Source organism: Talpa europaea, assembly GCF_964194135.1.
Source record: "Talpa europaea genome assembly, chromosome: X".
NCBI classification, from domain to species: Eukaryota; Metazoa; Chordata; class Mammalia; order Eulipotyphla; family Talpidae; genus Talpa; species Talpa europaea.
The window spans coordinates 59,356,346-59,500,524 of NC_140081.1; the positions used below are offsets into that span (position 1 = coordinate 59,356,346).

Sequence of the window (144,179 nt, forward strand, 5' to 3'; positions counted from 1 at the left end):
CGGTGATGGTATATTGAGTCTTTATGCTTCAGATTATCCTGACTTTTCCTTCTTTTGTATCTCTTATATCCAGAGAAAATATTCTGCTTTTAAGGGTTTGTGTGATTGTAATGGGCCCAGGATAATTCAGGATAATCTCTCTAATTTAAGTTTTATAACCTTAACTACATCTGTAAAATGTATTTTGCTATGTACTATAACATAATCATAGATTATGGGATTTGGGCACGGACATTTCATTGGAGGGAGGCTATACATTCCAGAGGTGATGGAAAATAAAGCTGGAAAGAGAACTTCAGGTAAAATTTGTAGCATAAATACTTTGCAAAGATGTCTGTAAGGCATTCTCTAACTTAAACATACTGGGTCATTGAAGAATTTTTATCTCTAAGAAAAATTACTTGGGGCATAATGTAGAGCTTGGGCTGGGGAATGATTAGGGTCAAGAACCCAGTCAAAAAATTATTGCATCATTCATGTAAGAAATGTTTAAGATGTGAACCATTTCATGTGAGAGGTGAGGACCTTGTTTTCTTTCTACCTGGTACATTTCTCACCTGGAGTTTTTACTTAAGTTTCAGATCTCATAGTAAATGTCATTTCCTAAAAGAACACTTCCAGTATACCCCCTAAACTAAATCTTTACAAAACATTCTCCACTTTTTATTGTGATTACTTATTTAAGTGAAATGGACTTAATGTCTATCTTTCTTACTAGGTTTCCTTTGTCTATCTTCCCTGCTTTTCTTTCAGGTGTTTGAAAAGAGATATTGGTTCTAGCACATTCACATCTGTATAATTAGCACTGAATCATCTATGTTGAGTGAAAGTTATTAAGTAACTTGTGCATTTGGAAATAGAACTTAAGTTATGAGCTAATATAGGAAATATACTCGTGTTATGCTTCATCTCTCTCTTAGTGGATAACATTGTGTTTTCCTTAATTCTATTGCTTAAACACTTCTTAATTCTGCACAAACTTTAAAACCAGCCAGAAAATACATGTGACAAGGGATATTGACCTCTACCACCCACAGGTTTTTCATTTACCATGTTTCCTTTAACCGAGCTGCTGTATGAGATGATGATGATGATGATGATGTTGATGAGTGCGTTGTGTATACATTTGTAAAGCTTTTGTATTTGTCCATGTGAATATTGGTCCACATTAATGAAGAATTTGGCAATAGAATTTAACAGTTTTATTTATTTCTAATGATAACATATGACTCAGCGGAACTATCTCATTATGGGAGTGTTTTTATAGCCTCATCAATGCTTAATTTAGTAATAGTTGTTCATGTAGCATTTTTGAGCTGATACTATCAGGGAAGAATCTCATTTTGTCATTATCAGATATAGGCTTGACCGACTGGCAAAGCGAATAGCAATCAAAGAACATATTGATTTCCTTTGGCAATTTTAACACATTATCGTCATTAGTTCTAATGCTCCAAATCATTTCAGAAGGTTTGGCCTCCTTGAACAAGTTCCCTTGTTAACTCCCTTCAGTTTGTCACTTTATTAACAAAGTTTTGCTTTTATTTTTTATTTTTTGAAGTGTAAGAGCAACTCTATAATCTAATAAAAATGTTTTATGAACTAGTATTGTCATTTACTGATGTTTTACAGAAATGCACACTGGGTGGTATAATTATTTAAAGTTTAAAATGTGCTAACAGAACTCTATTTTAATAAGCATTTCAGAAGTTGAATAGACTGAAGTTCAAAGGACAAATGCTTTTTAAATAAAACTATTCATTTCATTTCCCATGTTTGAAATGATTATTTTAAAGCTTTTATTCAAGTCAAAAAGGATTTCCTTTGTCTTAATTGTTAATACAATTAACTGCTATGTAATGTCTACTGGCTTGAACAATAATACCACACATTAATGAGGTTTATGCTAATTTTTATCTTCAGACATCAATTTTCCAGATAAAAGAACATAAAAAATTTTGCTTTTTCTTTGCTTTCAATTGACAGTAATATTTGTTGATTTGCTTGTTATTTGTATTAACTAATATATGAGTACATTATAATCAAGCTTTAAATTTTCTTTCATTAGACCTTAGACTATTTTATGAGCACCGTGGAAACACTGAATGAGGCTCTAATTTTTGAGCAAGACCGAAAAGACTTTTGGTACATGGCAGATACTTAGAATAGGCGGTAGGATGAACAATGTATCTCTTTGTAAATGTATGCATCTCAGGTTGAGGTTCAGATAATCTCAGTAAAGAATGAAGGTGAAAGAATCCAGTAAAATATTCCTAGAATTTGAGTGTCTATACAGGGAATGAATGAATCATATTAATGCTGGGGACTCTTTGCATTTATTTTCATATAGACAAATGGAAATTATGCTCACAAACCCTTTTCAAAATCAGCTTGAAATTTTAAAACAAAATAAGTTAAATGTAATCAGATAGGTACAACTGAGACTTGATGGGAAGGTACTTGATGAAAAATTATAACTAAAGGTAATAATCTGTTAAAAATAGATTTAACAGGAGAAAGAATATCAGATAATGCAAAGATACAGAGTAAACAAAATCTGTGAGTCCAGAGGCAAAAGTGTGGTGAGGAGAAATACCAGTAAAACAGTATGAAATCCATATGATCTACTTGGTCAAATGATAGCTATAGGGCCTCCCCTGGTGGTGCAAAGGTTGAGCGCTGGGTCCCACATGGCACGACAGACCTCTCCTGCTGTACCCGCTGCTCCACTCAGCAGTGTATTTCATCAGTCTGCCTGTTCTGTTCCCCGCTCTGGCTCTGGTGAATTCTCTCACCCTCCCGTGCTTCTGACTGTACCCAGTGCTTGTATAAATACATAAATAAATAAATCTTAAAAAAATTTAAAAAAAGATAGCTATGAATGATATGTTCTAATAGTTATGCAATTGGCACAATGTGAAAAAAAATATTAATAGAGACTTCAATTCCAAGAAATACACCTGAGGTCTCAGTGTTCTGAAAGTAGAATTATAAGATGAAATCTTGACTTGTTTGAACATTTCACATTGTAGCACTTAAAGAAGCAATGAATGAAATGGTTTCTCTGAAATTAATATAATCAAGAATATGTATTGCAGACAGGGCATTCTAATTTCAGCAAAACATAAAGCAAAAATGATCTGAGATTATTTTGTGGGTTAAATATTAAAACATAGATATGGATCATATTGTAAAAGTGGGTTCATATTCATAATTTATTGAACTTAAACTTTAAACCTAAGTCTTGATTGGTGAGCCATTGGTAAATTGAAGAAACTTCCCACAGAACTGTATTTGTCTCTATGCCTTTCAATATATTGAGTGAATGAAAGCATAATATTCTTGCTTGTAGAATTTGCTGATGACTCAATTCTAGGATGGCTAACAGATAAAGTGGATCAAAGACTGAAGATTCAAATTTATAGTTTGGAAGAATGACTCAGAGTAAATGAGAAGAAATTTAGCAGGGATAATTATGACATTCTCTATATTGATTTTAAAATAGAAACAAGTATAGAATTTCTACTGCACAATTCATAAAAGGAAATGCTTCCATATCATAGGATTTTTATTAAAAAAGACTGGAGGTCTTTTATTTCATTGCCAACTTGACAAGGACCAACGATATCATAGAGTTATTAGAAAAGTCAATGACAATCTTGGGGGCATTAATAGAAGTACAGATTACAGGAAAGGGGGTCAGACCATTCCTTTGGTACTTTTAATTTTTGTGTCCTCTTTATTTTTGTTGATGAACTGCTCTTGTCCAGAGGAGAAGGCCTGAGTAGTATGAAAAATGACAGAATATGCAAAATCGTGGACTAAAACTGGTTAATTCCAGAGGAGAAGACACTTAAAAAGGATACAAAATCTGCCTTTATTTTAACAACTATCTTGTAGAAGAAGGATTACACTTTCTATAACAGCCTAGTATATAATAGATACTTAAACAACATTTGTTGAAATGATTCATTTATTGAAAAATTATTTGTTGAGCATCTCATACACGTCAGGTATTATTCCATGTTCTGTGAAAACAGCATTGAGTAATATAGACCTAGTCCATTCTGATAAGGAACTTATGTTCTAGTGGGAAGAGTGGGACAACTGTGGATCTGCTAGACTTAGGCAGACTGTTCGGCCACCATTCTTTGTTACCTGCAGCTCTGCATTCCTATGCAAGGTCAAAACTGCCCTGTCAATCAGTCATAGGAACCAAACCTTACAGGGTGCCTTTCAAATCGACCAAGAGCAGACAGCTTGATCACTCTGGAAATGCTGTGCCTCATGAGGTATGACCAGGAATGCTTGGGTTGTGGTGAGAGGGGTGTGATGACTGATGTATAAAACCTACTCCTGACTTATACATCACAAGGAACACCCGGGGAGGGGGGGGCAAGGACCAGTGTATGACAAGGGACCCCAGAAGCTGATCAGTGGAATGCCTTGTTGATAAGATTGGAACCATGGCCATGGGTCTGGGATGTGATTTTGATTACAACACTTTGTTGTCAAGCAGATAAGAATTATTTGGTCAGCAGACTCATGTCCCCCTGAAGCCCCAGATGACTAAAACACGTTTTTTAGTTTCACTCATCTGTTTCTCTTTGTCCACCTACCCCACGAAACTGATGCTGTATGATTATTCTATCCATAAAAAGGCCAGGATCTTGCTTGTTCAGCAGCATCCTGCATTGTGCAGCCTGTTGCACGACTCCCGTTTATCAGTGTGGTGTTGCTGACACAACAGATAATAAGTAAACAGATTATCATATAATATCATGCTAGAGAGGGAGTAGAAAACAGTGGTTAAAAATATACTGGAGGCCTCCCTGATGTCACAGTGGTTAAAGTCTCACACTATCAAGCTATTGCCAGCCACTGAGGCCTGAGCTTGATCCTGGCCAGGGAGCTACTCACATGGCACAGCAGACTTCTCCTGTCTCTCCAACTGCTCCCCTCAGCAATGTATTTCAGTAGATCTGTCTATTCTGCTCCCCACTCTGTCTCTGGTGAATTCTCTCACTCCCCGAACCTCTGGCCTATACCGCAGTTCTTGTATGTATAAATAAATGAAATAATTATCTTTTTTAAAAATAACCTGGAACTAGACTTTCCAGCTTCAAATCCTTGCTTACCCACTTACTGGTTCTGTGATCTTGTAAAAGTTTGCTACTCTTTCTGTGCCTCATTTTTCTCATATGTAAAATGGGCATATTAATAATTTTTAACTCAAAGAGTTTTGATAGGGATAAATGAATCATTGTATGTAAAGCTCTGTTGACAGTACCTGGTAAGTATTCAATAAACAATAACTACTATTGTGGTAATCACAAACTCTGAAGAAACAAAAGATCGTAAAGCAATAGATTAAATATTATAAAAATAGACATCATTACAAAGTTTGATACGAGGAAGGTAAATGCAGGTGGGATATAATTATGAAGAATTCTACCTCTATATTTCTCCGCATGCTTATTTGCCCCCATTTTCTCTCCTTGGTTTGCCTGGATGATCTCTGTTATTACTTGAAAACAAGCTTAGATAACCCTTCACCTAGAAGAATGAAAGGTCCCACCTTGTTATTAGAGTTACATATACCCTTCACTGCAATCCTTCTATTTTTTAATTTAATGTCAATATATTCAAATGTATGAGGAAGTCTTAAGGCCTAATGGCTAAGATTAAGATCTCAGGCTATGAAATCAGATAGAAATGAGATTGAACTACCAATCTGTCACTTACTGGCTACTTTATTTTGAGTAATAACAAAATCTCTCCAATCTTTAGGTTCTCATTTGTAAATTGAGTATAACAGTACATACTCTTTGAAAAAAAAAAGAGATTTATTTATTTATGCATACAAGAGCTGAGGTACAGGCCAGAGGTGCAGGGGTGAGAGGATTCACCAGACACTGAGTGGGGAGCAGAACAGGCAGATGTACCGAAATACACTACTGAGGGGAGCAGCGGGCGAGAAAGGAGAGGTCTGCAGCGCCATGTGGGTAGTCCCTGGTCAGCCAGGGATCGAACTGGTGATGTAGAGGCTGTGGATAGCTTCACGGTGCTGTGCTTAAGCCCTTGCGCCACCAGGGAGGCCCAACAGTACATACTCTTAAAGGGAATTTTGAAAAAGTAAATGAGAAAATGTATGCTAGAAGCAGAAGAATGTTGCAATCCCAGTCTGCCACTTAGTTATGTGAACTTTAACAAGGTATTCAGTCTCTCAGAGCTTTATTTCCCTACTCTACAAATGAGAGCTTTTGGACGGAGTTATTATGAAAACTAGAAATAATATATATAAAGTACCTGGAACATAGTAGGCTTTTAATATATGCTTGTCAAATTGAATTTGGTTAGAAATTAAAGAAGTATCTTGCCTTTTGAAACCATACACTCCTTGTTACTACAGGATTTGTAGTAGATCCATGAACTAACTGTAATAAGTCTGGGATGAGGACCAACAATCTAGGTAATCACTATATTGCCACCAGCTCAAAGATTAATGATTCTAAAAATCAGAGTTCCATTTATAAGTTATCAATTTGGTTAATTCCATCAAATGAGCCTCCCCTCTGCATTCTCCCTACCTGGTCTTCCACTCTCCACACACACACACAGATACTATTCACATATATTATTAAATAGTTTCTAATATTCTAACTAATAGTTTCTATAACTATGATAAACCCAAGAAAAAATGATACATGTAAAAATTATAATTTCTTAGTGTCAGAAAAATTTTTTGTATTAGTTTTTCCAAGTATAAAATAAGCTTTTTACTCAATTTTATAGTGTCATTATAAATTTTTTTCTGAGGCATTTTCTCAGATCTTAAGTTACAGAGTCAGATTGTTCCACGTAAACTGTGACACAGAAAATTTAGAAGAGAACATATATTGAATGACCTTGGGCTAGAACCATTTTCCTCATACATGTGCAAAATAGGAATAGGAAAATGTAATTAATGTATTACTTTTAAAGCATATTAAACATGAAGTACTATCATTAATTTTGGGTTTTTCCATTAATTTTGATATTCTAGGAATTCTAGATATTCCAAATGATTTGTCATCTGGATTCATTGGCTATTTTTAAAGGATTGATTTTTTTTTTCTTTTAATGTTTTGAAAGCTTAGATAGGGCCTCCCGGGTGGTGCAGTGGGTTGACTGACACGCTGTGAAGCTGTCCACAGCCTCTGCAGCATGGGTTCGATTCCTGGCCGGCAAGGAAGAAACCCACATGGCACAGCAGATCTCTCCTTTCTCGCCCTCTGCTCTCCTCAGCAGTGTCTTCAGTCAGTCTGCCTGTTCTGCTCCCTGCTCTGTCTCTGGTGAATTCTCTCACCCTCCCTCGCCTCTTACTGTACCCCAGTTCTTGTATAAATAAATAAATCTTTTTTTAAAAAAAAGAAAGCAAGGGCCTCCCCGGTGGCGCAGCGGTTGAGCGCTGGGTTGCGAAGCTGCCCGCAGCTTCTGCAGCTCTAGTTCGATCCCCAGCTGCTCCCCGGCCACCGGAGGAGGGTCCCACATGGAGCACAGACCTCTCCTGCCGCCCGCTGCTCCCCTCAGCAGTGCACTTCGGTCCTTCTGCCTGCTCTGCTCCCCGCTCTGGCTCTGGTGAATTCTATCACCCTCCCATGCTTCTGACTGTACCCAGTGCTTGTATAAATAAATAAATAAATAAATAAATCTCTAATAAATAAATAAATAAATAAATAAATCTCTAATAAATAAATAAATCTTAAAAAAAAAAGAAAGCAAGCTTAGATATATTATCCTATAGTAAAAATTTATTTGTGCTTGATATTTAATGTTTAAAAGGCATATGAAGGAAATATAGTTAGAGAATCTGGAAAAAGGAGAAGTCCAACAAGATGGAATTACTCTGGGGAAAGAGTTTCTGTCTAATAATATGAACTCATTGAAAATAGCAGGAGAAAAAAGCTGAAATTATAAACTCTTCTCCTGGAAATATGATTTAGAAATGATTACTTCTAGTTCTTAGGTATTTTAGGTATCATGTTCCTTATAATTTCATTTCCCTTTAATACAAACGTGAGTGTCAATTATGATAGTATATTCCTTAGGTCTTTGTCTATGTTGAAGGATTTCAAAGCACAATTTGAAAGTATCTCATTAAACTCCCTTTTAAGTTCTTTGCAGACATGTAGTTTATGGTCAAGAAATATTTAGGTTTTAAAAAAGATACTATAAACATACTGAGTTATAATAACTCAAATATTCCATTAAAATTTTATAATTCTCCCAACTCATATCTTTCCACTTTAATTTTTAGTATTTCTTTGTCCTATAGCAAAGACACTTTTGGTTAGACTTTAACAAGTCTACCTGTCTTCACATTTTTCATACATTATTTAGCTGCAGAGGGTGGATACAATTCAGCAACGTTAAGAGAGATAATCTCTTGCTAAAAGTAACTAATTCTGCATCATTTCCCATGAAGCTAAGAATTGCATTGAACAGTAAATCAGAATTTTTCCACACTGTGGAAGAAGCACTTAATTTTAACTGACTGTCAAATCGTTAAAGGTAACAAAGATGGAGTATATGCAGAAGCACTTGCAAAAGAGTTATGATTCTATTCTAATTATACCAATTTATTTTTTAATGAAAGTATTCTCCGGTAATTATTTTGATAAATTCTCTTAAAACTCTCCTCCTTCTTTTCTCTGCAATTAGTATCCCACTGGTAGCTAGTGTAGGCAATTGCCAGAATTATCTTTATATTCAGTCAATAAGAAGTTCATAATTTCACAAGTGACCAAATAAAAGATGAGAACATCTCCAAGTCCCTGAGGAATTAATCTAGTTGCCTGGCTTTAAAGTTGTCTGACCAATAAGAAGTCATGAAGGGAAGATCCATCTGTAAAATTCTATGCATGCCTGACATCTTTCTAACTCATTCTTCTTTGCTGGATTTTTGATTGCCCTTTGAATTAGTAGTTTGAAATCTATTTTTTAGAGAGACATACTTAATTGAAGTAGTCTCTTGATTTTTTTCTGGGATCAAAATTTTTTTATGATTTTTAAGTGTTTCTGAAACTTACATGACTTATAACTATTTAAGAAATTCAAAAGTAACTACTTGTTCTGCCTCCAGAAATAAAGGTTATCTTGAATCAATATAACACTCTTGTTTAGTGTCCTGGCCGTAGTGCTCTAAGAACTATGTAGATAATATGATCCCTATCTACCATTCTATATTTTAGCATCTTGCCCATAAAGTAATCATCGTGCATTCTATTATATATTTTGTTGAACTCAAAGTACTTTACTTATGAACAATGCATGTTCTTGACAATCTTAATTCCAGAGAAATCCTTGCCTTAATTGATTCTTCAAGTATCTTTACCAACAAGGTAAAATTGTTCAGCAAGTCAAGAATTCAACAATGCTTTGTTTTCAGAACACTGAGACTTTAGGCATATTTCTTGAAAGTGAAGACTTTTTTTGTTTTGTTTTGCCAATATACCAGTTGTGTGATAACTATTGAAAGTGTCATCCATAGCCGCCACTTGAGCAAACAAGTCCCACTGTTAGGTTACTTTGCTATTTCTTCTCACCATGCTTCTGCCTCTAGATTCATGATTTTTCCCCTACTCTGCATCTATGCAACATCTGATGTTTTTCTTCCTGTTAAATCTATTTTTGAACAGATTATTACCTTTAATTGCAATTTTTCACTGACTACCATCTCACCAAACCTCAATGAGACTTATTGAACTCTATTTAACCTCTTTGTGCAAGAATTCCAAGCTGCTTTTATTTCGCATACTCACACCATTGCTATAAGACATCTGAGCTAAAACTATGGCTGCCAAATATCCCATTATTTTCTCATGAGACTTACTGAGATCTTTTTCTAAGTGCTTTCTTACTTTGTCCTATGTACTACCATACATCAAGTTCAGTCACACACTGTTTTAAAGGCATTTCCTCTCTCTTTGTATAGTTTCAGTTTAAAGCTTTCTTAATAAAATTGGAAAACCTCCTTTCAAGCATTTTTCCCCAGGTTTTTCTAAGATGAACCTTATCCCTCACATGGTCAAAAAATAACATTCTGTTCACTGACACTTCTATTTATTCCTCCATGCTCGCTATGAGCTTTCATCCTTCTTAATTACCTGTGGCATGGGAAGATATTTCTTAAGTTCTCTCTCCCTTTATTTCAGGGAGCTTGCATTGCATTTATAACAGTAGTAATTGGAGAGCTCCACAGTTAGGAATGTAAACCTAAAACACACTCTACAGGTCAATGAAACACCATTTCCCTTAGCATTCCTACTGTCTGGGTTTCAAGTTGAACTATAGTCCTTTATGGTTTTGTTTGTAGAAAAGAGCGCATAAACTGCTCAAGTAAACTGCTGCAACAATTGTGCAATTTATCACGCCTATTTGACAGCTAAGTCCTTGGCAAGGAATGTTATTTTGGGGGTGAATATTGTATAATCTTTCAACATTTTATACCTTTAAAAGTACATGGATGAAGGGCCTCCCCGGTGGCGCAGCGGTTGAGCGTTGGGTTGCGAAGCTGCCCGCGGCCTCTGCGGCGCCGGTTCGATCCCCGGCTGCTCCCCTACCACCGGAGGAGGGTCCCACATGGCGTGCAGACCTCTCCTGCCGCCCGCTGCTCCCCTCAGCAGTGTACTTCGGTCCTTCTGCCTGCTCTGCTCCCCGCTCTGGCTCTGGTGAGTTCTCTCACCCTCCTGCGCTTCTGACTGTACCCAGTGCATGTATAAACAAAACAAACAAATAAAAAAAAAAAAAAAAAAAAAAGTACATGGATGAAAAAAAAAAGTACATGGATGGCAAATTGTAAGTCTCAATATTGGATCATGAAATCATGGAGTCAGACGATTATTCAGATGATTATTTTATATCTCATTCAATGATCTATTTTGCTCAAAAAAAAAAAAAAAAGAAAAAAGATGGCAACAATTACCAAATGATGAGGGGAAATGTTTGTATAAGAGTTGATTTATTCCTTCAATATTCAACAAATATTTAGCGAGAACCTATTATGTTAGAGGCATTGCATTGGGTGCAGGAATATCATACTGAGCAAGGCTAACACGATCTTTGCTCTCATGGAGAATGCTGTTGATTAGAGTGGCAAACACTCATCAAAAATTCACTCTTTATTTTAGATTCAGATTAGTGTTAATAGGCAAAGTAGGTAGAAGTAGCAGTATCAGGGAAACCATCTATCAAAATTTTTCTGATACTTTCATTTTCTTTTTTTTTTAAGTTTTTTTTTTTTTAAGATTTACTTATTTATAGGCCTCCCCTGTGGCGCAGCAGTTGATTGCTGGCCTGTGAATCTGCCCGCAGCCTTTGTAGCGCTGGTTCAATTCCTGGCCACAGGCGAGGGTCCCAGATGGCGCGACAGACCTCTCCTGCCGCCCGCTGCTCCTCTCAGCAGTGCACTTCATCAGTCTGCCTGTTCTGCTCCCTGCTCTGGCTCTGGTGAATTCTCTCACACTCCCGTGCTTCTGACTATACCCAGTGCTTTTATAAATAAATAAATAAATAAATAATCAAACAAATAAATAAATAATCTTTTTTAAAAAAGATTTATTTATTTATGGGGGCCTCCCTGGTGGGGCAAGGGGTTAAGCACCACACTATGAAGCAATCCGCAGCCTCTGCACCACAAGTTTGATCCCCGGCAGGCCAGGGAGCAACCCAATGGCACAGCAGATCTTTCCTGTCTCTCCCGCTGCTCCCCTCAGCAGAGTATTTCAGTCAGTCTGCCTGTTCTGTTCCTGGCTCTGTCTCTGGTGTATCCTCTCACCCCCCTCCCCCACCTCTGGCCTGTACCCCAGCTCTTGTGTGCTATGTTAATAAATCTTTAAAAAAATATATTTATTTATGCATACAAGAATGGGAGTGCAGGCCAGAGGTGCGGGGGGTGTGAGAGGATTCAACAGAGACAGAGTGGGGAACAGAACAGGCAGATGTACTGAAATGCACTGCTGAGGGGAGCAGCGGGAGAGACAGGAAAGGTCTGCTGTGCCATGTGGGTACTCCCTGGCCGGGGATTGAACTCATGCTGCAGTGACTGCAGCTAGCTTCATAGGTTTTATCTTAACCCCTTGCCCCACCAGGGAGGCCCCTGATATTTTCATTTTCAATGTCCCAAGTACTTAATTGACCAGAGGTCTGGGTTTTGGAAAACTGGAGGGCAACAAATTAGCATCGAGTTATTGTGGGTTTATAAGAGAGCTTCACATGATATTGACCTTATAGTAGGGAAAACAAGAAGTGGCCCTATTCTTAAGAAATATACCTATGCATTTTTACAAAATAAAAAATATGCAAGTAAATATTTGCAGATGCCTCATCTCTTCTGGAGGTCTTAAATTTCTTCTGAACAGTACTATGAGTATTCTCACTAATATTTTACAAAACAGTTCCTTGTACCATAGTAGGCACACAATATATAAATGGTGAATAAAATAAAATGAAAATAAAATAATAATTTAAAAAGGATGATAGAAGAGGGGAAGAATAATCTTGAGTCTACTTCAAGCACAAGCAAACTGAGAATCACTGGGGAGTAGTGTAGATCCTTTAGGCTAAATCCAAGTAGATTACTCTTGGCTTAGTGACAAGATAAGTAAACAACACACTTAAAGAAAAAAGTAATAATGCGCTACTTTTATTAGAAGAGGTGTGTGTGTGTGTGTGTACACGTACACATAATAGACTAAGAATCTCTGGTTTTCTGTAAAGGAGTCAGCTTTAAATTTTGTCAATCTTGGCAACAATTTTCACACAGCTGTATCTACTTCCTATTTGCAAGGTGTAAAGGAAAAAAATACAGAACAACAAAAAATATTGTTCTGAAACACTAATGGAAGTGGTGCTTATTACTCAGGTGTCTTACTTATTTTTATATTTATTTGGTGAATATAAAGTTAAACATGCTCATTGCATCAAAAGATAAACCATTTTAGTCACACCATGGCCATGTTAAAAAGATGCGTCAACATCTGTATCAGGAGCAACAGCAATTACTCTTTTTATTTTTAAACTTCATTAATTTATTTTCTTATATCATTATTCATTTTTGTTATTTCTCCCCTCAGGTGTAGTCCCCATCATTCCCCCACCACTACATCACCCATGAACCATCACCATCGTCCCTTGCGTTTTTCCTGCCCCTGTTTTGACCCCTCTCCGCCTCTTCCCTGTTATATGCCTAAGATCAACAGCCTGCTAACAGCAACAACACTTGTACTACTTTTCCTTACCCTGTCCTCAAGCTGTAATGCCAAAACAGTTTGGGGGAAGAAAAGGAAACCAGCAACTAAACAGGAGCTATAGGCTCTAAAGTTTGATGCAACTCTTCAGAAATTTGAGAGTATCTCTGGCTAGTATATCACTAGGTTTTAAGTTTAATGATACAGACCCACACACATACATGCATACACACAAACATACACTAGGAGAGAACCCACGTGGAGGTAGTCCTCGCATCAATAGATGAGTCTCTTCCCTGCAGTCGCTGCGTACCATTCACTGGATCAACCAAGAGAAGCAGGTTGAGGTTGATGATCCCTCCTGACATGGATCCTGTTTTATCTTCCATTGACATAAAGATCTGTAGGGCATGGACTTGGAATTCTAAAATCTACTTTTCTGTGACTCAGGAAAAAACAATACTCCAAAATATGTGAATGGTTACCAACTTGCCAATGCATTCACTGAGATAGTGGCTTCCACCTCTGCAACTTTATTTCCTTTGTGTTCCAGAGGGTTCCCAGCACCCTAGCTCTCCTGGATATGGCACAGCAGGCTAGCACAGGATATGGGCAGCATATGGCTCCTTTCACCTTCCTCACAGTTGAAGGGTTTTTTAGGCAGTTGGAAGGCAAAGCACTTCTTATGCCAAATGGCATTCCCTGTATTTGCCTTGGTAGCAATAAGAAAGTCTAGGCAGAGGTATAGGGGAAAAAAACATCCAAGCCTGCACCTGCACATGAATGTGATTTTCCTGCTTTCCAATGGATTGTACTCACTATTGAGTTGATTCTGTTTGTGACCCTGCTGGATTTTGAACTCTTATGCAAAATCAACAATAACAGCAAATCCTAAATTTCCTCTTCAATCATTATAAGACCAGGCATAGGAATATACTCTACTAGTGAGTAAGGCAGTTACATGTGTATGTTAAGGTGTTTCATACAGCTTTGAAGCCCTTAACAATAAATCACATTCACAAGTTCCATCTCTGTAGCATGCATATAGAGTTGTTATACTGCCATTGGACTTGGAATAAAAAAATGTTCTTCAGTAAGTTATCAAAGTAGACACGTTATTCTGCCATTGACAGGAAAGCAAGCATGCTAAAAGCACACAAGCTCTCAAATTGGTGAACTTCTGTGACCTGGAACATCAGAAATGCACAGTAAGAGCATTTCATATTGTGTTTCTTTTTTATTACAAGCAACATTGTATGGCCTTGGAAGAGTAGGACTACAGGAAATGATTTTGGAAAGGAGATCAGATAATACCAAAGTGTCTCCTTCTGCCTTGAAATTCTCTAGGCCAAGAAAAACTCCAAGGTGGATGCTGCAGCCAGATGGAAAACAATAGGGAGAGGCGCTACTTGAGGAAAACTGGAGAGGGTATGTCCCACTAGAAAGCATTCCAAGTAAAACCTAATAAAACAAAACTCGGCTGCCTCCTTTTAAAAACAAATAAATATCAGGGTCCTCCCTGGTGGCACAAGGGTTAAATTCAGCCAGCACCAGCTGCAACATGAGAGTTGGATCCCAAGTTGATCCCTGGCCAGGGAGGTGACCCACATGGTGCAGCAGACCTCTCTTGTCTCTCCCACTGCTCCCCTCAGCAGTGTATTTCAGTAGATGCACCTGTTCTGCTCCCCACTCGGTCTCTGGTGAATCCTCTCACCACCACCACTCCAGCACCTCTGGCTTACACCCAAATTCTTGTATGTATAAATAAATAAAAATAAATCTTTAAAAGTAAATAAATAAATAAAAACAAATATCCCCAGGCAAAATTCAAACCTTGATGTGCCTTCAAAGTTAACAGCTCACTGACTTGTCAATGAGAACGATCTGATTTTCTCAAGTGTTTTTTTCTTAGAAAGATAAGCCCAATGTACACATACTTGCAAGTCTTCTTTTTTTAAAGATTTATTTATTTATTTATCTGTATAAGAAATGGGGTACAGGTCAGAGGTGTGGGGGGTGAAAGGATTCACCAGAGACAGAGTGGGGAACAGAACAGGCAGACTGACTGAAATACACTGCTGAAGGGAGCAGCGGGCGAGGCAGGAGAGGTCTGCTGCGCCATGTGGGTTGCTCCCAGGCCTGCTGGGGATCAAACTCGTGCTGCAGTAGCTGCAGACAGCTTCATTGGTTGTGTCTTAACCCCTTGTGCCACCAGGGAGACCCCTGCAAGGCTTCTTCAAAGCTACATTTGGAAGGTTTTCATGCTTATTTGCAGCTTTGCCAAGACAGTTATTTTCATGGCTTCATTTTTTGGTTTTTCCTTTATACATCATTATTACAGATCAGACTGATATTGTGATTATTAAGAAAAACCTCAGAACAATTCAGGAGTGAAACCTGAGGGGGGAGGCAACTAGAATGCCAGAGACCACTAGACAGCAGCAGAGAGGGTAGTAGTGGCAGCCACTGAGAGATTCCACTGTCTGGGAGGGAAGAAGATACAGATTTCAAGGAATTCAATGTTTTTCACATGCCCTTTGGTCCTATATTTTCTAACCTCCACTAGCTATTTACTTCTTATATGCAATAAGAAAGAAGAGGAAGTTTCTGCAGGGAGTTCTCCCGAATCTCACCAAGGATTTTCCATTTCTTGCAAAGCTTTTACATTAAGGCAAGAATTTATTCTGCATGACGCCTGAACTCTTCCCTTTACTCACTCAAAGAGATGGTCTATTAAGAACAGTTTGGGCACAGTGGGAAAAAGTTGGACTGTAGCTCCCTAGGCTCACCATTAATGGATAAGTTGAGTATTTCTGTTTGGAAGAAGTAAGACAGGGAATATCTGGCATCTTTTGTTCAAAATAAATTCAAATAAGAAAGCTTCAAATGACTGTATTTCAGTTTTTTTGTGTGCACACGCAGTACCAAGTATTCCATAAAGTACCAAGTGGTTCCAGAGTAACAATCAACCGTTTGTATCTCCTGCACATGTCGGCTGTGTCTTGCTGATATGTTCCCCAAAAGGGGATCTGAGGGGGGACTGGAGAAGCTGATGACCAGCAAGGAGGACATACATCATTCAGTCAAATGAGAATGAATCAGCACAAATGAACTCTAGCATTGAACTTGTGAAGTGACTGAGGAAGATAGCCCCCTAGTTTCTTGTAAGACCTTAACACAAACATTGTGAATTTAGAGAATATTTTATGCATATTTTATCTTGCCGTCAGACATCATTTTTTCAACATAAAAATTCAATTCTAAGTAGCTCCAACCTCACAGCTCAAATCCAGGTTTTATTATTTTTTTTAAGAAACAGTTTGATGTATCATCAGTGTTAATGAAAACATTATGTTCAATTCTTAAGTTGAATTGTGGATTTGAAATATGAAGTTCAGAACCATATGCTCCTTTCAAAACTGATGTCTTTGTAGCTGTGACTATTCAGGATACAGAAATATATAGAAGCAAATGTGCATTTGAATGTGCAGGTTATACTTTATCATTAAGGCTGATTATTTATAGAAGCAGAGAAAGCTGAGAGCTGTCAATAGTTTTAAATAAAACAAACAAGCAACTGCAAAAAGGTATGCTTTGCAGCAGGAATACTTGCCATAATCAGGATCCTTTATCTTTCGTAGAAATAGCTGGCCATGGCTGCCCCTGCAAACAAAGCACTTTGGAGCAGCTGGACAAAATGCTGGAGGAGGGCTGCAGCTGGGCTCTTCCTCTCTGGAGAGTAAAATGGATCCCTTGGAGGTAGACTCAGCTGGCTATGAAACCTCCAATGGCTAGCAGGCTCAATTCTCCCAGTATTTTTTCTTTTTCAGAAATCATACTTTCAATGGCTTTGAATATTATTAATTTTCTAAACTAACCAGAAAAGAAAAAAAAAATGTTCCCAGAAAGGAGAAATAAATGCCTCATATCAAGACTAAACATACAGATGAAACATTTTTAAAGTAATGATTTGTGCAACTGACAGTAGGATAGATTTCTGGCTATGAAGAATCTAGGCTGTGCTATTTGATACCCTGTGAATTTGCCCAACACTCTTAATTTCATTGAGCCTCAGTTTCTCCATCTTTAAAATGGAGATAATTGTATCTTAGTTTATTTTTAGTGAAACACTCCTTTATATATTTCCACTCAATTTAGAGAAAATCTCAACATATTGTTGCTAGTAATAATATCCTGCTCTTTATTATAGAACTTGAAGGTCCTTTCAATCACTGTTCAGCCTGCTGGGTGCACCACATTTTGTGGGTCCAGGTTTAACTGCTATACATTTTTAGATACTGCAAACAACTGTATGTCAATCTTCTCTTTCTCTTAGTTTGTCACTTGCCAATCTGCAATCTTCCAGAGTCTGTTCTCTGTATTGACAGATTGTTTTTTTTTTTTTTGCTAGATTATGGTATTTCTTTTTTTTTTTAATAATAAATTTTATTTTTATATTCCCCCATACAATTGCAAACGCCCCATTCTGACCCCAATCCTTCCCCTCCCGCCCCCCACCCCCCAAAAAGTGTCTCTGGTTCATAGTTTTTTGTTGATTTTGATTTTCACTTTCTTATATTCATTTTCCTGGTCCCTTATTTAAGTTTTCTAGATTCCTGCTATGAGTGAGACCATCCGGTATTTTTCTTTTTCTTTTTGGCTTATTTCGCTGAGCATGATCCCTTCCAGCGCCATCCATGTTGCTGCAAATTGCATGTGATTATCTTTTTTGAATGCTGAGTAATATTCCATGTTATATATATACCACATCTTCTTGATCCAGTCATCTATTTTTGGGCATTTGGGCTGTTTCCAAAGCTTAGCTATTGTAAACAGTGCTGCTATAAACATAGGGGTGCAGGTGCTCTTTGGAATTGATGTTTCTGTGTCCTTTGGGTAAATACCTAGGAGTGGAATTGCTGGATCATATGGAAGCTCTATGTTTAGTAGGTCCAGAAATCTCCACACAGCTCTCCATAGTGGTTGGACCAGTTTGCACTCCCACCAACAGTGCAGCAGAGTTCCTTTTTCTCCACACCCTCGCCAACATTTGTTGTTGCTAGTTTTTTTAATATGTGCCATTCTCACTGGTGTAAGATGGTATCTCATGGTAGTTTTGATTTGCATTTCCCTGATTACAAGTGATGTTGAACTTTTTTTCATATGTCTGTTGGCCATTTGCATTTCCTCTTCAGAGAAGTTTCTTTTTAGCTCTTCTGCCCATTTTTTGACTGGATTATTTTCTTTGTTGTTGCTGAGTCTCATCAGCTCTTTGCAGATTTTTGTGATCAGTCCTTTATCATTAGTGTTGGGTGCAAAAATGTTTTCCCAGTTGGTGGGGTTTCTCTTTGTTTTTGTTATTGTCTCTGGTGATTCCATATGAATTTCATCAATAATTGTTCTATTTCTTTGAAGAATGCCATTGAGATTTTGATTGGAATAGCATTGAATCTGTATATTGCTTTTGGTAGGATGGCCATTTTAATAATGTTTATTCTTCCAATCCATGAGCAGGGGATGTCTTTCCATTTCTTTGTGTCTTCTTCTATTTCTTTTAACAGTGTTTTATAGTTTTCTTTGTATAGGTCCTTTACCTCTTTTGTTAGATTTATTCCCAAATATTTGATTTTTTTTGTTTCGATAATAAAAGGGATGGTTTTTTTGATTTCTTCTTCTTCAGATTTATTATTTGTGTATAGGAAGGCTACTGACTTTTGTGTGTTGATTTTGTATCCTGCCACTTTACTGAATTGATTGATGAGTTGAATTAGTTTTTCTGTGGAGATTTTGGGGTTCTCTATGTATATTATCATATCATCTGCAAATAGTGATAGTTTGACTTCTTCTTTTCCTATTTGGATTCCTTGGATGTCTTTCTCTTGTCTTATTGCTCTGGCTAGGACTTCCAGTATTATATTGAAAAGCAGTGGTGAGAGTGGACATCCTTGTCTTGTTCCAGATCTTAATGGAATTGCTTCCAGCTTTTCACCATTGAGAATGATACTGGCTGTTGGCTTGTCATAGATGGCCTTTATGATGTTGAGGTATGTTCCTTGTATCCCAAGAATTTCAAGGGCTTTTATCATGAATGGGTGTTGCACTTTGTCGAAAGCTTTCTCAGCATCTATTGATATTATCATATGGTTTTTATATTTCTTTTTGTTGATGTGTTGGATAACGTTGATTGATTTTCGGATGTTAAACCATCCTTGTGCCCCTGGAATGAATCCAACTTGGTCGTGGGGAATTATCTTATGGATACATTGTTGGATTCTGATAGCTAAAATTTTATTGAGGATTTTTGCATCAGTGTTCATTAGGGAGATTGGCCTGTAGTTTTCCTTTTTTGTGTTGTCCTTGTTCGGTTTTGGTATTAGTGTAATGTTGGCTTCATAGAACGTGTTTGGTATTGTCCCTTCCTTCTCAATTTTTTGGAAGAGTTTGTGAAGGATAGGCACTAATTCGTCTCTGAATGTTTGGTAGAATTCATTTGTAAATCCATCAGGTCCTGGGCTTTTGTTTTTGGGGAGGTTTTTGATTACCATTTCAATTTCGCTGCTTGTAATTGGTCTGTTTAGGTGTTCTATTTCTTCTTTATCTAGCTTTGGGTGATTGTAGAGTTGTAGGAATTTGTCCATCTCCTCTAGATTGTTGAACTTGTTTCCATATAACTGTTCATAGTAGTTACTGATTATTCTTTTGATTTCTGCTGTGTCCGTTGTGATTTCTCCTCTTTCATTTATGATCCTGTGTATTTGTGCTTTCTCCCTTTTTTCCTTTGTGAGCCTGGCTAGGGGTTTGTCTATTTTATTGATTTTTTCAAAGAACCAGCTCTTGGTTTCATTGATCTTTTGGATTGTTTTTTTAGTTTAAATTTCATTTATTTCTGCTTTGTTTTTTATTATTTCTTTTCTTCTACTGGTTTTGGGGTTTTTTTGTTGTTCTTTTTCTAGATCTTTGAGCTTCGAGATTAGGTTGTTTCTTTGAGTTCTTTCTTGTTTTTTGATGTGAGCTTCTATTGCTATATATTTTCCTCTTATCACTGCTTTTGCTGCATCCCATACATTTAGGATATTGGTGTCCTCCTTGTCATTCAATTCAAAGAATTTTTTAATTTCTTCTTTGATCTCCTCGTTAGTCAAGTGGTCTTCCAGTAGTGTGGCTTTTAATCTCCATGAGGTAGGATAGTTCCTTGCCTTCTTTTTATGATTTATTTCTAGTTTGATGCCTTCGTGGTCAGAAAAGATGGTTGGTATGATTTCAATCTTGGTGTATCTGTTGATGTTTGTCTTGTGCCCCAGTACGTGATCGATCCTGGAGAATGATCCGTGCGCGCTTGAGAAAAATGTGTACTCCGTTTTTTTTGGGTTTAGTGTTCTATAGATGTCTGTTAAGCCCAAATGCTCTAGGTCCTTATTTAGAGCTTTAGTTTCTTTACTTATTTTTTGTCTTGTTGATCTATCCATTGTTGATAGTGGTGTGTTGAAGTCTCCCACTACGTATGTGTTTTCTCTGATGTCTGTTTTCAGAGAGGACAACAGTTGTCTGATATATTTTGGTGCTCTTTCGTTTGGTGAGTATATGTTAATGAGTGTTATTTCTTCTTGAAGTATTGTCCCCTTAATCATAATGTAGTGACCATTGGGGTCTCTTTTTATTTTTTTGGGTTTGAAGTCTGTTTTTTTTTTTTTTTTTTTTTTTTTTTTTTTTAAAAAACAAGAGTTGTTATGTTTTATTTATTTATTTTTTTAATAGAGGCATGCTTTATTTATTTGTTTTGCTGGTTTGTTTTGTTTTGTTTTTGTTTATACATGCACTGGGTACAGTCAGAAGCGCGGGAGGGTGAGAGAATTCACCAGAGCCAGAGTGGGGAGCAGAACAGGCAGAAGGACCGAAGGACACTGCTGAGGGGAGCAGCGGGCGGCAGGAGAGGTCTGCGCGCCATGTGGGACCCTCCTCCGGTGGCCGAGGAGCAGCCGGGGATCGAACCGGCGCCGCAGAGGCCGCGGGCAGCTTCGCAACCCAGCGCTCAACCGCTGCACCACTGGGGAGGCCCTTGAAGTCTGTTTTATCTGATATAAGTATAGCTGTTCCTGCTTTCTTTTTTGGCCCATTTGCTTGTAGGATTGTTTTCCATCCTTTGACTTTGAGCCTATTTTTATCTTTTGTAGCTAAATGTGTTTCCTGGAGACAACAAAAGGTTGGGTTTTGTTTCTTAATCCAGGCTGCAACTCTGTGTCTTTTTATTGAAGAGTTTAGTCCATTTACATTTAGAGTTAATATTGATATGTTAGCATCTGTATTTGCCATTGTGTTTGTCTTTCCTTTGATTTTATTTATTTATTCTTTTAATAACTTTTTTTTTTTTTGGTCTTCTTTCGTTGTTATTCGTCCCTCTGAGGTTCTGGCTTTAGGATTCCTTGTATTATTTTTTGGAGTGGGGGTTTAGTCGTAATGAAATTCCGGAGTTTCTCTTTGTCTGGGAAGGTCCATATTCTTTCTTCATGGAGGAAAGAGAGCTTTGCGGGATAGAGTATTCTTGGTTGGCATCTGTTTTCTTGGAGTCTGTTGACTATGTCCCTCCACTCTCTCCTTGCCCGTAGTGTTTCTTCAGAGAAGTCTGATGTCAGCCTGATTGGTTTTCCTTTGAATGTTATCTGTTTCTTCCCTCTTGTCAGCTTCATTATTTTTTCCTTGTCCTGGATTCTTGGGAGCTTTACTATTATGTGTCTTGCTGTGTTTTTCCTTTCGTCGTGGAAGTTTGGTGTTCTTCTTGCTTCTTGTATATCAATTTTCAGCTCCTTCTTCGCATTTGGGAAGTTCTCTTCAATTATATCCATGAATATTTTCTCTGTTCCTACATCTCTCTCCTCTCCTTCTGGAATTCCTATAACTCTTATATTTCCTTTCCTCATGGAGTCAGATAGTTCCCGAAGTCTTTCTTCATTCTTTTTCCTTCGTACTTCTCTTTCCTTTTCTGTTTTGGTTCTTTTTATTTCTGTGTCTTCAAGAGTACTTATTCGCTCTTCCATTTCACCTATTCTGCTTTCATTGCTTTTCCCAGAGTTCTTTAGTTCCTCCATTAATTCTTTGATCTCCTGCATTTCTTTTACTTCCCTCTTTAGGGACTCAATTTCCTTCTTCTGATCTATCACTTTTTTAATCATGGCAATTTTAAATTCTCTTTCTGGAAGGCTCAGAAGTTCTTCCAAGTTGCTGTCGTTGCAATCTGGGGAGTGGTTTTCTTTTTGTGGTGTGCTTCTTTCCTGAGGAGTTGTTAGGTTGCGTGTGGTTCTTCTACTCCCTACTGTCTGTTTTCTAATTTGTCGTATGCGTTGGGACACTGTGTTTCTCGGACTGACTGGCATCTTGGGTGAACTTCTCCGCTCCCCTCTGGCTCTTCCAGGAGCCATCTCTGTCTTCTGGGGGAGCTTTCTGCTGGTTTTAGGCAGTTTTTACTGAAGAAATGTCCCTGTTCTCAAATGGCGAAGCGGGATGCAGTCCGTGCGCTTCCGGTTTCAGGCACACTCTTCTGCGCACCCGGTCTGCCCCGGATGTGGGTGCCTGCTCCCTCTGTGGGCTCAGACTGCTGGTCGGAAGGGGCCTGGCGTGGGCTAACTTCCCGGCTGGCCACTGGGTCCTCCAGAAGCCTTCTGCCCTTTTCAAGCAGTCTTAAAAAATTTCCTGTTCTATGGGGTGTTAGTGACTTTTTTTTCCTGGTCGCTAGGTGGCGCCGGAGATCTCTCCTATTGTCCTTGGGGGGCTGTTTTTCGCCTCCCCCACCCCATGGGACAGGGAACAGAGCGGGAATGGTAGGGTACACCTCAACAGCTTTGGGGTGCTGTGTCTGCCTTGTGCCCCACCGTCGTGGAGAACCCACACCCCGACATTTCGTGCCCCGGGTCTCAGTTCAAAGCCCTCAGTTCCAGGACGCGGGCTGTAGCCCAGTTCAGTGGCGCGGGAATGGCGCCTTTTGCACCGCTCCCGTGCCTGGGCGCCTGGTTCCTGCTTACTCAGGGAGGGACCTTCACCTCAGTGAGGACCTCCGCGCGTCTCCCCGCAAGCCTAGGTCGCAGGCGCAGGTACCTGGGCAGCCGCGATCCAGGTCTGCATTTGCTTTTCAAGCGCACCAAGTGCGCCGCTTTTCCGCGCAAGCTTACCGGCAGCCCGGGCTGTGTGCGCGTCTCCCGGGGTCTTTGTTCTCCTCTAATGGCGCCCGGAGCCGTTCGCTCACCGCTGCTGCGAATCCTGCAGGGTTCGCCTCAGCTCCCGTTCACGGGGTGTGGTGGCTGCAATAGTTCCTTTCCACTCACAGTCCCGCTTGCTTAGTCCTTTGTTCTTGTTGGCCGTTTTGGTTTGTTGTTTTCCTCCTCTCTGCCGGTCGGAGAGTGCCGCCTCTGTGGGCGGGGGAGGGGAGCAGGGTTCTGCGCTTCCCTCCCTTCTATTCCTCTTTTATGGCCACTTTCTTCTTCTGGTAGTTTGCTGGAGTCACCCGTTTATCTTCCGTGTCCCAGTTCTCACTGGGACCTGCCGCTTTTCCTCCCTATTAACTTTTTTTAATGGGAGATCTTACTGGCAGCGTCTCCTCGCCGCCATGTTGCTCCGCCCCCTCGATTATGGTATTTCTTAACTGACTAGGTATTCTTTGGGCTTATTTACAACCATAATGTTGGCAATAATTATTTTTGTATGTGAAAAAGACTGTTAGCTGCTTGCATAATATCCATTTTCTCTTCTTAGCTTATAAAAGGACCCAGTTTTATACTGAATGGCCGATACAATGTGAGAGATAGAATGGGACTTCCAGGAACTCTCCTTGAGAAAGAGAAAGCATTTGATATAGACAGTCTTTCTCTTTCCCATTTCCTGCTTCCTGCCAGTAATGGAGATGTGATAACTAGAACCCTAATACTGAATGATCAGATAATCTTGATTGTGGAAGTTAATGTAAAAGATGATAGATCTTAAAAACAAAAATTCATACTTGTGACCTTGGTTTGACATTATCAGCTCTAAATTGCTTAGCCTGGAACATCTTTTGTATTTGAAAAAATAACGTTTTAGTTCTTGCATAAGCCCTTCTACTTTAGGTTCCTGATGCTGTTTCTATATCATGCAACACACTTTGCTGAACCTGTCCTTAGAGGGCAGTCGCTTAGTAATACTATAGTGGTGGTTCCATTGGTCACAGGCAGAAAAGATAGTCTAAAGACCATAAAGCCATTAAGGAAGATAAACTCTATCTTTTAAATGTGAAAGCCCCACACCTACTAGAAACATTTAACTCAAATGAATAAATGCTATGAATTTAGGCTTCATACTCTATTGAGACAAATTCTCTGGACAAGTGTCAATGGATCAGGGTATGAAATGGAGGTTTGTGCTACTTTTCTGCGTTTTTATGATCCTCCAATAACATTGCCTCCAACTCTAAACAGTAGCAGGTAAGAACCATAATCTTGAACTGAAGTTTTGGTTAAATGAAATGTGGCACAAATCTCAAAATTGGGATTAAGAAAACATCTCTTGCCTTCTTAAATGGTTATGTATGTTTTCTCCGCTATCGGCATTCATAAAACTTTTAAATGTATGGCTTTTTTAAAAATTCAGTTTGAAATAAATATGGATTAATAGGAAGTTGCATAGATAGTAAAGATAAATTCTCTGTACCCTTTACCCTGTTATCCCAATGGTTACATCTTAAGCAATTATAATACAATATCAAAATCAGAACATCAATTTTGTTTACTATATGTGGGTACTAGTCAGTATTTTCCAGAAAAGCAGAACCATAATATTGCTTATTTATTATTATTATTATTTTGTGGGGGGGGGACCCTCACCGGCGGCCGGGGAACGAACCAGCGCTACAGTGGCTGCGGGCAGCCTCGCAGCCCAGCGCTCAACCACTGCGCCACCAGGGGAGGCCCTGCTTATTTATTATGAAGAACTGGCTTATATAATTATGAAGCCTAAGAAGTCCCAGAAAAACCGGTGGCGTTATTCAGGTTGAGTCTGAAGGCCTACCAGCCAGGGAGCTGGTGGTATATCAATCCTGGTCTAAGGGCCAGAGAAGATGAGATGACCTAGCTCAATTGATGAGGTAAGAATAAAGGGATGGATTCCACCTTACATTGGACAGGACAATCTACAAATCCTATTCTCATTCAGAAACACCCTCACAGAAACACCCAGAAATAATGTTTAATCTGGGAACCCTGTGTCTAGTCAAGTCAATACATTAACCATCACAATCCACAAGTTCTATGTCAATGTGTGATGTGTAGATTTGTGTAATCAACACTGTAGGAAAAATACAAAATTGTTCCACAAAGATCTCCCTCATGCTAATCCCTTATAGTGACACCCATTCCTTCTTATATCATATTTAACTCCTAGAAAGCCATAATCTGTTTTCCATCTTCCTCATTTTGAGAGTGTTATATAGATGAAATGATAAAGTATCTGACCTTTGGAGATTGGCTATTCTTTCTTTTTTTTTTTTCCAGTGGCATAATGCCCTTTAAATTTGTCCTGATGTAGGCCTCCCTGGTGGCACAGTGGTTAAAGTCTCAGCTCTATGAAGCTATCTTCAGCCACTGCAGCATGAGTTTGATCCCTGGCCAGGGAGCTGACCCACATGGCTCAGCAGACGTCTCCTGTCTTACCCCCTGCTCCCCTCAGCAGTGTATTTCAGTCAGTCTCCCTGTTCTGTTCCCCACTCTCTGTCTCTGGTGAATCCTCTCATCCCCCAAACCTCTGGCCTATACCCCAGTTCTTGTATGTATAAATAAATAAATCTTTAAAAACATATTTTTCTATGAATATGTTGTGGTAATATTATACATATAACTTATATTCTGCCTTTTTTCACAATATTATAATATTATACACATTTTTCCAGTTATAAATAACTTTATAAAGAGCTTACTTATAAAATATTTTGTTATGTATGGACTAAACTACATTCATTCAATGATTGGATGTCAATGCATAATAATAAATAATTATACTATTCAGTACATTTTATGGGCCTGAGGAGTTAAATTAATACCCTAACGTTCCTGGGTGTGTTCTAGAGTACAGATAGCCCCAAACTTTACTTCTTGAGTTGTCATACTTCTGCTCTTTCTTTATAAAGATACCTAGATATTCAGGATTGCTTTGTGGACAGTGTTGAGCAGATGAACTACTGAGAAAGAAATACGGAAAACAAACACATGCTGAAGAAGACGACATCCGAACATTTGTGTGCTAACAACCTCTTCTGATACCACCACAGAAAAGCCAGGAATTAAATCACTTCAGAAGGATCCAGATTTCACTTTCTTTTTTTTCTGTGGCTTCCATAAAGCAGGTCATTTCTTAGATAGGGGAGCCAGTTGCTGTATTCAGGGTGCTCACATGGAAAGCTGCTTTGGAGAGGGCTATTTTAACCAGCTTGAGAATGGCAGTGTCGAAAGCAAAGATGGTGTATAAATATGCTGCCAATTAATGGCTGTGCCCGTTTTACTTTTTAACAAAGGACCAGTCCACTTTCTTCTCTCCATCTTTGTTATGTTTGTTTTACTTATAAGGTCAAGGTTTACTGCCTGTGCTCAGTGGGAATAATATATTCCCAGAAGCAGAAGTCATTCTTGTTTTCTTTTGGTGAACACAAAAACCTCATACTCTTTTAGCGTTATATGAAATTTCAAAATAGTTTAGCTCCTGATTAAGAGCCGACAACACATAACACAATAACATGATAAAAAAACATTTGTATTGTATTTTCAAACACATTGATTGTCTTCTTTCATTCTAATTTTATATTTATATATATTCCCCCAAATTGAGATTCATTGCCCCTAAACATTTTCAGAGTTCTGACAGTTTCAATTTCTAATCTCACAGCTTTTCTTCCTAGCCATATCTCCAATTCATAGTTGGGCGATTTTATTTGATACTTGTGACCTATTATGAACTAAAGCACCAAAATCAGAGTCAGATTTTTAGCCCGGTTTTTTAGAACAAAGATGTTCAATTTCAGATAAGTTTGGATAAACATCAGATAAGAATCCATTCTTTTAATCAATGTTTAGTTGAAACAGCCTTCAACAAGCTTTTGAGGCCTGCCCATCACAAGAGATTTGCTTTTATCAGTTATTTGACTTGATTCAAACTCACCTTCTAACCTTTTTGCTTTATGGAAAAAAAAGAAAAGTATACATTTGGAAACATCAGGGTTAGAATGGCTGCATGGGTCTGTCAAATAGAGTTTGGAGAATTTTAACACATGACACTATTTGCCAAATGTAATTATAAAGGGCTATTAGATGAGGTTCAATTTTAGCATAGATCTGCAAGAGGGAAACAAGATTGCCTTTTTCCTCATCTTTTGGAAGAGGTACAAATTTGCATCTTCCCTAAAATTTGTTTTATTTCTGTGGAAGGTTTGATGTCATTATGTTAATATTCAATGCAATGGAAACATGAAACCTTTTATAAGTATTGTTTTCATCATGCCAGATGTAATTATACACACATACATATCGCATACATATGTGATTATACATATGTGTAATTCATGCATATATTTTTGGTTGTTTTGTGATTAGCTGGTTTTAAAGTGCAACAAAAATTAATGCTACATTAGACACAATTGAATAAAAGCTATTTTTTAGAAAAGTGCTTAGTTTGTTAGATTTTGTTTAATCATTAATCTTCATTTTATAGACCAAATAGTTACTTAAAGTTTGTTGTACTTTATATATTTTTATTGTAAATCTTTTGTAAACTCCTCAACATTGTATATGTACATATGTAATGGTATCCAAGCTGTCATATACAAGTTGAAAGGGTGCTTTGTCTTTGTGCTGCCAGTTTTGATCATTGAAATTTGGGCTTCCTTAGACTGTAGGTTTTGTTTTTGTCCTGAAAATCTAGATTTTTATTCTGACACTTACTGGTTTTTCCCCATAACTAAAAGCAATCAGACCTGAAGAGCGTCTTTCTATTTTTTTTTCTACAACACCTTTGCTTCATTGGTAGACTGCGATTTATTTAGTTTTATGAAATGCAGCGTTTATCCACCCTATCTTTTTTTAATGGAAAAAGATAGATTTTAATGACTTGAAGTTGAGACCTTTGATACAGCTTCATTATATATATATATATATATATAAACTCCTTTTAGTTTGAATGCAAACAATGTTGTATGACAAAGGAAAATACACAGGCACCATCACCATCATCAGTACTACATGAAGAATGTGTTTGATGACAAAGAATGACAAAATATGATCCCAATCTCTCCTTTCTGGAAAAATCAGTCATTCCACTTAATATCAGCTAAAACATTAAAAAGCAAATCGTGGCATTCTGTGGGGAGACATAACTTCAAAATTTCCCCCTCATTGTCCTCCTTTCACCTCTCCTTTCCCCTTCCTCTCTTCTTCATTCACTTAAGTAAATTTACCATTTTTTCTCTTTTCCAATACCACTACTTTAATGATTTTCTCTGAAGTCATTGCTACTTAACTAACCAACAGTGATTATGCTGCTAACAAATCAGTTGCTTTCCCTGGATCTCATGATAATATCATGATTTTTATCTGTACTTTTGTTAGTATAATGTATTATATTGATTGATTTAAATATATTAAACCATCCTTGAACCCCTGGGATCAATCTAACTTGATGGTGATGTATAATCTTTGTCTATTGTTGAATTCAATTTGTTACTATTTTGTTGAAGTTTTTTGCATCAATATCCATCAAGGATGTTGATCTATAATTTTCTAGTGCTGTCTTTATGTGATTTTAGTAGTACAGTAATGTTGGTATTATAAAATATATTAAGGAATGTTCCCTCTTCATGTATTTTTAAAAGCAATTTGAGCAAGACGAACATTAATTATTTGAAGGTTTGATAAAATTCATTTGTAAAGTCTTGAGCCTTATATTTTTGTATCGGGGAATTTTTTTTATTGCTATTTCAAGTTTAATCTTGTGATTGATTCATTCCCTTCTTCTGTTTCTTCCTGGTTAGTCTTGGTAAAATATATTGATCTAGAACGTATCAATTTCTTGAAGGTTATCAAATTCATTGGCGTATAGTTGTTCATAGTAATCTCTTAGATCTTTGTATTTCTGTGCTCTCTGTGGCAATTTGTCCTTTCATATTTGACTGTGTCTATTGATGTTTTCTCTCTTGCTTTCTTTGTTAGTCTAGCTTAAGGTTTATCTATTTTGATTAGATTCTCAAAAAAACCAACTCTTACTTTCATTAATCTTTTTATAGGCTTGTTCACCTTTATTTTACTTCTTTTTCCACTAATTTTTATTATTTTCTTCCTTCTACTAAATCTGAATCTTCTTTGTTCTTATTTTTCAGATTCCTGTAAGTGTAACTTTTGGTTATTTATTCATGATTTTCCTTGCTTCTGAATGTATTGCATTAAGAACCTGTATTGCAAGTATTTCCTTCTTAAAACTGCTTTTGCTATAAGCCTTATATGCTGGTAGTCTTCACTGTTCACTGGTATACCTTCACTTTTATTCTTTACAAGTTATATTTTCATTTATGTTTTAATTTCCTCTTTTATCCAATATCTACTAAGCAACATATTATTTAGTCTCCATGTATTCACAGTTTGTCCTTTTTTTATGGTATTATGTCACAGTGAGTACTTGGTGTGAGTTTGATATTTGTAGTTTTATTGATAATAATTGATTTGTGTCACAAAATATGATCTATTCTTGAAAAAGCTCCATGTACCCTTGAGAAAAATATTTACACAACAAATTTTATGGGTTGAGTGTTCTGTAGATGTCTGTTAAAACTATTTGCCCTAGTTCTTCATTTAAAAATATTAATTTCTCATTAATTCCAAAGAGCACCTGCACCCCTATGTTTATAGCAGCACAATTTATAACAGCTAAGCTTTGGAAACATCCCAAATGCCCAAAAATAGATGACTAGATCAAGAAGATGTGGTACATATACACCATGGAACATTACTCAGCATTCAAAAAAGATAAACACATGCAATTTGCAGCAACATGGATGGCGCTGGAAAGGATCATGCTCAGCGAAATAAGCCAGAAAGAAAAAGAAAAATACCGGATGGTCTCACTCATAGTGGGAATCTAGAAAACCTAAATATGGACCAGGAAAAAGAATATAAGAAAGAAAAAATCAAAACCAACAAACAACTATGAACCAGAGACACACTATGGAGGGGCGGGGAAACGAGGGGTTGGGGTCAAAATAAGGGGGTTGCAATTGTATGGGGAATATAAAAATAAAATTTAAAAAAATTCATGAAATAGTTAACAAGTGACATTTTTAAAAATAAAATAAAAATATTAATTTCTTATTTATTCTCTCTTTTCTTGATCTAGTCATAGTTGTAAGTGGAATAATAAAATCTGTTATTACTATTGTGTTGTTGTAAATATCTCTCTTTGGTTCTATTAGTAATTGTCTTAGGTCTCCCCTGGTGGCGCAGCGGTTGAGCGCTGGGCTGCGAAGCTGCCCGCAGCCTCTACAGCGCCGGTTCGATCCCCGGCCGCGGGCAAGGGTCTCACATGGCGCGCAGACCTCTCCTGCCACGCCCACTGCTCCCCTCAGCAGTGTGCTTCGTCAGTCGGCCTGTTCTCCTCCCCGCTCTGGCTCTGGTGAATTCTCTCACCCTTCCGCACTTCTGACTGTACCCAGTGCTTGCATAAATAAATAAATGAATCTTAAAAAAAAAAAAAAGGTAATTGTCTTATTATCTCAGAGCTCCATCATTCTGTGCATATATATTTATGAGTGCTGTTTCTTCATGTTGTATTAGGTCTTGAATCATAATGTAATGTCTGTTTCATCTCTTATTGTCTTTTTTAATTGGAAGTTTATTTTTCTTTTTTTTAAAAGATTTATTTATTTATGCATTCAAGAACTGGGGTACAGGCAGAGTTGCAGGGGGTGAGAGGATTCACCAGAGACAGAGTGGGGAGCAGAACTGGCAGATGAACTGAAATACACAGCTGAGGGGAGCAGTCGGCGAGACTGGAGAGGTCTGCTGTGCCATGTGGGTATCTCTCTGGGCAGTGGCTGGGGAAACAAACTCATGCTGCAGAGGCTTCGGATAGCTTCACAGTGCTGTGCTTACCCCTTGCACCTCCAGGGAGGCCTTGGAATTTTATTTTTCTAAGTATATCTGTTCCTTACATTTTTTGTTTGTCATTTACTTGCAGGATTGTCTTCCAACGTTTAACTCTTGAGTCTAAGCTTCTTTTTTGTTGCTAAGATCATTTTGTTACAATCAGCCTGTTTCTAGCAAACAACCTAGGTTTTCAATGTATTCTATTTTCAGGATCTGTACACAGTCCTCATTTCCAGGTCTTTCAAACAACTACACATTTCCTGTGATTATCTTATGTATCATCCTGTTTGCCACAAATTGATTTGGTTCTTCAGTTATTTTGCTGTCCATGGACCATGGGTTTCTTTTGCTAGTTTTAATCTCTGTCCCTTATTTAGCAATTCAGTACTCATCAGTCTAGCTGCTTCTAACTTCAGTATATCCTTCTCAAGTTCTATGTACATATATTCTATATCTATTCAGCAACACCATCACCTACATTTTCTCTATCATCCTCAAATGTAGCAACGTGGTCAGCGAAATACAGACTAAATTCTACGCTTTGCTATATCAGCAGTATATCTGGGAATGTATTCTTCTTTTATACTTGTCCCTTTGACCTTGAATAATTACATTATAGGTTTCTAAGCAGCCTTCCCTTAGGTCATTCAGATAATCCACCATGTTATAATTTGACTTGTTCGCCTGAGATTCACAGGCTTTCTGAACATATTTAATACCACCTTTAGATATTTCCTAACCTCTCTGCCAATAAGGGCAATATTACCAAACACTTATAGACCTATGGGCAATTTCATTCCCTATGTTCTCCATCAACAAGAAGTAAGATACTAACTTTCAAGCTAGGTCTTCCGATTATCTTATAGTCTCCAATGAAACCTCAGACTACAATTTTCCAACTAGTGCCCATCCTCAGGAGACCCTTAAGGCCTCTATATACTTTAGGAATTCACCAAATAGTATTCTCTCAAATTTGTTAACTCCCATCAGTTCATTCTTTTGCATCCTTGGGGTCCACCTATAGTTTGGAAAGTCCTTAAAACAGACTCATTATGTCTTCTTGATGCTGTGCTTTTCAGAGAACATTTTGAGGAACTTTGTAGAATAAAGACTAATGGTCATTGAATTGGATCTTATCAGGAGTGCTATTATATGTGAATTTATCTGCATCTATATGCTTTTTACAGTCAACTAGAGCAGCCAATATTTGAACTGAAGGTAATAGTATTTGGTATTATTTTTTTCACAATTTCCGTGAAAATTTCACCTGCAGCGATTCTCACATTGTTCTTGTGACCATCATGTCTGGCTGTTGTCTCCATGAGCTTCTAAAATGTGAGAATAAGCTGTATGTGTCTGGGGTTTTTTGTTTGTTTGTTTGTTTGTTTGTTTCCCTAATAATCACTTTTGAAGTTTCATAAGAAGCTTCATCTAGACTATAAAAAGTCAAAAATACGTTTGAAGCCATTCTGGGTTTATTATTCAGGTCATTTACCAGATATTGTAACATGGATGCCAAGGAGATACCGCTGTTGGCAACTTCATGGAGCATGCAAAAGCAATCCTCAGCATATATACTCGCATATCAAACACCTTACATACAAGTATTTGATTAATTACATTTGATGGACATTGTCTGTATAACTAGGAATTTGAGCTTATTGGGTTATGGTGGTACCCGGGTATCACTGATGAAGGTTCTTGATATGTTCTTCAAGAAAATGAAGGTCATGTGAGACAATGTTATTTTCACGTCAGGTGGTCAAAAGCATCATTGTTTTCGTCATCCTTTGCAACTGTCTGTCTGAGAATTGGAACCTCTAAATTGTAGTGCTCCCTTCGCATAGATCTTGCTGTGTTCTGGGAGCCTTCTTTGTTCTGCTGCATTTTAAGCTTCAATGGTTAAATCTATTTTGTCATCATAGACATTGAACCAGAATATTATTCCTTATAGGGCCACTTAATCAAAGTCACTGTTTCACTTCAATTGTGATCACAAAAAGAGCAGGACTCATATGTGTCCCCATTTACTAATAATACAAGGACATTTTCTTCACCACAATCTGTAATTCAGTCACTAAAACCTTATTATATTGATAATAGGTTGCTTCATAGACTACCTGGAAAAGAAATTGCCTTTCAGGTTCTTTGTCAAAGTATGCTTTGATGAACTCCAATAGTTCAGGAGTGCCTTAGAAGTAATGAACTTCACGTTACTATTAGGATGTTCTTTCCTCTTCCTCAGGATTATGGCAGTCAGAATTGTATTGGATTTATCCTGCAGCTGCTCTGTATGAATATCTTGGCAGATGTAACAAATTGCATCCAATGTCAACTCTTTCCTGTGCTCTGTGCTGTCGAGGTTTGTGACATTGGCAACTAACTGAAGAGTGCATTCTGACCATTTGTTCACTCAGATCTCTGCACAAACAATATCTGCCATCACTGTGAAGAAGAACTAAGCCTGTAGTTTTCTGTGCCCAAAGTCTGCAAAATAGTTCTTGGCTTCTCCATCAAACATTAACATTTATGTAAGCCATTCTGCTGATGTTCTGTCTTGATGTTTGGATCTTTAGATGGCAGAGTTCTTGATTTGTAGACTAGTGAAACCCTGCCAAAGTGACTGTTCCCTGATTTTTTGGCACTCTGGACAGTTCCAAAAGGACCTTTGGCAAGTTTCAATACTCTATACTCCAGGAACTTCTACACAGTTTCTAGTTCAAGCAGGGGTAGGAACATGGCTTTCTCAAGCATTGGATCAGTTTCAAAGTAAAGGTGAGACAGTTGCTTCTACTCAAGTAACACTTGATTTCTCAGATAATAACTCAACCTGGGGACAGGGGTTTGAGTCATATGGCAATGGATGGAGTGAATAAGTCACAAGTTCACTCATTTGTGTCTTCTTGATAGAGAATCCTTTCCCCCCAGTCCTTCCCTCTCACTTTCCTTTTATATTATTAACAGTGGCAGCTTCTCTGGTGGTGGGGAGAGGGGACTGTGGCAGCTCAGAGCAAGGCTGCAAGTTGGTTGATGTGGAAAGGAGAAAGGGAAGCAATGAGTGAACAGAGGCCAACAGTGAGGGAGAATTTTATTGCACTCTAGATTATAGAAACTAAAAGTTAAATCATGAACACCAGAAGCCATTAAAATGACATACTATTTATGGGAGAGTGTGCATGAATATGAGTAATCAGTTCATTGTCTTGGCCAAGTGCCCAAAGAGGTGATAATATCTTATATTCCCAGTGGTTTTCTTAAAGAAGTTTCATTACAGAAGTTCTTACAGTCTATCATTTACCCAAAATTTCTTCATACCAGTGAATGTGAGAGAATCAAACTTTCATTATTGATTAAATGCTTTGGGATTCAGATGGGTGACAGGAAATTTTCTTTTTAAATTGATGATATTATGGGACTAAAGAACCATACATTAGACTTTTTCTGCCAAACTTGTACAAATGTGCAACACTATGATCAGGGGTGTCATTTGCAATATATGGAAGTAAAAGAAATTATCTGTTCTTTGTCACTTCTTAGACCCATCTGGTATAGACCTGAAATATTAGAGTTGTAACTCTATGCATTAAATGCAAGAGGTTAAGATGCAATCCATGAAGCTCTCCGCAGCCACTGCAGCATGAGTTCGGTCCCTGGCCAGGGAGCTACCCACATGGCGCAGCAGACCTCTCCTGACTCACCCACGGCTCCCCTCAACAGTGTATTTCAGTTGATCTGCCTGTTCTGCTCCCCACTCTGTCTCTGGTGAATCCTCTCACTCCCCCCCACACACACACCTCTGGTTTGTACCCCAGTTCTTGTATGCATAAATAAATAAATCTTTAAAAATAAAATGTTATGTAGGCAAGCATGTCAAATATAGTACAAGGCTACAAGGGCAGAAGAACAAGGAGCAACATGAAAATAATTTTCATTTGCTATTTGGGACCAGAAATGATCTGGTAAATAAGGGTAGTTACAGTATAGCCTATGAATTTCATCCTGGAAGGGACAAATAACTGGTATAGCCAAGAGGTGAAAGTCAGAAAACATGTTCCAAATACACCTTCTGAGGGAAAACTTTGACGGATTGCAAAAGACTAGATAGAACATTAATTTGGGACAACAGAGCTAGGAATATGTTCTGTATCAGGTACAGGGAAGCAAATACTCTCCTGGCTTTACATATAGTTGACTTTAGAAAGAATTTTCTCAGAAGGCCTGTGCTTAGAAGACTTTCTGCAAAAGTTTTCCAATTTGTAGTTGCAGCTAATGGTTGCAAAGAAAGTAGATTTACTTATCATAGACATGAAAATTGTGCTTTCTTGTTTTGGCAAGAAATTTGTGGAACTGGTGAGTGCTTTCCATAAGGTTGTCTTTTACCTAATATTAGTAAAATTATTTGGTTTTTACCTGCTACTCCATATTTTCAGAGTGCCCAGATGTCTCTAGAAAGTCACAAGGTAGGGACTCCCTGGTGGCACAGGCGGTTGAGCACAGTGCTGTGAGCTGTCTTCAGCCTCCCAGCGTGGTTTCCATCCCAGCCCACTGCAGAGATACCCACATGGTGGAGATACCCACATGGCGCAGCAGACCTCTCCTGTCTCGCCTGCTGCTCCCCTCAGCAGTGTATTTCAGTCAATCAGCCTGTTCTGTTCCCTATTCTGTCTCTGGTAAATCCTCTCACCCTCCCACACATCTGGCCTGTACCCCAGTTTTTGTATGCATGAATCAATAAATTTTTTTTTTTAAAAGAAAGTCACGGGCCTCCCCTGGTGGCACAGGCAGTTGAGCGCCACGCTGTGGAGCTGTCTGCAGCCTCTGCAACGCCAGTTCAATCCTGCCCCGCCAGCGAGGGTCCCACATGGCATGGCAGAAGTCTCCTGTATCACCCACTGCTCCCCTCAGCAGTGTATTTTGTCAGTCCGCCTGTTCTGTTTCCCGCTCTGTCTCTGGTGAATCCTATCACCCTCCCGCGCATCTGGTCTGTACCCCGGTTCTTGTATAAATAAATAAATAAATCTTAAAAAAAAGTCACAGGTAAAAAATGAAGTGTGTAGTTTGGAAGTATTAATCACTACATTACTGTGATTCTTATTCCAATACCTTTTTTATGATAAATATTTCTTAAAAGCTTCTTCAAAATTAATAAATGAAGTTTATTCATACTCTGACCTACTGATGCACTATTAAACAAATAATATAATGTCCTGAGAGTAATATTAAGGGTAAATGGGAGGAATATAATTTTAATAAAATAGTATGTATTTAAATATGAAAATATACAGATAAAAACACTCCAGGAGACAAAATGGTCAGTTGTTTACAACTATAGGTAAAATCATTATAACATGTCAGCTACCAAGGTAGACTTTGTATCTGCTCAGCACTCTAATATGGCAGTGCCATGTGCCAGTTCTGTATTTGATATGATTTTGCCAAATGATGATAAATGCTTATGTTTCAAATAAAAGGAAGAATATATTTCCTCACATTACAGTGCATAAAAAATTTTCAACTCCAAGAATGTGTATTGGGATGTTTGAAAGTCATATAACAGATATTTATCAAGCACTCCTTAAGTACTGGACATTGTCCTAGGTATTTGAAATACAATAGCAAGAAAAACTAGTAAGCATCTCTGCATACATGTAATTTAAAGACTAGATAGGAATGAACTAGACAATAAACATAATAAATAAATTCAATAGCAAGTTTTAAGGTAGTGTGTTCCTTGGGAAATCATAAAGCAGGATGATTTTGGGGCATACCAGGATCTGGTAAATAGTTGGAATTTTCTATAGGTGTGGCTATTGTAGACCTCATTCAGAAGATGCTATGTGCACAAACTCTGGAAGGAGCTTAGGGAGTTAATTGTCAGTTATCTGGTGAAAAGCTTTCTGGCAGAGGAAACTACAAGTGCAAAGGCTCTCATGAAGGTATATGCCTGATATTTTCAAGGTACAGCAAAGAGGCCAGTATAGCTAAAGCCAAATGTATGAAGAGGGAGTAGAAGGACTTCCCTTCTGACTTGAGGTCAGACAGGAATGGGAGAAGGGCATATCATGACCTTTGCAGGCCACTTTAAGAACTTCAAATTTTATCCCAATTAATGTGGGAAGCTATGGTAGGATTTTCAATAGAAGAATGACATATCCGACTTATGATTTTTTTAAAGATTTATTTATTTATGCATACAAGAACTGGGGTACAGGCCAGAGGTGTGGGAGGTGGTGAGAGGATTCAGCAGAGACAGAGTGGGGAACCCAACAGGCAGACTGACTGAAATACACTGCTGAGGGGAGCAGCAGGCGAGATAGGAGAGGTCTGCTGTGCCATGTGTGTTGCTCCCTGGATGGCCGGGGATCGAACTCATGCTGCAGAGACTGCGGATAGCTTTATAGTGCTGTGCTTAGCTTCACAGTGCTGTGCTTAACTCTTTGTGCCACCAGGGAGGCCCTGACTTACGATTTAAATGGATGTTGTGTTAGGAATAGTCTGCCTGCAGGTAAGGTGGTGGGGAGAGAGGAAATAAGAATCAGAGTCTTGTTGCAAGGATATTGTAGTAATCCAGGCAAGAAATGATTATGACTAAGTCAGTGTTTTATTTGTAGACATGATAATAAGAAGCAGTTGGATTTTGGATAAGTTCTAAAGGACCAGCAGGATTTCTTGTTGAATGAACTATGAAGTATGATATAAATAATGGGATGAAGCATGATTTCCAAGTTTTTAGTCTGAGTTTCTGGTTGGTGAAATTTATTATTTACTGAAAAAGGAAAGATGGCTACTTTTATATAGTGGAGGAGGAGGGACATTGAGTTCAGTTTTTAAGATGTTGAGTCTGAAATGTCTACTAGACATCTAAGTGATATTGATAGGCAATTGAAAATATAAGTATTATATTCAGAAGGGAGAGCTGGGCTAAAGTTAAAAACTTGAGAGTCTTAGCTATATAAATGATGCTTCAAGTCATGTACTGGGTGAGTTCACCATTGATGGAGATAAAAAGAGGAACTTCACATTTAGCACAATATCTGGCTTCTCCAGAAGGTGTCTTCAACTCCATTAACAGGGTTCAAGGAGAATCTACAAAATTTTTCAAAAATAATTATTCTTGGGCCTCCCCTGGTGGCACAGCGGTTGAGCGCTGGGTTGCGAAGCTGCCCGCAGCCTCTGCAGCGCTGGTTCGATCCCCGGCCACCGGCGAGGGTCCCACAAAAAAACAAAGCAAAACAAAACAAAAACAACAAAAAATAATTATTATTCTCCAAAAGAAATTAATGGTGGGTTTTGTACACTATAAATAAGATTGCAATTTTTCAGGATTTCTATTCCATCATCAGAGTTCATAGAGAACACTGGGAATAACATTGGGAATAATATTCAGATTCTGTAAGTGTTCTCAACAACAGCAGTGGGTCAAGAGTGGTACATATACACCATGGAATATTACTCAGCATTCAAAAAAGAGAAACACATGCAATTTGCAGCAACATGGATGGCGCTGGAAGGGATCATGCTCAGCGCAATAAGCCAGAAAGAAAAAGAAAAATACCGGATGGTCTCACTCATCGCAGGAATCTAGAAAACTCAAATAAGGGACCAGGAAAAAGAATAACTACAAGAAAGAAAATATCAAAATCAACAAACAACTATGAACCAGAGACACTCTATGGGTGGTGGGGGGCAGGGAAAGGAGGGCTTGGGGTCAAAATAAGGGGGTTGTAATTGTATGGGAAATATAAAAATGAAATTTAAATAAATAAAAAATAAAAATAAAAAAAAGAGTGAAAATTTAGACTGGGGCTATGATCCTGCTTTGTCTAGACATTATAACTTCCATAATCAGTAATCAAGGTGGATTCTGAGCATAGGAAGTAACATTTGGCTTTCTATTCCATAGAAATAGTCATTTACTAATCCTGGTACTGACTAATAACTTCTACTCTTCTCTAACCTGATTCATTATAGTCACTCATTTGCACACTCCCACAATTCCCACATCCTGGAGCAATTTTAAGTGCAGGATTATCTTATATATTGTCAGAAGTCTAAAATTCCTGGTTCTTAAAGATAGCCTTTTCAATAAAGGGTTTTAGGACAACTGTAAGCAGCAGAATGCAACTAAGCCACCATCTCACACTGTACACCAAAATCAACTCAAAATAGATCAAAGACTGGATGTAAAACTTGATACCATAAAATACACAGAAGAAAACATAGACAAAACATTTCATAATGCCTTTAGGAGTTTAATCCCAACAGCAAGGAAAACAAGAGAACATAAACAACTGGCACTACATCAGACTAGCATGCTTCTGTACAGTGAAAGAAACCATAATTCAAATAAAAAGATACCTTATTGAATGGAGGAAAATATTTGCATACCATACATCTGACAAAGGACCCACATCAAATATATACAAAGAACTCATAAAACTCTCCAAAAACAAAACAACCCAATGGAAAAAAACAGACAAAAGAACTAAATAGACACCTCTCCATAGAATACATTAAAATGACCAGCAGGCACATCAAAAAACTGTTCACAATCACTTCTTATTAGAGAAATACAAATCAAGACCACAATGAGATACCACCTGAAACTTGTGAGAATGGCCCGTATTAGAAGACCAGAAACAAGTGCTGGTGAGGATGTGGAGAAGAGGGAATCCCCCTACACTGTTGGTGGGAATGCAAACTGGTCCAGATCCTGTGGAAAATAATGTGGCGGTGTCTCAAAACATTAAACATGGATCTGCCATTCTACCCAGTATTTCCACTCCTAGGTATCAATCCCCAAAATTCCAAAACACTAATTTGAAAGGAAACTTGCACTCCCATGTTTATTGCAGCACTATTTACTACAGCTAAACTATGGAAATAATCTAAATGCCCCAGAAGAGAGGAGTGGATCAAGAAGATGTCTATATATATATATCACAGTGGAATACTATTCAGCAATAAAAAAGTATAAACCCATGCCATTTGTGGCAACATGGATGGAGTTTGAAAGGATAAAAGTGAAATAAGTAAGAAAGAGAAAGGTAAATACTACATGATGTCACTAATATGTGGAATATAAAGTAACTAAATTTATTAAACTAACCCTTGATAGCTGACTACAGGTCTGAAATAACAAGTTGGGGAGGAGGGAGGGAAAATAACAAAGAAGGAAGAAAGCACAATAGTCTATGGTGCTGGAATGTGGGTCAGTTGGTGGTATGTGCATGATGGTGGTAGTACCTGATGGGGGTACCCCAATATTACTTCAGTTAAAAAATAAATTAATAAAAAATAAAATTTCTAGTCCCTGTTCATTAAAAATTGGCAAGCTCCGATATTTATAACAACCAAAATGTTCTTATATATTTCTAAATGACCCATGGGAAAGCCGTATTTTCATTGCTATAAATTGCCCTTCTATTTTTATGCGAAATGACATAGTTGCTAAAATGCTGAGAGAAAAAACATTCCTTTATCCAGAGTACAATTAAAATTTTCAGATTTTCCCTTCTGGCTAGCAATATCTGCAGAGATACCCCCATTTTTACATTTCAATTGTGATAATCCTCTCAACTAAGCTATAAAATCACCATAAGTTATTTTTAGACTTAACTATTTTGTCTTTAAAATGGGAATGCCATTTCTTGGAGCACCTGTTAGGTAGTGATGCTGGTATGATGAAGGTGCTAGGTAATATTCTTGAGCTTTTCAGAATATGCTCATCATGCATATTGATTAATAGACTACAGAGGCCCCTAGGGCATTTGCCACAAGTTTCTGATTGAGTTTTCTCAATATTTAAGCAAGTATTTTACAAAATGCACAGCTCTTCAACTCATCTCAGTGCTCAAACAGAATTTGCATCCTCTTGAACCCAAAGTGCCGTCATCACCATCTCAAGTTTCTAATATTAGGTGTTTAGTATTATGGGTACCTGCTATTATGCTAGGTTATAAAGTAAGTATTTTAAGTCTTTAGGGGTTGAAATTTCATAACTGAGACACTCATAAATTTTAAAAAAATCATCTCTCTGTGCTATAATGAATGGTAGTAGAATTTTGGCTCTATATTTAGAAATGTTAAATAGGTGTAATAAAAGTACCTCTGGGCACAGATCTTCTGCTTGCCAACTAAGAAATCTCCCCACAGGATATCCACTTGAATGACCCTCTGGCCCTTAGAGTCAGAGAAAGATCTTTGTGATCATTAAATTGGATTGACAGATTCTGCCTTGAGACAATGGCAAGGGGTTTTTATTGTGCACATGCAGATCACAATGTAGTTAGAAGTGAATACCTTATACAAGTATATCATCTTCAAAACCTGAAACTGTATTTGCATAACAGGCATGTAGTTAATTTCAAAAAATAAAAGAGGAAGATGAAATCCAATCATTAAATAATTCCCCCATCCAACTCTAGAATATAATCTACGCTAGCCCATGTGACTGGGTACTGCAGGAAAGGTTATTTCTGAACAGTTTCAAATTCAGATGGGTATAAAAGCTGAACCCCAACATTATGGCTTTGATTGCAGTGCATTTTGAAAGGCCAAATGCAGTCTGACTGCTGGCAAATCTTAATACTTCTGCCAGTAAATGCTGTTGAATTGCTCAAACACCAATGTGTAATTTTGATCTCTTTTCATTGCCCCTCAGTTTTCCCTGGCCTCTGGCACTAAAAGATAATCACTTCTTGGCATAATTGACTTATGTAGAAATTTTCTTCAAATTTGCTATTTGTATTATGCCAAAATGTAGATCTCAAAATAATAATGATAAATGAAAACACCCTTGTTTTGCATATCAGACGAGCTACTGTACAGACTGAATAGACATGGAGAATACTATCGTTTATGACTTCAGGGAAGCACTCTTTTTCTCAGTGGTCATTTGGTAATCACCATGAGTCTTTCTGAATTCTGGGTAGTATTGCCGCCTGAACTATATCTGCTGAATATAGTTACTTCCTTTCTAAAACATGCCATGCCCTCCTGAACAGTCTCAGTCCATTCCTCTTAATGTAAAGATTCATTGCAATGGCTTTTTGCCTTCTTTGCCATGACCTGGAAAACATGCAAACCTGGTGCAATTTTCTTCAATAACAGTCAAAGATGAGCCTTTGTGTTCCCCATACTGCCCAAATTCATATAGTGAAACTTAATTCCCAAAGTGGTGGTAGAAGGAGGTGGGACCTTTGGGAGGTAATTGGGTCTTGATGATGAAGACTTCATGAATGGGATTAGTGTGTTTTCAAGGGGCTAGAGAGAGAGTTCTTACTTTTTGCCATGTGAGGAAACAGGCTCTCACTACCAGATACTAAATCTGCCATTATCTTGAGTTTGGGTTTCCTAGTCTTACAAAAGAGGCTTCAGAGAGTTCCTGTGCCCCTTCCTCCATTTAAGGTTGTATTGAGAAGATACCCATCTATGAACCAGAAAGCAGATGCCTCTGAGACACTGAATGTGCTAGGGCTTTTATCCTGGACTTCCCCATCTCCACAACTGTGAAGAATAAATTTCTGTTTTTTATAAGCCACCTAGTCAGTTATAACAGTATGACTGGATCAAGACACAGGTAGTTTCCAAGTTCTGTCTTCTGTGATGTAAACAATTAGTTTTCTGTGTTACTGTGTGTTTTTATGTGAAAGCCTTAACTTCTTTCTGAAGAATTATTTCGTTTACCTTATTCAAGAGCTCTATATTTGCCATAGTTAATTTATTCATCATGCAGAGAGCTACGTGGATGATGGCACTTGGGTGAATGTTGGGTGAGTGGTTGATAGATGATCCACACTCTAGTAGAGTTGTCTGAAGTACAATTTAATAGTAAGAGAAGTATCTTCCTGAGTTGTCTTAGTACTTAGTAGGTACACATGGAAATCCATGATCATTCTGTATATGAAAGTAGAAGAAAAAGTTTGATTCTACTCAAAGTAGAAGAAAAAGTTTGATTCTACTCAATCCTCACTGAGGGGAATTTGCTTCCACAAATAGGACACTGTTAGAATGTGGAATAAAAGTGTGGTAAGGATGAAAGAGCTAGTAAGAATGAAAATGCATGGCAAAAAAAAGAAAATAGTATGGCATACATTAATGAAATATTTAGTAAAGCTAGATATTCCAGTTAAGCTAACAGAATGTCAGATAAAACAAACAAAATAAACCCTGGCAACATCACAAATATCTTTTCAATATTTCAGTGTGGAATGAGACTTTTTTAAGTACAAGTAATAATATTCCTTCACAGTTATATAAGAGGCAATTTTGTTTATGTTATCTTTTTTTTGTACTTTTTTTTAATCACAGTAAGAATACTTAACATGAGATCTACCCTTTGAACAAATTTTAAGTGCACAATAAGGTATTGCAAACTAAGGGTGTGATGTTTTTGTACAGCAAATTTCTAAAATAGACTCATCTTGCATAATTGAAATATACTTTGTACGTGTTAATGTTATACTTTGTACATGTTTATCTATAGCTACCCTTTTTCCCCTCCCTCCAGCTTTTGGCAACTAGGATTCTATCTGGTTCTATGAATTGGACTCTTTTAGATACCTCATATAAGTGTAATCATGCAATATTTGTCCTTCTGTGACTACTTAATTCACTTGGCATAATGTTCTCTGGGTTCGTGTATGTTGTCATGTATAGTAGCAATTCTTTCCTTTTTAAGACTGAAAAGGGGGCCTCCCTAGTGGTGCAAGGGGTTAAGCACCGCACTATGAAGCAATCCAAAGCCACTGCAGCACAAGTTCAATCCCCTGCCAGCCAGGAGGCTACCCACATGGAGCAACAGACATCTCCTGCCTTGCCCACTGCTCACCTCAGCAGTGTATTTCAATCAGTCTGCCTGTTTTTTCCCCACTCTGTCTCTGGTGAATCCTCTCACCCTCCGCATCCCTGGCCTGTACCCCAGCTCTTGTATGCATAAATAAATAAATCTTTAAAAAAAAAAAAGACTGAAAAGTTTTCCACTGTGTGTTCCTTTTATATACATATATATATATATATATATATATATAAAATACACTATCTTTATCTATCTATTGATGACTATTTAGGTTGTTTCTATATCTTGGTTAGTGAGAATAATGTTTTCTTTAAAGATTTATTTATTTATGCATACAAGAACTGGGTTACGGGCCAGAGGTGTGGGGGATGAGAGGATTCACCAGAGACAGAGTGGGGAACAGAACAGGCAGACTGATTGAAATAAACTATTGAGGGGAGCAGTGGGCAAACTGGACAGGTCTGCTGGGCCATGTGGGCAACTCCCTGGCTGGCCGGGGATTGAACTCATGCTGTAGAGGCTGCGGACAGCTTCTCAGAGCTGTACTTAACCCCATGTGAACCAGGGAGGCCCAATATAGACATCTTAACACTAGTGACTTCGCACATTAACTGTTACATAGACTTTTCCACTCATATGGTTTCTAAAATATTCAACATGTAGAAAATGATACATCTAGTTAAATGAAAAGTATTATGTCTGATCTAGCCAGCCAACTAGCCAGCCATTTTTATATGTGTTAAGTAACATCAAAAGTACAAAAGTGAATATATCATTGACCTCCGCACTCAAAAAAAGTAGACAAAGACAATAATATATGAAAATTAATAGAAAGTAATGACAGCAGTAGTTAAATAATACTCATTTGTAAGCCACATCTACGTAGAAAGCAATTGATAAGGCTTATAAAATGACAAGCATAATAGGACAGAAAACTAAATAAACAAACCAAAGAAAAACAGAAATGTATGTCTGTAGTTATAAAAATAAATAGAACTTCAGTAATTGGACTGTAATTGAGGCTCTCAGCTTCCTGGAAGTCTGAATAAAATGTTACAAAGTTGGGGCCTCCCTAGTGGCCCAAGGGGTTAAGACGCAACCTATGAAGCTATCTGCAACCTCTGCAGAATAAGTTCAATCCTGGCCAGGGAGCTATCCAAATGGCACAGCAGGCCTCTCCTGACTTGCCTGCTGCTCCCCTCAGCAGTTTATTTCAGTCAGTCTGCCTGTTCTGTTCCCCACTCTGTCTCTGGTGAATCCTCTCACCCCCCACACCTCTAGCCTGTACCCCAGTTCTTGTATGCATAAATAAATAAATCCTTAAAAAAAAGTAAATATGCAAATCTTTTAAAAAGTTACAAAGTTATGAAAAGTGGGATCATATCAAATCCATATCAGATCCTCAAGAGAGATGAAATTTCCAAATTATTCCATGAACTATAAAGAAATATAATATAAAAAGACAGTAAAGTAAAATTGTGAAACAAGAGGAAAAAAGAAACAGGTAACAAAATAATTAAAATATGTTAGAATTGAAAATGAAAAGGGACTACTTTATTGATAAGAAATTAACAGAAGAGAAAAATGAAATAATTTAAACAAAATATAATGAAAAAAAAAACCATGAGACTATACTTAAAATAGAAGAGATTGATAGGAAGAGAAATCTGAGTTTAAAGAAAAATCTAAATCATATATTCCTGACTTTGTTAACTTATATTTTTCCCCCTCTATTCAAATTATGTCATGAACTGCTTACCCAATTTCCTGTCTGAAAATATCCTCTAGGTTTAGTGTATTATCTCATCTGTGCTTCTTAATGTAACCTTCTGGAACTTCTGCTGTGTGGTCCATGTTTTGACACTAAGACGCTGCCTCTTTAACCAGTAACCTTCATAAAATTGTTGCTCTCTTACATCGTTGTGTGTTGAGTGCCTAGCACATATTCTCCCCAGCAGCCTCTGAGGAGGGATACCACTCTCTCTTTAAATAAGATTTACCTCCTTGTAAGTTTATTTAAGGGAAACAATGACAAAAATGCATGTAAAGCACTTAGAAGGGTACTGGCACATAGTAAGTGCTCAATAAATGGTAGTAGCAATAGTTTTTGTTCCGGGTCTTTGCCAACATGGGCCTTATGGTACATAGTATTATTGTTCACAATTACTGGGTCTCCCTGGGCCATATGACTTGTAGTGTTTCCATGCGGAGGAGTTTATTATGTGCCTCATTGATTTGCAGCTTGGCCATGTCACTTTCTGTAATCAATGATATATGAGTGAAATGATACGTGTCACTTTTGAGCTAAAGCTTTAAGACTGAAACAAGGTCTGTTTCTTTACTTAGGTCCCATAATGAAAAGTACAAATTATTGAGCCAGAGCTGATCCACGGTCACTGACAGGGAAAATAAGGGAGAAAAAAACTATCAGTTGTAGTTAAACCAATGATTTTTTTTTAATCTTATCAATAGTATAACCTCAAAAAAGCTGATCAATGCAGTGTCATATCTTCAGTACTGTGAATAAACTGGTTTCTGATTGTTCATCCTTTATTTTCACTCGTGTTTTATTCATCTTGCATTTAGTTCCTCTTAGAGTAGCTTTCCTCAACATGGAATACTTATAATTGGTGGGACGCAGACACTTGATAATGAGAAAGTGAATCTCTTTTCAGTGGTCTTTCCATTCTGATTACATTGAGAATTTTTTAATTTGGTGCAATTTGGTAATTCATAACTCTCAAACAGCTGTTAATATACCTTTAAATGTAAGACAAAAGCAATCTTGGTCTAAGAGGCTACAACTAGTATAAGGCAGCAAAAATCTGCCACTCCAAAGTATGTCTTACTTAGCAAAGGATTAATGTCATGGGAGGGATTCTGACACTGGGTGCAGGTGGCCTTTGACTGTACTGGGAAGGCCTGATCTCCTTATATCCTTTCAAGGGAGAAGTCTGAATTCAAATTACCTTTATTTACTGTGTTTCCTTGATAAACTTCCTAACTGACTTTATCCTTTCTTGACCCACACCACACAACCAAAACTCAGTTGTCTTAAACTAAGCTATTTAAGATGGTGTCTGAAGCCATGTGACAAGTTGGTCCATCATGCAGTATCTTTCCCATATACAGAGGAGGTGCACATGATATTATTATTAAACTTTTGTTTTTTTCTGTTATAAATCTGTCTGATGCTTGTTTAATTATTTTCTGGCCTGGAATAATTCAGAGGGGTTGAGGATGATTTCCTTTGTACCCTGACACAAGCAATAGTATCTAGTTGGAATTTAATAATAGCGTTTAATCCATATTTTATTAATTGTATAGTCATGTCTATTCTAGTAACAAGTAATAATGGTCTGCCAGTTACAAAATAGTTTCCTTTGTAAGTAAATACATTTATTTAAATAATGATGTAAATTGATACAAGTAAAATTTTTAAGTAATGAACCTTAGAATATTTTGTTTTATCTAAAGGCCTTACTTTTGACTTTAGTGCTGAGGAGGTGCGTATCTAGATCTCTGCTTCTTTTAGGTTACTTGCTTCCATGTCTATTTCAGACATGGCTTTTATAATTACAGCCATTACCAGTTGGACTACTACATGTTTCCATGCCTGATATATGGCTGCTACTTCTAATTTTTAAATTTCACAGAAAAAAATCCATAGGCCTTAATAGTTTGAAATAATATATACCACTTACACTTTGCAGCTGATTCCAGGTATGTATGTGACATGTTTGGAGTGCTAGTGGTTACTGTAGGTTTTATCAACCAGATTCACCTCATATCAATGATTTAATCTCTTTGTGCTTGTGATTTTCTAATTTAATTTGTATGATAATGTTAAAGCATTTTAACTACTCATTCATAGTAGTAGAAGAATGCTTTGACTTATTGAGCACCTACTATGTTCCAGACATTTTTTCGTATTCATTCAGTTAACAATTATTGAAATCTTGCTATACTCTGTGCACTTTCCTGGGCACTGGGTGCAAGTCAGTGAGTAGGATAAATAATGTACTTAATCTCTTGGAAATAAAAGTGTATGAAGGGGGAGAGAAAATAGACAGACATTATAATCAATAAATGGTACATTCTATGGATAATAAAAAGTAGTATAGGGCAAATGCAAAGAGAATGAAGAGTTGCAATTTACAGTGGATCATTAGGGAAGTTCTCTCTAATAAGATGATATTTGAGCTATGACCCTAAATGAGGAGTACTCCACTTCCTACCACATTTCTCTCCTCACAGCTCAGGCATGCTTTCACACACTGGCCTTCTTACTATTCCTTGAGAACAGTCTTGCCATCTCTGCCTGGAATGTTCTTCTCCTGTTTATTTACATATCTCCTTCCCTCACCTCATTTAAAGAGGTAAAATCAATAGTAATAGACAACTGCAATTAACTGTGGAATTTAAAAAGTGCCAGAAATGAAGGGTGAGGCCCACATTATCAGCTTGGGTATTGGCTGATATAAGGAATAAAGGATAGGAAAGATCAGCTTTGATGAGAATAGAATGAACTTTATTTTGAACAGTCAGATACACATGTCCAATAATCATTGAAGAGATTTGTACACATAATTTGTGTATGGTTTTTGAATAAATGAATGAGCTCTAGATTTTGTAGTCTACTGTTCATATATGGTAATGTAATCCACAGGACTGAGTGAGATTGCACAGGGAGAACACACACAATAACAAGAGAAGAGGCTTAGTACAGAGTAATAGAAAACAGTTGGGTAAGGGATGATGCACTCTTGGAGGATACTAGGAAAGAAAAGCCATAGAAAGACAAATGGAATCTACAACACAGAGACATGGAAGCCATGGGATAAAGATATTCAGATTAGGAAGTGCCTCCAGATGTGCCATATTTAAGACAGGGAGCTCTGTCTCCCGGCCTCACCAAAGCTGTGTGAAACGGAGAAAGTGCCGACCCCGCAGTTACAGGTGACCTGAAATCCCGCACAAGCCAGGCCCCCCACCACTGGAACCCAGAGGGGGATCCAGCAATTGGGAACCCAGTGGGGGAGATCCAGCCACCACCGTGGCAGTCCAAGGGAACAGGGAAGTGCCTTCCAGTAGCGCAATATCTAAGACAGGGAGCTTTGCGTCTGGACCTCACCAAAACTGTGTGGAACTGAAAAAAGACTGTCCCGACAGTCAGCGGTGAGCTGAAAACCCACACAAGCCAGGCCCACGACTAGCTGCTGGTTGAAGCTCAGAGGAGGCCACTACCTGGGCAGTCTGAGGGAGCAGGAAAGGGCCTCCCAGAGTAGCCATCCTTAAGACTGTGAGCTTTGAGTTCAGACCTCACCAAAACTGTGTGGAACTGAGAAAGGACTGTCTCCATAGTCAGAGGTAAACTGAAAGCCCACACAAGCCAGGCCCCACGACTGGCTGCCTGTTGGAGCTCAGAGGGGGATCCAGCCACCACCAGTCTGAGGGAGAAGGGAAGTGCCTCCCAGTAGAGCCATCCTTAAGACCGGGAGTTTTGAGTCAGGACCTCACCAAAACTGTGTGGAACTGAGAAAGGGCTATCCTCACAGTCAGAGGAGAGCTGAAAAGCATGTGCAAGCCAGGCCCCATGTCTGGCATTGAGTTGGAATCCAGAAGAGAATCCAGTGATTAGGTGCCCAGGGATGATCCAGCCACCAGCAGGGCAGTATGAGGGACCTCAAGACCCACCTCTGGTATTTGTGGGTCTGCTACTCCTAGGCAGCCTATTCAGCCACCATTTTGACACCTAAACAAGGTTAAAGAGGTCCTGCCAGTTAGGAACAGGAGCCCAAACCCTTAAGTCCTTAAGATCAAACAAGAGCAAAAAGCTGGATCACACTGGGAAGGTTATGCATCACAAGGTATGTCCAGAATGCCCAGGGGCTGAGGACCGATGCATAACATGTGCATCAGGAGGTATGTCCAGAAAGCCCAGGGAGCTGAGGACCGATGCATAACATATACTCCCAATTTATACATCACGAGGTATGACCGGGAATGCCCGGGCGGCCGAGGACCAATGTATGACAAGGGACCCCAGAACATGATCAGTGGAGAGCTTAATTGATAAGATTAGAACCATGGCTGGGGATTAGGGTATAGCATCAAGTAGATTAGAAGTGCCTGGAGGGCAGACTCACAATCCCTAATCTTCTACACCCTTCCCCTTTACTTAATCTCCTAAAAACCAAATATGTGTGTCAATAAAAGGGCCAGGATCTTGCTCTTCAGCAGCATCCTGCATTATGTAGCCTGCTCCACGACTCCCGTTTGTCAGTGTGGTGTTGTCTTGATGCAACAGGTATTAAATAAATACAGAAGGAGTGGATCTCCAGGTACAGCACCCATCAACAAATCCTTAGTACCACTGCCCTACTGGAATTCTGGTGTAACAGTATTGGACTTGATTGGGCTACCAGTTTCTGACATCCCAGAAGTAGCACACCAAAAAGATGCCAGCCATTACCATTGACACAGTGTCCCAATGAATAGGACAAATTAGAAAACAAGCAGCAGGGAGAAGAAAAACTACAAGCAACCAAGCAAGTCCTCAGGAAAAGACACACCACAAAAAGAAAATCAACCACCAGATTGGAACAACAGTGACTTGGAAGAACTTCTGAGCCTTCCAGATAGAGAATTTGAAATTGCTATCATATAAAAACTGAAAGAAGTCATAAAGGAAAACAATGATAAGGGAAAAATAATCAACGATCAGAAGAATGAAATTGAGTCCCTAAAGAGGTAAGTGAAAGAAATGCAGGAGATCAAAGGATTAATGGAGGAGCTAAAGAACTCTGGGAAAAGCAGTGAGAGCAGAATAGATGAAATGGAAGAACGAATAAGTACTCTTGAAGACACAGAAATAAAAAGAACCAAAACAGAAAAGGAAAGAAAAATATGAAGGGAAAAGAATGAAGAAAGACTTCAGGAACTATCTGACTCCATGACTCTACGAGGAAAGGAAATATAAGAGTTATAGGAATCCCAGAAGAAGAAGAGAGAGACATAGGAACAGACAAAATATTCAAGGAGATAATCGAAGAGAACTTCCCAAGCATGAAGAAGGAGCTGAAAAAAGACATAGAAGAAGCAAGAAGAACACAAAACTTCCATGATGAAAGGAAAAATACAGCAAGACACCTAATAGTAAAGCTCCCAAGAATCCAAGTCAAGGAAAAAATAATGAAGCTGACAAGAGGAAAGAAACAGGTAACATACAAAGGAAAACCAATCAGGCTGACATCCGATTTTTCTGAAGAAACACTATGGGCAAGGAGAGCGTGAAGGGACATAGTCAACAAACTCCAAGAAAACAAATGCCAACCAAGAATACTTTATCTCACAAAGCTTTCCTTCCTCTATGAAGAAAGAATAGGACCTTCCCAGACAAACAGAAACTCCAGAATTTCATTAAATTCATTAAAGCTAAACCCCCACTCCGAAAAATACTACAAGGAGTCTGAAAGCCAGAACCAACAAAGGGATGAATAAGAATGAAACAAGACAAAAAATAAAACCACAGAAAAGACAAACAAAATAGGAAATACAGACATAAACATACCGATACTAACTCTAAATGTAAATGGACTAAACTCTTCAATAAAAAGACACAGAGTTGCAGGCTGGATTAAGAAACAAAACCCAGGGCGCAGTGGTTGAGCAATGGGTTGCAAAGCTGCCCACAGCCTCTGCAGCACCAGTTCGATCCCCGGCCGCAGGGGAGGGTCCCACGTGGCGCGCAAACCTCTCCTGCTGCCTCTGCTCCCCTCAGCAGTGTACTTCAGTCCTTCTGCCTGTTCTGCTCCCCGCTCTGGCTCTGAATTCTCTCACTCTCCCATGCTTCTGACTATACCCAGTGCTTGTATAAATAAATAAATAAATAAAACTTTAAAAAAAAAAGAAACAAAACCCAACCTTTTACTGCCTCCAGGAAACACATTTAACTAGAAAAGATAAAAATAGACTGAAAGTAAAAGGATGGAAAACATTCCTACAAGCAAATGGACCAAAAAAGTAGGCAGGAACTGCTATACTTATATCAGATAAAACATATTTTAAACTCAAAAGGTAAAAAGAGACCCAGAGGGTCACTATATTATCATCAAGGGGCCAATACATCAAGAAGACATAACACTCATTAACATATACTCACCAAACGAAGGAGCACCAAATATTAAGGCAACTATTATCATCTCTGAAAACAGACATCAGAGAAAATACATATGTAGTAAGGACTTCAACACACCACTATCAACAACGGATAAATCAGTGAGACAAAACATAAGTAAAGACACTGAAGCTCTAACAGACATCTATAGAATGCTACACCTCCAAAAAATTTGAGTGCACATTTTTCTCAAGCACCCACGGATCATTCTCCAGGATCAGTCACATACTGGGACACAAGACAAACATCAACAGATACAATAAGATTGAAATCATACCAACCATCTTTTCTGACCATGAAGGCATCAAACTAGAAATAAACCATAAAAAGAAGGCAAGGAACCCTCCTACCTCCTGGAGATTGAAACCCACACTACTGGAAGACCACTGGACTGATGAGGAGATCAAAGAAGAAATTAAAAAATACTTTGATTTGAATGACAAGGAGGACACCAATTTCCTAAATGTGTGGGATGCAGCAAAAGAAGTAATAAGAGGAAAATATATAGCAATACAGGCTCATATCAAGAAACAAGAAAGAACAACCTAATCTCACATCTCAAAGAACTAGAAAGAGAACAACAACAACAAAAAAAACCGTAAAACCAGTAGAAGAAAGAAATAATAAAATCAAAGCAGAAATTAATGAAAAAGAAACTAAAAAAAAATCCGAAACAGCAATGAAACCAAAAGCTGGTTCTTCAAAAAAATAAATAAAATAGACAAACTCTTAGCTAGGCTCACAAGGGAAAAACGGGGGAAAGCACAAATAATAGGATCACAAATGAAAGAGGAGAAATCACAACAGACACAGCAGAAATCAAAAGAATAATCAGAAACTACTATGAATGGTTATATGAAAACAAGTTCAACACAATCACCCAAAGTGAGATAAAGAAGAAATAGAACACCTAACCATACCAATTACAAGCAGTGAAATTGGAACAGTAATCAAAACCCTCCCCCAAAGCAAAAGCCCAGGACCAGATAGATTTAAAAATGAATTTTACCAAACATTCAGAAATGAACTAGTGCCTATCCTTCACAAACTCTTTCAAAAAATTGAGAAGGAACAGATAAGGAACAGATAATACCAAACATGTTCTATGAAGCCAACATTACACTGATACCAAAACTGAACAAGGACAACACCAAAAAAGAAAACTACAGGCCAGTCTCTGTAATGAACACTGATGCAAAAATCCTCAATAAAATTTTAGCTAACAAAATCCAACAATGTATCCATAAGCTAATTCACCATGACCAAGTAGGATTTATTCTTGGGACACAAGTATTGCTCAACATCTGAAAATCAATCTATGTAATCCAACACATCAACAAAAAGAAATATAAAAAAAAATATATGATAATATCAATAGATGCTAAGAAAGCATTCGACAAAGTACAACACCCATTTATGATAAAGGCTCTTGAAATTCTTCTTGGAATACAAGGAACATACCTCAACATCATAAAGTCCATATATGACAAGCCCATAGCCAATATCATTCTCAATGGTGAAAAGTTGAAAGCATTCCCATTAAGATCTGGAACAAGACAAGGATATCCACTCTCGCCACTGCTTTTCAATATAATACTGGAAGTCCCAGCCAGAGCAATAAGAAAAGAGAAAGACATATAAGGAATCCAAATAGGGAATGAAGAAGTAAAACTATCACTATTTGCAGATGATATGATAATATACATAGAGAACCCCAAAAAGGCCACAGAAAAACTAATCAAACTAATCAATCAGTTTAGTAAAGCAGCAGGATACAAAATCAACATGCAAAAATCAGTAGCCTTTCTATACACAAACAATAAATTTGTAGAAGAAAAAATCAAGAAAACCATCCCTTTTACTACTGAAACAAAAAAAAAAATCAAATACTTGGGAATAAACCTAACAAAAGAGGTAAAGGACCTATACAAAGAAAACTATAAAACACTGTTAAAAGAAATAGAAGAAGACACAAAGACAAAGAAATGGAAAGATATCCCCTGCTCATGGATTGGAAGAATTAACATTATCAAAATGGCCATCCTACCAAAAGCAATATACAGATTCAATTGCTATTCCAGTATAAATTTCAATGTCATTCTTTAAAGAAATAGAACAATTATTGATGAAATTCATATGGAGCCACCAAAAACCCTGAACAGCCAAAGCTTTCCTGAAAAAAAAAAAGAAGGGAATGGAGAGGTATCACATGCCCAGACTTCAAGCTATACTACAAAGCCATAATAATCAAAACTGCATGGTATTGGAACAAGAACAGACACACAGACCAATGGAATGGAATAGAAAATACAGAAATAAACCCACAGATTTACAGGCAACTAATCTTTGACAAAGGAGAAAAGAAAATGCAATGGAGCAAAGAATGTTTGTTCAATAAATGGTGCTGGAAAAATTGGGTCACTACATGCAAAAGAATGAAGCTTGACTGCTACCTCACACCATGCACAAAAGCCAACTCAAAATGGATTAAAGAACTGGACATAAGACCTGAAACCATAAAATATATAGAAGGAAATATAGGCGAAAAACTACATGACATCCACCTTAATAACATCTTTAAAGACACATCACCCAAAGCAGTGCTAGTGAAGGCAATGATAAACAGCTGGGACTACATCAAATAAAAGAGCTTCTGCACAGCAAAAGAGACAGTAACCAAAACAAAGAGATACCCCATGGATTGGGAGAAAATTTTTGCCCACAACACTAATGATAAAGCACTGATCATAAAAATCTACAAAGAGCTGACGAGACTCAACAAAAACAAATTAACAACCTAGTCAAAAAATGGGCAGAAGAGCTAAAAAGAAATTTCTCCAAAGAGGAAATGCAAATGGCCAACAGACATATGAAAAACTGTTCAACATAACTGGTAATCAGGGAAATGCAAATCAAAACTATAATGAGGTTTTGATCTTACACCAGTGAGAATGGCACATATTAAAAAATCTTTCAACAACAAATGTTGGCAAGGATGTGGAGAAAAAGAAACCCTCCTGTACTGCTGGTGGGAGTGCAAACTGGTCCAACCACTATGGAAAGCTGTGTGGAGATTCCTCAACCTACTAAAGATGGAGCTTCCATATGATCCAGCAATTCCACTCCTAGGTATTTACCCAAAGGACACAGAAACATTCATTCAAAAGGGCACCTGCACCCCTATGTTAATAGCAGCACTATTTACAATAGCTAAGCTATGGAAACAACCCAAATGTCCAAAAATAGATGACTGGATCAAGAAGATGTGGCACATATACACAACAGAATATTACTCAGCAATCAAAAAAGATAACTTATGCCATTTGCAGCAACATGGATGAAGCTGGAAGGGATCATGTTCAGTGATATAAGCCAGAAAGAAAAAGAAAAATACTGGATGGTCTCACTCATAGTAGGAATTTAGAAAACCTAAATAAGGGACCAGGAAAAATACTAATTATAATAAAGTAAAAATCAAAATCAGCAGGCAACTATAAACCAGAGACACACCATGGGGGGGGGGTTTGCAAAACGAGTAGGATCAAAACAAGGGTGATGGGAATTGTATGGGGACAATAACCAAGACAAAAATGCATACATTGTGCAAAAATTAAAAATGATGTAAATATATATATAAAATAAAAAATTATTAAAAAGGTATTCAGATTAGGAGGCGGACAAGAATGAACAATACTACTGAGAAATCAATAAGGTGAGAACTGAAAAAAGCAGGTTAATTTAGTGGTAGGTAGACATGTGAGACAGGTTGTTGTGGCTCCATAGATGAGGGAGAAGATAGGAACTAGAAAAAAATGTGAAATTTAAACAACTCCTACAAGATGTAAATAGGTAACAAGATATAAAGTGGGTGGTGGATTAGAACTTGATCCCATTTGATTTTCTTTTTTTAAAAAAAGATTTGTTTATTTATGCATACAAGAACTGGGGTACAGGCCAGAGGTTCGGGGGGTGAGAAGATTCATCAGAGACAGAGTGGGGAACAGAAAGGGCAGATTGATTGAAATACACTGCTGAGGGGAGCAGCGGAGGAGACAGGAGAGGTCTTCTGCACCATGTGGGTGGCTCTCTGGCGGGGGATCAAACTCGTGCTGCAGTGGCTGCAGATAGCTTCAAAGGTTGCGTCTTAGCCCCTTGCGCCACCAGGGAGGCCCTTCTTTTATTTTCACAACAATCCAATGATATCCAATCCATCAATATCTTTCTCCATTGAAGCTGATCTTTAGAGTTGTTAAAATTATTTCCAGGGATGAATATTTAGTAAATGGTAGCACAAAAATTTTAAGTCAGGTATTTTCCCTTCGAAGTTCTTTCTGCTTTAATTCCCATCCCTAGTTGTAAACTACAACCTTTTCTAGGAGAAAAGCACAGAAATGATTATAATAACATTTATAACTTAAATACTGTGGTTCTTCATTTAGCTTAATGAATGGACTATAGTAATATAACAGAAAATGCTACCTGTTTTCTGAAGTTGCTGTAAATATTCTTCAGATGTCAGAATAAAAGTACATCAAAATTTTTGTCACAATTAATTTTGATACTGGTATGTACACACAAATAAACGTATTGACTGGGGTTCTTGGTCAGCACCAAGATACATTGTTCCTTGAGGTAAATATTGGTCTTAACTTGGATCAATATTTACCTCAGAGTTCAATACATTGTTGTGACTGCCTTCAAATGCAAGTCAGTATCTGCTTAATGTCTGCAACCTGCTTCTTACCAATGTTTTTGAAACTTCCCTATAGCCCCAAGGAAGTTTGGAGATTTGTAGTGTTCTGAATTCCCGTGGGTTATTTACTAACAATCTTTAAACAATAGCAATATATGATATGGCCCTTTCTAACATAGTTGTAATTGCTACACAATTGCTGAAGTTCTTAGAAGCCCTATTAAGAAAAGATAGATGGGCACAGTGGTTTGGAGTGATTCTTCTTGAGAAATTTAGTTTAAGAGAGCTTAAAATTAAAACCTATGTCCACAGTTATTTTATAAAATCGTAGCATTTTTTGTAACCAAGTTTTCTGAGCTGTCTGTGGATGATTACCCATTATTCATAAATAAAACCCTGGATTTGTGTAAACAGATTCCTATATCCAGCATGTTTCTGCTTTTTTGTTTTTCAAGCTTAGACTGAGCTTTTGGCACAGCTTCATACGAATGCCTTTAGTCGACCTCCCAGGATATGGAACGCCCAGACCTGGCCTTTGTTTAGTTCCCTTCATATAGTTGACAATATGAATTAATAATGACAAGTTCCTATACATAAAACCTTCAACTTTGACTGAGGATATAATATTATTCATATTATATTAACTTTACTTTTCATCTTTTGAAATATACCTGTCTAGAATTAAGCAGAACAAGAAAGACACTATTCTTACCCAAAAGTTGAATAATGGGACCTAGCAAGGAATTAACACCCGATATAGAATATGTTTTTATTGTAACCAATGTTAGTCAAAACATTTTTTTTTTGAGCAGGATGAAGACTGAATTTTCATATGTAAACATGATATAGAGATATGGAGGGTACAGAAAAGTAAAACGAAAAATTTCGAAGGAATGGATAAGAGTCTTTACCAAAAAAAGGTTAAAGGGATTGGAGTTACTTAGCAAAAAGATGATGGCATGAAAATTATGATCTTAATTAAAGTATATAAGGGGATTATGTGATGATACCATTGAGCAGTTTTTTGTTTTTCAGTAGAAAATGAAATATGAGCAAATCATGATAAACTGAAATAGGGAGTGGTGTTTGGAGAGTGGCTAGGCCAGATATAGATGAAGAGTATTTGGCCTCAGCACAAAAATCTCATGATATTAGGTAAAATTAACCAACATAGAGAAGAATAAGAATAAACTGTGAGAAAACACATACAAATAAGAATCCAGCATACTTTTTCCTACCATTCCCTCGAATTACTAGATTATCTTTCTTTTCCCTTCAATGCCATCTATACTTTTTTTTAAAGATTGATTTATTAATGCATACAAGAACTGGGGTACAGGCCAGAAGTGCGGGGTGGTGGTGGTGGGAGGATTCACCAGAGACAGAGCGGGGAACAGAATAGGCAGACTGACTGAAATACACTGCTCAGGGAAGCAGCGGGTGAGACAAGAGTGGTCTGCCGCACCATGTGCGATTCCCGCTGGCTGGCCGGTATTGAACCTGCACTGCAGAGGCTGTGGACAGCTTCACAGTGCTGCGCTCAACTGCCTGCGCCACCAGGGGAGGCCCCAATACAGTTTTATTGTTGATCTGTCAGTATCAGTTGTGTATCAATGAACATGCTTCATTTCTGTTACAATTTTTGTTATACTATATGCATAGAAAACAGTATATTAGAGCAAGAACAAAACCATGAAATTTGGTGTCAACTCTGAAACATTACCTCTATGACTTGGACACGACACTTCTCTATTTTCCAGCTTTCTTCTTGAAATCCTATGGGGATGTGTTGAAGATTAAATAAAATAATGTTTATTTCAGATCCCATTAATGACCTCAGTACTTTATATCATTCTGTATCTGTGCTCTTTTCCTAGTGACTTTGCAGTTGCTCCCACTAAGTTGGTAGAGTATGTTTCCCCAACCTTTAACTTGGAGTTTGGCCATGTGTCTTGTTTTGGTCAATGGAATGCTATAGGGCACCATGCAGATTGTTCTTTTGGTCCTTTAACATCAACATAAATAAAATATTCCTGGGTTAACCTGATGCTTCCTGGAAGAGGCTAAGAGATATTGGAGAAGAACAAACCACTTACCTGGTCATAGCCTAGATCAGATAACTCCTAGCTAACTCACAGATCCATGAGCAAAACTGGCTTGAGGGCCTCCCTGATGGCTCAAGGGGTTAAACACAGCACTATGAAGCTATCCACAGCCTCTGTAGCATGAGTTCAATTCCTGGCCAGCCAGGGAGTTACCCACATGGTGCAGCAGACCTCTCCTGTCTCGCCTGCTGCTCCCCTCAGCAGTGTATTTCAGTCAGTCTGCCTGTTCTGTTCCCCACTCTGTCTCTGGTGAATCCTCTCACCCCCCACAGCTCTGGCCTGCACCCCAATTCTTGTATGCATAAATAAATAAATCTTTACAAAAAAGAAAAAAGAAAAAAACAACTAGCTTGGGATCAGAAACCCTGCCCAGATGAACCCAGTCTCTATCACCCAATGCTGAATCAATGTACAGACAAATTGGAGTAAATTCCTGGTTTTTCTAGTACTAGTTTATAATAAAATATAATTTTATTAAATCCAATTTTTTAATTTTTAAAACTTTATTGAGGTAACAATGAGTTACAACATTGTATTTGTTTTAGCTGTATTTTAGATTCACACTCCTTTAAGTGCTAACACACCACACCTACCATTAAAGCACCCATTATCATCCTATAATCGAATTCCCATTTGCTTTTCCTTTTTATATTCTATTTAGGAGTGAAACGATGCCAGTTTTAATCCATTGAGTTTTGGCATGATTTCACAGCTACTTTGGGGCAATCACTATATTATCAGGGACTTCGTACAGTACTCGGTACATGATTGATTTTAGAAAATGTGAGTTGCCTTTTCTTTTCATGGATAAAATACAACAAATATTTTATACATTTCACCTAAAATGTAAAACATACAGTTATTAAGAAACATTTCTATGATTGAATATTTCTGTTTGGTATCATGCAGACACCACTTTTGTAATAGACAGAGAAATAGCAAATCCTTCACAAAGAGTTCGCTTAAAATTTTGCATTTTGATTGCTATATTCTTCCTATGCAAGTATAACTTCCTCACACTAATGCTAATAAGAATTATGTGTGTGCATTGAAAGGAAAATATATTCCATGAATATTAGACTAATGAATTAATTTAGGAACTCAATTTCATCTTTTTATTAACTTCCAACTCATCATCTTATATATTTTTTTGTGTTGTAGTAAATACAAATACTTAAAAATATTCACGTGCATGTCCATACAGATCAAATATGAAATACATTGCTACCCTAATATTATATATGTATTGAGGAAGGATCTTAAAAATTATCAATACTTGTTTTCTGTTACAATTATTTAAATGTGTCAATTTCAATTTATTGCCTCCAGTGTTTCCATTGATTACTGTAAAATCATAAACCTCAATTTACCAAATGTCTCTTTAACATCCTTATTGATACTGTTACTTATCATATTCTACTGAAAGGTATTTATTTTTTGTTGATATCCATTGTATTAAATATTAGAAATTAGCATTGCTTTCATAAGAAGTTCCCCTGTCTCTTTAGTTGATAGCTTATAATACAAATCTTTGGACCATACATTGCTTTATTATTGATTCTATTTTGAATTTTGTATTTGAAGGAGGCAAAGGTAGATGGTAGGTTATATAGCAAAAGACAGAATGACTTCCTGCTCCTTATCCATTCTTACCTCCACAAAACCATCATATAATTGTTAAATCTGTAATTTGAATTTTACATACATAAATAAAGGCATGTCATGCTAACATAAATCCTTTCTAAAGGCTTGCAAGGTGTGTATGGCACTGTATGCTGTATGTGAAAGGAAGTAGTATTGAGTTAAGTAGGACATTTTCTTCACCCATTGGAGGAAACTGAGAAGTAATTCAAAGACAATAGAATGTAAGACTAGGTGAGGGAAAAGATAAATTAACTTTTACTAACATTCAATTTCTGTACCCTAACATCCCAAAATAAAAGTATTTAGTTTCTATCTTAATTACAAGGAAGTTTAGTTTTAATCAGGTGGTATTTATGCTAGTTTTTTGTTTAAGGTTATTTTAACTCAGATTCAATGTTTCATATCCACTCTCTTCCCATCTATTCCAGTATTTTGTCCCATTATTTTTTCTTTTATGTGTTCTCAAACTCTTTGGATCTTTCCACTATAAATATGAACATTATCAAGTGTTAGCTTTCAAAATTACATTCCTTTGACCCTGAAGCACCCTTTCTCTAGCACCTTCTTATTTTTCTTCTTTTTAAATTTATTTTTTATTTTTTAAAAAGATTTATTTATTTACCCATACAAGAACTGGGGTACAGGCCAGAGGTTCGGAGTGTGTGTGTGTGTGTGTGTGTGTGTGTGTGCGCGCGCGCGCGAGAGAGAGAGAGAGAGAGAGAGAGAGAGAGAGAGAGAGAGAGAGAGAGAGAGAGAGAGAGGATTCACCAGAGACAGAGTGGGGAACAGAATAGGCAGATTGACTGAAATACACTGCTGAGGGGAGCAACGGGTGAGACAGGAAAGGTCTGCTGCACCATGTGGGTTAGCTCCCTGGCCAGGGATTGAACTCGTGCTGCACCGTGTGGGTATCTCCCTGGCTGGGGACCAAACTCATGCTGCATGCTGCAGTGGCTGCAGATAGTTTCATAGGTAGGGTCTTTTTTTTTTTTTTTTTTTTGTGGGACCCTCACCAGCGGCTGGGGAACCAGAACTGCAGAGGCTGCGGGCAGCCTTGCAGCCCAGCGCTCAACAGCTGCGCCACCAGGGGAGGCCCCATAGGTAGGGTCTTAACCCCTTGTGCCACTAGGGAGGCCCCCACTTGATCCTTTTAATAGAATTAGACATTGCTGAAAACACCCTCCACCTTGAAAATCTTTCTTTCATTGGCTTCTGTGATAACCCTTTCTTGGTTCTTCTTTTTTGATCTTTGTTGCCTTCTATTACTTCACTGTTTCTTTAGTATTGGTATTTTCCAGTACTAAAAATACTGAGATATCTTTTTACCCTATACATTGTTCTTATGTTTTCATGTATGAAAGGTATTTCCATGGCTTCTACTATCACTTATATTCTTAACAACTTATAATAGTAGATGTCCAGATTTCTAATCTCAATTCCTTAATGGAAAGTATTTTTTAGATATTTTATAGAAAACAAATGAATTTACTAAAGACTATTTTTTTTTTTCCAGAGCATTTTCATCTTGTATTTTCTGCTCTGGTAAATGGCAAAATTAACCATTCATCCACCCTAAGACAGAAACCTGGCAGACTGCAAATCTTTAATTTGCATTTTTATAAAAATTTTAAGTGCTGGGCCTCCCCTGATGGCACAGCGGTTGAGCGCTGGGTTGGGAGGCTGCCCGCAGCCTCTGTAGTGCCAGTTCGATCCCCAGCCACCAGCAAGGGTCCCACAAAAATAAAATAAAATAAAATAAAATAAAATAAAATAAAATAAAATAAAATAAAATAAAATAAAATAAAATAAAATAAAATAAAATTAATTGCTATAAATTCTATCTTTAAAGATTTATTTATTTATGCATACAAGAGCTGGGGTACAGGCCAGAGGTTTTGGGGTGAGAGGATTCACTAGAGACAGAACAGGGAACAGAACTTGCAGATTGTCCGAAGCACACTGCCGAGGGGAGCATTGGGCGAGTCAGGAGAGGTCTGCTGGGCCATGTGGTTGCTCCCTGGCTGGCTGGGGATCAAACTCATGCTGCAGTAGCTGTGGATAGCTTCATAGGTTGCGTCTTAAGCCCTTGCGCCACCGCGGAGGCCCCTAAATTCTATCTTTAATATATTTCTTATATATTTTCTCATACTGTCATTTCAGTTCGTGGTTTTATTATCTTTATACTAGGTTAGTAGTCTCTTCAGTTGTTTTGAGACTTTTGGATTTCAGGGACAAACAAAATTTCAAAAGCAGTTAAATTTAATTAGTGGATTGGAAAAGACAAATTTGTGAAAATTATTTCTTTTTCTGTAAACTGACAAAAAAAATTTGACAAATAAACTGTAAAATGACATTTAAAATAGCTAGAAAGGAATCATCTTTAGAATTCAATCTAATGAAAGATGTGATAAGCCATTATACTTGAAACAACAAAAATATTTCTAAGTGACATAGAAAAAGATATAAGTAAACTGAAAAGCATACTATGTTTATGGATCGATTGGAAGGCTAAACAGTATTATGATGTCAATTCCTCAAAATGAATCTGCACAGTAAATGCAATTCCAATTAAATTCCTGCAGCTATGTATAGAGTTTAAGCGACAACTTGACTATAAAGCTTGTATCAAAATGCAAAAGCGTTTGAATAGTCAATCCATTTTTTTTTAAAGATTTATTTATTTATTTATATAAGCACTAGGGTACAGTCAGAAGCACGGGAAGGTAAGAGAATTCACCAGAGCCAGAGCGAAGAGCAGACCAGGCAGACAGACAAAGTACACCGCTGAGGGGAGTAGCAGGCGGCAGGAGAGGTCTGCGCATCATGTGAGACCCTCTTCGGTGGCCGGGGATCAAACTGGCACCGCAGAGGCTGTGGGCAGCTTCGCAATCCAGCACTCAACCACTGCCCCACCAGGTAGGCCCTCAATCCAATTTTGAAGAAGAAAAAACTTGGTTCAATTTACTAGATTTCAAATGCTTATAAGTCTATAATGATTAATCTGTGTGGTATTAATGGAAAGATTGAAATATTGTCCAATGGAGCAAAATATGGAGTGCAAAAATAGGCCCACACATATAGTCACTTGATTTACATCCAAGATTCCACTGAGTTAAGTGAGGGGGAAGATGTCCCTTTTTAGTAAGTGGCATCCAAGTAATTGTGTATTCATATGAAGAAAATGGACCTTGATCTCCGATCCCCATGTTACACCACACATGAAGTTCAAATTGAGGTGGATCATAGACTTAAATGTGAAAGATAAAGCAGTAAAACGCTTAGGACTAAAGCTAGTAGACCAAATACAGCATACTACTTCTTTTGTAAAGTTTTATTTGAACACAGTTGACCATTTATTTATGTATTGCTTGTAACAACTTTCATGATATAATGGTGGAGTAGTTACATCATAGATGGTATGGCCCACAAAGCCACATATTTTCACTATCTGACCCTGTAGAAGGTGTGATACTCTGATACAGCAGAAAGGAAAGGAAAATATCTTTGTGACTAAAGAATAGTCATTTTTTCTTTACTTTCATAACAGAAGAAAGTAAAACCATAAAAGTATAAACAAAACAAGATTCACTTCACTACATTTAAGAACATTTTACCGAGCTTTTTTTCCAAAATACAACAAAGAATTTTAGAGTCATTAAGAAAGTCAAATAGGGCCTCTTTGGTGGCTCAAGGGGTTAAGTTGCAGCACTATGAAGCTATCCAGAGGCCACTGCAGCATGAGTTTGATCCCCGGCCAGGGAGCTAACTCACATGGCACAGCAGACCTCTCCTGCCTCACCCTCTGCTCCCCTTGGCAGTGTACTTCAGTGGCTCTGCCTGTTCTGCTCCCCACTCTGTCTCTGGTGAATCCTCTCACCACCATCCTCATACTGAGAACACTAGACCTGTTACAGGGCAGGGAGAGGGGCAGCCCAGACCCAGCAAACCTGCCTATTTTAAATGGGTTCTGCCATCCGCCGCATCAACTCAAAACATATGAGACTTTAATGGGAAGGAACTTTAATATAACTAGGAAACAATACAGGAAAGGTAAAGAATCTTGTTTCTAAATCAAGCACCCAAAGTTACCCATCCCCTTGTGGGTAAAACTCGATCCAAATGGGATTGGCCCAGAGCAAGGCCCCAAAGCCTGCCACAAGTCTAAAGCATCTTCCAGTGGGGACCCACAGAAAAGGGTCAGAAACAACCAGCCAAGCCTGGAAGGAAAAGAGAAAAATTAAAATCAAGATAAAAGCTGCCATTGTCACCTCCCCACGGGTCTCACCCACATCTGTGTCACCCAGTCTACGACCAAAAGGCAAGCGCAGTTTCTTCACGTGTCTCTAGGCTCCATGTGCCTCCTCCAGGTCTCCTTCTTGCTCTCCATCCTGCTTCCTTCCTTTCTCAGTCTCCTCTGCAGCTTCTATCTCTCCTTGCTCAGCTCCACCCTCCATTTGGGTGGGGCAGGGAACCTGGAACCTCCCCCTTTCCTGGGGACCACCCTGTTACAGACCCAACTCAAAAAATTGTATGTGGGATCTAAGAAATCTGCATAAATAATTAATTCTTTTAAAAAAAAAAGAAAGTCAAATAATCTAATTTAAAAGTGAGAAAAAGATTAGAGTAGACATTTCTCCAGAGAAGATATATGTACCCATATAATGCCCAGTGCCCACCCAGACCTCAGAATGAAGGAAACCTCTACACACCACTCAAGTGCTTGCATTTCTTCCTTTCAAGTATAATATTCCTTTACTTTCTACTGGAAAACTTTTTTTAGAATGCTAACTGCATTTCTCCCAAGGTAGCATCACTCACTAATAAAAAGCTTCCTTTGTGGAAACAATCATGTGGTTAGAGTCTGGCTTTCACCCAGTTAGGTTGGTAACAAGATCTCACTTGCAAACATAAAAACAAACAAAAAGGAAATTGTAAACCTTTCCAAATGTGAAAAACGAAGCATATTTTGCCAATTACAGACATCAACGATTGATAGCAATTAATAGCATACTTATTCATTGATATTTTATGAAGTAAACATGTTAACACAAAAAAAGAATGACACAATATCAGTGAAAGGTTTGGCTCGGTAAAGACAAGGAGAGCCAGGCTAAATTTCTCAAAGGAAGGGAAAATTTATTGTGCCCCGGGCAGACCTCATGGACCCAAGGTGGGAGTCAGTGAAGCTGCACATGTCAGGGGGAAGCAGGCTTTTATAAGGTGAAGAGAGGTCAGGTGGGAGACTGGGCTCGTAAGACGGGGGGGGGGGGGGGGGGGGGGGGGGGGGGGGGGGGGGGGGGGGTGTTTGTGGGGTGGGGGAAGTTTCTTTGTCTGAGAAAAGTTTTGTAGGGAGGGGGAAGTTTCATTGTCTGAATCCTCTAGGCAGGCTTCCACATTCCTGTTCCCAGGTGGGCTTCCTGGTGGGTTTTTGCATTCCGGCCTCCTGCATGGACCTTTCAATCAGAATAAAAAATCATCCATTATGTGAATAAATCAAGCATCACAGGAAACTTATTTACTTTGACTTTAATTAGCAGACAGACTGAAGGGCACCCCAAGACCGCCGAACTTGCATGCTATAAAGGAATTTTTGCCCTCACCACATAAAGACAAAGCATATTTAACGTGTAAGATCATTAATAGAATTGTTACAGGGCAACCCAATGTGAAATGGGTTGGGTTAAGTGTGGCTCCTCACCGGTGCTCTTAAAAGGGACTTACAATGAGACTCAGCTGCAGGCACACACCAAAAGGTTAAGAAAGCATTTATTTACAAAAAGGAGAAATAAAGAGAGGAATAACTCAGGGAGAAAGAGAGAGAGATAAATTGGTGAATCAGTCGTACCAGTTCCTCCAAGCTATGATCCCAACAGCACGTTGAAAGCCGTTAAAAAAACCAACAACCCCAAGGCCCACATGTCTGGTTATCTACCAAGCCTGGCTGCTTAACTCCACCTTCAGTTCCCAGCATCCTCCCTTCGGTGGTGATGACATGAAGGGATTTGTAGTCCTTGGTGCCTTGGATCTCTTTGGTTTGGGGTGGTGGGGAGCCCATAAAACCTGTGTTTGTGGAGTTTGTTCAGGACATCCTTTCCCCCCAGCAGAATGACTGGACATAAAGAGGGAGGAAGAGAAAGGATATAGTTTCCCAAGGAAACACCCAAAATTATACCTACCTCTTCATGGGTAAATGCCCAGACAAATAGGGTTTGCCTGAATTGGAGCTGGTGAATCCCAAAAGCTTGACATAAGTCTAAGACACCTTCTGGTGGGGAACCAAAGAGAGGGGCAAGTGGGGCCAAGCAAGGGGATAAAAGCAGCACAATTAAAGTCAAGATAAAGCCTGCCATTTCAGCCTCCCCACACATTTCTCACCCACGTATCACTTTCAATCATTTCTACACTCCACAATTCCAAGTGTCTCCTCCAAGATCCCCCATGTCCCTGGTGCAAGTTCAGAGCTGAGAGCCAACAAACAAGCCAGCCCTTTTTGTTCACATATCTCTCCTCCTGTGTCTCAAGCTTCCCATCACCCCTCAGTTCCACCCCCCATTAGGTAGGACAAGGAAATGCATAGACTAAACTTTCCCTTTTTATGGAGATGACTGTGTTAAGACTTTATTTTTGTGCTATTTTATAACATTTGCTTTATACAAGTGAAAACGTTTTAGATTAGCAACAGCTGAGGAGTGATATCTTGGTATCGATGGAGGATAAGAATAGAAAAACTGGAAAGGAGGGGCCACAAGATGGAAACCTGGCTCATACAATGCCATGAGCTGGGGGTGGGGGTAGAAGGGATTAGCCATTAACCCAGCTATAGGAAATAAGATCCTTAGGTGCCAATGCCTAGATACCAAAGCAGGTATCAGATGCTGTAGGGAGTGTCAAGAGCGCAGACCTAAGGTGAAGATATGGAGATTGAGGGCCATTGTAGAAATCTGGCCCCTTCAAATTCTACACTAATCAAAGTCAGCAACAAACAAACCATTCCAGGAAGGAGTGAGTCCCTCCCAAAGAGAAGAAGGCTATATCAACACAATCTCTATGCCAACTGATCAATACAATCTTCTGCCGACCTGTGACTATGCAGGTGCTTCTTTTCACAAACTATCTGTCCTCTGCAGTGCAGCAGCTTCCTGCCTGCCTTTGACCTGTACCATGCCAGGGCTTCTCTGCACTGACCTCCCTTAGGGGAGGCTGCCCGCCTGCGACCATGCAGGCCTCTCTCAGCAAACCTGTCCCTTTCTGGGCAGCCCATTCTGCCCATTTGTGTCTATGCAAGTGTCCTTTATTCTTCTCTCCCTTTTATAATAAACCTCCCCTTTTGGATATAACCAACATCTCTGTGTCGTGGAGAAACTCTCCTGAGAACTCGACGGTGCTGGTGAAAGGGAAGCTTTCCCAGAGTGAACCCAAGGACCCCACTCTCCAAACCCAACAACTCCAAAAAAACGACATCAGTATTATTTATTGCTCTTTCTGTCTCACCCTTTGATCTTTTAAGTTTTCAATGTAAACAAAATAATTTCGTTTTCCCAAATTATCACTTATGGTCCTGCTAAAAGCCTTCAATGCCTGTCCTGGCCACCCCCATTATGTAAAGTGGTGGCTCTCCTCTGACTGCAGATTAGAATAACCAGGGAACTTTCACAAATTATCTTATCTCATATAAGCCAATAAATTAGAATCTTGGGAGCAGAGTGTCCAGGCACTGGCATGTTCTGTCCCCTTTTAGCTTACTTGAATGTGCACAAGGGAAATCACTGATGTACAGTATAATATTTGAACTTTTTAGAAGGACTATGCTCAAGTACTTGTTATCTGAACTGGCCATGTTCCTTCATGCTGTGTTATTGTCTCATGCCTTATATTTTTGTGAGATATGGAGGAAAGGAAAAAACAATTTAACCTCTGAGTTCTAAGCTGGGCTCCCTATAATAAAAGACAATAACAAGAGTAAAATGAAGAGAACTACACTAATGTACTTCATGTATACATGTGAGATGTATACGTGAAAAAAATATTTTGACTCCTGAGATGACCTAAAAAATACCATCTTTATCTAAACACAAAAGAGGCTGTGAGGGAAGTGGGGGAGGGGAGGCCAGTTACAGGAGGTTAGCAGGAAACTAGGGTAAGGTGAATTTTGTAGATTTAAATGGGAGTCTTCTCCATTAACAAAATACTTTTGTGATTTAGTCATCCTGTTCTTATTAACAAAAGGCACATCCTTAGAAATGGAGATTTTCTTTAAACTGTAGATTTCCCTTTCAAAACGGTAACTTCTGTGTTTTCTGGGCTTTGTGTCTGCTATTGCTTAAAATAATCAGCTCAAAATAACCCTTACATAAACGGACATATTTTAGCGTGGCATATTCTGCTACCCTTCAGCGATCCCTCTATTGAGAAGATTCAGTTTGTGACCTCTTCGTGAAGCCCCAGGCTATTTCCCCTTCCCAAGCAGTGTTAGCTTCCTTAAAGCCACCTGTTATATAGCACCTATCACTTACTACTGTAATTATTCCAGAACAAAAGCTTCATAAAACAGGTCATCTGCCTTATTTATATTTTTATCTCTAGTGTCTAGTAGAGTATAAAGCACAAAATCCAACAACTCTTGAATGAATGAAAAAATTAATCTTTCATTTTGAGACTTTGCAGAAACAAATCCGCCGATTGCTCTCACCTAATTCAGCAGAATATACCATCATCTCAAAATAAATTATTCATATATTAAGAAAAGTGTCAGAAAATGGAGGTGTAGAATCAACATGGGTGAATAAATTCATGCAAGCAAGGTAAAATGCCAATGAAAATGCAGAGACTAAGCTTTCAAAAATATTAGACAAGCAACAAACATGGTATTCTTGGTCAAATGTGAGGAAAGCAACAACAGCTACTGCATACATCGAAAGTGTTAAGTTGATACCCAAAAGAACTTTTTACACAAAGCAGATTCCTGTGTGAGGGCAACTGCAGGAAGATAATTTTGACAATTTGACATCCCTTGAGCACAAATTCTGAGCATCACTTTTCAACAAAAAAATTACAGTAAAAATTGAAGGACAAAATTCACACATTGTTTTTTGTAAAGTTTCACCATTTTTCCACTGCAGGGTCGATTTCAGGAAAAGAAGATGAGGAAAGCGTGCAGCCTGCCTAGGATGAAAATAGGTTTGCTTCTTGCTCTTGATGGAGGCTTAGAGTAGACACTTTGGAATGGAGGTTTCGCAAGACCAGAAACTGGAGGTGGGGGTAGAAGTGACTTACATTGTCATTAAAATGTAACATTGTGTTATCCACCGAAAGGGAAAGCTCCAGGTTTCCTCCTCCACCCTAGGAAAGGTGGAGCAGAGGGGAGGGGGGGCATGGGAAGCTGTTCGTAGAAAAGACTGAGAGAAGGGTGGAAGGCTGGAGGACTGGGAGGAGACTGGAGGCTGTACACAGAGTGGAGAGACAAGTGAAGAAGCTGTGCTTGCTCCTCAGCTTTGGACCTAAGCCAAGGACTTGGGGGACATGGAAGGCGATACTTGGAAGAGACAGAGACATGGGTGAGAGACCCGTGGGTTATCTTCATTTTAATTTTGACTTTGCTCTTTTCCTTCCATATTTGTCTGTACCCGTCTGCCCCTTTTCTTATGAGTCCCTACCAGAAGGTGTCTTCCACTTGTGGCAAACTTTTAGGCCTCAGTGTCCCTGCCATGGCCCACTCTGTTTGGCTGGGCATTTATCCACAAGGAGATGGATAACTCTGGATGTTTCATAGGGAAACTGTTGTTGTTTTTGGAGTCTGTGTTTGGAGTGCGAGGTCCCTGGGTTCACTCTGGGAAATGTTTCACCAGAGCTCCCGCTTCCGCGGCATGTGGCGCTTTCCCCAGGAGAGTTTCTCCACGAGACAGAGATATTAGTTATATTTTAAGGGCAGGTTTATTAGGGACAGGGGACAGAAGAATAGAGGACACTTGCATAGATGCAAGCAGGCAAGAAGAGCTGCCCCGAAAGGGACAGGTTTGTTAAGAGGCCTGCATGGTTGCAGGCGGGCGGCCTTGAGGAGAGCTGTCTCCGCTGAGGGAGGTCAGTGAAGAGAAGCCCCGGCATGGCACAGGTCACAGGCAGGCAGGAAGCTGCTGCCCTGCAGAGGAGAGAGTTGGTGAAAAGAAGCAACTGCATAGTCACAGGTGGGCAGTGGGAGTGCTGCCCCCAGCCTGTGCAGAGATTGCACTGGTACAGTCCTCTGTTTGGGAGGGGTCACTCCTAGTGAGCATTCGGGTTCTTTGCTGATTTTGGATAACTATGTAGAATCTGAAATGTACTGGAGATTCCACAATGGGCTCAATCTCCATATCTTTACCTTTGGGGTCTGTTGGGCTCAATCTCCCTATCTTAACCCTTGGGCCTCTGCTCTAGACACTCCCTACAGCAGTCTGATACCTGCTTGGGTTTTATGCTTTGTAATCTAGGCGTTGGCGCCTGAGGATCTTGGTTTCCATAGCTGTGTCAATGGCTATGCTAATCTCTTCTACCCCCACCTCCTTGTGTGAGCCAGGTTTCTGGTCTTGTGGCGCCTCCTTTCCAGTTTTTTTTCTATTCCTGTCCTCCATCAAAACTATTTTAACTATGTTCTTTACCTTCTGTTCTCTCTATTGCACACTACTTGTATTAAAGTTCTTTTCTTCCGAAGGTCTTACACATTAACAGTATGTTTCATCTTTACGCAGCGGATGGCAGAACCCATTTAGAGAAGACAGGTCTGAGGGTCCTGGGGTGTCCTTCATTGGGCTCACTAACAAAGCTAGCTATAGAAATGAAAAATCCTTAATCATAGCCCAGAGGTGGGGATATGGAAATTGTCAGTCATTACAAAGGACTGCTATGGGAAATATCCAGAGGGGGGATATGGACATTGAGGGTCATTACAAAGAATCACAGATTCCTACAGATTAACCCAATCAAACCCTAGAAGTGATTGATATAGCAGTCGATATCAATTCCACAAGGAATGAACCCCTTCTTAAAAAGGGAACATTATGTCAGAACAACTCCTGCCCTGGCAAAATGCAGCTTTACTTCTAAGACTTCTAATCCGTGTATATGCAGGTGTCTCTTTGAAAAGCAGCTCTTTTTGCCCACTTTTTTCCTTGGAAATGTCTTCATTTCCTTGGCAAACCTGCCATGTGCTGCTTAAAGGGGAGCTCTGCTGAATCTTTTCTCAGAGGTAACCCAAGGACCCCACTCACCTGAACCCCAACTTCTCATCAGAACCCAAACTATTAAGGTTACTATTGAAAGGTCCATGCAGGAGGCAGGAATGCAGGAGCCAACCAGGAAGCCCACCTGGGGGGCAGGAATGCGGATACCTGCCTGGAGGACTCAGACAATGAGCCTCCCCCATCCCACAACGAGTCTCATCTCAGACAAAGAACCTCTACCTGCCCTACAAACTTTTCCCGCCATACGAGCCCAACTACCCACCTGACCTCTCCTCGCCCTATAAAACCCTGCTTCCCCCTAACAACATGCGCGGCTTCACTGACCCCCACCTTGGGTGCATGAGGTCCGCCCGGGGCGCAATAAACTTTCCCTCCCTTTGAGAAATTTAGCCTGGCTCTCCTTTTCTTTACCGCGCCGAACCTTTCAACTATGAGTCCAATCACTCATGAGTTTTTGCTGGTAGAATGATTATGAGCAGCAACATAATCAAATCCAGCACAAAGTAATTTTAATTGAGTCGTGGAACAGAAGAGGTTAAATAATATAACCTTAAGTCATATTTAAAAAAAAATCTCAAGAAATACAAAATATCATAGCATTTTATCATTTGGCAGGAGAAAGAACAGAATCATTTATTTGAATATGGCGCTATATGGCACTGACTTTTCAAGGAAAAGAGACAAGCTCAACTTCAACACCCCCCCCGTTTTTTTTTTAAGCAGAATATGCATTCATTAAATGAATATTCCAAAACCACCGAAATGCTCCAGCCCCATGGATTCTTTTAAAAACACCGATAGATGTGGGGTTGCTAAATTTCCTTATACGAACTGAGTAAGGGAATGCTCTCTACTTTGTTGTCACTGTCAGAGCTTTAAGAAAACTTGTGAAAGGATTTAGTATCCTGCTTTGAAGCTTTATCACAAACTTGGGGGACTGTGGGGATTACTGCTGTTGCTCATGGCAAGACTAGAAATGTACCATATTTTTCTACTTGTCCTCACACTGACTCTCTAGTAAAGTCTCTGGCTTTTTTTTTTTTTTCCATAATCCTGCCCCTTCTTGTTTCTTTTTCCTCCTCATTGTTCTTGGGTAGGTGTCCTTCCTAGGCTCTCTGAGACCTACTCTATTTTACTTTGGGAAATGTAAAGAACAAAGTGAATTGTTTACTAATCTTCAGTGATTTCACACTCACAACTCCAGCTTCTCGGGGTTTTTTGGGCACCTTACAGCCACTGTGCTATTTTGATCGGAGACATTTTGAGTGTGCTGACTTGACCCAGGATATTATTGCCACAGCTCGCTGACAGGGATTCATATTACACAATCCCTCCTTGTCATTTCGAAAGCAACTTTGGCCACATAGAGGTGAGGACTGCAAGATTTGGATGGTTTTTTCCTGGAAACTTGACCACATGCTTTTTCAATCTATGGCCTCTCTGAGACTGTGTGGATCGGCACCTTGACACAACTCATTCTTTCCTTTAGCTTTTACTTGAAGTTCTTCCAGCGGCAATTCAAAGTCATTCTTCATTTGATATTTAGTGTTCCACAGTTATATAAATTCAGTTATTGAAGAAAGGCACTACTCAAACACTATTCTATGTATTGAAAGTTTCACTCTTATTTTAAAAATATTTGAACACCCTCTTCTTAAATGCCAAAGAAAGAGTGATTATAGAGAATTGTGTAGCATTGTGATTGCCATACCAACTGATGAAATCAGTTCCTTGGTTTGTTATTTTGAGGAAATACTTTGTTAAGTGTTATGTCTTTGAGCCAGAGCATTTTTTTTTTTTTTTTTTTATTCTTAAGTCTTGGTAATGTGATGTTGTGAACTATCCCTGGGGTTTTGGGAAGTGCTGAGTATAAGGTTGTAAAGTTACAGAATATGAAAAAATAAGTGTGTATGTGTTATCTTTTCAGTTTGCAAAGTGGCACCTAGTAATTGTATTGTTTCCCCATAAATGGGTTATTTTCTTATTATATTAGTTTTATAGCTCTTGAATCTTAGCATCATGGAAGGTATCAATATATTCATCCTGGAGGAAAAAATAATCCATATACAATGATTTCTTCCAAACTTGCTGACAAACTGTTCTTTACCTTTTCTTTAGTTTTGAATTCTGATCATACTAATCCATCCTTATACAGCTCCGGGAGAATATTACTTTCTTAAATGGGGTCAAATATAAGCAAAAGTTGTCTAGAATCTCAGATTGTGTGAGTGTGAAGGTTTGAAGGCAATTAAATATCACTTTGCACAATTTTGAATATTGTCATGCAAAAAACAAAGTTTACTTAAAAGAAATCATTTCACTAGCTCTCATTCTCCATTTAAATTGTGTTGAGGTGTTGGTCACATGAAGTATGATTTGAATTACCATGATCTTTATCACTAAGAGAACTCTTCAGTAATATAACCTATGGCCATATAAAAATATAACCTCAACTTCAGAAATGCTGCTAAAACATTGGAAGGTATATATTGTCAAATACCGCTGTGGGAGCAAATGCTCATGCTATCCATCAGCAAAATGGAAAAAGACTCAGAATTTCATGCCAGAAATAGGAACCTTGTGATTATGTGCATTTGGTCTGTTAAGTGTAAATGACAAGGTTCAGACTTATTTATTTTAAATTTGTGAGATAAGACTAATGGCCTTTGAGGGATTTTATGATCTTTTAACTTGTGAATGACTGTATCAAACATTTTTCTTATTTATGAAGTACAGCTGTGCGGTGAAAGAGCCTCCATCTAACATTTCCCAGAACTAAAGAAACTCCATCTTAACCAGTAATAATCTGCTTGTAGAAAATGTAATGTCTTATTCTCTTGATGTATGGCATGCAGTGTTAAAGTGAGCTAAGAGGAAATACCTTGGTGGAACAAGTCCATATTTTCCTAAACAAAATTAACTTTCTAATAGCATTTTAAATACAACAACATTGCATTTTTTGAGTATATCTTATTTTATGTGCACAAGAATGAAAACACTAAATGTGTGTGAGTATATGTGTATATAATATATTAGAGAGCGGGAAAAAGATTATTTTAGCCAAGCTAAATTCAAGTGCCTTAACTCTAATAAGAGTAAACTTAAGCCAGTTTTGTACTCATTTTGTTCAGCTGTAACTTTATACCTACAGCGTTTTCAGTTAAATTATTTCAAAATAGACATGCTGAAACTTTCTTGTTAAGTATGAAACTGCCAAACTAGGCTCTGAGTTCACACTTTGTAGAGGATGTTAATTGAAAGTGAAAAGTCAAAACAATGTGGTTCAATTAAGCTCTTGCAGAAAACATGGAAATCACAAATCAGAGGGCCCTGTGAAGAAAGCAGGGATTTTACCACTTCAGGATTTCTTTTCTTTCTTCAAATATTTGAAGTTGGTTCTATAAAAAGTGTTTCTTACTAAGACATTTCATCATTTTTAGAGTGTTGAATGAAAGTTCCATGTTTTTAATTGAGCATCACAAATTATCAAATAGATTTCTAGATGCTGGTGATTGACAGCTATTCTATAACCTATAAAATGCTGTTTAAAAGACAGTGATTGTTATGAGACTGTAACAGGGTGGTCCCCAGGAAAGGGGGAGGTTCCCTTCCCCACCCAAGGGAGGGTGGAGCTGAGCAGGGAGAGAAGCTGCAGAAGAGACTGAGGAAGGAAGCAGGATGGAGCCAGAAGGAGACCTGGAGGAGGCACATGGAGCCTAGAGACACGTGAAGAAGCTGAGCTTGTCTTTTGGTCGTGGACTGGGTGACACAGATGTGGGTGAGACCCGTGGGGAGGAGACAATGGCAGCTTTTATCTTTATTTTGATTTTGCTCTTTTCCTTCCGGGCTTGTCTGGTTGTTTCTGACCCTTTTCTGTGGGTCCCCACTGGAAAGTGCTTTAGACTTGTGGCAGGCTTTGGGGCCTTGCTCTGGGCCAATCCCATATGGATGGACTTTTCCCCACGAGAGGATGGGTAACTTTGGGTGCTTCATTTAGAAACTAGACTCTTTGCCTTACCTGTATTGTTTCCTAGTTTTATTAAAGTTCCTTCCCATTAAAGTCTCATATGTTTTGTGTTGATGGCAGAACCCATTTAGAATAGGCAGGTTTGCTGGGTGTGGGCTGCCCCTCTCCCTGTCCTATAACAAAACTACCCTACAATAAATTCTGTCTCTGGTATGATGTACATCACCTTCCAGTTTCAACCTAAATGAAATGGTGTTTAGGAAAACAAAACTATTAAGAATGGTCCCATTCAACCTATCAGAATTATAAACCAGAACTGATAGAAATTATATAAGATATTAACATGGTTCAAAGTACTTTGAAATTTTCAACATATTCTTGGAAATGTTTTGTGGGTTCCAACTTCAGGTTTCATTCATTCTTCATGGAGGAGTGTGCATTCTTGTTTCAATTTGCCATTTTTCAATTGTCACTAACAGAAGGTGTATCTTGTATCTGTAAGACCATCATATTTTATTTTCAGTGGGGGAATTATTAAAACAAGAACAGTTTGTCAGCCATCCTGAGCTACGTGAAACAATTTATGCAATACTGAAAACATTCTTGAACCCTCACTGGAAACTAAGTATAAGTAGCTCTCTGATTATTAAAATATATGTCTTTCTTACTGGATATTTTATCAGTTGTTCCATGCTTAATTTATGGGTAGGAGTTGCTTTTCCAAATACATTACCTGAAATGAAGATTTTAGCACAAAATTTGGTTTATAGATCTGAATTTTATTTTTATTCTCACCCTAAAAAAGAAAGCACCTCTAATAGCATTCTGAAAATTTGTGATCGTGATCTAACTTTACAGAGAAAAAGAGAAGTTTCAAATACTAATATATTATTATTTTTAAAATTCTTTACCCCTACCACTTTTTTTCTTTTTTCTCCGTTTTGTGTTCTAGATTCTATTTCTTTTTTCTTTTTCTTTTTCTTTTTCTTTTTTTATAAGTTTTTTTTATATTCCGCATACAATTGCTCTAGATCCTTTTTCTATTGCACTGTGGAATGAAAGACACAGATTAAAATGTTCAGCTCGATTTTGACAAGTGCCTTTTATTACCCCAAACCCATATCTATGTATAGAATAGTAACCCCTGCTTTTCGAAAGTTCATGTTATGCCAATTCACTTTTATGAATGACCTACATTAGTTCCTGTTTTTGCAGAGAAAAATCTGAAAAGGATTTCAGCCTTTATGACACAAGACAAAAATTTAAATAACATTTAGTATTTGTTTTGTAGCAGCTATTCTAGAAGCAGCTCACACCCTGAGCAGAGAAAGTGGCACTGCTAAGCTCTTTCCCTGCAAACTACTTTATTCAAGCTGTATGTATGTATCATTCTTGCTTTTCCTGTAATGTAAGTGCTCTTTTTTTTTTTTTTTAAAGATTTGTTTATTTATTTATGCAAGCACTGGGTACAGTCAGAAGCACGGGAGGGTGAGAGAATTCACCAGAGTCAGAGCAGGGAGCAGAGCAGGCAGAAGGACCAAGGCACACTGCTGAGGGGAGCAGCGGGTGGCAGGAGAGGTCTGTGCGCCATGTGGGACCCTCCTCCGGTAGCTGGGGAGCAGCCGGAGATCGAACCGGTGCTGCAGAGGCTGCGGGCAGCCTCGCAACCCAGCGCTCAACCGCTGCGCCACCGGGGAGGCCTGTAAGTGCTCTTTTAATTTAATTTAATTTTTAAATGTTTTTAAAGATTTATTTATTTACACATACAAGAACTAGGGTACAGGCCAGAGGTATGGGGGTGAGAGGACTCACGAGAGAGAGAAAGGGTTGCAGAACAGGCAGACTGACTGAAATACACTGCTGAGTGTAGCAGCTGGCATGTCAGGAGAGGTCTGCTGTGCCATGTGGGTAGCGTCCTGACTGGGAATCAAACTCATGCTGCATTGGCTGCGTAGAGCCGTCAGGGAGGCCCTCACAGAAATCTTAAGTCAACTCTTTGGTAGGCAGGTATTATGGAGTTTGGTTGTCATATATTTTTTTTTTAATTTATATACAATTGAGATATAACATAATTTTAAGTGTACAACATAATGACGATATTTGCATTTATTGTGAAATCAACATACTAGGTCTGGTTAACATCCATCACCACATGTAGTTATAATTAATTTATTTTTAATTGCTACTGCTATATAAATATAATTGTTTTCTGTCTATTGCCTTGTATCTTTTACCTTGCTATATCTACTTATTAGTGTCAGTAGTCTTTTTGCAGATTTCTTGGAATAGTCTGCAAGCTAGATTATGTCATGTGTGTTTAAAGGCAGCTTAGTTTCCTTTTTTTTCAATAGTTTTGTTTTTCCTTTGCCTAATTTCAATCATTAGGGCCTTCAGTAAAAATGTTGACTAGAAATGGTGAAAGCAGGCTTCCAGACCACTTGATTCCAATTTTAGGGGAGAAGTGTTCAATCTTTTTCCATTAAGTTAGATGTTAATTGCATGTTTTTGTACATGCTTTTTGTCATATTGAGAAATTCCATTCCTAGTTCCTAAGTGCTTTTACTATGAATCTGTTTTGAACTTGTCAAATGCTTCTGCATATGTTGACATGATTTTATGTATTTTTCTCTTTTATTTTGTTAAACTGCTGAATTGAATTGATTCATTTTCCTTTGTTATTCCAACCTTGAATTCCTGAGATAAATCCTATTTTGTCACAATGTCTTATACATTTATTTATTATTATTTCAGTTTCGGCTATTTTGTTATGAATAGTTTGCATTTATATGTATGAAGAAAATTAGTGTGTGGTTTCCTTCTAACAACTTTCTTTGGTAGGATAATACTGTCTTCATTAAACGAGTTGGTAACTGTCACTTCCCTATTTTCTGATAAAATTTGTATGATATTTGTTAGTGTTGGGTGCAAAAATGTTCTCCCAGTTGGTGGGGTTTCTCTTTGTTTTGGTTATTGTCTCTTTTGCTGTGCAGAAGCTCTTTAATTTGATGTAGTCCCAGCTGTTTATCTTTGCCTTCACTATCACTGCTTTGGGTGATGCGTCTGTAAAGATGTCTTTGAGGTGCATGTCATGTAGTGTTTCGCCTATATTTCCTTCTATATATTTTATGATTTCAGGTCTTATGTCTAGTTCTTTAATCCATTTTGAGTTGGTTTTTGTGCATGGTGTGAGGTAGTAGTCAAGCTTCATTCTTTTGCATGTAGTGACCCAGTTTTCCCAGCACCATTTATTGAACAAACTTTCTTTTCTCCAGTGCATATTCTTTGCTCCTTTGTCAAAGATTAGTTGACCATAGATCTGTGGGTTTATTTCTGGGTTTTCTATTCGGTTCCATTGGTCCATGTGTCTGTTCTGGTTCCAATGCCATGCAGTTTTGATTATTATGGCTTTGTAGTATAGTTTGAAATCTGGGAGAGTGATGCCTCCATTCCCTTCTTTTTTTTTCAGGAGGGTTTTAGCTATTCGAGGTTTTTGGTGGCTCCATATGAATTTTATCACTATATTTTCTATTTCTTTAAAGAATGACATTGAAATTTTAATTGGAATAGCATTGAATCTGTAAATTTCTTTTGGTAGGATGGCCATTTTATAATGCTAATTTTCCCAATCCATGAGCAGGGGATGTCTTTCCATTTCTTTGTGTCCACTTCTATTTCTTTTAACAGTGTTTTATAGTTTTCTTTGTATAGGTCCTTTATTAGGTTTATTCCCAAGTAGTTGATTTTTTTTTTGTTTCAGTAATAAAAGGAATGATTTTCTTGATTTCTTCTTCAGATTTATTGTTTGTGTATAGGAAGGCTACTGATTTTTGTGCATTGATTTTGTATCCTGCCACTTTACTAAACTGATTGATTAGTTGAATTAGTTTTTCTGTGGAGTTTTTGGAGTTCTCTATGTATATTATCATATCGTCTGCAAATAGTGATAGTTTTACTTCTTCCTTGCCTATTTGGATTCATTGTATGTCTTTCTCTTGTCTTATTGCTCTGGCTAGGACTTCCAGTATTATGTTGAAAAGCAGTGGTGAGAGTGGACATCCTTGTCTTGTTCCAGATCTTAATGAAATGCTTTCAGCTTTTCACCATCGAGAATGATACTGGCTGTGGGCTTGTCATGTATGGCCTTTATGATAATGAGGTATGTTCCTTGTATTCCAAGAATTTCAAGGGCTTTTATCATAAATGGGTGTTGTACTTTGTCGAATGCTTTCTCAGCATCTATGGATATTATCATATGGTCTTTATATTTCTTTTTGTTGACGTGTTGGATTACATTGACTGATTTTCGGATGTTGAACCATCCTTGTGTGTCTGGAATAAATCCTACTTGGTCGTGGTGAATTATCTTATGGATGCATTGTTGGATTCTGTTGGCAAGGATTTTGTTGAGGATTTTTGGGAGATTAGCCTGTCATTTTCTTTTTTTGTGTGTCTTTGTTGGGTTTTGGTATTAGTGTAATGTTGGCTTTGTAGAACGTATTTGGTAGTATTCCTTCTTTTTCAATTTTTTGAAAGAGTTTGTGTAGGATAGGTACTAATTTACTGCTGAACGTTTGGTAGAATTCATTTGTGAAGCTGTCTGGGCCTGGGCTTTTGATTTTGGGAAATGCTTTTATTACTGTTTCAATGTCTCTGCTTGGAATTGGCCTGTTTAGTTGTTCTATTTCTTCTTTGTCCAGCTTTGGATGGTTATATTGTTCTAGGAATTTGTCCATCTCTTCTAGGTTGTTAAATTTGTTTGCGTATAAGTGTTCATAGTAATCTCTTATTATTCTTTTGATTTCTACTGAGTCTGTTGTGATTTCTCCTCTTTCATTTATAATCCTATTTATATGTGTTTTCTCCCATTTTTTCTTTGTGAGGCTTGCTAGAGATTTGTCTATTTTGTTTGTTTTTTCAACTTTTGGTTTCATTGATCTTTTGGATTGTTTTTTTAATTTCTAATTCATTTATTTCTGCTTTGATTTTTATTATTTCCTTTCTTCTACTGGCTTTAGGGTTTTTTTGTTGTTCTTTTTCTAGTTCTTTGAGATGTGAGATTAGGTTGTTTCTTTAAGTTCTTTCTTGTTTGTTGAAGTGAGCCTGTATTGCTATATATTTTCCTCTTACTGCTTTTGCTGCATCCCATACATTCTGGAAAGTGGTGTCCTCGTCATTCAACTCAAAGTATTTTTTAATTTCTTCTTTGATCTCCTCATTAGTCCAGTGGTCTTCCAGTAGTGTGGATTTCAATCTCCATGAAGTGGGAAGGTTCCTTGTTTTCTTTTCATAATTTATTTCTAGCTTGATGCCTTTATGATCGGAGAAGATAGCACCCAACACTAACAATAAAGGACTGATCACAAAAATCTACAAAGAGCTGATGAGACTCAACAAAAACAAAGAAAATAATCCAGTCAAAAAATGGGCAGAAGAGCTAAAGAGAAACTTCTCCAAAGAGGAAATACAAATGGCCACCAGGCATATGAAAAAATGTTCAACATCACTTGCAATCAGGGAAATGCAAATCAAAACTACAATGAGATAGCATCTCACACCAGTGAGAATGGCACATATTAAAAAAAACTAGGAACAACAAATGTTGGCGAGGATGTGGAGAGAAAGGAACTCTCCTGCACTGCTGGTGGGAGTGCAAACTGGTCCAACCACTATGGAAAGCTGTGTGGAGATTCCTCAACCTACTAAAGATGGAGCTTCCATATGATCCAGCAATTCCACTCCTAGGTATTTACCCAAAGGACACAGAAACATCAATTCCAAAGAGCACCTGCACCCCTATGTTTATAGCAGCACTGTTTACAATAGCTAAGCTTTGGAAACAGCCCAAATGCCCCAAAATAGATGACTGGATCAAGAAGATGTGGTACATATACACCATGGAATATTATCCAGCATTCACAAAAGATAAACACATGCAATTTGCAGCAACATGGATGGAGCTGGAAGGGATCATGCTCAGCTAGATAAGCCAGAAAGAAAAAGAAAAATACTGGATGGTCTCACTCATAGCAGGAATCTAGAAAACCTAAATGTGGACCAGGAAAAAGAATAACTATAAGAAAGAAAAAAAATCAAAATCAACAAACAACAATGAACCAGAGACACACTTTGCAGGGGGGTGGGGAAAGGAGGGATTGGGGTCAAAATCAGGGGGTTGCAATTGTATGGGGAATATAAAGATAAAAAAATAAATTAAAAAAAAGTTTCAGTTATACAAAAAAAAATTTGTATGATATTCATATTAGTTCTCATTTAAATATTTAATAGAATTTACCTGCAAAAAACCTATGTGGTGTTGCATCAGCAATACCTCACTGAAAAGAAAAGAAACAGGACTTGTGGAGCAGGCTGTAGGTTGCAGAATGCTGTTCAAGAGCAAGATCCTCACCTTTTTATTGACAGAGAAAAGGTGGACCAAACTGAATGTTGGATTTAGGGCTTTAGAGGGGGATGAGTCCACTGATATACTCCCAACTCCCACCCATGGCTCCAATCTTATTATCTGGGGCACAAAGCACATAGGTCAAAGCATCCCCTCCTCCCCCAATGTGTTCCCTGTCATACCTCCTGATTTGTACCTATTTCCCCAGGGCAACCAAGCTTCCTGTTTTTGAAAGGAGTCTTGTATGCTATACCCACAATGTGTAATCTTTGAAAGTGAGGCATTCAGTTTATTAGATATAGAGCTATTTATAAAATAGCTTATTTGTTATTTAAAATATCTTGCCTCAACTTTAATAATTTGTCATTTAATTTGCTCATGTCCTGAAATTCTTAAATTTATTGTCATCAAGTCTGTAGGATTTGAAAATGTCCTTTTTTAAGTTATTGATCATTTGTGTTGTTTTTTTTTTTCCCTTTTTCTCTTTCCAGCCTAGCAAGAGTTTATCAATTTTGGCTTGTTGTATAAAAATTTTTGCCTTCATTCACTTTTTCTATACTTTTTGTTTCATTGATTTCTACTTTGCCATTGAAAATTCTTTTTCCACTTGTTAGTGTTTTTACTTTTCTTTTTCAACACTTTCAGAAATACACTCAGATAACTAATTTTTTGAATTTTATCATTCTCTAAAATTAAAAACTAACAGTTTTGCTCTTGATCCTGCTTTAATAGTACCTGACAAATTTTGATATTCTATGTTTTATTATAATGCACTTCAAAATGTTCATTTCCCCCCATAATTTCTCTTTAACCAGTGGGCTATGTGGAGGTATATTGTTCAATTTCTAAATATTTGAGAATTTGCATATATCCTTTTTGTTGATTTTTTTTTATTGCTTTCTATTTGAATCCCACCATGAGAAAAGAATGTAATCTGCATGACTTTAATATTAATACTTTTATATTTATAGACAATTGTCTTAAAGATCAGAATATGATTTAGGGTGATGAGTGTTACTTGAATGGTTGGAAAAAAGTGCATATTCTCTACTGTTTGGTATAGTGTTCTATAAATATGAGTTTACTTATTTTGGTTGATATTATTCAAACCCTTTATATCCTTACTGACTTTTTGTCTAGTTGTTATAGCAGCTATTGAAAAAAGTGTTAAAACTCTCCAATTATAATTTTAGATTTGTCTATTTCTTCTTATAGTTTTGTGAGTTTTTCTTTATGTATTTCACAATTCTGTTATTAGGAACCATATCTTGTTATGTTATTAGGCACTTAAGAATATTATGTGTTCTTGGCATATTGATATATTCATTAATATGTAATCTCTATTTTTCTCTGGTGATATTTATGTCCTGAGGACTACTTTTCTTGATATTTTTATAACTATTATAGCTTTGTTATGATTAGAATTTGCATGGTATGTCTTTTTACATTCATTTATAACCCTATCTGTCTTCATGTGCAAGCAGCATCATTTTTAGACAGTATGTAATTGTATCTTGATGTTTTTATTAACTCTCTTTTTTTAAATTAGACTATCTTCTCTATTTCCATTTATTGTGATTATTTGATATGATTGGATCCAGATTTTATTATTTGTTTGCTATCTAGTCCATATATTCTGTGGGGAGCAAAGAAAATAATTTTTTAACCCTCTGGGTACTTCTAGGCTGGAAAATAACCAAAACAAGCATCTGATAGATTAAGAAAAGAAGAAAGCAAAAAAGTTTAATGATAACCTGTATACCACTTATATACATGGGAGAGGCCCAACATGACTGAGTAACTTGCCCATAAAGCTTCAGATGCTATCATAGTTTATCTAAGACAAAAGGAATTTGGGGAAGGTAGGTGAAAGAGAAAGGCAAGATCAATTAGAGAGGTTACTGGGAAAGACACATTAGACAAAAGCATGCAGATTTAAGTTCTGCCTTCTCCATTGAAAAACTATAAGAAGGTTAAGGCTTCCCAGTACAAATCCTATAGTGAAGTGTACATGTAAATATTTCTTTATAAAGCAATCTCCATGCAACCTCACAACTTCCACAAAATCAATGTTTTGCCAAAAAGACATAATATTTGGTGGCAATTTTTAGCTCCCCTACAATTTTTTTCCTTCTTCCTTTTTTAAATTAACCAATGATTTCTTTTTATTCAATTATATAGTCCCTACTTCCTTTTAATTAGTATCTCTGACTTAAGTTTTAGTAATTGTTCTAGTGGTTGTTCTAGATTGCTATAATTAATGATCATCCACCATGAATTATTATATTATGTCACATAGATTGGAAGAAACTTCCTATATCACATATCATATGTTTCCATTTATTTTCTCCCATTCTCTGGATTATTGTTACAAATTTTACTTCTACTTTTATAGAGTACAATGCATTGCTATTGCTACTTTTACTATTATTATGAAAACTTGAAATGCTTCATTATCCAAAGCAACTTAGTTTTTGTAACTCTGAATTTCATCTGGTATCATCCCTTATATTTTTTTATAATACAGATTTTTATTTATTTATAAAGGTTTAGAATATGCTTTCGTGTTAGGAGGATATTTTCACTAAATATTAAATTCTCGCTCAATAGTGTTTATTTTCAAAAGCTTAAAGATGTCTTCCAAGTTTCTTTTTTAAAAATTTTTGTTTTATGCATACAAGAACTGGGGTACAGGCAGAGGTGCAGGGGGTGAGAGGTTCACCAGAGACAGAGTGGGGAGCAGAACAGACGGATCTACTGAAATACACTGCTGAGGAGAGCAGCAGGTGAGGCAGGAGAGGTCTGCTGCACCATGTGGGTATCTCTCTGGCTGCCTGGGGATCAGACTCTTGCTGCAGAGGCCTTTGATAGCTTCACAGTGCTGTGGTTAGCCCCTTGTGCCACCAGGGAGGCCCACCAAGTTGTTTGTTTCTGATGAGAAATCAATATTCTTATTTATCTCCTGTATGTAATGTGTGTTTATATATGTATATACTTTATATCATTGCTCTTTTTTTTTTTTAAAGATGTATTTATTTATTTATACAAGCACTGGGTACAGTCAGAAGCCCGGGAGGGTGAGAGAATTCACTAGAGCCAGACTGGAGAGCAGAGCAGGCAGACTGACGAAGTACACTGGTGAGGGGAACAGTGGGCGGCAGAAGAGGTCTGCGCGCCATGTGGGACCCTCGCCCGGCACCCGGGGATTGAACCCGAGCTGCAGAGGCTGCAGGCAGCTTCGCAACCCAGCGCTCAACCGCTGCACCAACGGGGAGGCCCCATCATTTCTCATTTTTGTATTATGTTTGATTTCTCCCCTCAGGTGTAATCCCCATGAAATTATCACCATCAAGTCACCCATCACCATAGTCTTCTGTGCTCTTCCCTCCCCTGTTTTGCTCCCTCGCCCTCCTACTTTTCTGCTGAATGTCTCCAATTTTTAGTTTGCCTGCTAGTTTTGTCTTTTTTTTTTTTCCTGATCCCTTGTTTGGTTGCCCTATATTCCTCATATAAATGAAACCATCCAATATTTTTCTTTTTCCTTTTCACTTGTTTCACTGAGCATAATTCCTTCCAGCTCTATCCATGTTGCTGCAAATGGCATTAGTGTATCTTTTTTTAATTGCTGGATAGTATTCCATTGTGTATATATATATACCACATCTTCTTGATCTAGTCATCTGTTTTGGGGCATTTATGTTGTTTCCATATCTTCTTAGCTATTGTATATGGTGCTGCAATAAACATAGGAGTGCAAGTTTCCTTTCAAATGAATGTTTTTGTATTCTTTGGGTAGATTTCTAGGAGACGAATTTCTGGGTCATACAGTAGCTCCATTTTTAATAGTTTGAAGGTCTTTCACACAGTGATTGGACCATTTTGCACTCCCACCAATAGTGTAAGAGGGTTCTTTTTCTCCATATCCTTGGCAGCATTTGTTGTTGCCAGTTTTTTAATATGGGCCATTCTCACTGGTGTAAGCTGGTATCTCATTGTGGTCAGATTGTAACCTGTAGCTAAAGCCAGACTCCTATAGGTGGGGCCCGCCCGGAGGGGGTTGCTGGTGAAGATAGATAGCCCCAGGGAAAATGCTGAAGTACTGTATTTTAGGGTGGGGCAATGGATAAGAAATATAAGGGACTTCAGAGGTGGCACAGATTCATTCAGTCTTCGGAATTCAGCTTTTTCAGATCTTCAGCGTTTGGGTTCAGTGGATTTTGGCATCCACTGTGCCAATCTTCCAGAAGGCTGTTGTGGGCCTCTCAAGGTGGAGGACTCCAGCAGTCAACATGAGAGAGGAAAAAGTTGAGAGGCTTTGCAGTTAGCTGAGCGACTGAAACTGTTCCTAGTTTTGCTGCTATTTTAGCCTGGCAGGGAAGGTGAAGGCCTGGAGCAGGCACCTCGTTGAGCTGCATGAGTGTGGCCTTTTGTCGGGTCGGGGTCGTTCAGCTGCTGCAACTATGTTCTTGAGTGTCGCTTGTCTGATGCTGCACTGGGGCATTGCTGGCAGCTCTGGGAGCGTCACCTACTGTGTCTTCTGTTGTCTCCGTGAGCCGGAACCTGGCCTTGTGTCTGGCTGCCTCGTGCTCCAGGTCAGCAGAGACAGAAAGATTCCATCTTGGACACATGGCCTATTGTTCAGAGAGGAGCTCCGTGTCCTCAGTAGCAGAAAGACACCATATTAGCTGCTTTTGTCTAGGACTTAAAAACACTGCAAACTGCTTTGGGTGAGGTATAGGCCATTTTTGTCCCCAGTAACTTTTTGTTTTTCCCTGGTTTGTAAAACCCCATTGTTGTTGTTCCCTGAGCCTCTGGAGACAGTTGGAATTGTGGTTGTTTTAAACTCATTTTATACTAATTCTAACATCTGAATCAGTTTTAGTTAATATTTTTATTAAATTTTTTTTCCCTCCTGATTTTAGGTTACATTTCCATGTTTTGTCACATGTCCAGTATTGTTATTACTTGCTGAACACGGTGAATATTATACTTTTGAATGTATAACTTGTTACCTTTCTTCATATTGAATTTTGTTTTGGCATAGAATGAGTTTCCTTGTATGCAGTTGGGTTTTTTGAGCCATGCTTTATGCTTGTTAGGGTATATGTAGAAGAGTACTCTAGAGCCAAAGTAGCCTTATGTCTTTTTTTTTTAAATATTTTTAAAGATTTATTTATTTATTTATTTATACAAGCACTGGGTACAGTCAGAAGCGTGGGAGGGTGAGAGGATTCACCAAAGACAGAGCGGAGAGCAGAACAGGCAGACTGATGAGTACACTGCTGAGGCGAGCAGCGGGCGGCAGGAGAGGTCTGTCGCACCATGTGGGACCCTCGCCGCAGCCGGGGATCGAACCAGCGCTTAAGAGGCTGCGGGCAGCTTCGCAGCCCAGCGCTCAACCACTGCGCCACCCGGGAGGCCCAGTAGCCTTATGTCTTGAGTGTGCATCTAATCTAACTCTTATCCTATTGTCTCATCTGAATGAGACAAATCTCAAATGAATGTCCATAGTACTCAGTAATGTCTCTTCCACCTGGTTGATTAGAATTTTAATAACTGCTAGCATTTTACAATCCTTGGAGTCTCCTTGCAGTTCATAAATCCTCAATAGTTGCTTTTTGCCTTGCACATATGTAGCTTAGTGTTTACCTAAGGATTAATTGTGAACTTTCTGTGGATTTCTGGTGCTTTTTCTTTTAAGATTTATTTTTATTTATTTATGCATACAAGAACTGAGAGGATTCACCAGAGACAGAGTGGGGAGCAGAACAGGCGGACTGACTGAAATACACTGCTGAGGAGAGCAGCGGGTGAGACAGAAGAGGTCTGCTGTGCCATGTTGGTAGCTCCCTGGCCTGGAATAGAACTCAGGCTGTGGCATTGATAGTGCAGAAACTTAAGCCCCAGGCCACCAGGGAGGCCCCAGAATGTAATCTTTTGTGCAAGTATCTCACTAATCAGCACATTAAGATTTGTTCAAATTGTTGTATAAAGCAACAATTAGTTTCCATATTGCTGAGTGGTATTCTTTTATGTGTACACTTTTGTGTACATTTCAGTTTGTTCATAATAAACATTCTGTAAACATTTTGGACAACAGACACTAGAAAACACTTGAGGACTCACAGTTCTCACTATGGACATACACCATTTTGTTATTCTTCACATTATTGTGCTTTGCAGATAATGTATTTTTTATAAGACTCTCCACCCATGAAAATATTATGACTGTCTGAAAACTTAGATGACTGTTAGCATTTTTTAGCAATAAAGTATTTTTAAATTAAGTGATGTATATTGTGTTCTTAATCAAAATATTATTACACACTTAATAGATTGTATTATAGTATAAAACATAACTTTATATGTACTGGGAAACCAAAAAATTAATGTGACTTGTTCTATCATGATATTTGCTTTATTGTGGTGGACTGGAATCTAATCTGCAATATGTCTGAGGTATGCCAGTACCTGGCGTTCATGTGCTTGTCTGATCTCCATCTCTTGAGTTTAGGGAATACTTGGGACTTAATTTCAATCAACAAAATGTAGAAAAAGAGACGTCAAATCATTCCCATGGTTTTGTTATTTTATGTAAGTTCCTGTCTTGCTAGAAATCTTTCTAGCTACTGTCTACTTAGCTTGGAAGAAATAAGTAATCATGTTGAGAAGACCACATGGCAAGGTGATAAAGGCGGTCTCAACAAACAATAAACCAGAAGCTGGTGTCTTCAGTCCTACAACCACAGGAAATTAATTCTTCTTACCTGAGTGAGATTTGAAATATATTCTTCCCTAATTGAGCATCAAGATGAAAGTACATCCCAGATGATTCCTTATTGCAATCTTGCAAAGCACTAAATAGTGGACCAAACAACGTTGTGCTTGGTTTTCTGACCCACAAAAATTGTTCGATGGTTTTAAACCCAGAGTTTGTGGCAACTGATTAGGAAGTAGTGGTTACCTATGGATTCCTATGAGCTGGCCACTCATGGGCAACTGTGACCTATTTGCTATCTGCAAATCACGGCAGAGAATTCCTTGACTACCTACCGACAATAGCCTTCATTACGAGGCAGTCCCAGGGTGCTTGGGCCACAGTTGACTTGATTGTGTGACTAACTCCATGGTGGTCTCAGGATAACTCTGCCTGTGATAACATCAACACACATATAACACACTTGCTGGTGCAAATGTCTCTTGACTATGGTCACAATGCCCCTTCTCTGTTCCTCGTAAACCTTTGTCCCCCATGTCCTCCAGACTGTGTTCTTCACCGTTATTGCATGAGCAGCTTCTACTAGCATGTATGTTTTCAATAAATGGCACAAGAACTGCTGAGGCTCAAAAAATGGTGTGCTTTATTCATCGCATTTCCTGCTGCAACAATTACCTAATGCAACCATTCTGCTACTGGTCAACTTGTGAGCATAAATTTACATTTCTCTTTGGTAAATGGCTAGCATTGGAAGTGATAGTTCATCAGGAAAACAGTGTATATTAAGTTTTAGAGGAATTTCCAGTTCTGTTTCTACAGCTGTTTTTTGACATTTCTACATTCTCACCAATAATGGATGAGACTACCAATGAGTGAAAGTGGCCTAGTTATTGTTATGAATCATTCACCCTCTAAAATTCAATGAGGGAACCTAGATTCTGTCACTTGCAAGATATATAATCTTTGTTTTCAAACCTACACATGTTAGGTAGAAACCAGATATGCATGTGTGTGTTTAATAATTTATGCTTGTATTAGTTAGTAAAAATAGGATGATTTTTTTTTTTTTTACAGATGACTAAATAGATATAGTGACAGTATAACATAGTAGCATTGAAGTCATAATCAGCACTTCATTTGTCGGAGAAAGAGATTCAGAGGTGGAGATAATTTATTTATATCCTTTTGTCTCCAACGACCACTTTTTCCATAAGAATATTATGTAGAGCTCAAAGATGAAAGAATAAGAAAAAAAAACACACTACTTTTTGTAAGTGGAGATGGAGGTGTTAGATCTCCTGCAGGCCTCTGGGGTCTTTTTTGTTATGCTGGGGCTGAGAGGAAAAGTTGAGAAAACATAGATTGTTTCAAGTCACCCGATTTTAAGGAAGGAAAATAATCTGGGTCCTTAGGTCTGACCTTACTATTTATAGTAATTTTTGTCTTTGAGTAAGTCACTTTAACCTTCCCTTGTTATTAGAAGATTTATTAATTTCTGATCTGTTAATTGGGAACACGATGCCTGTTGTCCTTACCATGGAGTTTTAGTAGGGATATACATACTGAAAGCACTTGAAAATGTGAAGGATTTTCCAAATGTAAAGTCATTTTCTTCTTCTAAAAGTTGTTTTGGGTCTCCCTGGTGGCACAAGGGGTTAGGTCTCAGCACTATAAAGCTATCACCAGCCACTGCAGCATGAGTTGCATCCCCCACTAGGGAGGTGAGCCACATGGCGCAGCAGACCTCACCTGTTTTGCCCGCTGCTCCCCTCAGCAGTGTATTTCAGTAGATCCACCTGTTCTGTTCCCCACTCTGTCTCTGGTGAATCCTCTCACCGCCCACACTTCCGGCCTACACTACACTCCAGTTCTTGTCTGCATAAATAAATAAAATAAATATTAAAATAAGTTTTTTCTCCATTGCAGGAAGACTTTAAAGATTAAAAAAAACTCATAAAGTAGAATCAACCATTTCTATTTTAAATAAACTACATCTTATTAATAGTCTTATTGTTTTATCATATGTCTTATCTGTAAACGACAACTGTGTTGAACTAAAGCAGACTAACCACAAAATAAAGGATCAGAATTGTTATAAATATACACTGTAGCCAAAGTAATATGGTGTAGCAATGGCGGAGAACAGCAGAAGATAAGGTGAATCATTTTGAAATGTGGCCAATTGGAAAACTGACAGTTTCTAGCAGTCATAAACTGTATAAACCATCAGCCATGGCTTGTGACTGAATAATAGTATTTTTTTTCTTCTTTTTTTAAAGTCACTTTTAAGAAGCTTACACATTCATTTTATAGCCATAGGTTCTGATTATTGTATCCCTGGATATAGATGACGATAGTGTCAAAATCACAAACCAACCAAGGTACAAAAGTCAAGTATTGATAGTCCTTCAGATGACCTTTTCTTTCTTTTTTTTTTTTAAGGATGTGTTTATTTATGCAATCCCAGAATGGAGGTATAGGTCAGAGGTGTGAGTGTGGTGGGGATGGGGTTGGTGGTGAGAGGATTCACCAGAGACAGTGGGGAACAGAACAGGAGGATCTACTGAAGTACACTGCTGTGGGGAGCAGCGGTGAGAGGTCTGTTCCACCACGTGTCAGCTCACTGGCCGGAAATCAAACTCACATTGCAGTGGCTGGCCTTAGCTTGATAGCACTGTATCTTCAACTTCTGTGCCACTGGGGAGGCCAGAAGACCTTTTTAAAAAAGAACTGAATCCCTGTAATGGCCTGACCTACAGTTGGATTTTTAATTCAGAATCATCTGAAACTTGAGGTTATTTGGAATCAATAGATAAGTGAGTTTATTAAAATGCCTTAACAGATATTAATCAGCAGGCACAAAGTCATATACTTAGCTTTCCAAGTGTTCTGCTCCTAAGCCAAGTGAGCACTTGCAGAGAAATGGAAAAGAAAAATGTTAGCTTCTCTGGGAAGCAGGCAATTATTTCATTTTCTAAGTTTATATTCAGAACACATCCATAGCAAATATAATTTAAGTCCACATCATAAATATTCCACTGAAATGTTCACCAGTTCCCAGAACTTGAAGTCACCTCTCTGGACAAGAGACCATTCTGAGATACGCCATTGCCTTCATCTAGGAGATAACTATCACAACATATTTTATTGTAGTGTTCCTTATGTTGGTAGAAAATACCTGTAAAGCAAATTGCAGTAACCCTCTGAATTACAGAGAAATAAAGTGATTGTTTTTATGTTCTGCCAGCAAAACATTTCCTAGTCTAACACCTGGAGCTCAGGGGATGTGAAGAGCTTGCTTATTTGATGCAGTGCTTCTGCATTGACTTTGGAAAGAAAATACAGCACTAAGTCCAATAGCCTGAATAAAACTTCTAGAAAAATCAGAAGTGTCACTTTGCTGCTGTTATTCTGTATTACTATATAGTCTCTTTTTTTCTCCTCTGTCCTTACAAATATTAGTGAAGCATACTTTAAAAACCATGGAATAAAAGGATGAAAACATTTAAATAAAAGTATTATATATAATGTAAAGTATATCAAAATACGTGGAAGTGATGTTAACGAAATAAAAATTTAAACCATGGAATGCCATTTTACATCTATATGGATCCTCCTTTACATAAAAGTGTAGATTTTTTGTGAAATCTATACTTTTCAGAAAGTTAAGACTTAGCAGTGCAGCAATATGGATAATTATAGCTAATTAAAACCAGAACACTAGACCCAACTCAATTAAATAATTGTATGTGGGATCTAAGAAATCTGTTCTAATTACTCACAGGTCATGATCATCATTGTATGCTTTTGTTAAAACAGAAGCACTGTACTTAAAGATATTACATATATATGATAAGGAAAGATCCAATCCCTCATCTAATATCTCAAATATTATATATAAAGGACTCACAAGAATTTTTTGAATCATTGAAACTCCTCCTTCATTCTATCTTTACTCCCTTATGGGTCACTCGTGAAATAATGAAGACAAACTTTTAGAAACAATATGGAAGAATATTTCTATGAACTCAGTGTAGGCATTTAAAAACACAAGTTATAAAAATTACTAATAAAAGAGAAGATTGATAGATTATATATATTATTATATATAGATTATATAGATTATATTATATTGATAGATTATATTATATTAAAAATCAGAACTTCCCTTACTAAGAGTGAAATGACAAGCCTGAAATTGATACAATTTATTTATAATTCATATAATTGGAAAGTGATTCATACATAAATACAATTTTTCCAATACCTAAAAGAGATAAAAGTCACTGCAGGAATTTTACAAAAGATAAAACAAGTATGGAGAATAAAAACATGAACAGATGTTTGTCTCATTACTAATAGAGACATACAAATTAAGAACACCATGAAATAGCATTATACACATCTGGAAAAAAATTAGAATTATCAATAGTAAATACTGTCAAGAATAAGAGTCAGTGGAAACAGGATCTGCTGAAGGATGAATAAATATGACATACACCTGAGAAAACAACTTGGCATTATTTTTTAAAGTCAAGCAGTGTACCCTATGGCCCAACGATTCCACTTAGAGAAGTAGGTTTTAGAGAAACTCTGCTGCACATTCACAAAAGAATTACAGAGGAAATGTTCAAAGCAGTATTCATAATAGTAGAGTGGATAAGCAAATTTTGATACATTGAAAAAATGAAATACAATAAAGCATTGAAAAACAACAAATTACAGCTTTCACACAAAAATTGGATGAATTTGAGAAGAGTAGTAAACGCATAAGTAAGTATAGACTGTATATGGTGAGTCCATTTTTTACGAAGCTAAAAAGGAAGCAAAATAAGTATTGTATTGTTTAAGAATATATAAGTAAGTGGTAAAACCATTTTCTAAAGCAAATGAACAGCAAACAAAATTGCTAAGGGAGTTGCTACCTTTGGAGGAATGCAGGGGGCTGAGAGGGAAGAAATGCACTGGTAGAGCCAATGGCTTTGGTAACTTACAGCAATGACATTGAGTCATGGGCGCTCACGTTTTTATTAGTGTGTAGCATGGCTACTAATATCTATTAAATGTTCTTTAATATGTATTAAATATTATATAGTTTCCAGTTAAAATTTCAAGTAACATCAGCCTTTGTTAAATTAGTACTTATCGCTTTAATGAAACTTTATTGTCCTCCCCATTTATTTTAATACCAATCAGAACAAGAAGTTCCTTGAGGTGCCCAGGGATGATGATCTCTGTAGCTTCTTAGTTTCAGCTCTCCTTACCAGTATTAAATCAGTCCCATGGACCTTTGTTTCCTTTTCCTAAATTTCAACCTTTTACCTTGTCTACTGCCGCAGTTACTTACAGAGGGATTTCTCAGATAATTAACTCCCTCCCTACCTAGAATTCTCAGTACTGTTTTATTATAAAGGCTCTGGTTTAGTCCCCTGCTTAGCTTTTGAGATCCTGCTTTCTCAAATTGCTTCTCAAAAATTTCTTCAGTTGGGATTGAAGCTTCTGTGTTTCTTGGCCACTTCACTTTTCAGCTGGCTGCATTTACAAATTCATGTTTGTTGCTGGGAAAATTCCTCCAACTCTTGCTCCCACCAATGATTGGTTTCTACAGTCATCCTTTGTCTTGCCTGTCTATGTTACTAAGTGGAACCATGAGGCTTCTTCCCCAAGACCCAAGTTAATATGTAAAGAATGAAGTTGATAGATTTCTTGAGGTAGTTAAAGATAGCAAAGATTATAACTACTATTCATTTATTTCTGGAGTTCTAAGATATATTTACACAAACATAGTTAAATTATTATTTATAGTGTAATTCTAGAAAAGTATTACATTGTCACATAGTAACTTTCCCTTTCAGGCAATATTTTAAGAGAACAGACTCTACTTATTTCTGAACAAAATTTGGCACACATTTGAGTAAACATCATTATGCGCTAAAATATGAACACTCAGGAACCTTGAATTTTTGATCAAATCACAGTAAAATTAACTATACTTTCATAATTTTTCTTTCTCCTCAAATGGCATATTAAAATGCCAATACCCTGCCTTGTGAGCTACCTTTAGCCAAATTCTTGGAAGGTAAACACTGAGTCCATTTAAAGTCCTTTAATATGTATTGTTGTTCCCCAAAGATCAGTCTTAGTAGGCAGTTATTTTCATCAATCCCCCCAAAGTATTTTTAGAGCACTTGATTATTTATTAATATGCTAAGACCCCATCTTTTCCCATTGGGTGCCGAGTCATTATATTCTTCTATTCAGTTCATTTATTTTCACCTTCAAAAATATCTTAATGGCAATGAACTCTGCACTCTCTAGAAGTATGTATACCCTAATACTCCCAAGCAGTATTTTCTTTCTAGAGAAACTGCTTGAAACCAAAGGAAAGTCCTTAAAGATGTGTATCATTCAGTATTCTTAAACTATTCCGTCTATATGATAGAATTTAAAAAAAAAATTATAAGGATAGATAGACTTGATTTCTAAGAAAAAAGATTAATCTCTATGCTTCATATTTCTCCAATCTTAGCAAGTAAAACCTGATTGTTATTAGAATCTTGGGTATATCTAGTGTTGGGGATGGAAGGGACCTGAAAGGTCATCTATTCCAACAATGAATCTAACTTTTCATTATTCAGAGGATTATCAATTCAGTTACAAAGGCATTGAAAAGAAGCATAACTCTATCTCTTCTCTGTAAGTAATGAATTTAGTAAAATGGAACTTGGGTCCCTAGAAACCACGTCTATAGATAGTGGCCTGCAGAATAATACTACAATTTCCCCTGAAAATAAGAGGGAAACTGCATATGCTTATTTGCAATTACATAAGGCTTTATTTTTCTTTTCTGACTGGTATAATGTACAGCCATTTGAAAAAGTACCACGAAGAGTAGGTATGTCTAAATTTCCATTCAGAACTTGGTGTTTTCATAGTCCACAATCAAATATCTGCTATAAACTCTCATTATATACCTTTTTCTATCAGATAAATTGTTATGCTCATCCTTCTATAGTCCACACTATTTTCAACATCTTAGCATTTTTTTTTTAAAGATTTATTTATTTGTACAAGCACTGGGGTACAGTCAGAAGCATGGGGAGGGTGAGAGAATTCACCAGAGCCAGAGCGGGGAGCAGAACAGGCAGACTGATGAAGTACACTGCTGAGGGGAGCAGCGGGCGGCAGGAGAGGTCTGCGTGCCATGTGGGACCCTCACCCGGCAGCCGGGGATCGAACCGGGGATCGAACCAGCGCTGCAGAGGCTGCTGGCAGCTTCTCAACCCAGCGCTTAACTGCTGCACCACCGGGGAGGCCCCATCTTAGCATTTTTAATTATCATCATGCTTTCTTAAAACATTTCCTTTAAAGATTAGAATTATTCTAGGACTGTTTAATTTTTACCCCTGCCATCAAGCTACCCACCAGATATGACAAATATAATTAATCTGTCAAAACACAAAAGTTGGTAATGTACTGTGGATTATAATTCATTTGGGGAAAAAAAGAAAAGAATTAACATCTTATATGTGTCATAAAGCACATTAATAGCATTTTCTAAAGTCTAATAGAGAAAAGTTGGACACATATTATCCATGTGTGAGCATTAAGTTGGTTTTTAAGCAGATAAATGTTAAAACAGAGAACACCTTGATGTATATTCTCTTTTCATTAAAATGTGACTTAAAGAAGCGCATGTGGAAAGTACGTGCTGAGTGAATATTTTAAATGTGCCTGGGCCAGTTTAGTCTATGGCAGTATCTATATAACATGAGCTACAGAGTCAGAGCCACTGAATATTTGTCAAATAGATTAGTCATTGGCTGGGCAGGTGAGATAGAAGAGACATCTTAATTAGGTAGGTTGTTTAAATTTAGCATATGGACAGTATGGTGCTAGATTACCCAATCCAGCACATTGTATTGCCATTTGATTCTGTTTTGCTAAGACAAGCATTGATTTAACATTCTTTGGATTTGTGCCTCTTTTAATGGGTTGGAGATACTTGACAAGTAGATCTCTACACCACCACCATATCTAAATGCCCCAGCAACTGTGTAGGCTCAATTTTTGAACTCTAAAATGAAGGTTTCTTTTTGTTCTTTGCAATTTGTATTAGGAAGTAATTGTAGCCCCTGAGAGCCAAGGAGAAGGAAAGTCTCAAATCTACCAAGAGTGGAAATCTAATCTGGTGGTACTGCAACCATTATCTAGCTACTCGGTTTATGCTAAAAGTAATTCTCATTAAATTCTTATTTGTGTATATAGAACCCCCTTAGGATGGATTGGTAATTTATTTACTTGTTCATCAGTCATTATCAATCATCTCAGCATCTCATATGTGACAGACTATAATCGACACAAAGAGATACTAAGATGAATAATAATTATACCTCTTTTCAAGAGGAGTTGTGCCTCAGTTGTGTTCTGTCTCAGTTGTGATTTTAATAAATATTCAGTAGTCCAGATGTAGGGTAGGACCATCAGAGCTTGCTGCTACTAATCTAAGGACTTCCATGGCTTTGATGTCATATTTCAGTTCATTTTTCAACCTATTTTGTGGCTATAAGGAAACAGTGTGCAGCTGGAATAGAAAAGCCTCAAAGGACGGTTGTGCTCCTGATTAGAACATGCTTGTGGTTTTAAACGAAAGGACAGGCTTTAAATGAGTAGTTTAAATATAAAACATGTCTCAGGGCTAAAGGATTTATATCTTTTGTTTACCCCCGCAGTATTCCATTATGTTTTTTTGTACTTGTTGTTAATAGCAGACATATGCTTGTGATACTGGTTTCAAAAATACAACCGACAGAGATGATGTATACTCACTCTAACTTGCCTTCATTTTCTGAACATATCAGCATTATTTTAAATCATATTGAACATTATCTCAGGTTGAAATTCCTGGTAGGCACAGAAGGGAAAAACCTCTCCACAAATGTACTCTGTTTCTTTTTTTTTTTTTAAAGATTTATTTATCATGCATACAAGAGCTGCGTTGCAGGCCAAAGGTGTGGGTGGTGAGAGGATTCACCAGAGACAGAGTGGGGATCAGAACAGGCAGACTGACTGAAATACACTGCTGAATCAATAGCTTCATAGTGCTGGGACTTAAACCCTTGCGTCACTAGGGAGGCCCTTTACTCTGTTTCTTAAGGAAAGAGATGGGAAAAGTGCAAATGATACGGGGACTGTAAGGTAAGAAATAACCAAAATGACAAATGCAAATTTCTCTCTAAATCTGACAAGGAAAATGATGGTTAAAAGGGTAATTTGGTAGCAGTTGAATTGCTGAGTCAAAAGTGCAAAACCTTTTATGGACAGAAATCATCTAGACGAATATATTTTGTCAGCAGGGAGGAAAAACAGCAATTCAAATATATTTTACAGAAAGACTATAAATGTTTATCCTTACCATAAAGGAGAACACATACATCTGTTTAAAACTTGACTTTTGTATATTTTCTGTGTTTGATGTGATATTTGTCTTTTGGTTTTTTGCCGAAACATTTCAAGTTTCCTTTAATTATTTGCCTGAGGAAATATGTTGACATCATGTTGTATAAAATAGGCAGGGTTTACACTAGAAAATTAGAGGAGAAACTATGAATACATTTGCTTGGGTATAGACTAAAAAATATCTGTATCTAAAATAATATAAAGAAAGCTCATATATTGGTATTCATTAATGAGAACATATTGTTGAACTTCCAAGGATAATTATATTCTGTGCATACAGATATATTCAACGGGATGTCAAACTGACTACTCAGTAATTAGTGCTACCTGCAGCTTGAATAAAACTCAATTGATATGCTAACTGTTTTTAGTGATTACAGTACATAGGAAATAAGTACACCATATCACAAGAAATACATGTGCGTGTGCACTTAAACTAAGGGATTTACACTTCATGCTCAGTGATTTATCACTTAAAATATGGGTATTTAAATTTGTTCATGGTAATTTGGTGCATGTTTTGGACAATGACATATGCTCTTTAATAATTTAGAGTTATTTTTAAATTGGGCCATGTCTTGCCCTGCAAAATGATAATGTTCTTGTTTATCATTCTGCACAAGTCAGCCTATGGTACAGTGAATCAGTTCTTTAGTTATGAATACTGCAATACATTTAACCCTGGTTTTTCTTTTCTATATTTAAAAAAACAGTCTGTTGGATAGATGGATAAGGCTATGATTCTCATAATTTAGAATGTATCATTTACATGACCAAAGTTTTCCAATTGAATGTTTGCCTATATAGCAAACACTTGAAGGAAATTCAGGGTGGAAATCGACCATGCAATTTGTGATTTCACATTTGTTTGTGCTTACAGTCAAAAGCACAATATTGCTCAGCCCTAGGCCACTATAAGCTTGACTGACATATTTTCAAGAATTTTTATTTTTATGATTAGCAATGAAAGATTATTAGTCCCTCAAAAACTTAAAACTCAGTATATGTCTAATTAGAGAAGCATTGTAATGAAGAGAAAAATATTCCAAATGTATTTAAATAAACACTGCTTGATTTCATCATACATAAAATAAAAATACTGACATCTGTTTCACCATAACACATTTAATTTAAATCATGTAAAACAAAGCCCCACACAAGACCATTTTTTTATATTTACATATAAGTAAACTAAGATTCAACTAAGGTTGAGATTTAAGTTCAACTATATCTCACAGTAACTTGGTGCTATGCTTCTCCATGCATATGAAAGGTACATATATACAATTACTTGTGCAACTGGTGAACAATAGTAATAATAACTAATATCTATTTTGTATCTACTATGTATCTAGCCCTATGCTAGATGTCTTACATGCATTATTTGATGATCATAACAACTATTTGAGGTATTATTAATTCTAGCCAAGGATGCACAAGTAAAATTCAAGTCCAATGGAGAACTCCATTTCTGCAAAGTAGTCAAAACAAACATTTTTGGGCACTGCTAATTGAGCAGTGGCTACCAAAAAATTTCTAAGTGTTTATTCTTGAAAAAGTACAAAAGATTTTAGTAGAACTGTTAGGGAGAAAGGATGTCCTGAGCAAACTCCATACAGGTTTTGTGGACTCCACCCCCACTACAGACCAAAGCCATCAAGACACTGGGAATGACAAATCCCATCATCACCAAAGGGAGGGTTGCTGGGACCTGAGGGTGGAGTTAAGCAGCCAGGTTTGGTATAAAACCAGACATGTGGGCCTTGGGGGTCGCTTTCTCAGCCTCATGACTCTTAGCTTTTTGGCTCTCAGCTTTTCCCAGCGCTCAGAGTGCCACTGGGATTCCAGGTCAGCGGAACTGATAGGAGGCATTCACGAATTTACCTCCCTCTTTTTCTCCCTGAGATATTTATTTCCCTTTCTTTTGCAAATAAACCCTTTATTCACCTTTTGTAAGTGCCTGCAGTTGAGTATCAATAAGTCCCTTTTAAGCATGTGGGTGAGGGCCCATAGTCAGGCAACCCATTTCATATTGGGGTTGCCCTGTAACAAAGCCAGGGAGGTTATTGTTGTCTCCTTACCTAAAGAAAATTTTCTCCTCTCTTTCCTACCGATTTCCTTGGTCAGTAAGAAGTATAGTATTTTAACGTTTAGTGCCACTTAAAAATAAAAAATCAGAGACATCAATGGCTATAGAGGGGAAAATAAGTCCGTACCATTATTAAAACAAAAGAAACAGCCCTGAGAAAAATAAAAAAAAAAGAATATAAAGTTGCTATGATGTATTATTTAAATATAAGTTTGTTGCAAACATATTACTGGATATTCAAATAAATAGCAAAATATAATCAATGCTAGGGAAATAACAATTAGGAAAAACTGACTTAGTGGGCTTAGAGGTTGAATTTAGTAAACAAGGATTTTAAAGCAGCTGTTTTGAATATGCTCAACATTTTTCAAAAGTTGAAGAATATTCAACAAATGAATCTCACTGGAAGGACAGAAACTATGAAGGAGAATCAAATGGATATTTTATAATTCACTATGAAATTATATAAATGAAAAAAATATCAAAAGTACACAGTGAAAAATATTAGAAAAGCATGAAAGAAAAGCAATCTAGACGGGTTTCCCCGGTGGCGCAGCGGTTGAGCACTGGGTTGCGAAGCTGCCAGCAGCTTCTGCAGTGCCAGTTCAATGCCCGGCTGCTCCCCAGCCACCAGAGGAGGGTCCCACATGGCATGCAGACCTCTCCTGCCTCCCGCTGCTCCCCTCAGCAGTGTACTTTGCTCCTTCTGCCTGCTCTGCTCCCCGCACTGGCTCTGGTGAATTCTCTCACCCTTCCGCGCTTCTGACTGTACCCAGTGATTGTATAAACAAAACAAACAAACAAACAAATAAATAAATAAAACATGCCTCTATTTAAAAAAAAAAAGTTACACTACTAGAGATAAAGATATTTTGCAATGATAAGGGATCACTAATTCAGGAATATATAACACAAATAGAATGGGAACAAATTTGAAGCATATAAGTAGTTCATTCAAGAGATTTGTAGAAATGTTGTGTTAAAAAGGAATGTGCAGTTGAGAGGTTTATTTCTTAAGGGAAAAAATGCAGTCACTTTGTTATAACAATTGGAGTAATCCAGAGAAGCAAGAACTGATAATGCAGAAAAATGTGAAGTCCTTGAGTTAATTGATGAAAACTGAGGAGTGGCTTACTAGCCTCAGATAGGAGCATGTATAGTTCATCTCTGCCTGTAGAATATTGGTAAGGTTATACATTAGCATGTAGCTTGTGAGATGTAGATACAGTTCCTAAAATGTATTAAATATAGGAATTAAGTTTAGTAAGTAGAAAGGAATGGAAAAACACACCATAAGGTGCTATCATGTTCCATTTGTATTAGCAGCTATGTTACCTGTAAATTGTCCATTCATTCGCAGCCATTAGTATACAATTCCTCTCTCACCGGAGATGTATTCTGCTCATGAAACAAAGATAAAGCCATAGTTGTGTTTTAAGGTAATTGGTGAGTTACAACTGTTGGCCAAGCACAATTCTGTATCATTACTACAAAGCAAGTCACAAAGATGCCTTCTGTTTCTACCTCCTCCTTCCCCCTCTCTCAAGCTTTATCTCTGGATTTCATAACCTCATAATTTTCCCCATCAGTGGGGGAAACTGGATGCAACAGAGAGGCAGGTCATATGACTGTTATATAACTGAGGATTCAGACAGTGTCATTCATCCAAAGTGTGTAGATGTGGCCTATCACTTTTCCTGTTGTTTCTTGTCCAGTGTCTTTAATTGATTTAACAGGTTGTGTTATAAATGAAATTCTTTTTTTCTGTGATCTTTTCTGTTCTGTAATCTCAGAGAACATTCATGGTAGGGTACTTGGTAGACACCACTGTACCAAGGTAATTTCTCACATAACAATATCAGAAGTCTGTGAGATTTATCTTCTGATTGATTTCTTCATTAATGAGGCAGTAGGTGATAAGCTGAGAGTGAAAGAAAGGAGTAAGATAGAAATTTGAGAAAATTGAAAGTGTGAAATTGATACTGGCATGCTAGCCAATCTCAATTCTTTGGTCAACAAAAGGAAACAATTTGAGGAGAAGGAAGTAGTTTAGTTTGCCAATAAATTGAGGAGGACAGCAGAGTATTGCCTGAAAGACCACTGTCCTGCTCTTTGGCAGAGAGCAGGGGTATTTATCCAGAGTTACAAGGAATAGAAGGGAGCAGGGGAAGGGTCAGCATGTCCATCCTTGTATTCTGGTTGACACCAGCTTGCATCCGCCATTGTCTGGTGGTCAGCAATTCTGATGGTATCTTTGTAGTGAAGCTCTTTGCCCTTGGAATGTAAAAGAAAACAGGGTTTATTAAGCCCAGAGGGAAAAGAAGGGAAATAGGAGTGCTTATCTGGTGAGACAGAGAAAGACATATACTTTGTTGCTGCATCAAAATACTCATCTGGGAGATATGTAAACTAAACTGACTAGGAAAATACAGTAGAAATTGTGGGGAGCAGTAGAGGCCCATTCAAGGTTAATGATCATGAATTTAAAGTGAAAACTGTCACGAGGGTCTTATGCTTTTCTCCAACCTCATTTAATTATATGGGTATAAGCAGGAAGTTGATGGAGTTACATATATCCAGCATTGGGGATTTCCCCTGACATGTGAAAGAGAAAAAGTGGGCAAATAGATTTGCGCATATCAGCTCAAGGAAGAACAGTGTTCCCTAAAGTGTGAAACTGACAGTGCTTAATAAATTATTTCTTCAATGGATGCAAACTGGTTAGATTTTCTCCTTATCCTCAAAATTTAGTAATTGTACAGGTGTGTCTTTTCTTACCAATTCTGATCACAATTTGATAAATCCTTTTAGTCTTAGCTAAGATATTTTCTCCAGCTCAGGGAATTTTTCCTCTATTATTTGCTTGATTGTTGCAGCTCCTCCATCTGTTCCTGATATCCTTCTGGAACTGTTAGTATTTGCATATTAAATCACCTGGATCTATCTTCCAAGGCTCTTATATTTTTACCTATGATTTATTTTTCTTCACATTTTTGCTTTGAGCTTTAGATATTTATTCTTCTGATTTTCTAATTTCCCAGTTAGGGTCTCAACAGACCCTGTTATTTCCTTAAAAGCACCTAATCAATTGTGTAGTTGGCAGATTACCCAGTGGTTTTCTTTTGTTGGGCTTGTGTTCTAATGGCTCTGAGTGATATTCCTCTATCTGGCTGCTGCATCCTTTGGATTTCTTGTTTTACTTTGACATCTGTTGTCATCTCATTAGGGTCAAGGTATAAGTGGCTGAAGCCAAAGACTGTTACAGGTGGTGCCCCCTGGGGAGGGGGTGTTCCTGGTGAGGATAGTTAGCCCCAGGAGAAATACTAACAAAGTATTGGTGGGGATGGAGACTCTGATAAGAAATATAAGGTACTTCAGAAACAGCCCCCAGGATTTTCAGCTTTCAGGATTTCAGCACTTTCAAATCTTCAGTGATTCGGGGGTCAGCGATATCTGCCCCCACCATGCCAATCTTCCAGAAGGCTGTTGCAGACTTCTGAAGGACATGGAAAGCTTTCCAACAGCCAGCCTCAGAGAAGAAAAGTTTGGAGTCTTTGCAAGTAGCTGTGAGACTAAAATTGTTCCCAGTTTTGCTGCTGTTACAGCCTGGGAGGAAAGGCACAGACCTGGAGCCGGAGACAGGCATCTCACTGAGCTGTGAGTGTGGCCGTTTGTCCTTTGGCTGCTGCGGCTGCTGTTTTGAATGTTTATTGTCTGGTGCTGTACTGGGGAATCTCGGCAGCTCCAGTGAGCATCTCCTGTTGTATCTTCTGCTGTCTTCATGAGTTGGATCCCGGCCTATGGTCTGGCAGCCACGTGCTCCAGGTCCTCAGTGGTGGGAAGATGCCATCTTGGGAGTGTTTGTGTTCAGGACTTTAGAACACTAGATACTGCTCCAGGTGAGGTAAATGGCCATTTGTGGCCTCGAGAACTCTGTGTTTTCCTTGGTATCTTAAATAAATCCCATTATTGTTGTTCTCTGAACCTGAGTAGTCTCGCAATTGTGCACGCAGATGAAGAACTCAGTGACCAGTAAACTATTTGGACATTGTCCTTGGCCAGTTTTAGTGCCCCTTGTTGTCCTGTATCAAAGATACTTTGTTGGAGTTTTTTAAATGATGAAACTCCCATAAGTATTGAAATATGAAGTGTTTATCTCTTAGCACTAGTAGTTTTAAATGAGGTAAGTTATAAGTCCTGCACATTACTATTTTCCTTATATATTCCAGGCCTCGAGTTAGGGAAGACTCACCACCTATTTCGGCTCCTTCCTGTATTCTTAAAGACCAAGTAGATTAACTACACTCACACTAGAGGGGTCATTTTTTTCCTCTTTCTCCCCAACACAATTGCAAGGTTGGCAAATCTCTGTAGATCAAGTTCTGTATAGGACCCACATTGTCTGATCCTCTTATTTCTAATATTGTTGTCCAACATTGTCTTTTAAAAGCCATTCTACCCTCACGACCTTGTTTATGACCCAAAACAAAAAATCCTACATTTTCAAAATCTTTGTGAAGTAATTCCATTCTGATTTGACAAATTCCGTTATGTTCATTCAGCACTGAGGGACCATGTTCAGTGTGTACTTTTACTCCTCGAAGCAAGACCATTTTGTGAAAATATGGATTAATGAACAAAACAAACCAGGGAATAACTCTGATTTATCAAACTTTTCAAAATAATATTGTTTCAATTAAAGCTGTTTTTTTAAAAAAGTAATTTAATTTGAGAAAATTTAATTTATGTGTTCATTTTCAGGAACACATCATCTGCTGAAAGTCAGGTATTTCAGTATAATTTCATAACCATTAATGCATTTATTAATTATCCTCAAGCTACAGAATAAAAATATGTTGTATATCTAGACCATAAACTATTAACAGTAGAAATTGTCTCGTCAATCATTTTTATCCTCTACATAGTGTCTGATATTGTATTCTGTATACTGAAGATGTTCAATAAGTGTTTAATTAACTAGACTGTGGGTTAAGTCTACATAGTGGTAATTATTTGGGAAAGAGTTATGTTACAACTATAAGACATATTATAAAGTGATGATTCTTTATATATTATAAAGAATCATAATATTACAGTATGGTGATCAGAAAACTGCTTCCTTCTCTCAGAATCCCTCACCTTATTGTTTGGCATTGATAGACATAATAGACAATTGGTGATGTCTGAAATGATAGCTAAAGCATACCTATTCTACTTTTTTTGTCTCTTTTTTCTTTAATGCATTTCTTAATCTACCCTGTATTTTTTTCCTGCTATTTTTGTGATTCCCACCCCACCCCAAATCCAGACAGTCACATGCATTTTCATCATCAAATGAAAAACAAACCAATTATATTAAACTGTCTAATCTCTGATTGAATTATTGCATTCATAAAATCCATACAAGTATGCACTCTTGTCTATTTATTTATTTATTTATTTATTTATTTTATTTATACCAGCACTGGATACAGTCAGAAGCGCGGGAGGGTGAGAGAATTCACCTGAGCCAGAGCGGGGAGGAGAATAGGCAGACTGACGAAATACACTGCTGAGGGGAGCAGTGGGTGGCAGGAGAGGGCTGCAGGTCATGTGGGACCCTCTCCAGCTGCCGGGGATCGAACCGGTGCTGTAGAGGCTGCGGGCAGCTTTGCAACCCAGCGCTCAACCGCTCCGCCACCAGGGGAGGCCCGTACTCTTTTCTATTTTGAAGAGTCCACGAAAGTATCAATTTATCTTAACCTCTTTAGTGAAAGGTGATGCTATTTTAACTTTGAATAAGAAATGATAAAATTTAATAATGTGAAGAAAAACATGCTTAGTTCTTGCGGGTATTGAATGCAAAGTTATCAGTCTAGGGATAAATTTATTGCAGAATCTAAATACTTCAGACAGACTGAGTTTCAGGATAGTAAAAAAAAATTCCAGGTGGCGCAGCGGTTGAGCGCTGGGTTGCGAAGCCGCCCGCAGCCTCTGCAGCGCCGGTTCGATCCCCGGCTGCTCCCCGGCCACCGGAGGAGGGTCCCACATGGCGCCCAGACCTCTCCTGCCGCCTGCTGCTCCCCTCAGCAGTGTACTTCGGTCCTTCTGCCTGCTCTGCCTCCCGCTCTGACTCCGGTGAATTCTCTCACCCTCCTGCGCTTCTGACTGTACCCAGTACTTGTATAAATAAATAAATAAATTAAAAAAAAAAAGGCGGAAACCCTTTCATATTCTATAACATGAATGAACCCTGAGGACATTATGCTAGTTGATGTAATCCAGGCACACAAAGACAAGTACTGTATAATTCCACTTATATGAGGTAGCTAAAGTAGTCAGTCATAGAAACAGAAAGTAGGATACTGGTTTCCAGGGCCTGGAGCAGAAAGAGTTCAACCAGTATAGATAGGAGTTTCAGGCATGCGGGATGATGAAAAAGTTCTAGGGAGCTGTGGTATGACATTGTGATATAATAAGCATGTAACTTAAACATTTATTAAGAAGGTAAATTGCATGTTATGTGTTTCTTTAACCACATTTTATGAAATCATATTGATTTCACCTCTTTTTTTTAATGGCTTCTGGTATAAAAATCTTCATATTTAAAATTTGATGACTACTAGCTCTACTATTTGTATTAAAGTCTTTTGATAGTCTGCAAATTATATTTCTTTTGTTTAGTTATAGCAAGGGAAATAAAATTTGAAAGTGGTTGTTGAGCTTCTCCATAATATTTTGAGATCAAAAGTTCATTGATACCAATGTTTGTAATTCCAGGGTCTTTTACTGTCTCCAAGAGGAGGATGCAAACCCCAAGCTTCCAATTGGTTTTTATGGTATTTGCCTCATTATAGCAGGGTTTGGGGAAGGTTTATTTTCCAAATTTTTCTCAAGTACATTTTATAGAAGTTGGAATGGCTTAAAAAATGGGCAACAGCTGTTAGGTATCTCATTGTCCTTCATGTTAAAAGATGATACTGCTGACATGCTTTCTTCCTGCAATATGTGTTGCTGGTAAGAACATTTCAAAGTCTGTGTTCCCTCCCCTGCTGATTTCTCCACTTGCCATTAATGGTGACCTTAAAGTAGTTTATACACATGTTAACTGAGTCTCAACAATGAACACATGAAACATAAAATGCTGTAGTGAGATGTTGTTTCAATTTTTAAAAAAGATCGATTGCCTATTTTACAATCCCCTGATAGCTATTATAATCTGAAAGTAGCGGCAAATGTTAATACCTTTTTCAGATCTCTTGTCCAAACTTTACTGTGTCAAGCCCTTATATTAAACAAGATTATGAGGAATGCGTTTCAGGGGCTGGGTAGTACTATTTTAACTGAATGGATAGGGTAATGACATCACCAGTGCAAGCCTCAGAATATGAAGAAATGAGACTAACAAATAAAATAAGAAATAAATTAATCTCTACCTAAAATGATGTGTTTTGAATGGGCCCCAAAATATATCCCTTCTCTACAATTTGCAATGTTAAATCATTAACACAGATAACAAAGTGCAATTTTGTCATGAAGTGAAAAAGAATAAAGTCTTATCACTGATAGTTGCTAAAGTTATACCTTATAGGAGTCTGACCTTTTAGCTCCATTTGAAATACCCCATATCTAATTGTGTATATCTGTGTTTTCCATTTGTGTTCACTGTTGGAAGTTTATAACTCCCATTATAGTATTCATCCAAAGTGTGCTTTCTGTCCTTTTTTTTTTTTTTTTTTTAAAGATTTATTTATTTATTTATACAAGCACTGGGTACAGTCAGAAGTGAGGGAGAGTGAGAGAATTCACCAGAGCCAGAGCGGGGAACAGAACAGGTAGACTGACGAAGTACACTGCTGAGGGGAGCAGCGGGCGGCAGGAGAGGTCTGCGTGCCATGTGGGACCCTCGCCGTTGGCCTGGGATCAAACCGGCGCTGCAGAGGCTGCGGGCAACTTTGCAGCCCAGCCCTCAACTGCTGTGCCACCGGGGAGGCCTGCTTTCTTGGTTCTTAGAGGCTGTATCCAGGTGTAGGGCAAGGATTAAATATTCCCAGTCAGTCAATGGCCCACTCTGAATATGTACCCTTCTGAGTTAATGCTGTTCATTGTTTTATTTTTGCCTTTCCTTTCATGACTATAGTACTAGGCCACACGATTATTCCTCCACACCATTTGTGCTTTCGTTAGATTGTCCTCATAATCTTTATTGGGTGCTGCACTCACTCACCCTAGGAAGATAATATGTTTCATGAGATACCTGTGTGTCAGGTTGCCCAGATAAAAGATAATGATGTTGATCCAGAAAGCTTGCTGATTTGTGTTTGTTTTTCTCAAGTTAAATAGCATGAGAAAATGAGTACTGCATTCCTGCCAGTATTGCTAGTTTAAGGTTACTTCAACAGTTAAGATATAGGTTCATGGAAGTGTTTGAAACCTGAATTTTCTGTTCCCTGAAAGCAAAATATACATCTTATTGAATTTACTTGCATATCAAATATTCCAAACTATGTGACCTTACCTTCAAGCATTCTTAAAAAATCAAAGCTAAATACTTTTTTTCCTGGGAAAGTGGTACAATAACAGACACACATTTCTCTCTCTTAACAGTAAAACTGTATATTGGCCAAATAAAATCACAAAGTTTGCCGTGGAAGTGAAGGAAAGTGGGTATGAAAAGGAAATGAATCAACTAACAATTGGGCAAACGCAATTCAACAAATTGTAAAACAAAAAGAAATGTAAACGATATTGCTCAATCAACCATTGAGGAAATGGCCTCAATAGTATCCTCAGTATCTGATACCCTTAACTGCAATTTAAACATATTGGTGTGCTGAACAAGTCAAATACAACCTCAGATCATCTTGAGAATCCCTTGTAATTGAGATTTATTATCTGTGAAAGCCAAGGAGTTTATGTCATGATCTCACTCTTTTTTTAAAGATTTATCTATGCATACAAGAACTGGGGCACAGGCCAGAAGTGCAGGGGGATGAGAGGATTCACCAGAGACAGAAAGGGGAGCAGAACAGGCAGATCTATGGAAATACACTGCTGAGGGGAGCAGCAGGCGAGACTGGAGAGAGGCCTGTCATGCCATGTGGACAGCTCCCTGCCCGGGGATTGAACTTGTGCTGCAGAGGCTGCTGATAGCATCACAGTGCTGTGCTTAACCCCTTGAGCCACTAGGGAGGTCCTGATCTCACTTCTTAATAACATATCTATTGAACATTTAGATAGCCTCTCATATGTTTCACCTGAATATATCATTTAATGTTCACAACACATTTTTTTTTCTTTATTGTGGTAACATTGGTTTACAATACTGTATGTGATTTAGTGGAATACGTTCACACAGCTCCATATGTATATTAACATGCCACACCCACCATCAAAGCACCCATAGTCCTTTACTCTAGACCATTGGGCCCTCTCCCCACTTTCTACCTAACCCTACTCTCCCTCCCATTCTTGTAGCCTCAGTTCTGAAGCTTTACCTTTAGAGTTTGTTTTGGTTCTGTTTTATCAGTTCTTTTGTTTTATTTCTGTATATTGCACATGAGTGAAATCATCCAGTATTTGTCTTTCTCTTTCTGACTTTTTTCACTTAGCATAATCCCCTCCAGTCCCTTGCATGTTATTGCAAAAAACAAATAGTCAGCTTTTCTTTTATAGCTGACTAGTACTCCATTGTGTATAATGACCACATTTTCTTTTTTTTCTTTTTCTTTTTTCTTTTCTTTTTTATTTTTATATTCCCCATACAATTGCAACCCCAATTTTGACCCCAATCCCTCCTTTCCCCGCCCCCCCCCCCAAAGTGTGTCTCTGGTTCATAGTTGTTTGTTGATTTTGATTTTTTTTCTTTCTTATAGTTATTCTTTTTCCTGGTCCATATTTAGGTTTTCTAGATTCCTGTTATGAGTGAGACCATCCGGTATTTTTCTTTTTCTTTCTGGCTTATTTTGCTGAGCATGATCCCTTCCAGCTCCATCCATGTTGCTGCAAATTGCATGTGTTTATCTTTTGTAAATGCTGGGTAATATTCCATGGTTTATATGTACCACATCTTCTTGATCCAGTCATCTATTTTGGGGCATTTGGGCTGTTTCCAAAGCTTAGCTATTGTAAACAGTGCTGCTATAAACATAGGGGTGCAGGTGCTCTTTGGAATTGATGTTTCTGTGTCCTTTGGGTAAATACCTAGGAGTGGAATTGCTGGATCATATGGAAGCTCCATCTTTAGTAGGTTGAGGAATCTCCACACAGCTTTCCATAGTGGTTGGACCAGTTTGCACTCCCACCAGCAGTGCAGGAGAGTTCCTTTTTCTCCACATCCCCGCCAACATTTGTTGTTGCTAGTTTTTTAAATATGTGCCATTCTCACTGGTGTGGATGGTATCTCATTGTAGTTTTGATTTGCATTTCCCTGATTGCAAGTGATGTTGAACATTTTTTCATATGCCTGGTGGCCATTTGTATTTCCTCTTTGGAGAAGTTTCTTTTTAGCTCTTCTGCCCATTTTTTGACTGGATTATTTTCTTTGTTTTTGTTGAGTCTCATCAGCTCTTTGTAGATTTTTGTCATCAGTCCTTTATCATTAGTGTTGGGTGCAAAAATTTTCTCCCAGTCAGTGGGGTTTCTTTTTGTTTTTGTTATTGTCTCTTTTGCTGTGCAGAAGCTCTTTAATTTGATGTTGTCCCAGCTGTTGATCTTTGCCTTCACTATCACTGCTTTGGGTGATGTGTCTGTAAAGATGTCTTTGAGGTGCATGTCATGTAGTGTTTTGCCTGTATTTCCTTCTATATATTTTATGATTTCAGGTCTTATGTTTAGTTCTTTAATCCATTTTGAGTTGGTTTTTGTGCATGGTGTGAGGTAGTAGTCAAGCTTCATTCTTTTGCATGTAGTGACCCAGTTTTCCCAGTGCCATTTATTGAACAAACTTTCTTTTCTCCAGTGCATATTCTTTGCTCCTTTGTCAAAGATTAGTTGACCATAGATCTGTGGGTTTATTTCTGGGTTTTCTATTCGGTTCCATTGGTCCATGTGTCTGTTCTGGTTCCAATACCATGCAGTTTTGATTATTATGGCTTTGTAGTATAGTTTGAAATCTGGGAGAGTGATGCCTCCATTCCCTTCTTTTTCTTTCAGGAGGGTTTTGGCTATTTGGGGTTTTTGGTGGCTCCATATGAATTTTATCAATATATTTATATTTCTTTGAAGAATGACATTGAAATTTTAATTGGAATAGCATTGAATCTGTAAATTGCTTTTGGTAGGATGGCCATTTTGATAATGTTAATTTTTCCGATCCATGAGCAGGGATGAATGACCACATTTTCTTAATCCACTGTTCTGTTGTATATTTAGGTTGTTTTCATAATTTAGCTATTGTAAATTGTGCTGCAATGAACATAAGAGTGAATATATCCCTTTGAATTGGTGATTTTTTATTCTTGGGGTAGATACCTAGGAGTGGAATTGCTGGATCATATAACAGATCTACACAACAGCATTTTGAGGTGGATTGTATTGTTATCACCAAGTTAAAAATGAGTAGTTTTGGGTATTTAAGTCCCTGGTATGAGTATTTGTTGATTTTTATAGTTATATTAGTCCTGTATAGAAAGAAATTAACAGCTAATTGGACTTTCTGTCCCCTAAGGTCATTTAACTATATTACAGTGTTGCACTGAAAACACAACACTGATAAACGGGCGACGTGGGACAGAGTGTTCAATGCAGGATTCTGCTGAACAAGTAAGATCCTGGTCTTTTTTATTGATAGAATAATCATACAGCATCAGTTACTTGGGATAGGAGAACAAAGAGGGAAAAGATGGGCTTCTGGGGGACATGAGTCTGCTGACCAGATAATTCTTATCTGCTTGACTATCAAGTGTAATCAAAACCATACCTCAGACGCAACGCTGGCTGTGGTTCCAATCTTATCAGCATGGTTTTCCACTGATCAGCTTCTGTGATCCCTTGTCATACATCGGTCATCGGCCCTGTGGGTGTTCCTAGTCATATCTCACGAGTGATCAAACTTTCTTCTCTTGGTTGATTTGAAAGGCACGTTGTAAGGTTTGGCTGTGACTGACTGATTGGCCAGGCAGTTCTGACCTTGAACAGGAATGCAGAGTTGCAGGTAACAACAGAATGGTGGACAAACAGGCTGCTTAAGTCTAGCAGACCCACACACAATGCATTGCCCACAATACTACAACTATGTAAAACTTGTGTCCACCTCCTCACTTCTCATAACTACCCCCATCATTTCTTGCATCGTGTCATATAACTAGTTAAGGGAGAAGTTAGAATTTGAAAGCAGATTGACTCCAGACCCACATACTTAATGTTTGTCAGATACTATTTTCTTGATCTTTCTATTAATATTAATCTTTTTTTTTAAAGATACAGTAAGGAAATAAATATTCAGATTTGTGTATGTCCCTCTGCTCTATGGTGGGTCAATTAATATTTCATACAGAGTGGAAGAATCAAGCTTTTGTTATAAACTTTAGGTAGAATACATAAAGAGACTCAGATATCAGCACTGCAGTAACAATGACCTCCTTAGGCACATGGTTTACTTGGAATAAAGAACTTGAAATAAGTCAAAGGATGAGATTACTTCTCTGGGGGTGAAACTAGGCAACCAGGTGGTCACACACAGATATTTAAAAGCAGTGTGACAATAAACTTAGAACCTAGGAAAAAATCCTACGTACCACAGAGTCAGAAACCCAGAACTACGCTTTGTACCACAAAAGATCAGTGTTAAGTCCATTGAGCAGTATATATGAGGTAAAAGTGACAAGAAAGATCTTGATATAGATTTACTTTTTGCTTCATATTTGGAGCTTTCAGAAACTTCCAGTTACAGTAACCAATCACTAAGTTTGGCTAGTCTAGGGATGCCAGTGAAGATTTCGATCATTTTTTGACAAGACTGGAAAATAACAAGCCTGGAATGAAAGCAGTTCTTGAAACTTTCCATCCTTTTTAGAAAAAGGGATAAAAGTCTGCTTTCAGGGAAAGATCTGATATCAGTCATTTTTACATCAGTGTGTATAAAGTATAAAGTAACTTTATATGTTGCTTCTCTTGGGATATTTTACATTTTCAGCCTCGGCTCTAAGTGTAGAATGAAAATCTTATCCTGGCTTTTAGGAATTTCTTACCCAGGCAACAATATGGAAGAAGATTTAGGGAGAGGAACATAAGGTCTTCCCAGCATTCTTGATATCAAGCCACATTTTTGGTGCTTTATATCTTTCTTGCCAATCTTGATCTTTCATCCAGTGACAATCCCTGAAGAACTTACATATTTGGTGATTTGTTTCAATTCTTCTTGTAAGTCTTCTGTGCTTCTGTGATAGTCAGTACAGATATTTAAAGAGTTAGAAGATAAAGTAAAGTTGACTTTTTTAGTTGGTGCATCTTTAAATGAACACAGTAGTTTCACTGGTAAGTTTCCTGTCCTGGCTGGTGTTGATAATTAAGGTGACTCAGAGTTGTCAGATAGCTTCAATTTTCCTATCAGTTGTGATTTGTAAAGTCTAGTGAAAGAGAAACAAAGAGGAATTGAAATTATGTCTCCGTGGCTAAATTTTAAGAGCACCACTCTGAGTTGGTAAGTTACCATTGGACCTGCAAGAGACTGTATTCAGGGATAAGACAAATGCCCTCTTTCATGCTGTCCACCTTAGAAATGATGAAGCCAGTGTGATAGAGGGAAGAAATGGACATATGACTAGGAAATAAATTCTACATGTTTCTAGAATTGTGGGTACCTTCTTTAAGGGTTGATATCTAGATAGAATTAAATGATGTTAGGGGATGAAAGGTGTTAGTAGCTTTGTTAACATTTTCTTTACACTAGACTAATATATCTACAAAAATCAACAAATAATCATACCCAAGGTTTAAAAGAAATACCCAAATATTTCTTTGTGAGTTATATACTTTTTGTTGCCCGACCACTTTCTCACTATGTAAACTTGGGTCAGCTACTTAAACTCAATTAAGTTTCTATCTCAAAGATTTCTACAAAATGTTTGATGATGAGGGCATAGCCTTCATTTGTGAGATATAAATGGAAAAATATGAAAACTACAAAACAGAGCCTGACACATAGCATATTAAATAATAGGATCTAGCATTATTCCTTTATTTTGTTAAAACAACCCTGTACAGTGGGCAGAAAAAATATTAATATTTGAATAACCAATAGAAAATATAGCTCCTGAATTTCAGAGGCTAAATTGTTATAAGTTGGTATGCAAATGAGTCAGGTCTATGTAATATTTCTATTTTAGAAATCAATTCTTGGTGCTTGTGCTTGTCTGTGTTTATATATATGTGTATGTATAGGCCCATGCATTTTCTTTGCACAGAATTTGGGAAAATAGGAGGTAGAATAGGATGCCAGAAAGTGAGGACATAGAGTAGTATAAAGTATTAGAATGAGGTAGTCGCTCCAGGGGATGGCAAGGTCCAGAGAAGAGGTACCTTGTATTTTGAAGATATGAGGAATCTGAGAATATAAATAGAAGCAAGGAGCCAGTGAAAAGGCCTGAAGATGTATAGCAAGGTTCAGAAACTCAGACTTCTTCAGGACCTGGGCATGTAACTAAATACCAAGCCAGTGAATTTAACTTAATAAAATAAAAAAGTGTGGGGGTGTTGACAAAGGCAAGAATGTATGTCCCGTCTAAAAACATTAGAGTAAATCTGTATACATAAAAACAAACAAACGAAGAACAAGTCTGTGGGCTAATTTCAAATTTTAGATAAACGACTCTTGATATAAGGAATGGAGCAATGTTTTAAGGAAAATGGAACAAATTTATGGGATCAAGAGCAAAGATGTAGGGACCTCCCTGGTGGCACAAGGGGTTAAGACCAAACCTATGGGGCTACTTGCAGCCACTGCGGCACGAGTTCAATCCCCAGCCAGGGAGCTAACCCATAGGACACAGTAGACCTCTCCTGACTCGTCCGTTGCTCCCTTTAGCAGTGTACTTGGGTGTATCTGCCTGTTCCCCACTCTGTCTCTGGTGAATCCTCTCACGCCCCATACCTCTGGCCTACACACCCCAGTTCTTGTATGCATAAATAAATCTTTAAAAATAAAGAGCAAAGATGCAGTGATGAATAAAGGTCTTTCTTGATGCATAATAGTTGGGAGAATATGACAGATCTTTTGCTGTGGAGAGGAGAAAAGACAGAAATGTACATGCCCCTCAATCTTCTCAAGAAAGTGTAGAAAGTAAGGTTTCTCATAGGAGTGTGTCAGAATATAAACTGTTGGTTTGGGGGTATGGACAAGGCCTGGCTGGAAAACTCAACATGAGAAACACAACAGGAAGTCAGTAAAAACAAACAATATTGTGGGTTGAGTGGGCAATAAGTATATGTGATTTTTTTTTTCTCAATGTACACCAAAACTGTTTCTGATTTGCCTTCTACTCTCACTTGCAGTGTGTTCTAAGAATACAAACATTGTTTCATTGAACTGTGCCAAAAGTGATTAAAGGTAAATGTGAAAAAAAAATATATCCTACTGCCTTCATTTTTATAAGAATAATTTTTGGTTTCTTTATGTCAGTAAACCTTTCTATCAATGTGAAAGATCAAAAACTGAACTAACAGTATTTTCTTCTTATTCATAGGAATGGTGTGTGTGTGTGTGACTTCTACATTTATTTGTGAATGTTCTCTTAACCTAGGGATATCAGAAAGGAGGAACATGATTTTCAGACAGAGGCTGCTACACATCTAATGTACATGACATCACTGTCAGTTTGATATGTAGAACAATATTTCTGTAGGCCTATTTAGTCTTTTTACATTCTGGCAGTGTTGACCTCATGGATTATATTTTAGGTACCTTAAGAAGTGAGTCTGTTTTAACATTTCTCATAGAGAAAAAGGTGCACTGTTGCTTTTTTTTTTTCCTTTTTGCTACTATGGTGCAGGAAAAATGAGGAGGTGGAAGAAGTTCCTGTATAAGAAACTAGTAATATGTGTGCATTGTCCAACCAGTAAATAGTTGGACAATGACATTAGGAGATGTAGGTACTATTGGAAGCTTGGAATGTGATGAGATGTCACGTGACTATTTCTTGAGCAGTCAGGAGATGAGGGAAGAACCTCACTTGTCAAGAGTACAGAATGTGCTATCAGATTGCTAGCCCTTTTACAGTGTCCTGTGGATGGGAAGGAACCTACTTCTTTCTTCTTTTTTTTTTTAAGATTTATTTATTTATATAAGAGCTGGGGTACAGGCCAGAGGTGCGGGAGGGTGAGAGGATTCACCAGAGACAGAGCAGGGAGCAGAACAGGCAGACCGACCGAAAGCACTGCTGAGGGGAGCAGTGGGCAAGACAGGAGAGGTCTGCCGCACTATGTGGGTATCTCCCTGGCCGGCCGGGAATCGAACCAGTGCTGCAGAGGCTGCAGACAGCTTCACAGTGCTGTGCTCAACCCGCTGCACCACCAGGGAGACCCAAGAAACCTACTTCTGTACAGAGGACTAGGCCATGTGTCACAGGCAAGGGAGGAGGGGATGAAAAGAGTGACATTACAACGGTGAAAGAACTTAATAGATGAGAGAGAGAGTAGGTGAAATTTTAGCAATTGTTATGTCAACAAACTTTGAGGATGGAAAAATATGTATATATTAAGTTTCTGTGTAGTGTGCTGTGTAACTTCTGGGCCAGCCTGTACCTTCTAAAATTTATCATTCTTTTAATACAATTCCATTCATAGATTGAGCCACACAGGGACCTGTGATTTATTTGGGTTACATAGAGGTATAGAAGTTATGTCCTTCATCCTGAAGTAACAGCCATAATTGGAGAATAATGATGTAATAGTTATACTTTACTACACAACTTATGAAGAAGTAAAACTCAATGGATACTCTTTTCGTAAGTTCATAGCCCATCAAAACTTCCTGCCTCTGGTCCTCCAGACATAGAAAAAAACATATAACTCAGTGACTGTTCTCTAAGCTTGAATCAGTCAACACTCATCCAACGTTGAAGAGGCAGCTCATGTGAAAAGAAACTGCTTGGCCATCCCCACACACCTGATGTTCAACTATGTTAAAATAAGATACTGTTTGGAGCATACACTGTTCTAGCTGCCTTTAATTTTTTGTAGTCAACTAATTACATGCAATTTAAAACAAAGTTTTTGCTTTGTCACAGACAGTTTTCTTAAATGTAGCCAAGAAATTTCAGTAAAATCAGTGAAGAGAAATAAAATTGTTTACTTTCTGTTAGCCATCCCCTTTCCTCGTTTGAAAATTACACTTTCACATCAAAGTATCAGATTTTGAACTCTGTCAAAATCTAAAGCCTATAGCATTTTTTAATAGCCTTGCAACTTTATCCAGATAGCTAAAACCTGTGCCTGTAGACCGTTTGAAGTTTCTGTGATTCAGGTAGAATTCAGACTTTGTATAAAAGCTAACCCTTCAGTTACAAGCTTGCTTGTGAGTGTATATTTTCTTCCTGATTTGAGCCAAGCACAAAAGACTTGAAATCTTACTCGGAACAAAAGAAAATATTTCTTCTCCACCCCTTGAAATGATGGCTGTTCTGTGTTTTTGTAAACAAAACCTCTCCAGCTACTGCTGGCACTAGAAGGTTAAAGCGAATAGTGAGGGGAGAGTTGCTGAAGAATTTTATAGGCTTATTAAAATGAAAAATGGTAATATGGCTAAGAATTTTTGGGCATGTGGTCTTAAAGATTTATACATGGGATTTTGAAATGCCATTCACCAGTCACATCACCCTGCTACACTTAATCATTTTATAAACATCTATATATTATTTTACTTTCATTCACTTGTTAGCTCATGAAATAATGTGGGTATTTGAAAACAGTACTGAGAATATAAAATGACTTTTCTATGGTGTGATCTGATTTGAATTTGCACCAACACTGCAAGAATTATGAAAGGTTTCAAAACAGAAATTTGTGCACACTATGCTTTAACCCAAGTGGATTCCAATATTTTTGTAATAGCTACATCCTGACAGTACTTATATTTTATGAAACTCGCACTTCATTCTAAATGGCATAAACAACATACCGTTGAAAACAAAGTAGGCTAACAATAAATTTTTTGAAAGACGTTATTGTATATTGGTACCTATTGTGATAACTAAGAATGCAAAATTAACTAAAGTTACTTTTTCTTTATGAAGGGCAATGTAATATGTCAACTGATCCACAAACTACTTTTCTTCTGTTAGCCCCCAAATTTTAGTTAGCTTTCTTATTTTAACTGGTTGCTGTAGCAAATTTGTTTACTTCTAGAAAGCCAACAAATATAAATTAGATTATAGAAAATCAGTAATTACCATTACATCTATTTGTAACTTCAGTTTTTCACATTTTCATTAGCTGTCTGAATGCTAATTACCAAATTTCTATATTTCTCCAATGCTAGCAATTATAGAGTATGCATCAGAAAATCATTATTATAAAGACTAATTAAAAGTTGAAAGCAAAGCTTTAATAAGTACAAATACCATTGTCAAATGCGAAAAACACACATTAATTTATTTTGCAAAGCCCTATCCTTAAACTCGCAGATACATAGACAATAGCATTATTGGGTCATGATGGAGGTAGAAATCTAAGTGTTAGAGAGATTAGTACATCTAGAATCAGTTAATTAGGATTTTGAGGAAAACAACTACTTTTCCACACAACGGTTACTGTTTTTGATAATGATAAAGAAAAATGAGTGCAAAAACATTTGCTTTCCATCTTCTTTGGTAATACGCTCACAGTATGAAAGGGAAGTTAAAAGCAGAGAGCAAAAATACAGTTTGTGAAATGCACAAAATTTGTCATCAAATTGCCAGTATTTGTGACAAGGGGAAGTAAAGGGAGGAAAGACAGAAAGAAATGAAGATGGGGGGAAAATGGGATGCTTTAAATTTAAATGATGGTTCAGCATAACTCATCCTTCTAAATCCAACTAACAAAACACCCATTCTAACCAATATATTTTTTCTCTTTTTTATAACATAGATTAGCATAAACTGGGTCAAGTGGTGTTATTTAGTAGGACAAATCATTGTGAAAACTCTCAAGGTTGGGGACAGGATATGCTGTATTCTTTGGATTGCTTAAAGGGCAACCAATACCTGGATTTCCACTTTTGTATATAAAGATATAAGATATACACAAAATATAATGATATAGACAAATCACATGAACTAGAAAACAATTGAAACGTAAAAGTAAATACGGATAAATAAAGACCACAAAGACAGACTGAGTTGAAGATAATTAGTTGATTTGTAACATTGGCCTGAAAATAACCAGATTTTTAAAGTCAAAAGTTACAGTTCAGAGGGGACCCAAGTGGATAACAATGAAGTCTTTATGTGACCAGCAGCACAACAATTCAAGGCAAACATTTATGTGTCCACATTGCATATTTCTTATAGTATGAGGATTGCTATGTTGGACTCCTAGGTATTCCTTTATTATTGCCAAGATTCTTGGAAATTAAAAAGATGTCTTCAGTGTCTTAACTCCTCGCTTATAGCATTCTCACTTCTTCCCACACTACTTTACTAAAATGGATAGTAATAATCTAACTAGCAAATCTATTTCTTAATTTATCTTTGACATTTGACTTGGTTGACAACTGCCACCCTCTTGAAACTATTTTCCAGGGTTTCTACTCACTTTACTTCTCTGATGATATATTTAAAGCACCTTGCAAAGTGCTTGCCACATAGAAGATGCTAGATCACTGTTGTCTTCCCTCACTCCACCTCTCATTTGAACTTTAGTGTCCTGCAAGTTCTTGTCAGTCCCTTTATTACCTCACATGCTTTCTGTGAGCTGTGTCATCTTCTCTTACAATTTTAACTACTGTTCTAAAAAATCCTTGATTCATATAGCAAGTTTATATTTCTCTATTAACTTAGGAACCTATATATCCAACTGCCTGCTAGCAATCTTCACCTGGATCTTCTAGGTCCAATTTAAACTTAACATGTCTGAATGACGACGCAGTATGTCCCTATACAAACTGGTCTTCTTTCATCAGTCTCTGTGAATCAAACAAGTATCCTTAATGACAATTCAAGTTAGAAGCTGAAAGTTTTCATGGACTTCTCCATTTCTTCCCCCACGTACATCTGAACAGTCATCATAATTTATTAATTCTGTGTTCTAAAATGACTTGATAACATACTTCCTAATCTAGTCTCCTTTCCAACTGCCTTAGTTATAGTACTCAGAGCTTTTTACTATAGTAGAGCATTTCTCCTGTCAAGGCTCAATGCTTCCGTATTTTCTTCATAATTCTACCAAAGTTACCTGGCAGATGACATGATAATATATATAGAAAAATTGAAAAGACACTACCAACAAGTGGCTAGAATAACAAATAAATATGGTAAAGTTGCAGGATACCAAGTCAATACATAAAAATTTCTTTTGTTCATATATGCAATGAATTAAAGGACTAAGAGATTTTTTAAGAAATAGTATTTACAGTCATATAAAACAATTGAAATACCTGGGAATAAACTTAACAAAGGAGGTAAAGGATCTACACAGTGACAACAACAATTTAATAACAATATTTTTATTTATGTGAGATATAAAAAAGGCAAAAAAATTGATAAGATACCTTGTGCTGATGGATTGGAAGAATAAACATTGTTAAAATGGTCATACTACCTAAAGCAATCTACAGGTTCAATAAGGTATCAAAATTCCAATGACTCCCTTCAAGGAAATAGAAAAACAATTATAAAATTTGTACGGAACCACAAAAGATCCCAGATAGTCCAAGTTATCCTGAGAGAAACAGAAAAATTGAGGTATCACACTTCCTGATTTCAAACTATACTACATAGCAACAGTAATCAAAATAATATGGTATTGGAACAAAAATGGAATCACAGAGTGGAGATTTCTGAACCTACTAAACATAGAGCTTCCATATGACCCAGCAAGTCCACTCCTAGGTATTTACCCAAAGGACACAGAAACATCAATTCCAAAGAGCACCTGCACCCCTATGTTTATAGCAGCACTGTTTACAATAGCTAAGCTTTGGAAACAACCCAAATGCCCAAAAATAGATGACTGGATCAAGAAGATGTGGTACATATACACCATGGAATATTACTCAGCAATCAAAAAAGATAAACACATGCAATTTGCAGCAACATGGATGACGCTGGAAGGGATCATGCTCAGCGAAATAAGCCAGAAAGAAAAAGAAAAATACCGGATGGTCTCACTCATAGCAGGAATCTAGAAAACTTAAATAAGGGACCAGGAAAATGAATAACTATAAGAAAGTGAAAATCAAAATCAACAAAAAACTATGAACCAGAGACACTTTATGGGGGGTGGGGGAGGGGAGGGGAGGGGTTGGGATCAAAATAAGGGGGTTGCAATTGTATGGGGAATATAAAAATAAAATTTATTTTAAAAAAATAAAAAAAATGGAATCACAGACATTGGGAAGGAATACAGAGCTCAGAAATGATCCCACACAAATATGGACAGTATTCTTTGATGAAGGAGCCATGACAACACAATGGTGAAAGGAAAGTCTCTCCAATAAATGGTGTTGGAAATCATGGACAATCACATACAAAAAAATGAAATTAGATCTTTTTTATATCCATATCCTAGAAATTATTTAAAATGGAATAAATATATGGATAGATGACCTGAAACCATAAATACTTAAGTAAAATATAGGTGATCCACTACTGGAAATTGACTGTGGAGTCATTTGGAGACATAAACCCATATTTGTAATGGAAACAAAGGCAAAAATGAAGAAGTAGGGCTATATCAAACGATAAAGCTTTCATAACTTAAAAGAAACTGTCTCCAAAATGAAATGGCAACCTAGAGACTGGGGGTGGATACTTGCTTGTCACACTATTGACAAGGTCTAAATTGCAGAATACATAAAGTACACATACAACTTAAAAAAAAGAGGGGTCGGGCGGGTGGACAAAAGACCTGAACACACTTCTCCAAAGAAGACATTCAGGTAGACCACAGGCATGTGAAAGAAAATGTGCTCAACATCACTTTTTGTAAGGGAATGCAAATCAAAACCACAATGAGATTATCACTGCACCCCTGTGAGAACGACTTATAACCAAAAGAATTGAAACAAGATACTTTGGTGAGGATTTGTAGAAAAAATAACACTCATTCACTCCTGTTGAGATTTGGTGCAGCCTCTATGAAAAATGGTATAGAGATACTTTAAAAAATAAAAATATAAATGTCCTATGATCCAGCAATACCACCACCAAGTATTTACTCAAGAATCTGAAAACTCTAAAGCAAAGGGTTTATGTTCACAGCTGCATTGTTCACAATAGCTAAGTGATGGAACCAGTCTACATGCCCAAAAATAGACAACTGCATAAAGAAATCGTGGGATATAAACTCAATGAAATACTACTCAGCTGTTAAAAAGAATGACATTATTCCTTTTGGGACAAAATGGATGGATCTTTAAATGATTATGCAAAGTGAAATAAGTCATAAAATGAAAGACAGATATCAGATGGTTTCACTTATTTGTTGAATATAAATAACTATGAATATATACTTGGGAAGCACAGTAAAAATACTTATCCAAATATGAAAAATATATTGGCTATTTGAGGTAATAGGGGGGTAGCGCTTGTCCAAGTGCTTTTTCCAACATTGTCGACCCTCCCAGCTGAAAATACCTCCATTTCCTTTTGCTGATTTTAGGACTACCATTTATTTCCGGGGGTCACATGTGCCTCTGCTGAAGTTGACTCAAAGTTTCAGGCTCATGATAGAAACTTCCACAGAGATGTGATGTCAAGCAAGTAGCACCAGAACGTGCAAGACAGTTTCTCTTCTGTTCAAAATGAATGGAGGTTACAGATGTTTTCTAACTACCAAAGTAAGAAATGCTTATTGGAAAAATGGGAAATGCATAAAATTGAAGTAAAAGTCATTTGAAATGCTAAAAAAAAAAATAAGAGGGATGAAGGAGGTGATAAGGAAGAGGATAGGACATTAGCCCAAGAGTTTTGGTGTAGCGTGAGAAAAGCATGTGCACATCTGGAAATGAGAAAATGTGCTCCCAAAATTATATTGATATTTAAATGACTGAAAAATTGATAAAATTGGAGAAAAAAAGGAGAAAGTGCACAGATTAAATGTGCTAAATAAAATGAAATATGTAAATGACCTAAGGGTACCCAGTGTTTTTTCACATTTTATTGAAGCTGTTTTTTAAAAATAACCATACTTCTCCTATTGTCAGTTTTATAGTATTAGATGTTTCTAAGTAATTTCTTTGATCCTTATAGAAGAATATGACACACTATTTAAAAAGTGTAAGTTACAAACTCAATTTCTTTTTTTTTTTTTTTTATAGAGGCATGTTTTATTTGTTTGTTTGTTTTTTTGTTTGTTTTGTTTATACATGCACTGGGTACAGTCAGAAGCGCAGGAGGGTGAGAGAACCTACCAGAGCCAGAGCGGGGAGCAGAGCAGGCAGAAGGACCGAAGTACACTGCTGAGGGGAGCAGCGGGCGGCAGGAGAGGTCTGCGCGCCATGTGGGACCCTCCTCTGGTGGCCAGGGAGCAGCCGGGGATCGAACCGGTGCTGCAGAGGCCGCGGGCAGCTTCGCAACCCAGCGCTCAACCGCTGCGCCACCGGGGAGGCCCACAAACTCAATTTCTATGATGTATTCCTAAATCCAGTTTTTCCTTTATTTTTCTCTGTAGCCACCTAAATTTCTCAACATGGAAATTCAAGAATAAATGCATTACTTATATAAGAATCTCACAAAATATGAATATAACATGCATATATCTTTTGTCTTCTTTTTCCTATTTCTTATTGTAGAATTGTGAAATTGTACCTACTAAATCTTGAAGTTATTCACATACAGTCAACTTATGAACCACTAAGATGACTATATTTAACTTTGCTTCTTAGAGCTTAGTCAATCATCCTTCATTTATTATCATGTACTTTCCATTTGGATTCTCAGTGTAAACAGACATGTTAGTAAAACCACCCGCTTAATTTTTTGATAGAGTGAAAATCTGCCAATCTGTTTACATTAACTGCTCAAGTTTCTTAAAATAATAAAGCCACTATCTTATCTGAGTGGTTGTTTTAAAGATTTATTTATTATGCATACAAGAACTGGGGTGCCAGCCAGAGGGTGGAGGTGAGAGGATTCACCAGAGACAGAGTGGGGAGCAGAGCAGGCAGATCTACTGAAATACACTCTTAGGGTGTAGTGGGGGAGACAGGAGCCGTCTGGTGAGCTTTGTGGGTCACCTCCCTGGCAGACTGGTCATCGAACTCATGCTGCAGTGGCTGCGAATAGCTTCATAGTACTGCGGCTTAACCTCTTGTGCCATCAGGGAGGCCCCTCTTATCTGAGTGTTTTTAATAAAATACTAAAATTGTTTGTATCTCTTGCATTAAATTGCTTTGTCTCATTTTAAAATTTGTTCTTGTTTGGAAAAATGTTAGCAATCTTACACCACTTGCTACTTTCCACAACCTATTAAGTAGGATTTCAATTTAATCAGTCAAATGAGAATGTGGGATGAAGTATATTGTAATGGTTTGGTTTTTGAATAAAATTTAGTTGAAGCTTCAATTTCCTTATTTTTAAAATGGTGAAAACAATGCTACACAGATTGTTTTAAGGATTGAATTAGATAATAGCTGTTAGTACTGTCTTGGCCATCTGAAAGACATACTCTAAAGGTTAGTGTTTGTATATTCTTTGTCCCTGTTCCTCTCACATATAGGTAAGATTCTGTAGGCTCCTTTTATGTAACATAGAACCCCAACTTGTGAAAAAAAAAAAGGAATAAAGAAAGCCACATTAGTTTTTTGGGGGTTTGGTATGGGAATCAGTCAAATAATTATTGGGTTGGATTTTGATTGGGTTGAAAATGACTAATTTGGGCCTTCCTGGTGGTGCAAGGGGTTAAGACGCAACCTACGAAGCTGTCCGGTTGGCCAGGGATCAACCCACGTGGCACAGCTGACCTCTCCTGCCTCACCCACTGCTCCCCTCAGCAGTGTATTTCAGGCAGTCTGCCTGTTCTGTTCCCCACTCTGTCTCTGGTGAATCCTCTCACCCCCCACACCTCTGGCCTGCACCCCAGCTCTTGCATGCATAAATAAATAAATCTTTAAAGAAAAGAAAGTAACTAATTTGCTGGTTTAAAGAGCAGTGGGACCTAAGTTGGATCAAAGTGGAGGGAAAAATGAGCAGTTACAGTGGCTGGCTGTTGAAATGAGAGGAAGAGATCAGATAGTATGTTGTTTCTTTATCCAACTTTTTACTTGTCAGGGTATAGAAAAACAGACAAAGCTATGCCATAAAGGAAGATTCATTAGCAGAAAATATATACACTGTTTTGTTTATCATTTGAAGTTTTATTTTTAATAATTTAGATATCTTTTTTTATTTTTTTAAGTTTTTTTTTTAAAGATTTATTTATTTATACAAGCACTGGGTACAGTCAGAAGTGCGGGAGGGTGAGAGAATTCACCAGAGCCAGAGCGGAGAGCAGAACAGGCAGACTGACGAAACACGCTGCTGAGGGGAGCAGCGGGCGTCAGGAGAGGTCTGCATGTCATGTGGGACCCTCGCTGGTGGCCGGGGATCGAACCAGCGCTGCAGAGGCTGCGGGCAGCTTCGCAACCCAGCGCGCAACCGCTGCGCCACCAGGGAGGCCCTGGATATCATTTCTTTATCAATTACCTGACATTACATATGTGTGTTTCCCACATTTATACATGTTTGAAATTTACTGTATTAATCAAATTAGTAAATTGGACCCAGATATTTTTGACCCCTTGGTTCTTTAAAAGTAGGTTTAAATTAAGGCGAATTGCTATTCGTATCTCCTTTCCCTTCTCTCTTCTTCTATTTAGACAACCTAAATTAAAATAGAAGTGATATAGGAAAGCCCAAGTGGCCTGGGAGTATTCTACATCCCACTTATAAGACCTCTGTGGTCATTATTGTTCCCTAACAATTTTATAATTGTTAAGTGTTTTATATGCCTTGGAATAAATTATGATAAATGAAAGGGAATGGAGATATCTCTTCTACCACTGAGAGTTTAATACCAGAAGTTAAGAATAGGGTATAGAAGGTAAGAATTAGAGCATTATCTGGAGCTATTTTGATAAATGCAATTGCGTTATAATGTACACTGTCAGAAGTGGGGATATAGATGTTATGTGAGACGTGCTCCAAACTCCTCCTCCTATACTTTAGAGAAAAGGAGGAAGAAGAAAGGGGTTACATACTTTGAAGGGACAGTAGCATAATATTTGGACAATTATTTCTTTTTTGTTTTTCCTTTTATTATCCCTTAAAACCTTTCTTTTTTAATGTGGAAATTTCTGTCTCAGTGTTTCAAGGACAGCAGGGGGTAGAGTAATATGAAAGCCATGTGGAAGGAGGACATTGTAGTGAAAAACAAAGCCAATCTGAGCATGAAACACCCACTGAAGTCAAAGAGAATAATGGGATGTAATTGAACAGTTTCCTAGGAAGATGAAACAAGAGGAGCAATTCACGCCAAGATATTTTCCTCATGTTTGATAATATAACACCACTTTACATATAAAAGCTGATGTTGTTGGTGTACAATATATATATATATATATCTGTGTGTGTGTGTTTAACCATTCTTTTCTTTTTTTTTTTTTAAAGATTCATTTATTTATTTATACAAGCACTGGGTACAGTCAGAAGCGCGGGAGGGTGAGGGAATTCACCAGAGCCAGAGCGGGGAGCAGAGCAGGCAGAAGGACTGAAGTACACTGTTGTTGAGGGAGCAGTGGGCTGCAGGAGAGGTCTGCGCGCCTCGTGGGACCCTCCTCTGGTGGCTGGGGAGCAGCCAGGAATCGAACCAGCGCTGCAGAGGCTGGGGCAGCTTCGCAAACCAGCGCTCACCGGGGAGGCCCTGTTTCACCATTCTTATCTACCTCCAGGATGGTCGTTGTTTTCATTTACAATTGTTTCGTTAACATTCCATTCTAAATTTGATACTTTTTAGCTAAGAAATCACACATGTGTACCTATGATCAAATCACATTACCAATAAATAAAAAACAACTCATGAAAACTCAAAAGTGAGTAATATTTTCCAAGATCTGTAGACTGTTAGTTTGTTATTTAAATACAAGAGGACATTGTAACAGAAGGAATTCAACCAATGGTATGTTCTAGCTAGTTCATAAGGCTTCTACATTTTTAGGAATTTTGAAAATTGCTTGACATATTGGCAGCTGGAAGTCAGCCACGATGGTATGGAAATCTGCAAATGGTACAAATCAGAACTCATTTTCCTCAGAGAGCAAGATTTTAAACATTTACCTGTGTACCATGAGATTCAATCAAATCAATGCAATTTTTCTTACAGATTTCTTCAGCTACTTTCTTGTTAGGTTAATAGGATGACATAAAATGGTGCTTTTCAAACCGCTCTCTTTTTAACACAAGTAAATTTTTCCAAACAAGATCTTATACTGAAATATACATTAACCTGAAAAAAATCAGAAATACTTTTATGGAAGTGGCCTGGGAACATTGTGCTTGCCTTTGGCCTTCCCAGGACTTGTGAGTTAACAACCTGACCACCCTCCCCAGCCCCTCTATATCCTGAGTCATGTAAGACATCTACATTGGGAAAACAGTTGATCAAAAGGGAAGAAGAGAGGCCCAAAAAGAAAGACATGAGTAATTATGCCACCAGTTTGACCTCTGATCAATCACTACAGGCTTTGATTTATTAATGATGAAATGAGGGGCTTGGACAAATGATTTCTAGAATTCTCCCAGCTGTAAAACTTTATGCTTTTATGATTAAAGTTGTGTGGATGTTTCATGAAAGCAATTTTTAAAATCTGACTTTAAATTAGTTATAAATTCTACTACCAGTTAATACTGTTACTGCTTTCATCTAACTTCTGGAGAACTAATTTTTGCCTTAAAATTTAGTGCCTATTGGCTCATCCTTGCAGCCAGACTCACCAAAGCAACCATCAAGCCAATTACTATTCAAAGCTACTAACATTTTGCCAATGCATGTTGTTATTAAGTTAGTAGCATATTTATCTAAACAGGATAAAATATCCTTCCTTACATCTGTATTTGGCCTGTTCACTGATGAAGTTACTAATCCAGATTGTATACTGTTTTCTCTTTGTGTATTTATTACATTGCTCTAAACTCTCCTATTTCTATTCCCTATTCTTGATGATATATACTCTTTCTTCAGAGCCCATGTCAATCATTTTAGTAAAAGAATAGTTGACCAGTTCTGGAGTGGGTTTCCAGGGCTAGAGTGTTTGGAGGTGGTGAGAACAGAAACCAGAAAGTGAGATGATGAATTTACCTCCACAGAACAATTGTAAAAGCTGACACAGGTATGTTCTATGGGAGCGTGGCACATGAGGCTATGTAAATGTGGGTGGGTATATGTAGGAACTCATAGGCTCATAATTGCCCTAGGGGACTATTTTCAAAAGAGTAGTAAATATATGCAGTCATCTTTCAATTATCTAGGGATAAATTAACAAGCATGTGGATTAAAACAAAAGATGTAATAGCTTACTTATGAAAAACACTAAAGTGTTTTTATGAAAAACACTAAGTACTATATCAGCTATAGTAGCTATATATAACACAGTTTATATGTTTAGAAATATAAAGTAACTTAGGGAATTGGCAGTTAACGATGGTACACTTAAAAAACAATAACATTTGAAGAGATTTTAAATGAAAAGATTAAAAGGTGTGGTGAAGTATGGTAGGGCTATGACAGTGAGGAGGGGTTGTAACATTCCCTAGGTCGGGCTGGGCAACCAGAGCGCAGGGGGAGAACAGTATAACACCCTGAAGCAGAGGAAGTTCAGCGGAAGTTCCCTGAAAAGGCAGAAGGTTATCAAAAGATAACGACCACCAAAAACCACTACAAGAATGCTAAAAATCTTATCCAGTCTTTCTAGAACTACAAACTTTAATCCCTTATTTGTCTTTCTAAACTTCCTTTCTTCTATAATGGTCATTGTTTGTTATGTAGATCACTTCCCTGATGGTGATAGACTGAGCCCATGAGCAAGCTAATTTCATTGATATTCATTCCTGTGCTTTTGGAAAACATATATATTTTGGTCACAAACTCAAAGAAAATTACACTCAGATTTTCACTCTTGAAGTGTGTCTGTTTGTCATTTCTTTCACCGACGCCCTGACCACCCTGCACGCTTCTCTCAACCCTGAGGTGGCCTCATCGTCTACTGCTGTGCTGGTCCGTGGCAAGGGTTTTTTTTTTTTTGTTTGTTTGTTTTTATCATTTCTTGGTCTTATCAGACAAAAAGGAGAAAAATATTACCAGATCCTGGAAAGATTTAGACCATGAGAGAAAACAATTTTCTAGTAGCTGTGATCTTTGGAAGATGATTGTAGCTAACTACCAGTGAGCTCTCTAAGAGGAAGCAATTAGAATAAATAACCTAACTTCTTTATTCTCTAACCCCCCATCTCCTGCCAGTAACTTTCACTAGCCCAAATCAATCTTGTTCTTTAGCTAAAGAACAAGGAAGACTGTTGATCCAGGCATAAAGGTCAACTTTGTGGGGGCACAGAATAGAGTGAAAAGTGTATAGAGCGGATTTAGGTAAGGAAAATTGAGACTATCGATTACCGTAACCAATAGTCACTACATTGGACCTAGTGAAATGTAAGAACCCTTTCACATTTATTAACTCATTATTCCACATGTTCATCTCTTACTATGTAGCAGGTACTATTCACAGTTTTAATTTTACAGCCTGGAACAAAATAGACCATATTTCTATCCTCATTACAGGCTGACAATTAAAAAATATGTAAACTTCAGAAAAAGTTAACATTAAGGAAAAATGAAGAAATATGCTACAATAAGCAGAGTGGTGTTGTGAGATTCCCTCAGATAATGTGGATATCCTCCTCTGGAAGGTATGACTATTGATCTAAGACCCAAATGATGAGCAGTTGCAATTCTCATAATTAAGGGAAGAGACTTACAGGCAAAAGGAATAGTCTCTTCAAGGCTCATGAGAAAGGAACATGTTTTCCATATCATAAGTTGAGGAAAGTAAGCATGTTTGGAATACAGAGAACTTAGCATCAGATGAATCTGGAGAAATACAAGGGAAAGCATCATCTAATGTAGCACATTAAGCCATTCCAAACACAATTGCTTAATATAACAATTTATTTTTCCTTGGGACTTGTAGGGTTAGGAATTTGGACAGAATCTGCCTCATTGATTCTTCTACCCTGTGTGGTGTCAACTGATAACAATTGGCTGTAGTGATCTCATGACTGGACTGCACTAGATTGTCCATGAAGGTTCTTGAATTCCTCGTGTATAGGTGTTTCTCCATGGCCTCTATTTCTATGACTACCTTGGGCTTTCTCAGAGCATGGTAGTCTTACAGTAATCACACTTCATGCACGGCAGTTGGTTTTCATCATGGACAAAGCAGGAAATGCTAAACTTATTATGGTCTGAGCTTAAAAGTCCTAGAATGTCACTTCCACTGCATCTTACATGTCAGCACAAGTAACAGGACCAACTCAATTTCATGGAGGGAGAGAATAGAACTCTATTTATCCAATGAGGGTTGTAATCATTGGTGACCAGCTGCCGTAACAGTTCTGGTACACCATGGTAATGTGTTTGGAACATTACCCATGTACAGTGGAAAGCAATTGAAACTTTTTTTTTTTAATATTTATTTATTTATGCACACAAGAGCTGGGTTGCAGGCCAGAGGTGCAGGAGGTGAGAGGATTCACCAGAGACAGATTGGGGAACCAAACAGGCAGATGTACTGAAATACACTGCTGAGGGAACAGCTGGCGAGGCAGGAGAGGTCTGCTGCACCATGTGGGTCACCTCCCTGGCTGGGGATCAAACTCATGCTACAGAGGCTGCAGATAGCTTCATAATGCTGCGACTTAACCCCTTGCACCACCAGGGAGGCCCCGAATAAAACTTTTTAATGAGTGACATGATTTCACTTAGGATTTGTATATAATACTGTAGATGCTGTGGCAAATGAGCTTTAGTATTGCAAGAATATAGTTGAATGGCCAGTTAGGAATCTACCATAGCAGACCAAGAGAAGAATAATATTGGTTTGTACTAGGATGTGAAAAAATTATGAACAGATTTGGAGTATATTTATGTGGTATATATTATGTGGTATATTTATGTGAGAAAACTTGCTAATGGGTTTGATGGGTGGAGTGAGAGACAGTTAAGCAGACTCAGGACTCAAGAGTTGTTTTATCTGGAAAGCTTGGATCATGGCATCATCTCAAGAAATAAAGATATTTAGGGACAGGAGTGCAAAGAGAGAAAATTGTTCAAGGTTTTCTTTTCTAACAGCAAAGCTGAGTAGAAGGATTACTGAGTTAAAGAAAAAGTCCCATACTCTCCCTACTAAAAACCAAATAGAAATAATAAATTATGCCCGGCATTTATCATACATCAAGCACTATTACCAGGACTGCATATACATTAACTTTCTTAAAACCTACATCCACCTTGTGAAAAAGTTATTATCACTACCATTTTATTGATGGGAACACATGAGGTACAGAAAGGTTAAATGTTGTGATCACACAATTATTGATAGGTGGACACAGGATTTAAATCTAAGAAGTCTAAATCTGAAGTCTGTCCTTGGATAATATATAATACTAAAGTGTTTCATGCGATGTGAGCTAAAAAAATGTCAGCATGTGATATCCCCATGTGCAAGAAAGGATGTGCTCAAAGTCAGATTGATAAATCAGATCTGTAGCTCACTTTTGTTGATGCAAGTTTGAGGGCCCCAGGGTTGCTTTAGGTGTCAAACATTACAAGCTCTTACCTGCCAGCATTATAGTTACTTTGGTGAAACTTTCTCAAAAGCATAGTAGGATTTCAGACAATTTGTCCTGGTTATATTAACTAACTCACAAAGATGTCTTTATATAGATTTTTAAAAGCATCTTTATTGAGATATAATCCACATATTACAAAATTCATCTAGATAAATTAGCCTTCATCAAAATTAAAATTTTTGATAAAAACCATGCAATCAAGGTGGTGGAAAGGAAACCCACAGAATGAGTAAAAATACTTGCAAAATATAGATCTAACAAAACCAAACCAAAAATTAGCCCTGGAAAACTGTGCGATTGATGTTACAAGATGGGAAGGAGAGGGGGAAATAAAGTCAGGAGAGGGTATAATTGTCTATGATGGTGGACTGTGGGTGCCTTGTTGGTGGGTGTGGTGTGGTGACTTGCATCTGATGAGTTGTGATCCAATGCCTCTGAATCACATAAAGTGCTAAAAACCAGTGTTACCACAACAAAACACACACACACAAAACACAGTTCTGATAAAAGCACTCCTATCCAGAATATATAAAAATGCATAAAGAACTCTTCCAATTCAATCTATAATAAAAACACAAATGATCCAATTAGAAATGGGCAAAGGAAAGAAACAGAAATTTCTTCACATATTTCCTTATTTTTCTTGTCACTTATTTTGTATATGACTAGCTAAGAAAGCAAGCCTTGATCCATATGGATTTAATTTTTGTGTGAGAGTAAGGAGAGGGTTCAACTTCATTTTGCATGTAGATATCCAGTTGTTCCAACATCACTAGTATTTTACCATTGAATTCTCTTATTTTACCATTGAATTTTGTCAAAAATCAGCTGACTTTAAATGTATGGATTGATTTCTGGAACCTCATTTCTATACAGTTGACCTCTATGCCTATTTTTATACCAGCACCATATTGTCTTAGTATTTGTAGCTTTGTACTGATAGCAAGTTTGGAAACCTACAAATGTGAGACCTCCATCTTTGTTCCTTCTCAACATTGTTATGGCTACTTTGCATTGTTGTATTTTCATATAAGTTTTTGGAAAAAACATCACCTTTGGCAAGAAAGTCAGCTGGAATTTTGATAGCAATTGTGTGAAAACTGTAGATCAGTTTGGGGAGGATTGCAATTCATGTAGGTCTTTTAAAATTTATTTCAATGATAGTTTTTAGTTGTCACAGTACAAGTCCTGTACTTACTTTCTCTTGTTTCTATGTATTTTTTTCTTTTTGCTGCTATTTTAGCTGGAATTGTTCCTTATTATTTTATTTTCAGATTGTTCCGTGCTGGGGTATAGAAATGCAATTGATATTTGTATATTGATTTGTACTGTGTAACTTAGTTCTAAAAGCATGTTTGTGGATGTCTTAGGGTTTTCTGTCTACAAGACCATGCAAAGAGAAATTTTATGTTTTCCTTTCCAACCTGGAGGTATGTATGCATGTATGTATGTATTTTTCTTGACTAATTGCCTGGCAAGGACTTCCAGTGCAATGTTGAAATTATGTGATAACAACAGATCCTAGTCATTTTCCTGAACTTAATGGGGATGTGGCCAATCTTTTATTATTAAGTGTGCTATTAGCTATAGGGTTTTTCCTACATGTCTTTTATTCATTGAGGGAAATTCCTTTTACTCCTTGTTTGTTGTGAGACATTGGTTGAAAAGACATTGGTTTTTATCAATATTTTTTCTATGTTTCTTGGGGTGGACATAAACATTTGTCCTTATTTATTAACATCATATATTACATTAGTTGATTCTGGGACATTAAACCAACTAGTATTCTTGGGTAAATTCCATATGTTGCTGCATTTGATTTGCAAGTATTTTCTTAAGGATTTTCTTTATAAATGATGTCTTTGGGCTTGATATCAGGATAATGCTGTTCTCATAGAATAAACTGGGAAATGTTCCCTCCATTACTATTTTTTTAAAAAAAATGTTTGTGATGGTATTGTGCTCATAGTTGTTTAGCATTTTGTAGAATTTACCAGTGAAGCTGAAACATGGATTCTCTTGTAGAAAGGATGTAGAAATTTTTTTTTTTTTTGCTAATCAAATTTCTTTACTTGTTAAAATTTATTAGATTCTCTATTTCTTCTTGGGTCAATCTTGGTATTTTTTTTCAATATTTTTAGGAATGTGTTTATTTTATTTGGGTTACTAATTTGTTGGCATAAAGAGATTCATAATTTCCTCTATTCTTTCTCCTGTAAGGCCAGTAGTAATTTCCTCTATTACATTTTTTATTTTAATATTTGAACCTGGACTCTTTTATCTTGGTCAGTCTACTTAAGGTTTGTCAATTTGTTGATTTGTTCAAAGTATCAGATTTCGATATTTACATAGATTTTAAAGCCATATATTTTGGTATTTCACTTCCTCGAATTTAAAACATTCCCAGGGCCCTTACAAGTCTTTTAAATTTGGTGGCCAGAACAATTTGTAGTCCTTTTGAAAATGAAGACTTCTTCTTCTACCCCAAACTAGAACCTGGAACCTGGAATTTATGTTTTTCACAATTTCTTAGGTGATTCTGATTCATAAATCCATCTGTGAATCAGTAATATGATTGGTTATAGAACATAGAGAAAACACTCATGATATTTGACATTCTTTTTTCCTTTTTTTTTAAAGATTTATTTATTTATTTATACAATCACTGGGTACAGTCAGAAGCATGGGAGGGTGAGAGAATTCACTAGAGCCAGAGCAGGGAGCAGAACAGGCAGACTGATGAAGTACACTGCTGAGGGGAGCGGCAGGTGTGGCAGGAGAGGTCTGCACCTGATATATTCTTTTTTCCTTAACATATAGTGGAATTAGCAACTAAGACCTACTTCTTCTCTACTGACTGTATAGTTTCTATCACTTTACTTATCCTGAAGCCTGTGTACTTGATTGCTTTAAAGCAAAACTTTCAAAGTCTTGTTAATGTCAATTAAACAATTTACAGAATCAATAAAAGTAGAGATTGAGAATGTTATGTCTTCTTATTCATTGTAAGGCTGATAATCCTGGTTGAATAGCACCCTATTGTCAAAGTATTGTCTTGTGAATATGAAATATGTTTCTTTTCTGTGACAAAACGTAAACCTCTCAGTTTGGTCTTTGGGATATATCTCACCCAACTCTCCCACATGGGTTTTTATTGTTTTATAGATGTGAGATACTACTTCCAGAGGTAATTCTCAAAATTTCTTGAAGACCTTTCAAATGAAGTTCTCTTATGTGAATAAGTTCTGATAGGGGTGGTAGAAATGTAAATTTTTATGATATGCCTAAAATGAAATGACTCAAACACTATCATTCTATTTATTAAGTGAGTGGTAGATTTATAATCAATTTAAATATAGATTTGAAATGGACTTTATTTCCTTAGACTAAGTTCTAGAAATAGAGTTGCTAAATAAAAGAATAGGAAATTTTGAAATTTCCGACTTTGGAAAAAATTTGTAAAGAGTAATCAGAGGTATGTACAAAGGTACATGTACAAAGATGTTCATGTCAGCTTAATTTACAATCAAGAAACATCAGAAACAAATGTTCTAAAGCTGGAGCCTGATTATGTAATTTATGACATAGTTATATAATTCAACTATATGCCACATTAAATATCATACTATTGAAAACTATTGAAATAGGAAATGCTTCTAACATATTGTTAATTTTAAATTAGGCTAAAATATAATGTGTAGTCTATAATCTAAATTTTAGGAAAAATAAAGTATATCTAAATACTCAAACACATATATAAATTTAGAAAAAATATTGTGGAGATATATATCAACTTGACAAAACATTAACAAGGTTTTTTTTTGGGCAATGGTATTAGTATGTGATTTTCATTTTTATTTTGTTCCTTTATATATAATACTTTCTTGTGCTTATGGTTTTTTATATTATACTTGATTGCATTTACATAATAATAAAGTTATTTTATGAAATAAGAGTACATGTGCAATCTGTCTGCTGAAGTTTAATTATATCAGCTTGTACCTTTTAAGTATGACCATTACTCTTTTGCACACTAGATACATTATTGAAAATCATTTTGAAGACATTCATTTGGCAGTGATGAAGGAACTAATGATGGGAACCCTTTGCTTCTATTTTTGGTCATGGCCATAAACTCCTTTGTCCTATGTGAATATTCTTGAATAATAACACTTTGTATTTTAAGATAGAAGACCTAGATATAAGTAGAACTTCAGAAATTAAGAGTATGTCATCATAACAATTTCAACACCTTTCTTGTTAATAAAGTTAACAACAGTGCCACTTAGTCTCCATGGATCACATGGAATAATTTGTCATTGATTAGTACTTTTTGCTGAAGATAAACCATTTGGCATTTTAGCCAATGAGCTCAAGCTGAAAAAAAGAAAGGAACAATTTCAGGACTAGAAATAAAACAGTTTTCAGATACTCTAACTCCAAGTGAGCACAAATTTATAAATCCTTTAGAATTACTACAGCCTAGCAGTATTTTCTCCCTAAATTGTTTTGTGTGCAGGGCTAGGAAAGCTAGGGATGAAACTGGATTGTGGGATATTTAGCATTTGCTTGAGAAGTTAGGAGAAAAGAACCTAAAACAACAGATCAGAGAACCAATGTAGAGTGGCATAAAGTAAATCGTCCTTAAGAGAGCAATGAGGAAACAAACATTCAATGAGCATCAAATCTGTGTCAAATTCTCATTGCTGGGCCCACAAGCAAAGATTGGACTACAGAATTTAAATTCAATTAAGGATTAATAAGAGATTAACAAATCATTTTATACAATGTCATCACATTATTTCAAAGTAATTAGAATTATTTGATTGGTATAAATCCAGACTTAACCTGGATATTAATTTGACTATGAATATGAAAGCCTCTATTTTGGCAGGTAGTCACTTTTCTGGTTTAGTTTTTTTTTTCCAAAATCTTACAAATCTGCGATTTATTTATTTATTTATTTATTTAAGCACTGGGTACAGTCAGAAGTGCAGGATGGTGAGAGAATTCACCACAGCCAGAGGGGAGAGCAGAGCAGGCAGAGTGACAAAGTACACTGCTGAGGGGAGCAGTGGGTGGCAGGAGAGGTCTGCGCGCCATGTGGGACCCTCGCCTGGTGGCCGGGGATCGAACCGGCGCCGCAGAGGCTACAGGCAGCTTCGCAACCCAGCACTCAACTGCTGCGCCACCGGGGAGGCCCCAAATCCATAATTTAAACAAACATGTAATATATTTGTATTGGTACATTTTATTTTATATTTTTTAAAGATTTATTCATTTATTTTTAAAGATTTTATTTAGGCATACAAGAACTGGGGTACAGGCCAGAGTTGTGGGGGGGTGAGAGGATTCACCAGAGTGGGGAACAGAACCAGAGGATTGACTGAAATACACTGCTGAGGGGAGCAGTGGGTAAGGCAGGAGAGGTCTGCTGCGCCATGTGGGTCTCTTCTCTGGCCGGGATCGAACTCGTGCTGCAGTGGCTGAGGACAGCTTCATGGGTTCCATCTAAACCTCTTGCGCCACCAGGGAGGCCCTCTTTATTGCTCTTTTAATCTTCCTTTTTTATACCAAACACCTGCTGTTTCATGTGTTAAAAACCTCTCATCTCTCTAGGGATATTTTTTTTTTTTAATTTTTTTTTTTTATACAGGCATGTTTATTTATTTATTTGTTTGTTTGTTTGTTTTTTGTTTATACATGCACTGGGTACAGTCAGAAGCATGGGAGAGTGAGAGAATTCACCAGAGCCAGAGCGGGGAGCAGAGCAGGCAGAAGGACCGAAGTACACTGCTGAGGGGAGTAGCGGGCGGCAGGAGAGGTCTGCGCACCATGTGGGACCCTCCTGCGGAGGCTGGGGAGCAGCCGGGGATTGAACCGGCACCGCAGAGGCCGCGGGCAGCTTCGCAACCCAGCGCTCAACCACTGCACCACTGGGGAGGCCCTCTCTAGGGATATTTTTTAATCACTATGCCCCATGTACACTTTTTGTTTCCTCCAAGTTGCGTTGTTACTCATATTTTGTTTTTCATATTCATCTTTTATATATTGCAGACTTTTCACATGCCCAGTAATCCCTGACAAAGATAAGTGGTAGCACTGAAAAGCAAATTCAGAATCTCTGTGCAAGATGGATTTTGTTTACTGTGGCTTTATTATACTGTGATTTGGCTCAGTCATTTCCTAAGGGGATATCTGGATTTTCTTATGTTCTTATTATAGAGTATAAACCTGGCTGGAACATTCTGGACTCTCAGCTGTGGGTGGGGTGGTAGTATTATGCAATTCTTAATATGCAACCCAGTTGCTGGCATCCTGGAATTTCCGTGGGGAGAATTATATGGTTCTATTTTTTTTTTTAAGATTTATTTTTTATTTATTTATGTATGCAAGAGCTGGGGTGTAGGCCAGAGGAATAGGAGGCTGCGAGGATTCACTAGAGACAGAGTGGGGAGCAGAACAGGCAGATCTACTGAAATACACTGCTGAGGGGTGCAGCAGGCGAGACAGGAGAGGTCTGCTTGCTGTGCCATGTGGGTCACCTCCCTGGCCGGGGATTGAACTCCTGCTGCAGTGGCTGCTGATAGCTTCATAGTGCTGAGACATAACCACTTGTGCCATCAGGGAGGCCCAAGAGAATTATATGGTTCTTAATTGTCAATTTTTCACCTTTCAAAAAATACTCCCTTTTAGTAGTGTAGCCAAGTCTGTAGTTATAGATTCCCCCATTCCCAAGACCCTTTGTTTTAAATTTTCTAGAGAGCTGACTTCCATTATTTTTTCCATGGGTAGGACAAGGGCAGTGTCAGCTACATGAAATAGAGAATGGGCATGAGTTCTAACTCGAGTAAATCCAAATGCATGTTTCAAACTAATCTTCCTCTTAGCCCCTTATTCACCTTCCAGAGGTTCCTGGCACTATTCTCCCAGAGGTTTTGGAGGACCCAGTGTTATAAAACCACTTATAGTCACTTCTTAGCTTCTCCATTACATGACTGGGATTCAGCTTTCCCAGGTGTGCCAGGTGAGTTTCTACTCATTCTTCTGCTTTCTATATTATAAAATTTTGTTTTCTGTTGTCTTCTTTCCTATTTTTTTTCCAGTGCTATTAATAATATGCCCTCTTCCTGATAACATCTTTTGACCAATGACTCCATTACTGGAGTTTTCAGAGGGTGACAAGGCGTTCAAGCAGCTTTTTTACCTTGAAGTTGGCAGCTATTTGGCAAAACTTTAAAATAGTACTGAGATATGACCATAAAGTAAGTAGCATGAATTTTGCTGCTTTCTGTTCTGTGGAAGCATGGGGCATTCCATTTTCATCATCGTAAATTAGGTCTCAGCTCAAATGTCACTTCCTCAGAGAAGCCTTCCTGAACCATTTATCTCAGGAAACTCCTTAGTCCTCCATGATTTTCTAAGTCAGTGCCTTACCCTTTTCTACCCCTATAGAAATTACAATTTATTTTGCCTTATAATATCAGAGAGTTTTGTTATTTCCCCCAAAACTACACAGTTGCTGGAGAGAAGGGGACAATATCTCTCTGGTTTACTACCACTTAGCACTAGACATCGAGTGGGCGCCAGATAAATATGTATTGAATTTACAGCTGTCACTTTAAGGTGACATTGAAACACTGACCCAAACCTTTTCAATGGTAAATCAAAACAGAAAATGGTAAAACAACATGAAACTGAATAAAGTTCAATTTTACAGAATATAGCTATTTATTTCTCAGTCCTCAATTATAACCCACTATTCCCTCCTTGCATTGATCCTGTAAGAGCTACTCCTATATGTTGTACTATCAGCTAAGAAATCAGAGAAGACCACAATCAATAAGAATTCTGTCTGGCTTTTATAACAAAAGTTCACAAAGCCTCAGATTTTTCTGGCCTTCTGAAGCCCCACATTAGCAGGATTTTTTTTTTTTTAATTGAATCTGGCCTATGAAGGGGAAAAACATTTTTGGAGCTAGAAAATGTTTTGAATTGCTGCAGTATTAGAAAAGAAACCAATTTATCGAATGGCACAGCTGTTCACTGTATGATCATTATGATCCTTGTTATTTGGGTGCTGGTTGGTATTTATATCTAATTAGCTCTCTTACACACCATCAAGCAATCTGCATTTAGGGAATAGGGAAAAACTAAAATATATAGAGTTCTAAGCTGCCAAAAACTTATAACAGAATGAATTCAGGTTTAATTCACTGCAGACCGATTATTAACAAACCACTGAAATTCGTTAGTTTGCATTTTTACTTGTGTGCTTTTTTTAAATAGGAGATGAAAAAGCAGTAGGAATAAACTTCAAAAATTATTTTTATTCTTGAATAATTGACACTTTTTTCTCATTACGACCTTGAAGAGTTGGACTGCTGTCAAAATGATATTTTGCAACCCATTGCCTCATTGATGTCTATTTATTGGTCTACATATAACATTTTATAATACATTAATAAAAATGTCAGTTCCCAGTTCTTTATTAGCAACTTATGTGTTTCACAACTAAAGTCATGTTTCTGCTATACTACCGCACATAAAAAACACTTATGGACAGATTAGTGTTTATAAAAGCACAAGTATTCACAACCAAGTTTTAAGGATCTTAGTTGGCTATTACAAATAGCAACAAACCAGATTGTAATATACTGATGAGGAAAAATCATCATAATGACTCCATTGAAATTATCGTCTTGAATTTCATTTCATTTCCCATTTTTTCTTGTTTTGAAAGAATTTCAGAGTTGAAAAGGAGTTACCAATATAGTATAGGGATGTTATAGACTGAATGCTTGTGTCTGCCTAAAATCCCTATGTTGAAACCTTAACCCTTAGTGTAGCTATATTTAGAGGTGGAACCTCTGAGAAAGTAATTTAGGATAAACGAGGACACAAGAGTGGGGCTTGATTTGATAAAAGTAATGTCCATATAATGAGAGAGACACCAGAGAGTTCCCTGTTCTGTCTCCATTCACCTACCCATCCCATCCACCCAGTATAGCCTACACCAAGGAAAGTCCATGTGACGACATAGCAAGAAAGTGGTCATTAATGAACCAGGGAGAGCTCTCACCAGAGAATGTCCATGCTGGCACCTTGATCTTTAGCTTTCAAACTACACAACTATAAAAAAATAAATTTCTGTTGTTTAATCCACCAAGTGTATGGTCTTTGGTTATGGAAGTTCCCATATAACCCTGTAGGGGCAGGAGGATACAGGGCAGGTTTCTCTATGATTCAAGCAGACGGGTGAAGGAGGAGAGAGTCCTGGAGCCTTCACTGGCTTTTGCAGGCTTTTATTGGGATTTACCAGGTACCCGGCAGGCAGCAGTGCCGGGGGGCCGGGAGGCTGGCAGGTCTTCACTCTATCTGAGCTCTCCAGCCTTCTCTGGTGGTCTCTGCTTCTCTTCCATTCATTCTGCTTATCTGCTGGCGTCCCCACGACGCCGCCCTTATAAGCCCAGTCTTAGCCCAGGTGAATCCCATCTACATATGCCCACAGCCTATTCCAGGTGCCCGCCATCAGGCATGCATTCAAGACCGCAGGGATCCATCATCAATCCCAGTAGCAGGAGGGCAGAAAAGCCTGATGCTTTTTCACTTACCCTACAAACCCTCATCTAGGTTGCCCCAAAGTGAAGATATTATATAACCGTGGTGCACTTACTAAAATGAATGACTCAGTATCAGTACAACAAATACTATTAACTAGACTATAAAATGTAGTTAGATTTACCTCATTTTTTATTAATGTCCTTTTGCTGTTCCAGGATCCAATCCAGGATACTACATGGCATTCAGCTGTCATGTCTCCTAAATCTCTTTCAGTAGCTGTTTCTCAGATTTTACTTGTCATCCATGACCTTGACACTTTTTCATGAGGTTTTGTCGTGATTGATTTGAAGTTATAGATTTAGGGGTATGTGTATTAAATAGGTAACATTAGCACCTGTTGTATCATATCTAAGGTCAGTTATATCACTGTAACTTGTTACTGATAATGTTAACCTTGATTACTTGGTTAAAGTGATATCTGCTTGGTTTCCACACTGCAAAGTTACTATTTTTACCTTTTCATATTTTCATTAGAAATGATTCACTAAATCCAGCTGTTTTCAGGGAAGAGTAAATAAGTTCCACCTGCTGTAGGGCAGTGTATCAAAGAATTTGTGGGCATTTATTTCTTAGATTAAAAAACTAGAAATTACTAATTGGGGAGCTACTTTGAGACTATGTAAATATCTTCTTTTTCCTTAAAGTTTTACCCTCTGATTTTAGCATTTATCCAATGTAATCACCTGTAGAGATTATTAGTGTGGTATTCTAATGGTGATTTTCTAGTTCTTTCATTTCTTTTACATTTACCAAGTGGAATTTTGTATGAAAGATTTATTCCCTTTCCACCATTATTTATCTATTCAACAGATTGTTTATATCAATATAGACTCATGGCTATTTTTTAGTCTTTGGGCCATAATTCAATATTACTATTTATTTTTATTAAAGTTTTCCAGATTTGGCCATTGAGAGTTCTTTTAGATCGACTCTTACTCGCTTTTTTAAAAACTTCATTACTGTCATGCACCACAAGAAGCTGCAGGTGTATTTGTGTTTTCCCTGCTCCAATCTGGAAACAGCTATTTTACCAAATATCCCTTGTTTTTTAGTTTAGAAAACAGCAATTAGAAATGAAGGTATGGTCATTAGGTATTCTCATTATAACTGGATAACTGGGATCTCACTGTTTCTAAGCCTCTCAGAAGAGAGCACTAGAAAATATTTGTAGATTTATTTTAAAAGATCTATTTATGCATACAAGAACTGGGGTACAGGCCAGAGGTGTGGGGGCATGAGAGGATTCACCAGAGACAGGGTGGGAGCAGAACAGGCAGATTTGACTGAAATACACTGCTGAGGGGAACAGTGGGCAAGTCAGGAGAGGTCTGCTGCGCCATGTGGGCAGCTCCCTGGCTGGGGATCCAACTTGTTCTGCAGTGGCTGTGGATAGGTTCATAGGTTGTGTCTTAACCCCTTGTGCCACCAAGGAGGCCCCTACTTGTACATATGTTAACCCATGTGTACATACGCGTCCATATTTATTCTTTTTTGTTTGTGCTTGTGTATTAAAATAAACATGAGTTCATGCTGATATTTCCATGTCTATTTTCATACCACAGTGTTCATTCTTTAATTTCTTTCTTATATAAAATTTTTTTTCTGACAGTGAAATCTGACTTGTATCATCTACAATATTAACTCATTAACTCAAACATAGTATAGTAGCAGTTTCAGAGTTAAATTGTTTCACTGTGGGAAACAAGTACACCAGGATTATTATTTATTATTATCATTATCGTTATTAAATAATATTATTAGCCATTGATTTTGTAGTTTCTTGGTTTTATTTGCTGTTTTTAGTCTAATAATATCTAATCAAAACACCATTTTATAGGTTACTTGGGCAAAGCATTTCTGAGCCTAAGAAATTTTCTTTCAGTAGTTCTTTGATGCACTCTAGAAGTTTCATTTTTAACCCGTGGTTAAAAT

The 144,179-nt window shown here is 37.6% G+C and overlaps 1 long non-coding RNA gene across 2 annotated transcripts; it reads right to left on the reverse strand.

The window, feature by feature from the left end:
• Positions 1-17,651: 17,651 nt before the first annotated feature.
• Positions 17,652-66,082, reverse strand: LOC311187273. 2 transcript variants are annotated; one of them, XR_014617108.1, is made up of 2 exons: positions 66,028-66,082; positions 17,652-17,727 (listed from the first exon to the last, which is right to left on the reverse strand). It is a non-coding gene; the product is annotated as an uncharacterized lncRNA (long non-coding RNA). The 2 variants fall into 2 exon arrangements; XR_014617109.1 differs by having other exon boundaries at positions 17,652-17,733.
• Positions 66,083-144,179: the final 78,097 nt, after the last annotated feature.